Source organism: Cinclus cinclus, chromosome 6, assembly GCF_963662255.1.
Source record: "Cinclus cinclus chromosome 6, bCinCin1.1, whole genome shotgun sequence".
In the NCBI taxonomy this organism is placed as follows: domain Eukaryota; kingdom Metazoa; phylum Chordata; class Aves; order Passeriformes; family Cinclidae; genus Cinclus; species Cinclus cinclus.
In genome coordinates this window covers 40847490-40969385 of record NC_085051.1, presented here as the reverse complement: position 1 = coordinate 40969385, position 121896 = coordinate 40847490, and the positions used below count along the sequence as shown (strand labels likewise).

The following is a 121896-nucleotide window of genomic DNA, read 5'->3' as shown; positions in this document are numbered from 1 at the left end:
AGTGCAGGAGGGGTGGCAGGTTCTGCCTGAATGTGGCAGTCCATATCCCCATGTCCTTAGTCCAATAGTCTTGGTCCACTGTTGCTGCAGGCTATCTGAGATGCATAGTTGGGTTTGACAGGTATTAGGAGGCTGTGTTGAAAAGCCATATGTTGAACAGAAAGCAGGAGTTGTGCCTACAATGAACGAAGCAATATGGAAAAATGGTTGCTGCAGAGGGCTCTACCTGACCAAGCTCAAGGTTGGGAGGTACTCTACAAACAGGGGAGGGAAATGGCCTCTCATTTTATATGGTGCCATTGAGAGCAGCACCAGATGCTGAGGTGAAGGGCTGGTCTTCTCAAATCAGGAACTGCCCTGAGCACAGTAGAATTCTGAGCCCTTGTCAGCATGGGACTATGTGCCTCTTTCCTGGTAAAGCACAAAACGGCTTTTACAGAGTAATCCCAGATTACATCTTTCTGTTCCCTGACATCTTCTGAGGAAGGTGTGGGAGGCTGACTTTCTTTTCTTATCAGAACATTTTGGTGGTGTAGAGCATGCAAAGTATGTACTATCTGCCTGTGCAGCAAAGATCTGGCTGGGGAGCCAATAAAGTGAAAACTGAGACTTGTCAAACTCACTGCATGATGTGGACCCCTTTCCTAAGGGTTATGCAGCAAATAATGCGCTCCTTGTAACAAACTTATATTGAACTTTTTCTAGGCTAAAGGGAGGATACCAGTGCTCACCTACCACAGTGCAACAATCTACCACAAGGAGCTCTTTGTTTTTGGAGGAACTTTCCCCAGAAAGGCATCACTGGCAGTTGCACCCTGCAGCAATGTGCTCTACGTCTTTAATCCAGAGCATGAAATTTGGTATCAGCCCATTTCAGAAGGGGAGAAGCCTCTGCCTAGGCTTGGGTGAGAGTGCTCTAATTCCAGCTATCTAAAACACTGCAGGAAATCTCTGCTTACCTTCCCTTCCCACACCAGTGTGATTTCCTAAACATTAGGTGATTGTTCTCCACCATATACTCCTTAAGATAGGGCTGTGTTTAGAGCAATGGGATTCTCAGTACCTCCTGTTGTGAATCTTGATGGGATTCTGTCCCAGGTGTAGACTGAAGCTATGGCAGCCCAGCAGAACAGGCCAAGGCTAAAACGGAAGTTTTGGAAACTTGCTGAAGATGTTTTATTAATTTGCTTGCTCTCTGCCCAGGCATTCAGCTACTCTACTGAAAAACAAGCTGCTGATTTTTGGGGGTCGGAGGACTTCTCTCTACCTCAGTGACATGCACATTCTGGATCTGGGTAAGAAAGTCTGTGCTATCTGGCTGCCTAAGGAAGGTCTCTTTCAAGAAAGGGACTTGGGAGTGAGGTGTGTTCAATGGGAAAATACAAAATAACATTATACAAACTCCTGACTAGGCAGTGGAGATGAAAAACTGAGTTTAAAAAAAAAACCTTTCTGGGGAAATAAGGGAGGGGATGAAGAAAAAACAATGTTTTTTTTGGTAGAAGTTGGTTTATAGGGAAGGCAGGCTGTTGATGTGACAGAGCATCTAAGTTTTTGTCCAGTTATGAGGTTGAAGTTTTCGGACATTTCACCTCCCTTTTCTCTGTGTGTCAGGTTTCATGGAGTACACACCAGTCCCCCTCCTGGCAGGACAGCCTTCTGCACGTTGGTAAGATTCTATTGCAGATGCAGGGGCTATCTTCTGTCATTTCTCTTTGAAGCCGGGTTAAAACAGTGCTTGTGATCAGGCCCAGCTGCATGTCTCTGTCCCACTAGTCAAAATACACTGAATCTTTTCTCTGCTGTGAGGCCAGGAATTCCTGTGCTGTCCTTGTTGGTTGTCTCTATGGTGTGGGGGGATGGAAATCTGTCTTTCAGGCTAGGGTAAGTTTTCTGCCGTGTGCTAGTAAACTGTATGACCTGCTGTTTGGTCTTCACAGTGCCTGGGGAGGATACTGTGCCACACAGAGGAAGAAATTCCTGTACCAGAACTATGCTGCTCCTAAAGGGACAGAATTGCTCACTAGAACAATGATCTAAATCAGTGCAGAGCCCAGCTAGCCTGCTATCTCACCCCCCAAAGCAAAGCATAGGAGTTTTGATAGCTCCTTCTGCCCAGCTCTGCCCATTGCTGACTTGAGGCCATCCCAGCAGGTTTTGTTGTAGTTACCTTTTGACTTTGCTTTGGTCACAGTTTTCATGCAGCTCTGGCTGTGTCGGACCAGAAGGTTCTGATCAGTGGAGGCTGCAATGCCAGAGGAGCCTTGCATGATGCCTTTGTCTTCCACCTAGGTGAGTGACTCTCCTGCCCTGTTTTGATAGCTGAAGGTGATTCTGAGGTGCAGTGGTGTTTCTGAACTCCTAGTCTAGTCCATTTGTCTCATCCCTTGCACTAGGAATGGGCTTGTCAATATTGATATCCCCTTTCCCCTTCAGACACTCTTTCGTGGAGCACAGTGATCCACCATGACCTCTGCTCTGTTCCCCGAGCTGGCCACACATTGCTTGACCTGACTCCTGCCCACTTGATGGATATGGACAAGAAGAACAAAGAGGAACAGAACCTGCACACGGTGTTAGTCTTTGGGGGCTCCAACTGTGCTGGGACCTTTTATAACAGCACAGTCAAGATCCAGCTGGACCTAGGATAATGCACATTTCTCAGAATGAACCTGAACAGCAAGGCTCTTCACCAGCCTAAATAGAGATATGAATGGCAATAAACAAGTCCAAGAAACATGGCAGTCCAGGAATCTGTATGTAGGTGAATCCCACCTTGGTACAAGGGATTGTGGGTTTGTAAAGTCTGAAGGCCATGGGTATTGTTCTCCTAGGGTATCTGACATATACTATCTGGGCTCAGGTGCCAAAACATTTAGGGGGATGAGCTGAGTCTGCACAACAACACAGACACAAGGTTATGGGTTCCTTTTTTGCCGCACAGGTTTTTAGCTGTAATTCCCAGGATGCTTTCAGCATTGAAGGTGACTTAGGTGCTTGGTTTCATTTGGGATGAGTGGAATGGTATTTACTGCTGCTATTTGGAAAGTAAAAGGCATGATTCTGGTTTGGAGGGACTCTGGGCAACAGTTTGTAGCTGAAGGCTAGGAAAACACCTAGAAAAAAACAAAACAAACACCTAGACAAACCTCACTTTGTGAGGATGGGAAAAGTAAGAGAACATAATTTTCAGTGTAGCAGAGAGAGCTGGTTGTGCCTTGCTGTCTATGGCACAATCACTTAGCTTTGCTCTAGGCAGATCTTCTGTAAATTCTGTGCTCTTGTTGTTGCAAGAGGTGACAGAGTTGCTGCCTTGCCTCTTTCAAGACCCCAACAAGGATTAAGCTATCTTCCATCAAAGACTAGATCTTGTTGTTTATATCCATGGAACTGATGACCGTGCTGTGTCTCTGCAGCAGCTCTAAAGCACACTGTGTACACTGATTCCCTGATGCTTTATGTAGATGGTGGAAAGTAGCCCCTGTGGGGAATACAGAATTGGCTCAATGCCTCACAGTTCTTTGTGGCCACATTCCCCTACCCAAAGCCATAAAGAGGGAACTTCTGATCATTATGGATACTTCTGCTTTAATCTGCTTCATGGAGACAGACTGCATAGAAAAAACTAGTAGCTGGTGTTCCAGCCCAGGCGTAGCTCTTGTAAGTCATCCATGTTATTTCCAGGTCCTCTCTCCTTCCCACCCAGATGAAAGTACTAGGGATTCCTACTGGCACTGAACTTCTACTCAGACTGTAGGTGTTACCTTCTTCATCATGCCAGCTTTCTAGATTTAATGAGTAGAAAGGCTTCAAGCTCGCAGCTCTGCAGGAGTATCTGGCTGCCGAGAAGGGTGGCTTATTTTGAAGGCCTCTAACTCCAAGAGGGCTTTATTTATTCTGGTTATTGTGGGATATGGACCCATGTCCACTTTGAATCTGTAAAATGAAAAGAATTTGTGAAGTACTATGAGTTGGAGAGTCATTCCAACAGTGAGCAGAAGTGCAGAGCAGTGTGATAGGCCTGCCTAGTATGGGAGAATCTCACAGGCATTTACACCAACAGAGAAAGTTCATCCTTGTAAGTTTAAAAACAAATGCTAGAGAGATTAATCAGTGCCTGGAGAGGTTGTGAAGTCTCCTTCTCTAGAGATACTCAAAATCCATCTGGATGCCATCCTGTGCCACTTCCTCTCGCAGGGAAGTTGGACTGGATGACCTCCAGAATTCCCTTCCAAACCCAATGATTATGTGACTGTGTGATCTTCACCAGATTTTTACATAATGTGAGCACAAGGTAAGAAGACAATGCTTTTCCTGGGAATCATGCAGTCACTATTTGTATAAGTTTAAGGCTTTAAACAAATAAAATCTGATTAATATTTTCCTCCTGTGTGCAGTGTAAGAATAGAGCAAACAGGGACAGAGAACATGGAGTGTGGGCAACCTTAGCTTTTCTAAGGGCATAGATCAGATTTCCCCAGGGGCCTCCTAGAGGAGAGAAACCACAACTCCTTACTTCTGAAAGGGAGTATTTATGAAATAGGAAAATTCATGAAGAGAAGAAACATAAGTGGATACAGTAGTCAGGAGGGATACGTCTAACAGGCACAAAGAGCACCAGAAGGTAAGCTCTGACAGCCCAGTGTAAGTAGGTGTGTTGAAGAGTATCTCAAGATTAGCCTTAATTACCTTTCAGCATTGGCAACTTGAGGCACTAAACACAGATCAGCCATGGAAACCTGCAAATATAGCAGAGAAAAGGGGTTAGAGTAACTCAGAGTCAGTCCCCACACACTTCCCAGTGGTGGCAGTCTTTGAAACCAGGACAGAATTTTTTTTATTAGCCAGTACAGGAGGGGTTGTCATGATGATCTAATTCTTTAATTCAGCATTAATACTACAGCAACAGTACAAGAAATAATTTATTGCAGTCACTAGCAGAAGCCATGAGCTTTTAGGGAGCTTTATACTTACCAGCTGATCATTATGACCTCAAAGACACTGTGTTTCTATGGCAACTGCCTCTGAGCAAACAGGTCTGCTGGCAAGCTGCAGAGGGAGGTGATGGAGGGAGAGGAGTGTTTGCATGGTTGGGAATAGTTAAGTAAATTTTGCTTGTTTGCATTGCAGGAGTATCAAGCAGGTCCTGCCAATATCAAGTCTTGATATGTGATAGGGCCTCTACAGAGGCTCAGGGACTTGCAATGTGAAAGGAAGACTCAAGGACAGTACTGCTGGCTGCCTATCTGCATGGACAGAGGGAGCTGCCCCCACCCTGCTCCTCAGATCACAAAGCCCTGGGTGCCTTTCAGAGCACACATTATTCTCCAACATTAGGTCTTGTAAGTAGCCTTTGTCTACCAAGGGCTCCATAAGGCTGCTACTTAGGCAATCCTCTGCATCCCAGGATAATGCAGGAGCCTTTTTTTTTTTTTTTTTTTTTTTTTTTCCCCCCTAAGGCTTTTATAGGAAAGATCTTTTGCCTGGCAGCAGAACTAATAAATGGAAAAGGCCTGAGCTGCTTCTAGTTTGGTAAGGGTCAGAACAGCTTTCATGTGAGCTCTGCAAAATCTGTCCATATTAAAAGTGGATGATCAGAGCAGAAAAATACAAGCTGGTTAAAGATTCCATAGAACAGAGCTAAGAACCGAACCCATGTTTATTGAGCCAAGCTTTGCCCCCTATGGCAGGACATGTTGAAGTCCAAATCCCATAAAGATGAAATGATGTATCATCTTTTTCCACATCCTCTAGTACCAGCCTAGATAGAACTGCAGAATCTGGCCATCAGCAGGTTATAGGCAGGGACAGGTAAACATCTCCATAACTCTCTGCAGACAGTAATGGCCCAAGTAGGATCCACGTGGCTATGGCTATTTTTTGTTATGGTGAAGGCACTACGTGTAATTCTAGGTACTGGATGGGGTTGTGCTCTTGTCTCAGCAACTGATTTTCTTTCCTATTTTAGGGGAAGATACTGGGGTTTTCAGTTCTTTTTTTCAGCTCTTCAGTAGCACACAGGGCTCTCTCAGATACTTACTTCATCCCCAACACAGTAGCATCCAGCAGTGTGCTGCAGAATTTGCTCCAGTGCTGTCAAGAGAGGTGGTACACTGGAGTGAGGCATTGGAAAGTCAATTGAAAGGGACACCAAACAGTTTGTAGACAGAATTATGAACAAGGGCATCTTAACCCTGAGAAGATTATGAAAAAGGAGCATTTTGGGACAGAAACTAGAAGGAACAGAAATCTTACTATAGTTACGGGAGTCTTTAGGGTCCTTCGGCTTTTTTGGACCCAGGGTGATTTCAGCCGCTTCAGACAATGCACTTTAAATACTATGAGGATAATGTAGAAATAGGTAACTGGGGAGGGGAAAAATGTGAAGGTTCAGGCAGTTTGTGTTTGTCAGAAGTGAAGATGGGCCTGTCATTGTAGGACATGGGGAAAATGGTTTTGAGGAAACCAAAAGCACTTTATTTTTCTCAAAGAGGCAAAGAACTACTCTGCTACTTGCTAGACTCTATGGGAGTCTGCCATTAGATGTCTGGTTACAAAATCATATCTATCTATAGATTTGTAGAACTTCAGAAGTCCTGTGAGCACTTGTGCTTCAGAATTAATCAACTGCTTCAGTGTGCAGGATGGCACCAAGCTTCCCCTCTTTCATGTGCAGCAGTAAAAGTGCTCTGTGCACATCTTTCCTTTGAGAGCCTGGGGAGCTACCAGTCCTGGACAACGGACTCTGGGCAGGAAGAGCACAGTCTCTGCCACCAAGGCAGGACCCCAGCACACCACTCTAGGAATATCTGTGGTTCTACTTGAAAAGGCAAGTAGAATGTCAGCAGTACAGCATTTTTGTAAGGTCAGCCAAAATACTGATAATTTTGGATGTGGAATATACCTTGAAAGCCAGATGTGATACAGTTCTGAGCCCATTCCATTTTTTTCTCCCCCATTTGTTTCAGGACACTCAGGTTCTGGGAAGGCAAAGCAATCTCTAGGTTAGATGATTACTGCTGGCTGGATCTTATCCAGTCATCCAGTGGAGAAGAGGGGAGATGAGGAGTTGCCACAGCTGAACCCCTGGCCTTAGTTCAGTTGTTTGGGTCAACCCTGACTTCACCTGCATCAAATCATGCACGCTGCTGTATCTTTCTCTTGGCACTACCCTTCTGTAACAGCTGCCAGGGTATCCCTCTGCCTATTCCCTTTGGGATACTCAATTCTCTTCTTCCTAAAATGTCCCAGACTCAGCAATAAAACCATATGGATTCAGCTCTTTCTGGAAAGAACCCGGGGATGCTATAGGATTTGCTGTGTTGGAAATCCTATATTGTTGCCATTGTCAGATCAGGCAGAGGTTAAGCCGATTTTATCTGCTAGCATACCAATCTGAAGTTCTGCCACCTGGTTGGCTGGCAACAATTTAAGGAGACTGAGAATTTCAGAGACAGAAATCCTTTCTGATTTTCTCATTTGCATGGATCTGACAAGGCAGTACCTGGAGTGGTTGAATGCCAGAGACAATGTGATCAGCGATCATTCTGACTTGGGCTCTCTTCTTTGGATCTTGGGGCAGGAGCCTGGGGTTAGGATGTGTCTCTTCCAGGTAATTAATTATAGCTAGCTGTAATGAACAAAGAGATAATGGGAGGTTATTGGAGAGTCAAGTTTGCATCCTGGACACCTCGGAAAGGGGAGCTGATCCAAGAGAATACAACAGCTTTTGAAGGCAGTTTGTTACCAAACCAAGGAACAGAATAATGCCTCTTCCTGCGACCTTGTTGTCATTTGGTCCAGCTGTAATTTCAGGCAAACCATGAAACAGCCATTGAAGTCAGACTACAAACTGCTTAGTGAAAGGTGGAGTTATGAACCAAAGCAGAACTGAATTGAAATCCTTGACAGTAGTTTTCCATCAGGGTCTATGTGATATTTCTGTTCCCAAATGGGCTCATAAATGCCATCTCCTTTCCAATAGGTGAGAGCTCTGGGGAAAAAGATGGGACAAAGCCATCCCATCCAGACTGGGCAGCAGGCTGGAGTGAAAGGTTAACAGGGATGTAGCTGATAACTCACTGATTGAGAAATGGTAATGCCATCAATTTTCAAGGCTGGGACTTGCTGCATTGGATTCAGTGCTTTGAATTCAGCAGAAAACTGTGGAAACAAACCTGAGATTACTCTACAGCAATAAGAAATTCTTCCTTCTTTTCTTCTCCTAGAACCCAGTTACCAAACTTTTTCCTACCTCTTTTCTTTCTCTCTACCCTAATACTAACCTTTGCAGTAAATTATGCTGTACTATTAGCCTACAGCAAGCTGTCATTTGGGCTCAGGGATCACTGCATCCAGGGCCAGACTGCCTTATCTCTTGCTAAAGCACCACAGCAATGTTCAGAATGGGTGGTACTGCATCAATGCCACCATTACTGTCCCAGTTGTCCAACTCTGCCTTAGCCCACACCAGACCATCAAGCCAGTGTACTACAAAGTGCACAACTCCCTGCTATGGAACCCCAAAAGTAAGGTCTTAGTGAAGATCTCTTTTGGCAACCCACCTATTCCTTTTGCAGGCCCTTTAGAGCCCCCTGCAATATCATTTAGCATCTTTTGGACATCTCCTATCCCTGCCTCTAGGTATTTTCTGGTACTAATTGAATGAGTCTGAGTCTGTTTGAAGTGCAGGGCAGCTTCTCTGAAGTTTGTGCTCCAGATATATTTAGTTGTACCATGGTAAGCAAAAGATCTTCAGCCTTATGGATTCAGTCACCAATGTCTGAGAGAGGAAAAAGCCTCTAGTCTCCTGCAGTCATATTCTCCTCACGTGTCACATGCCAGGGAATACTGGCTGAAAGCAACTATTAATTACTGAGAAGTGGTGAGGAATTCAATAACTTTGCTTGTGAACTTTCTAGTGCTAATGCCATGTCTCCTAATGATCCCCAAATTAAGTAGCCCTGGAGAGAGCAGTGGTATTTCATCCTTACCTGCTGTCCTCCATCCTTAATGAGGTTCACTGGGACCAGGTCATAGGAAATTCCTTTCAGAGCCAGTGCTAGGGAGAGCAGAGTGTACAGCTTCAGACAACTGCACCAGGACCAGTTTCACTGGTAATCGGCTCAGGGAAATGTTAACATCTACCTTTGAAAAAAGACCCTATCCCTCAAGGAGGATGGCCTGAGTCCACTGAGAAGACAGTGCTCTGGCAAATGAAGGACCAAAGTACTAAAGATCAGTCCTGGCAAAACCACTGCATTCTTCAAAATAAGCTTTGCAACTCTTTGCAGCACAGGCCTTCCTGATTTGGCTTATGGAGGGCATGGGACCATATGCTCACCTGTAAAACCTTTCTGTCTCAGTACAAGTAGGGACCATTCCCACTCCTGCTTAGCTGTCAAGACCTGAGCAGGCCAGTGTCTGAGGCAGTATAATGAGGCTCTCTTATCTGCTCTCCTCTATTCCACCTGCTCCAGGTAAGCTGAAGTCTTCCCTTCCCTCCCCATGGGGAGATGCCTCACTGTTCCAAGCTCATGTTTGCTGACCTCTCTGTTAATAAGTAATTGATTAATTGGCTAGGTGAAGGGGAGGATACTATAATACTGAGACAAGAAAAGAGAGATCAACACTGAATCTTACCAATTCGCACTCTCCAAGAACAGGAACTTCGGAAATAGCTGTAAAGTATCGGCTGTGAAGAGAAAGATCAAAGGGTTATACGCTGGGAGCACCAGAGTATATGTATGCAGGGAGAAGAATGCATGAGCAGAAGGCATTTCAGAAACTCTAAGACAGGGGAGAACAATGTTTGGAGGAGAGAGGGCTCCTTTCTGAAAGAAACTGTTCCTGATTTGGGCATACAGGTACCATCACTGTCTCTTACAATAGCTTTCTCATTATCCAGTTGCCCCTAAGGTTTCCAGCAATGCACAAATGACCTTGGAATTATTCCCTATAAAGGTTCCCTCTTTGTTCCTATCCAGTATTACTAACTTCTATCCTATCTTAGATTTCTACTGATTGTGCCAAGCACCTGCACTGGGTATTTGCATGGCATGAAGTAGCTTTTCCAGCCATGCAGGGAAAAGCCAGATCTCTTTCCAAACAAGAAGAGCTTCTGTTATTTGAGATGAAAGCCATGAAGACAGACAATTCATCTCTACCTGAGCTACAACACTAATGCAGCCTTGCCAGATGCTTCCACCCTGTCCAAACTCTCACCTTTTCAGACGCCATGGTGCGTGCAGTTGTCTCCACAAAATAAAAACAACCTCTGGGTTTTCCCTTTTAACTCAGCTGGAATGGGGGAAGGCTTCTCTCCTAAAACCAATGAGGAAAGGACTATGCCCCCCAGTCTGTGTCCAGGACACAAAAATGAGCCAGTCAGATTCAATCCCAAGTTACTGCAGTCATTCTCTCCCATCCCTGATATGAAAATCATTAACCAGATTTAAGCTTGGAAGCACATTTGGGAACCATTCTTATTTTTGTAGCTTTTCATCCAGAAACAAGTAAGATATCTGGAGAGCCTCCCAGGCTGGCACCAGCTGCCAATGCAGAAATTTAACCCTGGAGAAGAAAAAAAAAAGAAGAAAACCAAAGCTGCATGCAGAATTTCTGTTTCACAGAGACTGCCATCTCTGGGAATGGGCTGCCTTTGCAGGGAGATTCCTTTATTGTGCTCCTGTAGCCCCTCTCCCACCAGTACTGGCCAGTACAGAGGATTTTCTACATTGCAGATATGGGAGAAGCTGCTATTCTGCTCTCAGACAAACTTCATGTAAAATAAAAATTGGTTTTTTTTGTGTCACAGTCTTTTCTTTTCACACAGGGAATTGGTACCCATGTATGTCTCTAAATAAACCTGTGCTCATGTCTCTCCTTGCTTACACAGATCCCATGGCACGCCATGGAGTTCTCTGTGTCTCTACCCTCCCAAAATACGTAAGATTTTTTCCAGAGACTGGCAGCAAGACAAAAGAAAGCAGGGATATGCTCAATTATAGTCTGTCAACAGAAAACCAGAGACACTGATGATCTCTGTGCTCCAGTCCTCTTTGTAAACTTCATGCTTCTCTTATGGTTTAATGAGGTATGTCTTTGGCTAAATTACTCAGATTTGTAAATGAGAAGGAAAGTAACAGCAGTACTTGTAACACAGTATTTACTGACTTTCTTAAATTCTCTTCTTCTGGGATCAGAGCATTAGAAATACCAGCTATGTTCATTTTCCAAATGTCTAGCCTACTGAGTTTCAGGGAAAGAAACAGAACCTATGGTTTCAAAAGAGAAGCACAGAACACTCACAAGATACTAATTTTACTTGCTTTTCCTGAGGACCTTGCTATTGATTTTTTTGGCTCAGAAATTCACATCTGTTTTGGACTCTGGCCTCTCAGCCAGCAGAGACATTTCTCCTGATCCTCTCTGCAGTTCTTTTTTTTGGTTTTACAGCCTATGCTATCATTTGGAATAAACTGTGCTAAGCTACTTGTTTTGCTCTATGATTTCGAGGTCCTGGGGGATTTCACCAAAAAGAACATGCAAACCAACCCATTGTTCAGCTGAGAACTGTTTCCAGAGGCTGGGGGGCCTGGAGTGATCTCTTGAGTTCGTGCTGTTTTGCTTCTAGCAGCAGGGCAGATCACAGGCAAAAATAATCAGTTAAGTAGAGATTAGAGACAGCAGAAATGTTTTGTCCTCAGTGGACAGATCCCAGAGTGACATGTGTGTCTTCCTCAGACAAAATGCTGAGCAGGCTCCAGGGAAGTCTCAGGAGAGAATTTCCTGCATTTACAACCCTGTGGGATAAAATTCCCAAAACCTGCATCTTAGACTGATTGGAGCTGGGAATCAGGGACAGGATTTACTTGATGTCTACTGAGAGATCTGGTTTAGTTCTGTTTTCATTTCTGGCAACCAGTGTGGAAAGTTTGGGCTAATATACCAGTCCAGAATAAAATCTGAGAAACGCACTTCTGTGTTGTGAAAGACAGAAGAAATGCCCCTTTCAAACAAACTTTATGTGTTGACCTCTTAGGTTCCTTGTCTGCTGTGAATACCGCCTCTTTGCAGGTGATATACAGGATGCACTTGGGAAGGCCCAATCTCTCACCTTTCCTGACACCCATCAAGATCAGCAGCCTGCACACATACGCTGCTCCCTGGGGGCTGGCGTGGGGGACACCTGGGTGCCTGAAAGGCACTGCTTGGACTCCGCTAAAGCAGAAAGAACAGACTTAGATCCTAAATTCTCAGTATCTCTTCATCAGGACTTGGTGTGAACAGCGCACGCGAATAAAACACGCCAAGTAAGCGCCACCGCCAAAACCACTAGCACACGAAAGCAATTTATTTAGCATGGGGTTAAATTCCTTGCTTTCCACTGCGGCAGAGACAAGGGCGCAGGTCGGGGCAGCGGAGACGTGGGGCCGCAGCGCTCCCGGGAACCATCATCGCCGCAGAAAGCACCATCCCCCCGGGAACCAACATCGCGGCCTTCCCGGAGTGCCGGGGCACCAGACGCCACAGCCGGCGACAAGGCAGAACCGCCGCCCCAAGCCCCGCTCCCTCCGGCTCTGGCACCGCCATCGCCCCCCGCTCCCCTCCCGCCCCGCGGGGACAGCGCGGAGCCGGCGCCCGTACCTTGGCGGCGGCAGCGCTCATTGCCGTCCCGGCCTCACTCGGGGCTCGGCGGCTGCCGGGCCCCGCACCCCCGGGACTGCATCCCCCGGCGTGCCCCGCGCCCCGCCCGCACTCCGCGCCCAGGATGCGCCGCGCCCGGCGCCCTGCAGCGCGCGGCGGATGCCCGCGGATGCCGCCGCGCCAGCGGGAGCCCCGCCGGGGCCCGGAGGGGCCGGCACGTCCCGCCGCCACCCGCCCGGCCGCGCTGGCCCTCGTCACCCTCCTCAGCTTCGCCTCCCGCTTCCACCGCCTGCGGGAGCCGCCGCACGTATGGTACGGGCCGGGGCGGGGCGGGGCGTGCGTCCCTCCGGCCGGGCAGGGCACGGGCCCCGGGGTACGGGTGGGTGCGTGCCCGCCTCCTCCCGGCCCGGCCTTGCCCGGCGTGGGAGGGATCCCTGTTTACCCCCGGCAAGTGGAGGGACGGGACGTGGCGGTGAGGGCCAGCCCGGCTTGGCCCCAGCGCCCTCCCCGCTGCTCTCGGGACGTGCTGCGGGGCGGGCGCCGGGTCCCGGGGAGGCGGTTTTGGGGATCTGTGTGCAGCGGGCCGACTTTTGAACCTCGCTAAGGTCAATTTGGAATCAAAAGGTCAAGCCAAAGATTTTGGAGTGATAATATCAAACTGTGAATGGCTGCGGTGCTCTTCATTATTCTCGCAGAGTATAATGCATTGTCTCGTATGGAATGTATGGCAGTAATCCTCTGTACTATAAAAAGCATAAGTATGAAGATCTTCCTGGATTTTTACTATTTTTTTTTTTTTGTTTACTCTCTTTGGTATTGTAGCAGATGGGTCATTGTGGTTTGTGTTTTGTTGGTGTATTTTTTCCAGTTGGGATGAAACTCATTTTGGGAAGATGGGAAGTTACTACATTAATCGGACCTTCTTCTTTGATGTCCATCCCCCTTTGGGGAAGGTAAACTGCTTTTCTTTTACATGTTTTAGAAACCACAGGAGTGGTCCAATAAAAGTCTGCCTCTGCCTTCTGGCCAAAGGATGTGGTGAACAACAAAGTCCTTCCTGACTGTTGTTGACATCATAGCAATTTGCATTCTGTGTCCAGAGCCTCAACTTGCAACTTTTTGGCTTCACAAAAAATGCTTCAAATATAAGAAAACCAAGCAGTATTGCATGTTGGGTTTTTGAAAGGCTTGACATGAAAAAATCAGTGACCCTTGGAGGGCATGTGTAATGGAAGCCCACATTTTAAAGGAAGCAAACAGTTCCTGATAACTTGTGAGCAATTGTGATGTCTGCCACAAGTGACCCTGAGAGCTCTGATTTCCTGTTCTGTAAATTAACTTGTTCTAGCAACAGCATGTAATGTGGATGAAAGTGCATCCTCCTGCCTTGTCAAGGTTATCTTCCTTTCATACTGAATCTTCTGAATCTAAGGGGATAGCGAGCTGTGGGAGACTAGAGAATTCTCTCGGCTCAATTCCACACCTGGTATTTTTCTTGAGCTTGCAGTCATCCTTAGTTTGTTGCAGAAATAATTCTGATTTTGCCTTTAGACAAAGGACAGTATGTATGTGTATGATTTCTTTAAATAAACTCCCTTTTATATGATGTGTCTGAATTATTTGTCCTCTGGATCAATGTGGCTTCTATAAAAATCTTACCTGCTGCTAGCCTGGATACTTTTTCCTCCAGTGTGATTTTCCTGACCAGTTTTTTCACCTTTCCTCTTCAGATGCTGATTGGACTTGCTGGCTACCTTAGTGGCTATGATGGTACATTTCCTTTCCAAAAGCCAGGGGATCGATATGAGCAGCACAACTACATAGGGATGAGAGGGGTAAGGCTCTGCAGGCTAGTGTCAAGCTGGTTAGCTTCCCTGTGCTTTTCAATACAGTGTTACATCTCAAAAACAGCTCTCTTTGATTAGGGCAGAGGTCTGTTTAGCCTTATTTTTAAGCTCCTTTGAAAAGTGTTAGTGGTTCTATTGTTAATAAGTCTTAGTGTATTTCTGTGAGAGGTCAGGTAAGAAATTAAGGTGGGAATTGAGGCCAGCTCTTCCTGCTAATTAGTGAGACTACACTGCTGCAAGGGATAGGTGTCTTGCCTGTTCTGCGAGGCAGACGTTGCAGAGTTTGAGCTTCTCTCACTCCATGGTGCCTGGCTAATCTGCTGGGGAGCCAAGGAAATCAAAAAGGCAGGATCATCCACTGTCACCTGTATTTTGCCACCACCAGTGACACTGAGCTGAGTATGCTGATGGAGCCTGGGACAGCAGGGCAGAATTCAGAGTTGTATTCGATCTGAAACCCTGGCTGTACTGCTATTTAGGAAGAGCAAGAACCATGTAACTGGCAGCAGAAAAGTCAGAAGGAGAAACAGTGACCAATTGCTACTTCCTAGAAAGAAAACTGAAAACTGGGAAGGCATGTTTTCTTAGTTTAGTTTCCAGAAGTTCATGGCTTTAGATTTCCCTGAGCCAAAGGTGGGAGAGGTGCAAGAAACAGACATGAAAGATAATGATTTTACTGTGGTCTTACTTCCTTTTGTTTTGATTTCTCTTCTTTCTCCTCCAACTATCCTTGGTCTCATTTGTGTAGGAGAGGGGAATCCGGTCTGCTAAAGATACAAGGTGCAAATGTATTTTGTTCTTAGCTTTCATAATTTAATATCTTGTTAAAAAAAGGCCGAGTGTAGTGCACCTACTAGACAGATTCTTTTATGGTATCTCGTGTAGTCTAGCAAGAGTGTGAGTGGCTGTTGTTACTGACACCTCTGCAGAACAGACAAAGCCTCTGTCCTCTGAGCAGTGTCTTTGTTCAGCTGGCTTTTGTCTGATGTTCTTTGTGACTCAGTTCAGCTGCAGCAACACCTCCTGTTGTAGGTGTGGAAGATGAAGGAAAGGGTGCAATCTCTTGTCCACCATGGGTGGGGTTATAACTTCTCCCATGATCTTTTCCTGCAGTTTTGTGCATTTCTTGGCTCCTGCCTGGTTCCCTTTGCCCACCTCACAGTGTTGGAACTGTCAAAATCACTGCCAGCAGCCTTACTCACAGCTTTCATCCTTATTTTTGGTAGGTCTTCTGCTACAGCAAAATTGAGTATCTTAATAGTTCAGATAATTTAATTTCTGGATTACCATGTATTACCTAACCAGGGGGTATTTGGGTTAATGAGAGATTTTCTCAAAAGCAGAGTAATTCCACTATTTTTTATTAATATATGCATGCAGCTTTTTAATTGGTGGACCCCTTAAGAACTTTACAGTCTTGTTTAGTTCATAGGTGCTTCTGTTATTTACATAACCACAGTATTGGATTAGATTGTACCTTAATTTTAAAAATTTTTATGAAGTGGATGATCAGTAATGATTTTGCCCAGTAGTGAAACATTAATGTTTCCCGTATGAATTATAGAGATGTTTAACAGCCTCTGCATTACTTTAGAAGACTTCACAATAAGAAATTAATAAAGTTCCTTGTCAAATGGAGCCAGGTGGAGAAATTGACCTTGCAAGTGGCATTGCCAAAATAGAGGTTTTGTGAGGACGCACAGATATTGAGAAATGGAGACTTCAAGTACCAAAGCCATATTCATCTTTTATAGGTACCATCTGAAAGATGACTTCTCCTCTGGCATCCTCTGGCACCATGGTTGTGCCTTAGGGTAGATCAATGGTGGCTGTAATCCTCTCCATCTGAATATACTATCAGCACTTTGCAAATGATGTTTCACAGATACAGCTGTACTGCCTTTTGGTATTGTTTTTTGTGTTTGTCTTTTATTATTTGTTTTTGGTTTTTTCCCCTTTGTTGTCCTGGTATAAGGTGAAATGTTGTGATCTCCTGTTTCTAAAATTTCCCACCTTCTTCATGTCTTGAATACACTGAGGAAACTGAATTCCCACAATCTTAGATTCACTTTGGAACTGCAAGTCTTTCTGACATTGCTGTGTGTCTCTTTGCAGATACAGGCTGTATTACGTTGTCCCAATATATTCTGCTAGATCCCATTCTAATGTTCTTTCTCATGGGAGCTGTTCTGAGTATGGTGAAATGTAACAGCTGTGCAGACAGGTAAGATAAAGATGATAATTTTATTAAACTATAGGTATTTAACTTTCACACAGTTAAAGTGATGTCTGCCATGGTGATGTGTGCATGGCTGAAATGAGATTATTTCAGGAAATTTGAGCGTGAAAATGACTGTTGATAGCAAAAAATAAATTTACTATGAGGGTTTGTGTAGTTAGGGAGAAAGTATTGTGATTGGAGTACACCAGCTTACCTGTGACTACAAGCGCCTATAAAAATCCTGCTCTTTGAGGTAAATAGTATAATTTGTTTGGTCGAGAGAAATGGCTACAAAAACTTAGAGGGAGATATCGGCAGGATGATTCTGAATAAAGTAGTCGAGTTGCTGAGGATATTTGCTATAGACCCATTCAGAGAGGGTGGTGGTTTATAGGCATTGTGATATGTCAGAAGGCTTCTTCGTAGCTGGGCTGCACAGACTAGTTTCCTTGAAATGCATCCCGAATTCAAAGACATTATAGTTGAAATGCTGTGTTATATATGAGCATTTTTTATTTCATGAAACATTTAGTAACTGATTGTATCAATCTTAGTGTGTCTACAGTTCATGTGTCTGAAATGCAGCCTGCAGCATCATGTATGGTATCCAAGACCATCCTTATCTACAGCACATTCCCCAGGGAATACAAAAACTAAATTACAGTGCTTGATCAGCTCTTTGTGCCTTGATCTAAATTTATTTTTTCATAGCTTAGAACTAATCCTCTTGTCAAAGTAGTTGATATTCTGCAAATTAAAAGACAACTCTAGCTGCTGTGTTGCTTTGCAGGTCATGGGGATTTTGTCTAGTTGAAATAAAAACATCAAGGCATTAGGAATCAGCAAGAAAAAGGTTTTAAATTCTGCTGTAATTTTTTTCTCATCTCTTTTAAATGATTCAATTTTATGTCAGTTTATAATTTTTTTGCTTTTTGCTGCAGCTTTTATTTGTGTTTTGGGTAGATGTTTTCTGCTCAGGCTTTCTTGATTTAGTAAGGCTGGCTGCTCTTTGCCTCTTGTTCTTCCCCATGTCCCTAAACTTCTGAGAGAAGCAAGTTTGCACTTTATGGAGCAAAATTCTTGTTTCTGTTCTCAGAACTTCCATGTAGTCAGACTTTCTTCACACTAGTATTTTGGCTTGTACCTGATGTCTGTGTTTCCATCCTTGAATGGGAGATCAAGGGTTGCTCCTGGTTTGAATTTACCTAAAGCCTGTATCAAGGCTTCACAAGCCTGGATCTGAAACCAGTATCCTTGAGTGACTCTAAACTAAATGAAAAACTTGTTTTTCCATTTCTTATGGGTTCCTGAGAAGGTGGACGGTAATTTTGTGGGGTGACTGATTTGTTATTTGTTTTTGTGATCATAGGCTGCCAATTCATGTAGCCATCATTTTATTTACTGACTCACTCTACTGGTCCTGCAGGCCATTTTCTGCCTCCTGGTGGTTCTGGCTGAGTCTGACTGGTGTGAGCCTTGCTGGAGCAATGGGGGTAAAATTTGTTGGCCTTTTTGTAGTCCTCTTGGTTGGCCTGAACACAATCTATGACCTATGGGACTTGCTGGGGAACCTCAGCCTGTCACTGGTGAGTTTCAAAGGCTTTTCTTTACTCTAAGGGTTTCTTTGTTTTGTTTGCTTTGTAATTCTCCTAGACTTTGACAACCCTGCAAGTACCCAAACAGAGATACACTGTCTGCAGCAAAGAGAGGCATCTGATGTGGGTGATGAAAAATAGAGATTAAGATTATAATGAAAAAATTACTGCCAGACTTTTGAAAAAAACAAACACGCTTATATTAGCAGGGCATAATAGTATACAAGCACAGCAGAAAGATTGTTACTTTTTCCTGAGAGAAACTGTTACCATTCCAGAAGGCTAAATCTTCATTCTAAGCTAGAAATACTCATTGGAAGTGGCTTTACAGTGGCCCAAAGCAAGATGTTGTCCAGCACTGTAGCCTACTTCCAAGGAGTATGTGCTACCTGGCAGACAGGCATGTCTTGCAGGACTTGGTTTGCACAAGCATGAGCTCAGGCTCTGGTTTGTGAGAGTAAGGGAGCAGAGGCTGCATAGCCGGAGCATCATGAGTCAAAGAAATGCTCTGCAACCTTCAGTCTCCATAGCCAGTTAGGAGGATGAAGGCAGCCATAGCCTGCTTGATTTCACAAATATTTAGTTCTTCTAAGCCCTAAAAAATTTGCTTGTGGGTTTTTGAGTGTCCTGCTCCAATATATGTTGCATTTTATGTTTGCAAAGCGTGAAATCTGCTATTTGAAGAAACGCCTTGATGTACCATTTGCTGTCTTGCAACTGGCAGGAAGACAAATTCTTCAGTCATATCTTTTAAAAGGTGTTCAGTTCTCGTCTCAGCCTCTTTTGAGGCTTGAAAATTCTATTTCTTTCACTTACTGTTTTTGTCTTGTCTTAAAAACAGTGGGGGCATGGGGGGACTTCTGTTCCTCCTGTGGTTTGTTTTCTTTGATTAATGTGAATCAATATGGGCTGCAAAGATTCAATGTTCCAACTCCAGAGAAACACTTCTTGAGCAAAGTCAGTTAATTGCATTTGAAATAGAACAAATCCATCATGTCTAAGCTTTCTGCCAGCAGACAGCTGCAGAGTGATTTCATTTGTGCTGCTGGCAGCAAAGGCAGCAAACCCCTGAGTGTTAGAATATGTAAAGAAATTTACTCCAGAAGGTAGATGCTTTCTGAATAGCTATTTGGCAGCCTTGGTGGTTGAGGAGAGGAAAAAAAAGGTGAGGATTAATCTCCTGAAAGCCTGAATAACTTATCTCTGCATTTGTTAGGAAGATACTAATGATTATTTACATGCAATTTTTTGGGCACTAACTTGATTTCTAGAATTCTCAGCTTGTGTTGGTCCATTGTTCTGGTTTGCTCACTGCTATCTTTCACATGTACTTTCTGATTTTGACTTTGCATTGAAGTCTTTAGTTAAAGAAAACAATTGCATGAAAATTGAGGCATATTGAGGCCTTTTTAAGTAGGGAACTGGAGGTTAGTTCACAAGCCTCTCCACTGCCTATATTTGGTTATGTACCATCAATCAGCATTTTTCTAAGTGTCCAGTAGTTATTAAGTGTTCTGCTGAAGTACTTGAACTGAACAGCTCTTTCCTTTGTTGACTTCAGTGAGTTTTGCAATGTGTTCAGCTTTTCCCATTCCTTCTGAATTAATTGGGTACTAAGGGATGAAGAATGATTAGCTTAATGATTATATGATACATATCATGTTAAAAAATATGGAGAATAGCAAGTGCATCTGCTTTCATCCACTTTGAAGTTAGTGTGGGCATTTAGCAAACAGTTTTTGCTATTTAATTTTTTTCTTCTTCCACAGCTTATTATTATCCACCCTCTTTTTTGCATTATTTACTCTACTACCAGCAGTGTCAGTAGGTTCTGTAAAGGTAATAGGTTCTTTGGCATCTGTTTGCAAAACATGTTTTCAATTGGTTGAAGTAAAATATTTTGCATTCATTTTGGGACATCTGAAGAACAGGTTTTGCTGCTGACTTTTCTGTAGCTTCTGGCTGAGTAATACTAGAAGTTGCAGTGTGAGAGCATCCTTGCTAAGCAAGGTGATTTCTCTAAGTGAAGTATATCTAGATCCCCAAGATATCCTGGTTACACTCACATTTGCATAGACTTTTTGAGGGAACAAATTTTCATTTTTCTCGTGCTTAGCTTTGGTAGTTACTATTTTGGAAGCCATCTCTTTGCTGGGATTTTGGGTCGAGATGTGTACCACTGATAGTCAAATTAAGGTCCTTGCTCTCAAAGTATTTTCAATGGGGGCTGCCCAACCTCCTTTGCCAAAGTTAGGGATGCTCAGCACTTCAGAATGCTGAAATCTCCTGTTGCCTGTTTTTGTCTTTTCTCCCATGACCCTAGGATTTTCAGGGTCACCATAGCTTCAGCTTTTGGAGATACACAGCAAGGTCTGCCTAAGCTTTTGCCCCTCTCTGGGGCAAATTATCTTTGAGATAATTCTACAGCCTGGTGGGGTTTCTTGCACAGCAAGCTCCAGCTATAGAAGTGCTGATCAGAGTCTTGTGAAATAAGGAGCAAAGTTGTTCCTGCGCTGTTTGATCCAGATTGTGTTTGTTACAGGTCATGTTTGGGAAGCATTTACTGGCTCGTGTACTCTGCCTCATCGTGCTCCCGCTTGCCCTCTACACTGCTATGTTTGCTGTTCATTTTGCAGTGTTGAATAGAAGGTATTTCATAACATTTTCTCCAGAGGAGTTACTCGTCTTTGCTTTGAATTAAAGGCTGTTGGTTATATGGTGCTCCACTTTTATTGTCAGAAGCACAGCTGCAAGCTGTGTCTTTTAAAGATTCCCTTCCCCAACTCTCTGGCCAAGCTGGCAGAGAAATTTAATTTGAGCTTGAGACTTTCTGAAATGCCAAGTAAGTAACCTAACCAAACTTTCTGTCTCATTTTTTTTTCCTTTTTTCTGGGACCTGAAAATATCTCAACTCCATTATTTGTCTTTTTGTAATTAAAAAAAAAAAAGTAATTGCATTCCTGAAAAATGGCTGTGATTAAAAGAGTCTGGGTGTGCCTGAAGGGAGGGCTCTTTCCTGAATGCTTGCAGCCAAGGGATACTTTTTACAAGGAAAGAACTTGTAATGTTTTCCATATGCCAGCATTAAAAAATGAGGTGAATAAGCATTTCACTGTAAAGAATAGAAAAAGAAATCTGTTATTCTTCAGTTAATGTTGACTGGTCTTACCACTAACTTCTTAGCAGAAGTAAGACTACAGGAGCCACAGAGAAAGGCTTTGTTATATCTGTCCTGACAATGGGTCAGTTTATATGTAAGGACGCCTCCAAAGACAGTTCTGATGCTTTGTACATTTTTGGGACCTCAAGCCCTTGCAGCTCTGGACGATTTCCTGCAAGACTCTATCTTGCTGTGATTCACAACATTGGAGAAGTATGCCTCTTAAGGGAACTGCACCCACTCTTCTTCTTCACATGCCCAGTCTGGTTTTATAATTTTTCTTCTGTAAAAACAACTTGGTAGTGCATGACAGATGTTTATATGCTGTATACTGAGACTTCGAATTGTCATATTCTTTGCTGTATTTTGTAGTGGTCCTGGGGATGGTTTCTTCAGTTCAGCTTTTCAATCTCAGCTGATTGGGAACAATCTTCATAATGTCTCCATTCCAGAGCGTGAGTGTCCAAATGAATAAAGCCCTCTGAATGTTGTCAGTGTACATGAGAACTTAAGTAAAAACAGTGTCCGCATGACTCAGTGCAGGGCAGTGTGAATTATGCCTTCCATGGTCAAGGTCAGATCCATGCTCTTCCTCTGTGCAGTTTTATGTATTAGCAGAAAGAAAAAGACTGAAAATACCACCATGTTCAGTGCATGGTCACTAGCTGTTTCATCATATTCCATCTAGAGGGAAAGATGCCATTTTGAGGGGTTTGACTTGTGTGCATACATCTTGTTATTCTTTGGTTCTATATTACTTGAGACAACAAAAAGCTGTTTTTCCTGTTCATCTTAGGTTTGTAGGTGTTCAGATGTAAGGTTTGTTTCCAAAATATGTGTAAATGGAAACTATCAACTTTTGTAATACAAGTGTGCTACTGGTCCAGCTGTGTTGTAATCAGAATGCGTCTGAATTTAGCAGAAAGAAGGCTCTGTGGTTGTTCCCTAATCCTCAGGTTGGCTAGGGACTACTGGGCCTTTAAAATGGTTTAGCTTTCTGATTACTTCAGCTTTTTTCTGTCTGTCTCCTGCTTCAGAGCTGTCACTGGGAGAGCATCAGGTCTTTTCTCAAAGGCTGAGTTTTCTCACTTGCATTGGGGGGCTAGGAAGGAAAATGTCTTAAGCCAGTGTATCAGCTCTGCTCTCCAATAGCTGAGCTTGCTTCCCTTCCCTCTCATATTGCTGTAGGGGTCAGTAGTGTTTTAATTTGACTGCATGCTCTTAGGGAAAACTATCTCAAAACTCTGTTTATGAAATTGAAACAAAGGAATACCTTACCACGTCTATTTATGTTCAAACTTAGTGGGAGAGTTTTAAGTGTTTCAGCCAAATGTTATATAAAAATTTCACTGAATCCTGGCTAGGCATGGGAGACAGCTTGCAATGAGCCCTGTGGAGTAATGTGTCAAGCAGGAAACAAACTTCCATCAAACAATGGAGAATGCATGCCTAATTGAGCACTGTAGAGTAACTGGGGGAGATACAGGAGAGCTGCCTTTTATCTTTTTGCCTCCTTCTTTCTTAAGCAGATTTGGCATATGGGTCTGTGGTCACAATGAAGAACCTTCGGATGGCAGGGGGATACCTTCACTCCCACTGGCACCTGTATCCGGAGGGCATTGGGGCTCGCCAGCAGCAGGTTGGTGTGCTGTGCTAGTACTGCCTGTGACTACAGCCACTGAGTTACCTTAGCATTGGGGGCCAAACTGGTAGGAGCTACCTGTTCAGTCAGCATTTGTTGCCCTCTCAGTGCCACAGCTGTGTACTTGTCTTGGAACTGTGACTAAAAAGGAGGCTTGAAGAGAGCCTATCACACTGCACCAGAGGGGTGACTTACAGTAACAAGGCTTTGCAAGACCACTATCCATAAATGGAGTCCAAGAGAATGAAAGATACCTCAAGGAAGATTGTAAAACTGTGTTTAAAATGAGAACATTCTCTTACAGCTTTTCTGGCTGTATATTAAAAGCAAGAGAATAAACCTGCTGTATACTGTTTTTACTCCAGCCACTGACCTCTGTGACCTTACATGAATCCCTCTCTTTAGTGCCTTGCTTCCTTCATCTGTCACTAAAGAACTTGTAATGCTTTGCTCATTAAGTTAGATGCTGTATGTTTGTAAGCCAATGTAGCCATATGGAAACCATCTGAACTAAGGGCTTCTCATTAATTGCAATTAGTGAAAGCAATAAGCAATTAAATGAAAGTAGAAATCAGAAATCATGTAACTACTTCTAATTAAGAAGTACAAACATTAAGTGGATTTGTTATTTTTGTCCATCATCATCAAGCATCACAAATCTTTGCTGATTTTGCACTTTCACCAAAATGTATTCTGCAGTTTGATTATTGGTATCTAAAAATTGTTCTGAGATCCTTGAAAGAAAGTTGCCAAAGAAACACAAGTGTTTGGTTTTTAACTCCCTGTTGTCTCTATGGCTAGGAGGAAGTTTTCAGAAGTGAAAACTTTGTCTTGGCTCTTTTTTTCCTGCTGCTTGTCACAATCAGAATTTCTAGTACTCTACCGTGACATTAATGTTTATTGCAGTATATGGAGATGTCATGCTAAACTGTCTCAAGGATAAGCAAAATTGGAGTGCAGATCATGCTTTATGACACTAAAAGCAGGGAAAGGCAATTTGTAGAGGACATTGATGGGAGTTCCTTGTGGAAAATGGGAAAGGGTGGAGATTTCCACACTGTGCTCCCTGCCCTGGTGGTAGGACAACAGTAGCGTTCTAGGGAAGTTTCAGGGCGCTGGAGAGGGGAAGGGAACTTAGACCTGGGAGGAGATTTAGAGAGGAAAAAGTGATCTCTCTGCTTCTACTTTCCCCTCCTCTCCTTATAGCTTGACCTCAAGGTATGAGGTTCTACCCCTAACTCTCCCTTTTTCCCCATTGTCAGACACTCCTCTGTATTCTGCCTCTTAACCACCCACTGGGCCATCTGCTCCCACCTAAGAGAAAGGCACAGGTGAGGCACTGAGCTGGGGTCCCACAGAGCAGGGCTTACTGCTCTGTAAGGGTGAGGTGAGTGAAGGGAGTACAGTTCCACATGCTCTGGGGAGCTGCAGCCTGGAATAAGATGGTCTTTGTGTCCATGGTAGCAGTAATGCAGTTACTCTGTGTGAGGCTGAGCAGGCTGGCAAGGGTTAGCTGTGTAGTATATGTGGCTGTAATAGGTGATCCCTGAATCCTTACCTTGCCTGCATCTTTTGGCAGATATTATAGTTGTTGCAGTTGGCCTATTGTCCTAAATCCCTACTGTCTGTAAAGCCAGTGCTGCTTCTATTTCCTGGTTCAGGTAGTGGTCTGTGATTATTCAAGAGTTCTAGTTTGGGTATTCTGTTGTTGTAGAAGGAGCCTGTGGAACAGGGTGAAAGGAGGTCAGACTGTGTTTGGAGGCTGTTGGTGCATGTGAACTGCCATGAAGTGTAGTGCTTCTGAGTATGGGTTATACCCTGAGGTATACTAGGAGGTATCATCTGGGTTATGGAGTGGCCCATAAATGGTTTCCTAGGGGCACTGTCATAAAGGTAATCCCAGGATTTCTTTGTGGTTGGTGCATTCATTTGGGGCTTTGATTTGCTGGTGAATGTGTGACTGCTATCAACAGCTTTTTCTTGTTACATAAAGTAATTAATCCTGTCATTTCAGGTCACTGCCTACTTACATAAAGATTTGAATAACCTGTGGCTCATAAAGAAACATGATTCAGATACAGGTAAGAAATACCAGTGAAGTGCCTCTTATAACTGCTGCTTCTGTTTTTCACAATATTCTGAGTTCTTTCCAGGGCAGGGTATCCTTCATGGATATGAGCGGGAGAGGAGAAAGAACAAAGGGAAGCTGTCTCCATCTTGACTTACACTGTGTGTGTCTGCTATGTTTTTGGTCCTTCTCCAGATTGTATAGCTGAAGTAAATAAGCTTTACTTAGCTGGAGGTTGCATTGACAAATCTTCAGCTGTTTAGGCCTGCAAATAACAGCAGAGAGGAAATTTGTCTGAACTGAGTTAATATTTTTTGCAATCTGTTATTGTGGCTAAGAGTCTTGGGAAGGCTGTGTCCTGTTACAGTCTGGTACACTGTGTTTGACAGATTTTTATGGATGATTGCTTGGGACAAGATAAGAATGCTGAATGTGATGGTCTATGGTTTGTACAGAAAGCCATTGTTTTGGATTATGTAGTGTATGTAGCTGCAGCATGCTTGGTCTCGTGGCTTCCTTTTTTTACCTGCCACATGTGTTCATAAAAATTAACAAGAATTGTCTAAAGAGCAAAGAATGAAAATAACGTACATATATAAGAAAATCTATAAGAGTCATTTATAGTTGACATTTTTTGGAGTAGCTCTTAGGGTTAGAGTCTAGAGCAATGTTTTACACCAGGCTTTGAGTCAACACAACTTTGTTTACTTTAATATCTGCTTGAGGCACAAGGATCAGCAAGAAACTTTCTAAGACCCTAGTAAGTTTGTAAGTTTGTGCATTGATACGATTTGTTTGTCTTCCTTCAGCAGATCTGTCTGACCCCTCAAGCCCTGTGGAGTTTGTGAAGCATGGAGATATTATTCGTCTTGAACATAAAGAGTAAGGATGATTTCTGGGTTTCAGAGAGATTGTGTGATTGAATAGAATTGGTGGGAGGTTTGTCCTGCTCAAGACTGTGGTTAGATGAGCACAAGCAGTCTGTGTGACAGAGAGAGGTATCTGCATGTGTGAATTTCCAATGTGAGGTTTGTAGAGTTTTTCTTCTGTGGTTCACGCTTTGAAAAGTTTCTATTAAATGAGAAACTTTTAAGAGAACCACACAACTTTGTTAGAACTACCTACCTAAGCAGCAGGGAGATTTGTTCAGTTGTGTGAGGTGCAATAATCAGGGTAACTCTTCCAGAGAAGCAGTTTCAAAACCCTCACTCTGTTGCCTGTCTCCATGCTGAATTTTCTAGACAAATAGAATATAGGGTTTTTAAATCAGTGTACTGCAAGTATCCTGTTCCTATGTTCATAGGCAGTATCCACCCACTGACATTCTCAACAGCACTGAGGTCATAGCAGTTAAATGCTTTGAATGAAAATGGAAACCGATCCCTTCCCTTTCTGCAGGGAATACCTAAGAGGAAGCAGGGGAACCTCAGTGACTTGATATTTAATCTTTGTCTAGTCTAATGCCACTGTGCCAAAATGCTCTGTGCTTTCACAGCTTTGATTTCTTAACAGAACCTCTAAATTAGCGAGCCAGGAAATCATATATTGTATTCAGTATGGCACATGCACAAATCATTGCTTATGTTTCCAAAATGATTATAAGACTTATTTTTTTAAATTTGGAATTTGGAAGTTTACTGTCAAATATATGGTAATGAGGATGATAAAATCTTGATTAACCAAAATGGGTTAAGTCCTGATGAGGTCTCTAGCATGGGAGTGAGTTGACATTGCTGGGGAAGGATCTGGCAGGTGTAGCAGGGACAGCCATGTCTGTGCCGATGGCAGCAGCACCTTTGGCAAGGACTGATGGCCTATGGCCAGGTTTCTCTGGTTGCCTCAGTTGGCAGACCCTGCCAGGGTGGGAGGCTCTTTGTCTGCACTGTGCTGGTGCTAAATGGTGACCACTGATTTCCCCCTAAATGTTACAGTCTTTCTCCACAAAAGCAAAACTGATAATCACAAAAAGGCAGGATCTTGCTTTTCTTCTTATAAGACAGGTCTCTTTGTCACATTTTTACTGTTAATTAAAAAAAAAAAAAAAACAAAAACAAAACAAAAAAAACCCAACAAAACAGAGCAAACTGAAAATCTCTTCCTTTTAGAGGTGGTACATTGTAGTTTGAGGTCTGGATTTATTTATGCTGTCATCAATTTCTGTTGCTGCCCAGTGTGGCATAAGCTCAGAGTGACATGCTGGGAAGTGACAGTTTCACTTCATGTCTCCCATTCGGTTAAGGCTGCATCCTGCTGTGCCTTCAGCTGGAATTCAGTGGTTAGAGTACTGGCAGATCTCTGAATGGCTCAAACCAATGTTTTTATCACAAATTGACAAGGTTCAAAGGTTTGACTTTTAATTTCATTTCAGAACTTCTAGAAATCTGCACAGTCACCAGCATGAGGCTCCCCTGACAAGGAAACATTTTCAGGTCACTGGCTATGGAATAGTAAGTGAAGGCAAGATAAAACAAAAGCTTCTTCTTTTGGGAAGAGTTCATATCATGCCAAGGGAATTTATTTTGCTTGTTTTAGTTTGTTAGCCAGGATGATAGGTGGACATCTGCCATCCTCAGGGAAAAAAAAACTGATGTAGTATGAAATGTCTTATATTTAAGGTCTATTTAATGTGAACACAGATAGAAAAATAATTTAAACTTTTACTGTCTAGCTTTGGCAGCATTCAGCTCCAGAAATGACAAACTGAGCAACCTTGAAGTTTCTCTGACAAGTATTATTTTATGTATTTGGCCTTGTCACATAGACAAGTGTTTTTTTGACAGAATGATGACAGAATTTTGAATCACAAAGATGAAATATGCTTTGAGGTCTGAATTTCTAAATGCAAAGATCTGTTGCCTAATTCCCTTTTGTGAAGCAGCCAAGTTGCCCCTGTTTATGCTGTAACTCTGAGCTACAGTCAAGAATGAATTGAAAGCAAACAAAATTAAGGTTGGCAAGATAGAGATGTATTTGTAAGTGGTTGCTTATATCTAGAATGATGTCTTCCTGATGGGGAATCTCTTCTGTGAAGCATGAGAGAGGCTGGTCTGGGCTAGTATTTTTAGTTTTGCACCCAGTGAAGTGTCAGAATTTCCTATTTGCAGTGCTCCAGTTCTGTGTGTCTTCTAGTTTGGACATTCTTTATTTTTTTTCTTTTTTTTCTATTTTTGTGATTTTTTTTTTTTTCTCCAATGGTGTGTTTGCATGATAGAATGGAACAGGAGACTCCAATGACTTCTGGAGGATTGAAGTGGTAGGCAGAAAGACTGGGAAGCTCATCAAAGTCCTGCGGAGTCAGGTCCGGCTAACCCATGTAGCCACAGGGTGTATATTGGGATCTTCTGGAAAGACTCTGCCAAAATGGTAAATAGTTTGTAATCCCCATCCAGCCTGGCAGGGGTTGAGCTGACATGTTCCTTCACTCAGTGGTACTTTTAGAATAAGCAATAACTACATTTCTTCCATTTCTTTAAGAGAATAAAAATGTAACTAGCAGGTACTAAAAATACGAGGAGAGGGGAAGATCTGGGTTAGGATTATGCAGTCTGTTACAGTAAAGGTATACAGCTCTGAAAAATAATATCCCTTATTAAGAGGTCAAGAGTGGTGTGGACATAGATCTTGTCATCTGGTAAGGCCATGAGGGGATGACAGACATATTATTTAATGTGTTATTTATCTTTGGGGTTTACAAAAATCGCTGGAAACTGGGGCAGTTCATGCTGTTCTGTACCACAATCTTCAAAATTGCTTTTTGTTGGTATTAATTTACCTTGTGATTAGAAGACCTTTGCAATTTTTGCATGCAGCATCTGAAGAAAGGCAGTGGTTCCAAGCTGCTATTAGCAGAGGTTGGGATTTTATGTCCTTGAATTATACATCTTCATCATTCAAACGAGGTGTGTGCAGAGACATCCAGGCTGATGCCAAGCAAGCTGCCCTGTCTGTAAAGCTGCACCATGTGGGATGCTGACATGGATCCTGAGGCAGAGGCTGTGCATTCATGTTGCTGCTGTTTTGAGAGCTGCCTCCTTTTCTGCTGCTCTAGACTTCCCTTCACTGTGTTGTGGTAAAACCAGATTCTAAGGAATCCTGTGGATGCTGAATCATAGAGCAGGCACCTCTGGCAACTGCCTGGCCTGGAGTGCAAATGCCACTTAGACATCACCATAAAACTGGGCTCATGGGTACATAATGTGTTCAGTTGAAAAAAAAAGCCAATCTCCATCCAGAGCATTCAAAAAATATTGTGAGTTGGGTTCTTTTTTTCCCAGTAAAAATTTACTATATGAATGGAAGTTATTTCCACAAAATATTGATGGTAGTAACATCTGAGGGGGAAAAAATACTTGTTAACTGCAAATAAGGATGGTTAGAGTATATTGGATTTTTATATTTTTTTAATTTAATGACTAGTAATCGCTGTCCTTCAGATCATTTAATGGTAATTATTTAATATTATTAGTGAAATTTACTAAGTGGTGATTGATAGAAAATTCCCTATTAATCTGTCATATTACTGCCAGATTTGATGCACTTTCTCCCAAGGTCTTTGATGTGACCTGCTAGACATAAGATGACAGACTAAAGAACAGTTATTAGTATCCTCTAAGGTAATTGTTTTGTTTCTGTAATAGAGTTCTTGTAGATACGGATTGACTTAAATTAACGATGGGGTTTTTCTTTGGAGGGACTGTAAGGGTTGAATTGAAAGTACTGTCTAGTTGGCAAGGTGCATACTTTTCAAAAATCCCACATATCCAGCTAGGGCTTTTTGGGTGAGAAAGTGAGAAAAGTGGTTCAGCTATTCAGTAGAATTTTGATGTCAGTGCCTTGCAGGTCTGTTTTGGTTTCTACATGCTTCTGATAGCACGTAAGAATGCCAACTGCTGAAGCATTATGGAGAAGTATAAAGCTAAATGGGGAAAAAATAAACATGAAATTGAAATATTGAGTGTTCCTGTGGGGTGGTGGTTCACTGTTCTGCTGATCTTCAGGGGCTGGGAACAAGTCGAAGTCACCTGCACACCATACCTGAAGGAGACACCCAATTCCCTCTGGAACTTTGAAGATCATATTAACCCTAAATGTAAGTAATTGACTTCTTTTTCAATTGAGAATGCATCTTGGCCTGCTGTTAAAGGAAGGGATGAGCTATCAGATAGCTCATTTGAAGTATTTGTGTTCTTGCCCAGCTTAAGTGCAAACTTGCTGAACTTGAGTATGTGCAGGGATGCAGAGCCCTTTTCTGTTTCACTGCTTGTACTGGAAACTGGTGATAATGCTTGAAGTGTAGTGGAAGTATAAAGATTTTTTTGTGGATTTTCAGATTTTAATGTGTTACAGAAGTGTGAAGCAGTCCAGTACAGGCTGTTATTTCTAACATTGTTTAATTGGGAATTGTTGTCATTGGTATGAGTATGTCATATATACTTCAATGATTTATAAAGAAGTCTTGGATCCAGTCTGTTCTGGTGTAATTTTTTTTCCCTTCTCCTACAGGGGGTCTGCTAAATGATGACTTTGCAGTACCATCAAGAAATTAATAGTGTGTGACAGTGATCTAAGTTTGTCAGTAATGACAAGTGGGTCTTGCAGCCTCATCCAGGAGTTACATATGTTTCATGTGTATCTGGCCCAGGTTTTTCAACACAGTTTTCATCCCATGAATTTTGGGTGACTTGGGCTGAGTTCTGAGTTAAAAGACTTCCTGTTCTTCCTCCTGTGAGAGCTGCTGTATGCAAAGCAAAGGAGAGAAATCCTGGGCTGTTGACTTGGTAGAATTTCCTCTTGTTGTAATGCATTTTACATTCCCATGCTTATGGCTTATCTACAGATAAACAGCAGCCTATGAAGAGTATGTCTCTAATTTCAGACAGAAATACATATCTATTTATTTCATGGACTTTTATATATTTCTATTGCTCCTGGAAGGAAAGGAAGAAATTTAGAAGTACAGCAGTTGTAAAGTTCATTTGGGATACTTCTGATTGCAAACCACTGTGTTTAAGAGTATGAATGAGTTGCATAAAAAATTACAAGAGGTTCAGGAAGCAGATTTGTTGTAGGAGGAGAGAGTTTCAATTATTATTAAAAAGGCAAACAAAAGTAAACCATACAAACTTGTAATGTATTTTTCTCTCCATTTTTTTTAAGTGCCCAATATCAGCCTGGATGTTTTGAAGCCTTCTTTTGCAGAAATTCTGCTAGAATCCCACATGGTCATGATCCGGGTAGGATATCGTTGATTCCAGATTATCATTTTCTTCCTCCTCTCTCTTGCATTCAAAAAGAAATTACACTTTCTGAGAGATCTGGGTGATGGCTGCAAGCTAGGGCAGAATTTGCATGCCCAAGCAACCTACTTGAATTTATACTTAGAAAAAAGGTTGGTCTCGGAGCTAAATTTTCTGAGTCCAAGTTTGGAAACCTTGGGCTTAATGCCTGGCTCTGCTATTGATGTGATTTATCTACAGACTATTTATGTAATGTTTTCCCAACCTTCCTGTAAGGCTTTAAAGGAAAATTATTCTTTGTGAGGCAGGTGGATATTACTGTGGTCAAAATCAGGAAAATCAGCTAAACAGACATTTAAAAAAGCCAGTAACTGTTTGGATTGAAAATGGAAGACTTCTGATTTTTTTCAAGTTCATCAATGAGCTGTGATTTCTGGTTTCCTTTTTATCTCAGAATATATATTTTTTAAAAAGAGAAGACTTAATGTTTGCAAGGTGGACTGCTCTTGCAGTTTTTTCCTATGCTTGTCCTTTGTACTTTTGGCCACAGCCCTTCTGCTTCCAGCTCCTCAATCCTTCTGAAAAATGAGAAGTCAATATTTTGAAAAAGAAGTCCAGGGTATTCTTTGCTACTGTTTGTGAAGCTCTTCTCAGATTTTAAAGATAAAAAATAGTTAAGCATATTATTGTTAGTACTTGTGAAGTGTTTTTGTAAAGCATTTCCATGGCAATCAGTGATAATGCTGTCTCAGGTAAGGAAGCACCTGCATGAGTTTCCATGGAAGTAATCTTTGAGGCTTTTTTTTTTTTCATTGCGGAGGGAAACCTGTCACAGTAGTCTATAATGAAAGAAGGTGTTGCTTATGTAACATATATCCTCAGTGGCAGAAAAGCTGAAGAAGAGAAATGAGAGAATACTGCCTTTTTTGCCACCAAAAACCATTTTCACTTGCACAGTAGTATTAAAACATTCATAGTCCTAGTTGTGGCCATTGTGGAAGATGATGTGTTTATGTAGGTCAAAAAAGAGCTTTCACTTGGGAAGGGTATTGATGTATGTTTGTGTACACAGACATTTCTGGGCAGACACTACAGCATAACTGCCTGCTCATTTAAGTTTTATGTTGATTTATTCGTAGGGAAACAGTGGCCTCAAACCAAAGGACAATGAAGTTACATCCAAACCTTGGCATTGGCCCATCAACTACCAGGTATATTGATCAATCCATCTTCCTTTTTCTTTTTAAGTGCTTTTGCAGTGGCTTCTGAAGCACAGCACCTTGTAATTGCATTGAAGATGCTGTCAGCTTTCTTTTGTAGTACCTGAGATGCATGGGTGGGAATTTTTCTCACCTTAGACACTGTGCAAAATACAGACTGGACTAATGAATATCTGTTTTTCTTCTCATCTCTTTCCTTAGGGACTGCGTTTTTCTGGTGTCAATGAGACAGATTATCGGGTTTATTTGCTTGGAAACCCAGTAAGTTGGAGTGAGAAGTTCTGAGCCAATGTCTTTAGCAAATGTTAGCTTAGTCTTGGTTCTGCCTGTTCTCTTCCTTCTCCTTTTGGACTGTCTCTCTTATTATACTCTTTGTGTTTGCATGTCACATGCACACATCCAGCATAAAGTCCTCAGTCTTTCTTTTTGTCTTGTGTAGGTGATTTGGTGGCTAAATCTGGTCACTATAGGGTTATATCTTCTGATAACAGTTTGCACTGCAGTGGCACTGAAGAGAGGTGTCCAGCTGACATCTGAACTCAAAGGTGAGGTCAGTCTTCCTTTTCATGAATGGCTTTTGCAGGAACCTTAAAAGTGTGTGGATGGCAGGACTTTGTGTGTCAAAGGTGGGAAACCACTGAGCTTGGATTATCAAGTGGTGTCCACAGGGAAAAGAGTGGGAACTTCATAGCTGTAGTTTACTAGTGAGCACCACAGATCTTCTACAAAAATAATGCATGGTTATTCTGGCTACAAGGGATAGAGCCCAGTTAATCAATGCCCTGCTATCAAGCTCTGCTCTGTACTTGGTAGTTTTCACAGTGTTTTAAGATAAAAAATGTTTTCTGATATTTATGCAAAGCAAATGACAAATGCAAGAGATAAAATTGTCCTTTATTATGTCCATTGCCAAGGTTTTGGAGCTTTTCACAAGCCCTAGTTAGCCATACTTTCACCATTCCTGTTTACATCAATGATTGCTTCATTCTTTAGATCTCTTTATGGGAAGTCAGTTCTCAATGTGATGGGAAACTACTCAATTATACAATAAGTTATTGACTAAGCTGTATACAGACACCAGAGCTCTTAGTCCCTTCCCCAGGCTCTGAAAGGCTAGGTACCACTTCTTTCCAGGAAGGGCTGACAACGTGATCATCAGGATGGCTGTCATTGCAGAGACAGTGAAAATTGTCAGAATCCAGAATCACCTGATTAGTCTGATGCACATCTGGAGAAACTGCACGTTTGGTTTTAACATAGAGCATGGTCAACCTCCTGCCATACCTTGAGACTTAGATTTTTGTGTATCTCTTCTGATAACTGTTCTCCTGAGGAGTGCTCATATGTTTATAAAGGATGCAGCTAGGATGTTGCAGAGGCTTGAAGCAATTTCAGACCAATGCATGATTTCCTGCAAAGATCATTCCTGTTGAGTTTACTTAGTGTGTTAAAGTTTGAAAACAGGAACTGTAGCTGAGTTTTTCTCTGCTAAAGTCTGTTTATTTGTGTTCCAGAACTGTCCAGAGTTGTGCTACGTGCTGGAGGGCAGATCACACTGGGGTGGCTCCTTCATTACCTTCCTTTTTTTATGATGGGACGAGTTCTCTATTTCCACCACTACTTTCCTGCAATGCTTTTTTCCAGCATGTTGACAGGTAAATACTAGAGTCTTGGAGAAGACAAGGTAGGGAAAAAGGTGATTTACTGTTAAATTGAATGTTTTTCAGGCTGAAGAGTTTATTATTTTTGTTGTCTTTGTTTGCTTGTGTGAAGTGCTTCAAAGCATTGACTTAGTCAAAATGTTTTTCACAAAGCAGCTTGCAGTGCCAATTTTTTGTTTGTCTATTTGGTTTTGGTTTTTTGGTGGTGGTTGGTTGGTTGGTTGTGTTTTTGTTATCATCCTGAAGAGGCAGTAATATCTAGTGCTTAGGACATTTAAATTTAGAGATGGGGTTCCTGGTCTCTGCTATTTTACTGTTCTTATATATTCTTGTATATAAGTCACTTCCTTCTTGGTTTACTACCAACACTTTTCTGTCATGTCTGTTTATCATTTGGCCTTGGTAATTTTTCCTGTGATTTTATACCAACTCCCATTAACATCCGGGGCCCAGGTCTCTTTTCCATTTATTCAAATGGAAAGGTAGGACAAAAAGAACCTTTGCTGATCTCTGTGGTTCTAAAGGTTACCAAGGTAAATGAATTTAAAAATTGACATGGTCTTTTGGTGTTAACAGAGTTTCATTAGCCTAGTCTGTGAACATATCAGCTCTGTTCTTCTGACTTCTATCTCTTCATTCTCCTAGGAATCACCTGGGATGCACTACTGAAGTTCTGTGCTGTCTTCTTGTCACCCAGCAGTACAGCTAGAAAGGTATATGGAGGTGGATTCCTGGCACTGATTCTGCTCATCTTGTACAGGTGAGAGCTAAAAGCTGAACTTTTCATGAATGGAATGTGTGAATGGAATCGTTGCCGTGTCAATAGAAACTTTGTTGCCTGTTAATTATCCTTAGCCTTTGTTCCCTCTCTCCCTCTCTCCCTCTCTCCCTCTCTCCCTCTCTCCCTCTCTCCCTCTCTCCCTCTCTCCCTCTCTCCCTCTCTCCCTCTCTCCCTCTCTCCCTCTCTCCCTCTCTCCCTCTCTCCCTCTCTCCCTCTCTCCCTCTCTCCCTCTCTCCCTCTCTCCCTCTCTCCCTCTCTCCCTCTCTCCCTCTCTCCCTCTCTCCCTCTCTCCCTCTCTCCCTCTCTCCCTCTCTCCCTCTCTCCCTCTCTCCCTCTCTCCCTCTCTCCCTCTCTCCCTCTCTCCCTCTCTCCCTCTCTCCCTCTCTCCCTCTCTCCCTCTCTCCCTCTCTCCCTCTCTCCCTCTCTCCCTCTCTCCCTCTCTCCCTCTCTCCCTCTCTCCCTCTCTCCCTCTCTCCCTCTCTCCCTCTCTCCCTCTCTCCCTCTCTCCCTCTCTCCCTCTCTCCCTCTCTCCCTCTCTCCCTCTCTCCCTCGTTGTCAGACATCCTCAGTTTGATTAAATTCAGCATCTGCGTCCCAGTAATGCATTGTAGAACATCTTTCCATTTGCAGGGAATCTCTCTTTTGTTGCAGAATACAATGTAAATGCTATTCTCCTCCAAACCTGTTTGTGGATCTAATCCAAATGATGGTGACATATTCCTCAAATACAGGCAAATTTTTCATTATTGTAGATTTTATCAGATTCCAAGAGAAAATACTACATGTGGTAGCTGTGTTCTATGTATATAGTGAGTTGAGCAGAAATTAGAAGGTTCGCAGTAGAGCTTAGAGCAGCCTGAAGACAAGGGTCCCATAGGCTGTGAGCTTTTTGAGACAGAAAACAGTGCTGTGTTTGATGGGCATTTGGGTTTCTTTCCACAGCTTCTACCTCTTCTATCCGCTGTCCTATGGGATGATAGGACCCATGGCCTCCAACCCTAGCAGCCCCATGGCAGGGCTCCGGTGGATGGACTCCTGGGAATTCTAGAGAAAATGAAGCCTGGGAACAGCGGATCAGAAACATGAGATCTGCTGCATGTCAGGCTGATTCTGGTGCTTTGAAGATGTGACTATAAAATGCCCTCTCTGGAGAACTCTGGGTATAGTAACCCTGTTACTTTGGCATTTGTTTGCACTGCCTCCATTGGAAGATGCAGAGGATGAGAAGGTCCCCTTAAATTAAGAGACTCATGTCCTGAATCCTTAGGTTATGTTCATGGCCAGCTGGCTGCCTAAATGCCAATTTCTCGAGGCAGTATACATCAGTCAAACAGCAGTGGCATTCCAGCGGCCAGACCAGTACAAGTTGGAGGCTGTCTGAGGTTGCATGTACACTCTGTGTGTGTGTTTCTTCCTTCTTGTAATCTAAGCACCACTACAGTTTGAAGCACTATAGAATTATATTATGATTAACAACATTTCTTATGGTGAGGTTTTTGAAAGCTTACTGTAAGTATCTGGGGACCTTCGTTCTACTTGCCTTGGCTGTCTGAAGGTTTTTTTTGTTCTGACACTGGATTTTTAAAATTTGACTGAAAGGGTCTGTTTCAAATTTCCTGAGCCATTGTGCCTTGCCTGTCTCCCAGGCCCTCTGCAGGGATGGAAATTGTTTATTCCTATTTACTGCCTTGCTTTATGGTCACCTTTAATAATTTATACAACTCACCTAGCAGGCCTGTTTTCAGGGCCAGACTGTTCCAGCTCAGCTCTTTGTAGCTTCTTTCAGTTCTGTCTGAAGGCACCAAGGAAATTACAGTAGAAATGGCAGGTGATATATTTTCAGCCCCAGTATGCTGTGGAGACCAGCATGGGGATGTACTAGAGATTGTAATGATAGCTTGGAAATCTTACAGACAGCTGTCATTCAGCTTTTGTTCCCAGCTATTTCAGTGCCAGTGCCTGTGCTTTTAGGAGAAGGCTTCATCTCAGTGCATGTGGCATCTGCAAAACTGGCTGCCAAGGTATCTGCTCAGTGTTCCCATATTGAACAAGTTCCTTCTTTAGACTGCTGAAGATCAAATTACAAGGAAATGTGAGGCCAAGTAAAAGTTCTTTGTCTGTGAAGTGTCAAGAGCCATTGGATATTGAATCCATGACTTCAAGAAAGCAGAATTTGATTTATCAGGTGGCCTTTGTCCTGTGTTAAGTCTATTTTTGTCTATGTTTCTTTTATTCCATTTCCTACTCTTCATCCAGTGTCAATTTCTGTCAGAGTTCAGGTTGCTACCTTGTAGCATCCAACATGAATGACACTTAAATCACAGCTGTGTTCCTATCTCAAGAAGTAATATTTGAAAAACTCTTTTGTGTAGTATGTTTCAATTAACTCATGACTTTCATTTCAGAGTTCTTGCTTTGTTTCACAGCCTTGCATCAAAATTACAGGTAGACAGAGGGTAGCAGGTGGGTGTGTCTGCCTTTAAACATGGTCTGTGCATTTATTTCTCTTACCAAATCTTGGATTTCAATACATTTTCTACCACACAGAAGGGCTGCATTAGCATAGTTGTTCTGTGGCGGGGGGGGACTAGACTCCAGTCAGACTTGCATTGGTTCCTCTTTAGTAGAGATCCATAGCATTGTTCAGTAAGGCAGCTGCTTGCTTTGTGAGGCTCTGGCTTGGTGTGTCACATCTCTCCAGAAAATGACTCCTATAGACACTGGCTCACATGGGATGGACCTGTGCTTTTGATTCTAAAGGTTTTGAGTTGATCACCTGCTGCTTATACATGGTGGGAAGTCATTGCAGTGATTAGCTGCTGGGTTAGATTATTCTTTTCCACTTGTTATTGCAGGGAGTGCTCCTACCTGCATGAGCTAGGGGTTCACAGAGGTGATACATAGGCAAAAAGGATGTTGGCAAAGGCTGCAAACTTCTTCAGAACTTGCCGGATCTGACAGCAGCAGCAAATTGTTAACTGTTGGTAATGTGGAAGGCAGACAGTGCAGTGCTGCCTTGTAACAATGTGATCCAGCATCTTCTACTCTTGGTGAGATTATTGACTTAATACATCACTATCCTCATATGAGCTTTCCCTAAGGAGTGCCATTGTCATGGGGAGGATTTGCCAGAAGAGCAGGCAAAAGCCATGATTTAAAGTGCAGTTTTTTTTCCAGCACATTCAATTATACACTTCCCCTTAGCATTAACAACAACAACAAAAAAAAAAAATCTAAGAAACTTGTGAGTGTTTTGGAATTACTGCTTCTAACACCCTTTATTAATAATATTAAACCTTGGGAATCCAAAACTTCAGTCATTAACCTTGTTTTTTTCAGTTATTATGAAAGGGTCAGTTTTGTAGGAGTTGCCTGAGGAAGATGAACCAGTTTGTTCCTTGGCTAGGAAGAAACCCTCCATCCTTTATTGCTAGTAGTCTTTTGGATATGGATTGGCAGCTGAGTGCTGAAGGTGGCAAATTTAATGCTCCCATCCCACCTTCCTAGGCACAAGTCCAGCTTCTGTTTCAATACAGACAAAAGGTTTATTTTTCTTTAGGACTGTCACTTCAGAAATTCTCTTGAGAGCATTTGATTGGCATTGAGACTATTTCTTAGGTCTTGCATGCTGGTAAGGGGGTGGAGGCATACAGTGAAAAAAAAATCTAGCTATTCCACAAGAGGGAGCAGCTTCTAGCAGAATTTTTATTTTTGATCTGGAGTTAAAAAGGATTGAAAGGTCTATATTGAAGATTAGAGGGCAGGCATTTCCTCTGCATTCTCTGGACTTCAAGGGTTGGGTTTTCAAGTAAGTGTACATTGATGTAGTTCTGTCTTCTTTCGGGAGAAAAGTACTGAAAAATTACTCCAGTTAGATTTTGACCTTCAGGATTTGCTTCTTAAAACAAAACCTGTCAGGCCATTGCTGAAACATAATAGTAACTGATATTTTGTGAGGTCAATAAAATACAATAATTTGGATTCCCTTCCTGACTCTTTCTTGAAATATCTGAGTGGTACAGACATGAGACAATGGGTGCAAGGCACTCTTTGCTTTCAGGATGGAATTTGGGCTGCTTCAGTTCAGTGTTTCCAGTTGTGCTTGTGGAATGAGTTCAGGTTCTTTTTGAGAATTGCTCATTAGTCATGTTCTCCAGTCATGTGGAAAATAGCTAACAGTGCTTTCTGAGGCCAGGTGTTGTTCTCTGGAGCAGCTGCTCTCTTTGAACCTTGCTTGACAGGGCTGCTTTTATCACTGACGAGGTATTTCATCAAACTGTTTCCATGGATTCACATTACAAAAAGCTGCAGGCTGCCATGTTCCCTGCTTCAAATTCTTTTTTATGTGTAAACTCTGTTTTCAACTCTTCAGTCTTCTGAAGTATAGAGGCCCTCTGAAGGGCCTCTAGGCTCATCTAGCCTTATCTTAGGCAATCCATCCTCTTAAAAGGTTTCTGCTAACAGTCGCTTCAGGACATCGATAGGCACACATCTATTCCAGCAGCAGGGACTGGCCTATTTCCAGGAACTGGACCAGACATGCTATGAGACACAGATTTGACTCTGTGGAGGATTTGAATGGAGATTTCTGTGCCAAGGTTGCCCTTGGTCCAGGTAAAGGATTTTGTGTCATCACTGTCTGCCACGATTGTTTGCAGCCCTGGGATCCACCACCACTCTTTAGTGTGTACAGGGTTTTCTTTTTTCATCTTGATTACAAAGGCTGATTGATGTACAAAGGGCATTGATAGAATATACTTTCTTTTATCTTCCTTATTCTGGTTCTTGAAGAGTGCCCAAAGTACAAAACATGTCTCTGCCTCCCCTAATTTTTGGGCTATGCATCCATTTCATACAGGTGCCTGAGCAAGGGGTAGGACGGGACATCTTGTAATAGCCTGAGTGAATGAATACCTGTGACATGGTCTGACAGCAAAACCAGAACCTTGTCATGGAAGGGTAAAGAAATGTGTTACTTGATAGTTCCCTCCTGTTCCTCCTGAATCCTTCAGAGAATTATTTTTAAGGGACTTGAGAGAGCAAACCAACTGTTAATGTGGAAACACAAGGTTTTTACCTGAAATTCTCCATTGCCATGCTTAGCAGCTTCCCTTCCATGCTGTGACTGAGTAACCCTCTGGGTTGGCACGCTGTGCACAAGCCCTGTTTCCTCCTCTCAGGATCCTGCTGGCAATGTGAAAACCTCCTTAGCAGTGCCCTGTGTCTCTGCCAGCTGGGGAATGTAGGTGAGATATTTTTTCCCCCTTTGCTGCAAGTGACCCCATTGTAGGCTGCTAGGAGGTTCCGCGGAGATCTGATGCTCTGACCCAGGAAGCCACCAACCTTCCCAGAGAGAGGGTCCCCTCCTGCATTCCATAGAGATTCCTTTATTATCCAGCAGCTCTGTGAAGGGGGCCAGGGAGGACAGCTCCCTGGAGAACTAGGGGAAAAACTGGGGGTTTTATGGGGGAACGCAAGGGTGGTACCAAGGGGGAAAGACCAATGGGTTACTGAGGATTAACATGGGTACTATGGCATGGTGGGATAACAAAAGCCTTTGGGGATAGCTCACCATGATAAGGTGTACCAGCCTAAGGAGCATCCTTCCAGGAGGGCTGAGGTAAGCTAATCACAGCCCATTCAAGGAGCATCCCTCCAGAAAGGCTGTGGGCAGTGCTGTGGCAGGCCTATGGGCCTCCATACCCCATGACCCCACACATGGGCAAGTGTGTCATGAAAGCAAAAATGCGTGGACTGTTAGAACAACATAAGGCTCATCCCTGCTGGGACAGGAAGGCTGAGGATAAGAATACAGGCTGCAAGTGGTCAGGACTGAAAATTCTGTGTCTTCTTTAAAGTACTAAGACCTTGGTTGTGTGGTTGCCTCACTTTGTAAACTTTTTTATTATTTTAATTGAATGTCAAGGGCTATGGTTTTCACAAATAATATCTGAGGCAGTCACATGTTAGCATAGATAGCACTCCTGCTGAACTTGTAATTGATTTTAAAACTTTGCCAAGTCAGCTTACTGTGTTTTACAAGAGACACGGTTTAGAGCCATCCTTGAAGAGCTTGCCCCTGGCTAAGCAAGAGTTTGGAGCAATGGTGAGAGGGGTTCTTTGGTAATTCTGTTCTATATCCTGAATCTTTCTTACTAATGCCTGGGTGTGTGTGTGTGCATCTGTCTGTGAACTGAATTCTTTTAACTACGGTGCAATTACTGTACCATATGGTGTGGATGGGAGAATGTTCCCTTGAGCTATAAATATGTTTTGTACAGGTGATAATGGAAAATGAGGTAAAATTTGGAATTTAATTTTGTAATAAATATCTCTTTGAAGCAATCTCTTTGTGCCTAGATTTTGAGATGGGTTTTTTCCCCTTTCATTTTTTCTTTACATATATGCTTAAAGTAACAGCATGAACTTTAAATGGACCCATTGGAGAATTTATTCTAGGTTAGTGATGATATACATCACCTTTTAGCACACAAGTATTGCTGGACTGCAATTCTAGGAGACCAGATTTTACTATTATCCAAGCAATGTATTGGTAAGCACAACAGAATTGAAACTGATACATTTGGACAAGAATAAAGTACTATCTGTCAAAGAAGGTTTATTTCCCCCTGTTAAAGATGTGGTAAATTGTCAATATGTATAGTATATCAAGTATAATGCGTATTTTCATCAAGCTTCTGATAGGTTACCTATGAACACTTCATTTGATAAGTCAAGCACTTTATTCAGAAATCCAGCATTTCTCTGTAAGTCATGTTCAGTCTGCAGAGTTCTGTACAAACAAGGCCCTTACTTTGAACTAAATGTGAGAATCTGAAATAAAACTGGAACACTAAAAATCAGAATCTGGCTTTATATGAGGCTGTAGTGAGAGGTTGGGATATGCTTTTGGGTACAGTGTAGTAAGGGGTTGCTTGGGGTGAAGCTAGATGGGAAAAAACAAAATAAAGCTGCCTTACCTGGGACTACACATTGATGCCCAGATGAGTGCTGGAGGAGAGCCAACCAGTCTGTTTGGACGTGTTCCAAGGGCTGCTGAAGTACAGCTAGGACATCTAGAAACTGGATTGTGGCCTGTACAGGGTGATACAATAGGCTATTAAATGGCAACTGAAAAGCCTATTGACTTCTTGTATTGCTTCACACAGTGCAAGTTGGTCTTCGGATATTGTCTGATCAGGGCTATTGTTCTGGAAGAGAGGACTGCTGATACAGAAGCTGTGCTAGAATGTAGGGAGATGACAAAAAAAAAATGAAGTATTGTTCCTAAAATGCTGATAATATCTGAAGTAAAATTTCTCACTGCCCTCTAGAGGAAGAATGGCTTCTTTTTGCAGGTGAGCAATCTCACATGGGTAAACAGTGGTGACTGATTCCAATTTGCATTTGGTTTGAACCTGCCAGATTTGTAGACTCCTAGATTCCAGCCATCAACCTGTTATCTGTTCCTCAGCAAGAATGAGGCTTTTTTACAACCTGGTGTTTTAATACAGGTTTTGTGCTCTGTCTTCAAGCTGCTTCTTAATCTCTTTTGTAACTAAATAGAAACTTCCAATATAAGTTGCTTCCTTTGGCCCCCAATCTGCCATGTCCTCCTTTTAATTTTCTTCGGTTTACCCATAAGGTTTCCCAATCTGTACCATGTCTTCTAACATCAGTCTTCCTAGGTCCATATGCTGGAATCATGGATTTCATCTTCACTACACCTACTACTGCTGCCTGGTTTACATCCAAGGATTGTGGTTGTACACTTTGGAGTTGTTTTCTAATACACCACCACTAACTGTAACTCTGGCCCGTGTAATATATGCTCTGGAAGTAGAAAGTTTGTGGTTTATAGAATTGGGTGTCTGACAAGGATTATAATTGTTGCAAATTGTTTTCCCATTTTTATCTTCCTTGCAGTCATTGCTTTATCTCCATATTACATCCAAAGCCTGTAATCTTCTTGTCATGCAGCTGACAAAAGGTAGTCTTAAGGCTTCATTCACCTGACCTATTTTTTTCACCATGTATTTTAGGATGAGGTGGTCCTGAAGTACCTGAGTTTCTCCATTGACCAGAATGGCAGTTTAGATTATGTGTCCTTGTTAAAGCGTGTGTGTTGGATCTGCTGAGTCACACCCTGGCAGTGTGCTGGTGCCTTGCAGTGCTTTGGGGACAATAACTGTTCTGTTACAAGGTGGAGAATGAAAGCAGCTGAGAAGTGGGGAGAATCCGTTAAGATGAGAATGTGAATATGCATTAAGGTGGTACATTCTTGATGTGCATCAGGAACAGTGTGGCCAAGCAGGACCAAGGCAATGATTGTCCCCGTCTCAGCACTCGCACCTCAAATCCCATGTTCATTTTTGGGATCCCTCACTTCAAGAAAGATATTGAGGTAGTGGAGCGTGTCCAGAGAAGGGCAACAGAGCTGGTAAAGGATCTGGAGCACTCTGATGAGGAGCAGCTGACAGAGCTGGGGATGTTTAGCCTGAAGAAGAAGCTCAGGGAGGACCTTATCTCTTTCTACAGCTACCTGAAGTTAGGCTGTAGGAAGTTGGGGGTCATTCTCTTCTCTCAAATAACAAATGATAAAATGAGAGGAATTTGCCTCAAGTTGCACCAGGCCAGGTTTAGATTGAATATGAAGAAAAATTTCTTCACTCAGAGGGTGGCCAGGCATTGGAACAGCCTGCCCAGGAAGTGGTGGAATTACCATACTTTAAAGTGTACAAAAAACATAGATGTGACACCTGGGGACATGGTTTAGTGGTGAACCTAGCAGAGCAGTTTGTTTGCTCCTCACTAAACCGGAGAATTATTTTTGACAAAGCCCCAAAGCTGTAATGGCTTAGGTGAGGAGGGGAAGGTCTCAAGCCAGAAGTGTCCCACATATAGAAGGAATAATACATGGGGTTTGCTTTGAGACCAGATGGCTGAGTGCAAAGCTGAAATGTGGGAAAGCTGGCACATCCCTCACATGAAGGAATGGGTGCAGTAAAAGACAAAATATTTGTTTTAATGAATCGTATTAAAAACGCTGTTCCTGGAGATAAGCACTGTAGGTCAAATGTTTATAAGAGATGGCCTAACACTAATCAATAGTATCAATTTAAATTGCAAGGAGGGAGAGAACAAAGAGAGGTGAGATCAGAGAGAAGACGATCAATGACCACCTGAGAGACCAGCAGTGCTTCTGAAACAAAAAGTCCAGGGGGAAAACTACAGAGGAGACTACACAGTGAATTAAGCATTCTTTTAGAAGCTTTTGCCATGATGTTGCAGCAGCTGAAGGATGAGCCTGTCCAGAAGTATAAGGACAATTGGAGGAAGATCCAAGACCATGTGCATCATCCCTAGGTAGGACAGCAGCCAGGTAACTGTGCTAACACAATGCTTGCCAAGTTGCCAGGCATATTAGCTAGAGCACCATGTTGAGCTAATGAGGCTGGAGAGCTTTTTGCTTGCATCCCACCAGCTTTGCACACACCTCCATAACTGTGTCTTATGACCAAATTCAGCTTGTGTGTCAAGACTGACACGGTCTTGAACTCTTCGAACTCACTTTGGTAGAGTGACTTACAAAAGGCGGATGTTGCTTCTTGGAAGGTCAGCCTGCTGGTGTTGGGTTATCATTGTGCTAGGGAGCCCAAGGAATAACATCTGGGGTGAGGTCTGAGCATCTGCAAGTTCCAGACCTGGTCCAACAACAGCTCAGTGTGATCCTCTTTGACTTTTCTCACCACTTCATATCTGGTCATCCTAGGACTGTTTTCACCCGCCTGTACAAACATTTCCTAGCTGTCCACAGAATATTCAAGATAAACCTGGGGATGTCTAGCAAACTGAATTCAAAAGAAGTTTTCATTTTATTTTACTGTTGAATCCTCCCTCTGCTAATCCCTCTCCCCTTAGCCCAGATCCCCATCAGTGAGGGTGGTAGTGCTGCCTTGCTCTCTCCACAGTCATGGTGACAGCAAGCAAGCTCTGCAGCTCATTTAATCATTTTATGGACAAGATTATTACCTCCTGCATCACTCTTGATTTTTGTTATGCACCAGTATTTCGTGGCTTGCTTTGCTACTGAGCTGTGCTGCACCATGGCAAGAGGGGGTAGCTTGAGAAGAATTCTGGGAATATTGCATGATTTCTGCACCCACCTGAGGATGGTATGGGAGTCTGGGAAAAAGAGAATCTGTCATAATCTGTGGTTTTGAGACTGGGGACAAGGGGGAGCAAAGGAGATTAGTCAAGACCAGGAGTCTGTATCCTAAGTGAGCAGGGAGCCTGAGGCAGATAGATCAGAGTGTCATTATTCATGAAGTTTCACAGATATAGAATTGGAAATAAGCAGGAGTTCAAAGGGAGACATGAGTTTGTTAGTGCAGCAGCTGGGGTGAAAACTGACAGTGCCACAGCAGCATTGGCACAGCAGTCATCCCTGGGCCAGGCCAGATGGGGCCTCCCTGGACAGGGAGGGTTGTTCTCTGGGTGCTGTGAGCCCTGAGAGCTGGGCTGGAGACTGGCATTTGCAAGCTTACTCCTAGTTCTCTCACAATGTTTTATGAGATTGGGCAACTTTCTTTCCATGTGAGTAAACTGAGGCACTGAACAAGTTTTACTGTTGCTTGGCAAGAAAACTTAAGAGTGTTGGTACTGTAATTTGAAGTGGATATAGGTTACAATAATGAAATCCACTGCAAACTAAAAACATTATAAATTTGTGTTCTTCCCAAAGTACAAAAGAGCATTATCATCCTCTTTGCAGATCAGTGAATTTCTCCAAAATCCTCCCTCCCTTTTCTTCAAGTGGTCTAGAGATGATTTTGGAGCACTCTGTGCTGCTGACCTGGTAGTTCTTCACTCATGAGAGCTCCAGGGACGGTCTTGCAGAAATCAAAGAGCAGCTCAGAAAAGAGCTGAACCTACCAGGTTTGGTACATGGAGCCAAGAGAGCTGGGAACCATCACAGGAAACCCTCAGAGCATGGAAACTTGCAGTGCTCAACCTCTTGCTGAGATTCTCATGCTTGAAGGCTCACAAAACATTTGGAATAAGAAGAGAGGTTTTCTTGTTTGCTTCCTTGTACTTTAAATCCTCTCTGGACTCAACATGTGCTCTCAGCACCTCAGTGCTGTGACAGCAAGAGGAGCTCTGACAGCCACATAACTGCAAGGAACAAGCTGCTTCGCACACAGGCAAGAGCACAGTCTCTCTCAAACCCTCAGTCTTTTAAATCATTTGAATGGTGGTTTGAATGTTTCTTATCCCTGAGCTGTTCCTGTCTTCCATCTCAAGTCCCTCCTTGCAGCTCCTTCTTCCTGTTTTGGAAGACCGTCACAGGGGGGAAAATGCTGGGTTTATTAAGAGAGTGGAGATGTATCAGTGCCAGAAGGCAGCAAAGGGATGGATTCACTGTTCAGACAGTCAGGGACGATGGAGAAACTGCTCCTGAGTGTATCCTTCCTAGAAGGAGCTGTTGTTGGGGGCCAGGGAAGAGTTCTTGGACTCTGCTGTGTGTCATACCCATGTAGGTTTTGGGTACCAACAGGTGGGTGGGGATATGGCCAGACCATTGCTCCTTTCATCAGCTGAGTCATTCCTATTTTCCATGGAAAGCGTATCAGGCTCAGCACTCTCATTGCTGCCCCTATAGCTGGTCTATTCTGACACTTGTGCCTTACCTGTGAGTGTTCAGCTGCTACTTGCAGCACAGAGGTGCAGGGGGAACATTTTTGGACAAGAGCCACCATTTTCTTTTGCCACCACAGCTTCACTGCTGTTGTCTGGGACACCCTTACTATCAGGAACAATGGCTGAACCTGTACTTTGTTGTTGCCCTGGGATAGGGTTGCTGATATGGTCCCTTACGTGGATAGGAGTAAAGGTGTCCCACATCCCAACGAATCTTCAGGAATTGATCACTCTTAACTACAACTTGCTTTTGTGGAGTTTCTCTTCCTTCACTATTAGCCAGGTCTGAATGTATTCAAAATGTTGTTAGGCAAATAATCAGCCTTGGTTGATGCTTTGACTGCACATGTGTGCTTCAACTCTGCTTCTCAGTGCCCTGTGGCCTGGGATGACTCTCCATGCTCCTTTCCAGTACCCTGGCAGCGCACCACTGCCTATCTGCTCTACCCTTTATTGTTAGCAGGGCCAGGCTGAACTGTCCAGCCAGGCTCTGGTGAAGCTCCATGTCCGCGTGGTTGTGACAGCGGGCTGAAATGTCAGAGCACGTTGCACCGATGACAAAGGATGATACTTCATGCTCGTTGCTGCTTCGCTCGATCAGCCACAAGAGAGCTAAAGGTTAATATTTGCGTTGGCGCTGCCGGGCTGGTCTTCTCCGCCCTGCTGGGATTAACCCTGTATTTCCTGCTGCTCTCCCAGCTGCCCTTTCAGGCTGCTTCAGTGGTTATCATGGCAGTGACTTATCATTATCCCCCGGTGTGAATATGCCCTTTGAAACCACACAGTTAAGATGCTATTTTATCTGACTCCTTAGTCCCATCTGACAGTTCAATTTATTTTATTTTATTTTATTTTTAGTTTCCGGGACTCTTGCTTCAAGTGCCCACCTTTAGGGCAGGGTTCTTCAGCTTCCTTTAATGCATGTGGAGGTTTTCCTATGCAGCATCTTGTCTGGTCTGCACTGAGAAGGCGAGGTCTCAAAATCCTGGGAAAACAGGTAATTTATTCTGGCACTTGCAGAGTCATCTTGGGTGGCTTCCTGCTGTCACGGCAGTCAGTGCTGTCACTCCAGCTCTATAGGAGAAAGGCCCCTGGAAGACAAGCTGGGGCTGAGAACACAACACTGAGCCTTTGAACTTGTCTCCTCCCAGGGAATGTTTTCAATTCCCCCACAAGAAGAGCCTCCTTTCTGTCTACACTGAGTAAATGTGCCCCTGGGATGGGTCGGAGGCTTCTGTCTTTTCTTCTGATTACCAGAAATAAGTCTGATGTAGAGAAGCAGAACTTGTAATAAGATCAGCACAATTATTATTTTGGTGCAGACTGTGATGGTTTCAGTAATAGTTGCACTTTTTGTATTGCTCTCATCTTTCTGAAAACCTTAACTTTCCTGACTTCCCTTGCGCTGCTTGAGACCTCATTTGCCTTTTCTTGTTTTGTTTCCTCTGTGCTGTGTAAATCCTGGGGGCAAATTAAGCAGCGTCTGAACAGCGAAGAGAATCTGTGCATTCTGAACACATTTGACAAAGATGTCATGTCTTCTCATCTGTTATTAACAACTTTGCCTGCTTCCGCTGGCATAATTAGCCTTAAATTAGACACGTACCTTGCAGTGTCTAGACTGCGTCTGCCTGTGGAGATAGTAGGTGGCTGCGTGATATCCAGTTTCGGTGGAAGAAACCAAGAGCAAGAGGATGCTGTGGAGCAGCTCTGAGGCCCTCCCAAGCAAAGTTACGCTCAAAGGGAGCCGTGCTGATGTTGAGCGAAGGTAGCCAGGTCCCGGTGGTCTCCTCGCTGGCGCGGCTCTGCCCCGCTGCTTCACTTGTAAAATCAGGACGACGGGAAATGTCAACCGTGAACCCGATGAACTTTCTGCTCTGCCCCGCGGGCCCGGGCCAGGGAAGTTTGGGCATTTCGAATTTCTTTTTTTTCCCTTCCATCCCTCCTTCCTTCCTTCTCCCGAGTGGGAAATACTCGGTGAGATCTTCCTTCCCCGGCGGGGCAGGCGCGGGTGGAGCGGTGCGGGCGGGCGGAGCGCGGTGCGGCCGTGCCGGGGGCGGACCCCGGGGGGCGCGGGGGCAGCGCCGGAGCTCCCCCGGAGGAGCGAGGGGCGGGCGGCCGCAGCTCGCCGGCCCCTCCGCCCGCGGAGCCGCGGTACCAGAGCCTCGCCTCGGGGCAGGGCCCCCGCCCCCGCCATGGAGAGCGGGATGCCGCTGTCGGGCGGGCAGCGAGCGCTGATCCGGGAGAGCTGGCAGCGGGTGAGCGGCAGCCCCGTGCAGCACGGCCTCGTCCTCTTCAGCAGGTGAGCGGCGCGATGAGGCCACCGGCACCCCAGTCCCGGCCGCCCGTACCGACCCTCGCGGGAGGGATGGACGGGCTCCCCTTCTTGGAAAGAAACGCTTCCCTGTGCTTGGCGATGGCTCCCGGCCCGTCCCCCTCCCCTGGCCTCTCTCCCCTCCCGTGGCTGGCGGTCCGCCGGGAGCCGAAGCCGCTCTGCCGCCAAGCCGTGGGGCAGGTGCCGTGGGGCAGGTGCCGTGGGGCAGGGCTGGGCCTCGCTCCGCGCTGCTGCCCTGCCTTCCCCATCCTTCGCGAGTGAGAACCTTGCCACGCGGAGACGGAGAGAGAGAGAAGCGGCGGACAGGTTTTGTTCTTTTCTGCCCACTGATCCCCTGTCTTGTCACCGCGACTTCTGCTCTTCGAAGGGCTGTGTGACCACTTGGCTCTGGGGAGTGTGTGGAAGGGGCCGCCCGAATATTCCCTGATCAGGGAAGTGCTGTGCAGCCCCGAGCGCAGACCTGGCCGTCAGGGAGGGATTCAGTCGCAGGGCAGAAGAAATGGTGTGCCGGGTGGAATGGCTGATACCCAGCTTCTTGCCTGTCCTCAGCAGATTAATGTATCAATTATGTGAAGAGAAAAAAGGAAAAATCAATGAAAAGTCGTTTAAAAAGGGCAGTTGGAGAGTTGATGAGCGGCTTCTGGAGCGAGAGGAATCTGATTCTCCCAGAGCAGGACTAGAGCAGTGACAACAATGTAGGGGAGAAGGGTGCAGTAGTTTAATGAGCAGGATGAGAAGAGACTGTCTTGCCTGAGTTACCGGTGACCTGTTATATCTGCCCGGGTGGCTGCTCTTGAGTCCCCTATGTGCCTGACATACACTGGCAAGGGGGGATGTGGCAGGAGGAGAGGAAATGGGAGCTGGTGATGGTGTCAGGGAGTGGGGTATCCAGCTGAGTTTGTACACGTGCCCCTTGGTACAGATGGTTGCTGGAGCTTGGAGGTCTTCCCTGATTTGGGAGCTTTTGGGTCCAAGGGGATCAAAAAGTGGGAATGGGAATAGTTGAGACAACAGCTGAGACTTGGAGGAGAAGGGCCAGACTGGGAGGAACTCCTGAGGGTTGGGACTAGTTCTCAGGGGCCATGAATATGTATCCAAGAGCTGGGGTTACGGGCTAGTGAAACAGAACATTTTTTTGTCTAAAGGTAATCTGGATTGCCCCAAATTAAAACTTTTCAGAACTTTCAGATCTTTTACAGATGGGGAGAAATCAGTAGGTGGGAAGGGAGGCAGAAGTGGGCCATGGGTGTGCTGCTGATGGGGTGAGTGGGACTTTAAGTAAAGCTGAGGAAGTGAGAAGATGGGGTGTTCTTTCTTGCTGTTGCAGGCTGTTTGACTTGGATCCTGACCTGCTGCCTCTTTTCCAGTACAACTGCAAGCAGTTTGCCAGCCCTCAGGAGTGCCTCTCTGCCCCTGAGTTCCTGGATCACATCAGGAAGGTGAGAGAGGGGCTGTGGCGTAGCTGGAGCACAGCTCCCATGGCGGAAGAAACTCTTAGGCAATGATTTTGGACTGTGGTGTGGCTGACCAGGGAACGCGTGGGAAGTCTCCTCCTGAGATGGTAACTGCACGGTGTTACGCGTGCTATTAGAAGGCCAGGACAAAGTGTCCTACAACAGTGGGGAGGGCATGACAATGCAGGTTATAATGGCTAAGAGGCACCATGCTGATTTCCATGCCCTCATCTGAGAGTGAATTGCTTCCTGTGAAAGCTGAACGAAACCTTCTGCTGTGGAGGTACCTCAGGGAGCTCGCCTGTGTCGAGATAAGGACTGTTCTCTGCTTGGCCACATGCTGACCAGGAGGTGGCACAGGTACCTGGGCTACCCGGGACCCACTGCTGTGGAGAGGTTGTTGGTGCAACTGCAGAGACCTCTCTGAGAGCCTGCAAGGCAGTGCTGCAGTAGACATTCCCCTCCCCCCAAACACAGAAAGGAGCTCTGCTGAGGAGAGACTCATACATGCCCAGTACACCTGGTGCAGCAGAAAACCTTTGCTTAACCCTGAAGAGAAGCCACACTGGGACAGGGCACAGCCTTGGCTTGCAGATGCCTTCATAAACTGCCTGGCTGCATCTTTAAAAGTTTGGTGCTTTGCTTGCTTGTCTTTATTCCTTCTTAAGAGGCTGTTCCAGGACTGAGCTCCTCTGATGTAAGGTTTTTGTTATTTTCCAGCCTCTCTTTATTGACAAAGTTAAGATTATTGCCTTGAGCTGAAATAGTTCTTTGCTCTCGTTGGAGATAAATTGCCTGTTGAAATTGCAGAACACAATTCTATCACCTCTTGGCTTTGCCAAGATAATCATGCGCTGGCTTTAATCTCTTCTTCTAATTTGTTGTGTCTGTTCCCTTCATCCTTCTTTAAATCTTTCTGTCCTGTTTCCATTTGACTATTAATGTTCCTGGGAGACTATGGTATGTGTTTTACCAGACCAGGTCAAGAGACCTGGCTGTACTCTTCATCCCAACTCTTCAAAATACCTTGGCTGATCTTAGAATTGGAGTGGCCTTATTCACAATTTCTCTGTTTTGGCAACTTCTAATTGGAAACGCTAGTTCTGGCAACTTCTGGGGCTCCCTTACAGTTTTCCTGGGATCCAAGGAGTTGTAATGACTGTATCAGCATTAGGCCTTAACCTGCAACTGCTCTTCTGTAGGGCTGTTTATCCCCTCTGGGATAGGGTGGTCAGCAGTGCTACTTGCTGTGCAGCTCTGGTAGTGTCCCATGGAAGGACGTGGTGTGTGCTGCTGCCAGCCTCGCTGATGTGACACATGGATTACAGTAGAGCAAAGGAAAGCTCAGAGGGCATCTGGGCTGGGAGGGGGTCAGGCTAACAAGGCTGAAGTAGAGGATTAGACACTTCATTTCCTCTGGAAGGGAAGCTGAACCTTTCTGTTAATGCCATTCTGCCTTTCTGCTCCTGCGCTAGGTGATGCTGGTGATTGATGCTGCTGTGAGCCACCTGGAGAACTTATCCTGCCTGGAAGAGTATCTCTGCAACCTTGGCAAGAAGCATCAGGCAGTGGGTGTGAAGGTTGAGTCTTTCTCGGTGAGCTGTTCTCTCTTGTCTTGCTGTGGCTGTATTTGTTCACCCCTGCCTGCAACCCTCAGCTGTCCCCATCCTTCCCCTGGGTTCAGCTGTCTGGAGAGAAAGCTGCTGGCTCAGGGCATCCTGTCCAAGGTGCTGATACCAATGTAGTGACACTGACCCGATGAGGGAAACCTTTGAGCTCCCCTGGCTTTCTGCTCTTGCCCAGTAAGTCCAGGCAGAAAGGATAGATGACAGCAAAGCATGTCCACTGAAGAGGATTGTGGTTTAGGACACTGCAGTCTCTCCTGTGCCACAGGGCTGCAGGCTCAGCCTTTGCCCTGGATCCTTTGCATCTATTTCTCTGGGCAAACCTCACCACACCTGGAAAAGGGGGCATCCATCTCTCTGTGTTTGCACTGGAATGGGGTTGCTGCACCTTGGCCCCTGCTTCCTCCATGCCAGTAACACCTAAGCATCTTCCGTATTAAACCCCTGTTTACTCTTCTCCTGCTATCAAGCATGGACAGAAATGCAGTGGGGAAGGGCAGGTTGAAGAAAAGTTTTGTAATCCACACATGGCTCATTCCTGATATTGCTAGTTTTGTTCTCTTCAGAGGGAGCAGGGTCCCTTTTGTTTGGGGTAGTGATCCTCACCAGCCCTGCACTCAGTGTGGGGGTGCTCCTGCATGGAGTTGCTCACAGCTCTGTGAGAAAGAAGTGCCTTGTGGAGAAGCCTGAAGCACTGAGACATGCCCTAAGCATCCAGTGTGGAGTCTGATCCACTCTCCTGAGATAAGGGCATTGCTCAGCTCTACTGCTCCACTGTTATGCCAAGGGATAGGGCCAGCTACCTGCACCTGGGAGCCACAGAAATTGGTGGTGTATCTCTTCCCTGGTATGTGCATGTCAGTGTCAGCCCTCGCTCCCTGACTTCCACTCCCCACTCACCAGTGGTGAGGGCTAGCATAGGGCAGGGGAAGAGGATGACATGGGCTGGTTTTGGGCCCCCTCTGATGAGCCAGGGACTGGGGCCCAGTAGATGGAAGAGGAGCAGCTGCCCTGCAATTGGAGAAGCCAAAAAAGGTGGCAAAATGAGAACAAGAGACTGCATGTCATCCTCTGGTGCTGAGCTTGACACCTCCCTTTTGGTTTATAGACTGTCGGCGAGTCCTTGCTGTACATGCTGGAGAAATGCCTTGGTACCGCCTTCAGCCCAGAGGTGCAGGAAGCTTGGAGCAAACTCTACAATGCTGTGGTGAAAGCCATGCAACGTGGCTGGGAGACCCTCCCAGAAGGGGACTAGATCCTGCCAGCCATCCCTATCCCTGACCATGCAGCAGTCCTGAGCACGGGGAGTCTCACGCCACACTCGCTGCCTCTCCCCACCTCTGTCTTTCTGTGTGCACCAGCCCATGGCTGCCTCTGCCACTCACATGTGCTGTGGGGTTCTCACGTGGTTCTACCCTGCTTCAACACGAGCATGTCTCTGCCTTTGCTAAGGGCTGGCAGGACGTGTCCCTGCAGCAAAGCCTGGCAGTGCCACAGCACAGGTATGCCACCCTGCCCCAAGTTCCTTCAGGAACACCAACACCCAGGCACCTACTCCAGGTTTTAGCTTGCTCATCTTCCCTCCTCTTGCTACCCATCCTCTGTAGGTGAGAGCTGGCATAGGCCTCTTGGGATTAATTGCCCAAAATCCTATTTGCTGTGCTTTGCCTGCCAGGTCTGACACTGCTGGGTCCTCCTGTGCTGCTGTACCTGGTTCAGCTGTGACAGTGACAGATTTGGCTCCATCCAGGTCAAAAAGCAGCAAGAGAATGAGGCTGGTCACACCATGTGGTTGTCCTCCAACCTTGCAGAGAATTTTCCCCCTTTCTCTTCATCAATATATCACTACCAGTTGGTTAATCCTGGTGCTTCTGCCTTGCCTTTGACCTGGATGGAATCCCTGGCTTTTCCCTGTGTCAGGTTGGCCACAACCCAGTAGGTTTCCTAGGGATGATTCAGGCAGTGTTGCCACTTAATCCCAAGGTGAAACTACTTTTGGCAGGGTTAGGCTGCCAGCTGAAAGGCTTTGTGTTGATTTGGCCTGCTGGTTTAACCTTAGAGCCATCTGAAATGCAGCAGTAGCAATGTCTGTTTACTGCTTTGTTTTAATGAAAATAAAGTAAATCCAAGGAAAGACGTCTTAAAATAAAAATGAAGGTAGAAATTGTGCCATAGCAACAGCTTCCAGAAAGAGCCAGAGGAAGCACAGCATTCTGGATGTTGTCAGAATCTGGAGAGCTTCCCAACTGCTCAGAGTGCCCATCTGCAGAGTTCCTCACCCTCACAGGAATGAGGAGATAGCATCTGCCAGAAGAAATCCCAGAAAACTGCTGAGAGGCAGCACCTGAGGGCTCTGTGAAGGGGCTGAACTTGAGCACTTTGAGGAAGAGTTCATCTTTATGGGGAAGTCACTATGGAACAAGCACTAGCCACCACTAGCCCCAGAGCAAGGACACAGAGCAATTACTCAGTTACAGGCAGCACCCTTTTTTCTTTTTGTTTTACTTCTTCTTCGGGACAGGAGGAGCCTAGTGTTGAGGTCTGAGATGGTCCTGTTCTGAGGACACATTCCTCCTATTCTCAGATGCCCTCCACTCTGGGGCAAGAGAAAGCTGCCTGCTCAATGTAACTGAGCTCTCCTAGGCCCATGCCATGGAGGGGATGATGGGGAGCCCTGTGAGATGGTTCTCTACTGCCCTGCCACCAGGCCTGATGGTAGCCATGGGCTTCCAGAAAGCAAGAAGCCCTCCAGCTGTGTTTGGGAGGCAAGCCAACAGGTGTTGTAAAAGAGGCAGTGAACATCCCCATGTTCCTTGTCCTCCCTATGGTACCATGTTCTGCCTCTGCAGCCCTGCAGTGTGGTGGTGTGCATCCTGGCCTATGGCTCTCTCCATCAGCTGGGTCAGGTGAAGTTCTTCCTATTCTTGCACCCAGCAGCGAGGGATGGAGAAGCTGGGGCTGGGGCAAGACACTGGCTTTGATGGCATGGTATGGGGCAGGAAAGTTTGGGAATGGGGATGTCCTCTTTGCAACCCTGTTATGAAACATCATCCTTCAGCATCATGGGAGTGGGTCACCTTCTGGCTCCATGTGACAAGTAGGCAGCTGTGTGATGGTGTTACTGCCCAAACCATCCCTGCTCCCTCTAGCTTTCCCAGCTCCTTGACTTCTGCTCTTCTGTGCCAAATTTTATGTAACTCCCAAGAGAACTGATTTATTCTTTGTGCCTCTTATACCCAGCTGTACTGTTTATTAAAAAACAACAGTGAGTCTTAGCTGGTTTTGATGCCTTGTGTTTATTTTAATACAAAAGGCCCAAGCAAACCAGAAAGAGAGGATGACAGAGAGGGGTTACTGGTTTCTTGTTGATTCTAGCTTTAAAGATATTGGTCACTGGAAGCACTTGTGTAGTACAGCTTGACCAACATGAGAAGGCATCCATCATCAAAAGTGTGCTGGGAGCTTTTGTGCCTGGCAATTGAATGGGTGAGCAGTGGAGGAGCTAACAGAGACACCCTGCTACTGATTGCTCAGACCCTTCAAGTATAATAATCTCTAATGGAATCAGAATTTTAAGCAATCAGACTAAAAATCCCTTTTCTGTTGTTTGGCCACTACTTTGTTTTTTGACATAGCATTGGCCCACGTGTTGCTGGTCATCTGGTGCTGGTCACCTGCAGCAGCAGAGGATGGCCTCATAATAAAGTTCTGTCTGGCTCCATGGAGCATCATCCACCCTGCCAGCTGGATTGCAGAGTCATTCCAGCAGCCCTGCCCAGGGAGCAGCTGGTGAGGATGCAGGAGGTTCTGTTTTCTAGCATGTTCTAGCTTTGACATGATGGGTTTCCAGCCCTGTGAGAGCTGGCCACTTGGTGCTGAAGCATGGTGCCTAGAGTGGGGAAGCCAGCTCAGGGTCTGTAATAGCATCTTCCAAAGGCTGCAAATCCCAGCCCTGGCACAAGAGAGAAGGGAAAACATCCTGGGGGAGCCATGCTGCTCATTTAGGATGGGCTGTGAAGAGCAAGGAAAGCAGCAGAGATCTGAATGCAAAGAAATACCCCCTTTGGGTCATTGATAAAATAAGTTTTCCAGCTCTTCCTGGCCTCAGGACTGGTGGTGGGAGCCCAGACCTGGCACTGCAAGGAAGGGCCAGTATGGCAGCCTCCAGCAGCACTCCCATCTTTGATTCCTGTGCCAGCAGGGAGGTTTTACACAGCTCTCACAAGCTGCCCTTTTGCTGTGGCTGCTGTCCAGTGAGGATGCTCCTGTCAGTGCCTGCCACCAGCCAAGACAGTGGGAGTCTCCCTGCGATTGCTGTGAGGGATTCTGAGTGTGCAGGCTACAATCAGGGAACGGGTTCCTGAGCGGGTTTCCAGGCAGAGGTGCAGTGTGATGGAGCTAACACCCCCCCAGGGTGTCATCATACCCCTAGGCTATGATGAGCTTCCAGTGTGAGGGCCTTGCTCCCAGCCAGAGCTCCTGCCAGCTCCCCAGCACAGCAATGCCTTGTATTAACTCTATTTACCACTCATTATAAACTGGGGGGGGGCTCTGTAGGGGCAAGGGATAGGTTTTAAATTTTCAGTTTTTCACCTAAAGGGTAGCCCTCCCCATGCCTTCTGCCCTGTGCCATAAACCAGCATGGCTGGGCTCACCCTGGGGAAGCTGTGGAGGAGCCAGCATGAGGAACCTGCTGAAACCAGAGGCAAATAATTCAAGTAGGAATTCAGGTAAAAACAGTGTGCATTTTGGGAGGGAGGAAGGCAGAAAAGAGCACTGTCCTCTCAAAATCTAGAGAAGGACTTCCAAAAGAGTGTTCACCCCCCTTCCCTGGGACTTGCTGGTGAGTAGTTCAGCTTTGGGAACACCTGCTCCATCCTCAGATGGGACGGGTTCCTCCTGCCCCTCACCCTTGCTGTGGTTCCTGCTACCTTCAAGCAGCATCTACACCTTCTGTGGTGTTCTGAGCCAGCTCTGCCAATGGAGTGACTGCTGACAGAAGGTGGGCAAGAAAGGCACACCACTGTCCTAGGACTGCAACCCATCTCCAATGGAGGGATGCATGGTGCCAAGGGCTGTGTCAATCTGTCTGGGACACAGCGAGGTACTCTTGCACTCCTGAAACTTTGCTGCTTCTGCCCACTGGTTGGGGTTTGTTTTTATGGGGACCATAGTGGGCAGTCTGGAGGCAGGGATGTGTCCAAACAGTCTCCTTGCCACTGAAGCCTCTGCAGGACATCCCCAGGCAGGGTCAAAAGCAGCCCACAGGTAGGAAAAGGCTCCAGTGGCAAGGGTTCCTCCTAAATCGGTGCCAGGAAAGACGCATGGGGGTGACAACGCCAGGCAGCAGCTGGGTGAAGTCATTTTATTCAAGGCACAGTCATAGCAATAAATCACGAGAAGGTACAGACCTCTGGCACATTCCTACAGTGGGGCAGCCAAGGGCAATCAGACCAGCAGCCCGAGCTCCCAAGGACACAGTGCCACTAGCAGGCACTTGCTTCTACCCTCAGAGGGCCAGCATCCCCATGCCCTGCCTGGGGCTGCCCCTGGAGTAGGCAGTGAGGGGAGCAGCTGAGCTGTGGGCAGCCACGGGGGCACCTGGGGAGAAGGCCAAAAACCCCACAGGGAACTTTTTTGGGATTGGGAGAGTGTGTCTTAGCTCCAGGCTCCCTCGAGGCAACCCCTTTGTGGCTAGTGTGCCACAGCCACCGCCCAAGCATGCAGGAGCATGGGTGGGACAGGGGCCTGGGGACTGCCAGACGGCTGAGCTGAGATCCACCAGCCCCACAGGAATGTCATAAGGGCCCCCTTGATGCTCTTACTGCTGGGATGCCTTTAAATCTCCCCCCAGCCCAGAACTGGCACACTACCCTTCCTCCCAGTGGCGCTACCAATGCTAATCAATGCTATAGCTGAGCATCTGCCTTCACACAACAGCACTCCCCCTGTCAGCAGCCCTGGTGCTGGCAGAGCTACACTTTCTTCCCTTCCCTGGGACGGTGGCAACTGTAGTTGCTCTGAAGCTAGCAGGAGAATCAGGGACAGGAAAATCAGGGCTGAATGAGGAGTCAGTCAGCATGCCCAGGTGGCTATGGTGGGAGCTGAGCAGGATGAGGATAAGCTGTCATTCCCAGGAGCCACCACAGTTACTCTGGATGAGCTGGAAAACTCCAGGGATGCTGTCTGGGCAGGTAATGGTGCATTTACACTAATCACAGCAGGACTCACACTCGAGAGGTGGTGTGACTACTGGGGGAGCACCCCACAGCTGTAGCTTGTGGACAAGGGCAGGCAGGATCTGGTGGACCAGGACATTAAAGTCCAGGTCCTGCCAGTGTCCACCTGTCCTCCCTGTTCTGTTGCATTAAGACAGAGCTATTCTGGGTCCCATGGGCAGCCCCAGTGAGAGCATGAGCCTGATGGTGTGCTGCCAGGGAAGAGGAGTGACACGGAGCTGTCCTTAAAACCATTAAACACACTAGTCTCTTGACCTCCTACTTCTCCCCAGGAGCACAGGCATTGTGCAGCAAGATGAAGGGATGGGGTGAGAGGTCGAAGAAGAGCTGGGCTTGCATTTGATGCCTGCCTTGGTGCAGGGCTGCTGGTGCTCATGTAGGGGCTCTGGTAGCAGATGTAGGGACACTCACCTCCTCCACCAAAGCACACGCATGTCAGCAGACCCTGCTAAAATGGGCAAAGCAGGGGCAGGTAGCAGCCTGCAGGCCAGCAGCAGGGAAGGCAGCAGGACAGCTGCCTGAGCAGTGTGTGGATGGGATGAGATGTAAGGGTTAGGGGTGGCTGTCCCCTGCCACTGAGGACCCAGAGGACAGCATGGTGGCAGGCACATTCATCTGGACTGTCTGGGCTGCTTCTTCCTCTCAGAGAAGCCAGGGCCTTCTTCCTGCCCCTAAAAGCATGGCCTCTCAGAGAGACCCTCTCCCTGTACTGCTGCACCCCCTCTTCCCCACTGTGTGCTGGAAGAGGCATGTGGGAACAGGGGGACACTAGGGGGCTCAGCCAGTGCAGGCAGTGGGAGGGACCATCAGAGCCTCCTGCCACTGCCCATGCAATGGGGTCTCTCCCTCACATCAGTCCTGTCATCCCCTGCCCCGTTAGCAAGGTGGTGCCCACCAGTGCAGGGACGGTTCCTTCCTGTCCCACAGCATGTCCTCTGCTCTCAGCACAGTCTGTTCTCAGCCTGTGGCAGGGATGTTCACTGGTAGCGAGCCTGGCTCTCTATCACAGGGCCGCTCCTGTACTCGCCCTCCACTGTCTCCAGCTCTGTCTCGAAGCTCTGCAACCCCCCATCCTCCCCATCCTCCGTTGGCTCCAGGTGGTTGCCCATGGTGCCATAGGACTGGTGTGCTGGAGAGGCTGCCGGTGTCAGGCTCAGCTCTGGCTCCTGCAGGACAGTGGCCACAAAGAGCTGCCCCGGGGGGCAGTGGGCCATCAGGACCCAGGGGAGCAAGAGAAAGTGGCCACAGAAGAGCTGTGGAGGGGTACTCACATTGGAGTTAGGGGTGGAGGAAACACTGCTCCGCTCTACGTCATTGAAGGCGCCCTCAGACTGGTCTGACATCTGAGGAGAAGGAGGCCGAGAGGAAATCATGGCTTGGAGGGCCCAGCTTTGGCTAGGGACAGCCAGGTGCTATCTCAGATTCCCCAAGGAGGGGATGCACTGGGATGAAGGAACAGAGCACGTGGCTGTCTGTGTTTACCTGGTAGCTAGAGGGTTTCCGTGGCTGCAGCTTCTTCAGGCAGAGGCCAAAGAAGGAGAAGATAATGCAGGAAAGGAGGACCACAAAGGTAAAGAGGGTGACAGGCCGGGTGGGACCTAGAGCACAGAGACACTGGGGCAGCACATAAGCCTCCAAGAACCTGCTGCCTGTCCAACTGAGCCCCAGGCTGGTGCCTGCTTTGGGTTTTACAACCTCTCAACCCCCTTCCCAAAATACAAGCTGACACCACCTTCATCTGCCAGATCTTCACAGCGCATTACCCCTTACCACCCTCCCTGCCATTCCTAACTCAAGGGTGACACCAGTGGCTCGTCACCCCCAAGCATCAGACACAACCCTCAGCTGTGGCAGGGCGCAGCCCTGAGCTCTCCCTACCGAGGCGTAGGACAGAGAAGAAGAGTAGCCAGAACATGCAGAGGATGGGGGCCACCACCACCTGGCTGATGGCAGCAACGTGGAGGCGCTGGTTCAGTTTGGTGGGGATGTACACGTAGTAAATGTTGTACCGGTCAACCATGTGCTTGAGCAGCATGTACAGCAGCCCTGGTTGGACAAGAGAAGCCATTTGGGTGGAGGGCAGTGGGGACAGCCAGGCCCTAGGGACAGCAGGGCAGGCCCTGGGGATGATGCCCAAGGGTGCCCCCCTGTACAGGAAGCCTGCACTCCCATGCTGCTGGTGGTGGCTGGGACAGGTTGTTCTTGGCATAGCTGGGACCATGGGCGTGGGATCATACTCACCAAAAGGGACGATGATGGGGCAGGTGATGCTGTACGTCATGACAACAGAGAAGATACAGCAGGTCCAGGCGTACTCTAGTCCAAACTGGAACTGGTATGCTTGGCTCTGGGACAAAATCAACAGTGTAATTGCTGCCTCGGTTACTGCAAAGCCTGCATTTGCCTTTGCACCCTGGCCCACAGGACTGCCTCACCCCCACTATTCCCCAGGGGGCCTAAAGAAGTCCCCACAAGCATCCCCACAGAACCACAACTGGAAACAACAGTTTCCAGTGAGTGCATCTCAGCTGTACTGGGGGGTCATAAAGGCTCACAGGGGACCAGAGCCACATACCCGCTTGACATGGAGCCGCTCGGGCTCAGATTTGGCAAAGCAGAGGCGAGCAGTGTAGACAAGGAGGCCTGGGATGCGCAGCAGCTCCATGGCTGTCCCAATCAGGCTGGAGGTGACTACATAGTTGACGAAGAAGGCGCCATTATCTGGGAGGAAAACGCACCTGCCCCAGGGACAGAGAGGTGAGACAGTGAGAGGATTCTCAGGCAGGAGCTGCAAGAGCTGCTGGCTGTGGACAACAGGTGCTCCCGCTTGCCTGGGAAGTTTGGGAGCTTCCTGCTACTCACTGGAACTTGATCTCAGCCTCATCCAGAAAGTGGGTGTCGAAGAGCCAGCGGAAAAACAGGTCCAGGCTGGAGGGGACAGAAGAGCAGCTCAGATAGAGAGAGAGCTACAGAGCGATGTGAGAGACACCCAGCAGGCATGTGCTTTTCCCTGTCCTGAGTGGGCAGGACCCTCTGCACTCTACACTGCCAGACCAGCCCCTTCTGCCACATGAGACCACTGTGGAGTGTGTGCTCGCCTCCTGGATGGCCAGGATTGCTGTAGCTGTAGCTATGCAGATACCTGACCAGGTCTTTTTAGGGTCTGCTGAAACCAAGCAGCAGCTGATCACTCCCACCAGCCCCCTTGGGTCAGCTGTGGCAGTCTGGTAAACTGCTCTGCCCTGGTCCTCTGAAGGGAAGGTTTCCATCTGTAACCACGTGTGAGTAGCTCAGCACTGTTAAAGTGTTTTCCTCTCCAGAGATCACTGTGTTTTGGTGGCAATGGGATCTTAGCCCTTTGGGGTTGGGTTGCCGGGGTGAGAGGCCTGGGTATGATCCAGGCAGCTTGTGAACTGGGAGAGCAGCATGGCAGGGTGGTCCCTACCTGCTCAGACCCAGCGAGGGCAGGATGATAACCATGAACACCAGGAAGAAGAAGCACTTGTGCATGGTAATCTGATTTTCACTTGACCTGCAGAGAGGGAAGACAAGAAAAGAACATTGCACTTTTTTTGGTTAAGAGCAGCAGGTGGAATGAGGGGCTGGGCTTGGTCTCACTTTTCACAAAGGAGTTACTCCCTGCCTCACAAAGCTGGGTGCATTTGATCTGTGCATCCACTGGGGCCTTGCAAAGCCTCTCCCAGACTAGGGTGTGCCACCCTGAAGAATCTGCTGTATTGAAAGCTCTTGTACTCCCAACATCTCAACTCCTTCATCTTTGCCCTCTTCTACCATCCCTGCTGGTATAGACACCCAATAAGAGGTAGATGGGCATCTAGTGTGAGTTCACAATCTCCTGTTTCCCCCAGAAAAAGGAAGGGAGGTGGTGACAAAGCTCCTGCAAGGACTTATCAGACCAGGCACAGGGCTTGGGGCTGATGGAGGGTCAAGACAGAGAGAGCACATTGTAGGAGCTGGGCGGCTTCCTCTAATTTAAGCGTCCTGAACCCATACCTCTGCCCTGGAGGGCTGGAAGCATGCCTGGGGTGGCCCTGCTGCTGCTAGTCCACCATCACACCATACCTCTTACAAACTTCTTCAGATCCATCTTAAAACCACCTGACTTTGTCAATAGCCTGAAAGTGTTCACGACTACAGGAAGCAAATGGCTCCTTTGTGCATGGACTTGGGGCTCTTTCTATGGAGAGAAACACCCAGGAGGCTCTGGTCCCCTGTGGGGGTCTACTGCTCACTGCCTACCTCCCTGCAGGTTGGGTTTCCCTTCCACTGCAGTTCCTCCCATCTGTGGCAGCCCTGGGGGACTGCAAGGCCAGCCTACTACCTACCTTGTCCAGTGAGACTCGAAGAATGCTGAGTAGTAGACAAGGAAGGGCAAGAAGACGGAGAAGGCCCAGAGCAGCAGCGTGGGAAAAAACTGGGTGATGATGGGGTTCTGCAGGAAGAGAGATACCAAACACCCCCTCAGCAACCCACCACAGCACAGCTATGCTGGAGACAGCGCACGATGGTGCATGTAGCAGGTGGGCTGGAGCATCCCCTCTCTGAGCAGGGGCATTTGATTCAAGGGATAAGAACTTGAGGCCAGCCAAAGGCACTACAGCCATGTTCTGAGCCCCAGTGCCCACCCAAAAGCTCACAGCTCAATGAGCAAGAAGGAGCTGTGCTGTTGGCAGCTCCTAACATCTCCTGAACTCTTTCCAGACCTTTCTTCTTGAATGCACAGTAACCTGCCTGCTTCCATGGACACCAGCACCAAAGCTCAGGTGCTGCCCCAGGGCTCTGCCACTGGAAACACAAGGAAAAGGAAATGGATAGCAAGTACAGACATGACATCATCAATGACCTATTTTCTCATCAATGCCCATCCTAGTGATGTGGCTCGTCTTCTTAGGATAGTGTAGAGCAGGTGCCCTGCCCAATCACAGATAAGCCTGGAAATGATGAGCTTTCAGGGAAATTGGCATGGGTTAGGTACTACCTTGAGGCTCTCCACAGGGTGTGTGACATTAAACATGTCCATAGTGTTGACAATGATGGCTGGCGTTGTGAGGAAGAAGAGAAGGACGAACAGGCAGATATTAAGCAGAATGAATCGCACCCACCATGATGTGCCACGGACTGATAAATTCTCCCTGTAAGAGGAAAATACAACTTGGATATGATAAGGAGGAAAAGCCCTGTGTCCTGGGCCTCCCAGTATAGTTTCATGAAGCTCTGCCTCTTGCTATCTGCACCAACCATCCTGGCAGACATTGTTCTGAGCTCGCTCTCTTCCCCTTTCCATGCTGCTTTGCTGTCACATGCAGATCCCCCTGGACCCTTGGGAGTGCCACAGCAGAGGGCCATACCACCAGAAGGCTTTGGAATCAGGCCAGAGAAATCAGAGTCTGGCAATCACCCCCAATCTCAGCTAGCTGGGTCCTGCTACACTTGAGGTGATCACCCCAATCACCCCTGCTGACTTCTGCTATGGCAATAGGAGGAATTCTCAGCCCCCACCACCCTGGGAAAGTGTCCTACGGATAGAGACACAGGTTCCCTACAGATATGTGGGCTCCCTATAGCTATGAGCATAGGATCCTTATAGCTATGTACATGGGCTCCTTATAGTTATGGACATGGGCTTCCCCATATCTGCTTGTTCCCCCTCCCTCCCTCCTGCCATAGGGGTTCACCAGATGATGTCGCTGGGTGCAGGGGCATAGCGAACACCCCAGTGGTGTGACTTGACCACAGTGGTGACAGAGGACTGCTGGGGGTGCTTGCGGCAGTGGATGTGGCTGTAGTCCTTCAAAATCCTGCAGGAAGAGGGAGCCAGGGGTCAGGTCTCACTTCTCATGAGACACTTCCTGCGGCGCTAACAGGGCAGCCATCTCCACAGATGGCAAAGGCATAGAAGAGACCGACCCATTGCCTGGTTTAGGTTGGAAAAGCTGGCAAGGTGCCCCAGTTCCCTGGCAGTGGTGGCAAACAGGCTGAGGGACATCCCCGTGGCTGTTGCATGAGGGGCACTCACACAGCTGTCATCCGCTCATCCTGGAAGGTGACAAAGGCCATATCAAGCCGCTTGAGTGTGATGCGGTTGCGCTCTGCATTGAACTCATCTGTGAGCTTCTCCTCCAGCTCCCCGTAGTACTGCTCAGCATCCACCTGTGGGAGCAGCCAGGGTTGTGCTGTGCACCAGGCTGGGGCACGGGCAAGCTGCCTTGCTCTTCCTTGCCCACGGTGCAGGTGTGCTGCCTGCAGCCCTGCCCGCACCCTCTTACCTCATCAAAGCCACAGAAGCGGCAGCAGAAGATACGGGCGCAGGGGTGAGTTTTGATCATGATTTTCCCCTCCTTCTGTGCCTTGGTGGTGAAGTAAAGCCGCCCCTTCATGGCTTTGCGCCTGCCAGGAAGCCGGTAGCAAAGGTCATTTGGGAAGTACAGACATACAGCCATCAACCCAGACTGGGTGCCTTGAAGTGGTGGGCAGGAGCAGTACACCCTCCCACAGAGGAAATGTGGACGTGCATGCACTCACCTCTCTGCATCCAGCTTCATCAGCTTGCGCACGTCGAAGCAGAACTGGACATTGGTGACAGTGCAGCTGGGATAAGCCTCGCTGCAAGCACAGGAGCATGGTGGCACCAGGAGCCAAGGGACAGGGACAGTCCCTGCTATCAGCCTGCCACTCACTCAGCAAGGCTGTGGCACATGGCTACTCACTGGAAATGCTTGATGATAAGTGAAGGGTCTGTGATCTCCCTGGGGATGTGGGTAACCATCAGTGTCCGGGCAACCTGGGGCAAGAGAAGAGGCAAAAGGATCTGCAGGATGTATCTACAGGATATAATACTGTCACCCTGTCTACCCAGCAGTGAGCTGGGGCACCAATTGCCACCCCAGAGGCAAGTCAGCACAGACTTCCTCAATGCCCAGTCCCAAATGCTGAGGGCACAGTCAGATAATGCCATACACCACACAGATGGATACAGCAGAGCTTCAGTCTCAAGAGATGAGATAGCAAGAGAGAGAGATTTGCCTCCAGGCTGTCACTTTATCCAGAAGCTGGTGATAATCAGCCATACCTTCCCCTGCCAGCCCAGTTCTAGGTTGTTCCTAAAGACCTCTCTACCTACTGGGACCAGCATTTGTGCGAAGCAAGAGGTTGTCCATAAGCACTGAACAAGGCAGGGATGAGAAAGGGTGGTTTCTCACCTTCTCATTCTCTCTGTATTCCAGGTGGACCGAGTGGTGAGCCATGCAAAGGATGGTGAAGATGAAATATATGAGGGCAAAGATGCTGTGCAGCCACAGGAGACGGTCTCTGGAAGAGAGGAAGTGTGGATCAATGAGCACTGTGGTGAGCATGTGGGACCAGCCTGGCACTCAGCGTCTCACCCATGGTCACCCCTTCCACCTAGCAGGACCTCCCTATGCCAGCTGTCAGACACTCACCCCAGGAACTAGAGGGGACGCACCCAGGCTGTTGACTGAGATACTACAGAAATGAGGCCTTACAACATCCCCAAGAGCACTTCTGCCAGCAGTAGGGTGCAATGAGTGGTGCCACTGGGTTGGCTGCCCTGACTGTGCTCAAGTAGTACAGAGAGACAGAAGAGCTACTGTGAGTGGTGTGCTGCTCACATGGACCTATCCCTGTCCCTGTCCCCAGCACAGGGCTGTGATGAGTTCTGTGCCTAGGTGCTCCCAGCAGTACCCACCACAGCAGCAGCACACATATCCCCCCAGCCTGTGGTTGCACCTACTGAGTTGGAATGTTGGCAATGGTTGTCCGGCCAAAGTGGGTGGGATTGTGTCCTGCAGAGGAAGAGGAGAAGAAGAAGGTTAAGGGAACCCAGTGTAGTGTGCATATCCACATTGAAGTTATTCACTCTGGTCTTTGCTCCCTTCTTTTCCATCTCCTGGGTCCCCACTGCCCTGAATTTCCCAGCCTCTAATGCTCCTCTGTCACCCAGCTGACGGTGGGCTCCTGCTCACATGGGGGCTTCTGAGAGAGGGCTTTTTTTGCCTTCTGTCCCAGAGGCACAGAGCTGGCCCAAAGGCTTGGAAGCTTGCATGGCACTCCTGAGTCATCCTGTGACTAGGGAAGCACCTACCCAGGAGGTCCCCTGAGAAGTTGACAGGCAGGATGACAGCCACGGAGAGCACGCAAACCAGAATCAGCAGGACCAGGAGGTGCCGCTGGAAGGAGAGGTAGGTGGTGGCATCGATTCCACACTTGCTCTGAATTTCCTCATCCCTGGAGAGAGGCAGGTGGGGGTCAGCTCTGGTGGTTCCTTCCCACCACCTCCCACCATGAGGACACTGGCTTGCTCCAGTCTCCCACAGCCCACACCAACACATGGCATCCTGACTGTGGCACAAAGGATTTGAGCACAGAGGGAATGAGGGACCCAAGCAGCCCTCCAGCTGCCATCTCATTGCAGGACTGGTTCCTATCAGGAGAGGTTGAAGCCCTTTTCTTTAGGGATCTGGCCCCTAGCATCTAGGGACCAGGAGGAAATGCAGAGGTGAGCTCACAGCTCTCTCTTCAGAGTGGGTGTTTTAAGAGGGCTCTCCTCTGCCACTGGTTCCAGCAGATCCTGGTGATGGGCCACCACCTGTGGGCACCAGCTCCCCATGGGTGGGCAGCAATAGGGCATGACCATAATGCCAAGGACACACACTTACTTCATCTGGTAGATAGAAAGGAGCCAGGAGCAGAATCCCTGGAAGGAAAAATAGTCAGGATGAGACAAGGGCAACCATCCAACCACCCCCACCTCCTTGGTGAGGGACCAGGTCACAATATATTCTGGGGAAACATGCAGAGGTGGTGCAGTGCCTATGGCCAGGGGACTGAGCAAATGGAGGCAGTGCCCAAGACAGCTCAGCAATGCTCAGCCCAGTGGCAAAGGCAGTTGCCTCAGGAGAAGCAAGGAAAACTCCAAAGAGCTGATGGGAAGCTGAGCACAACCTCTCTTCCAGGTGGTAAAAGCCCTGAGGACCATGTGACCTTCCTGAAAGTAGTGATAAGAGAATTTGTGTGAGTGGGAACAAGGAGTCTGCTGGGGCAGGGGTCTAAAGGGCAGGGAAGTTTCTCTACAAACTTCAACCATCCTGATGGATGTCAGATGCATATTTTTGGCTGCAGAAGGACTAGCAGAGGAAGCTGAGGTCACGCATTAACTCACTGCTCCAGGGGTGACTTGCTGGACCTCAGCTTCCTCGGAATATTAAGGAGCACCACTGTAACAGGCTCCTGCTTCCAGAGCTCTCTTCTCTTCCCCTTCCATGACAGTCCCTAACATTGAATGCATTTTTTTATCACTATGAAGTGCAGAGGTGGCACTGCTGTAGAGTGCTACGGGACAACCTAAGTTCTTGTGCACTAACTAGCTTATTCCCTGTCACTGTGTATGCACATAGATTTTCAGATTTTCCCCTGGTGAAAGAGGTTACAAAACACCTAGGCAGATTTGACATCCACAAGGGGCCCTGACAGATGGACACCACAGCAAGGCAGCTCATGATTATCTTTGAAAGATCCTTAAAGATCAGGAAAGGTGCCTGAGGACGGGAAGAAAGCACCATCCACTGGAACAGATTGCCCGAGAGGTTGCGGAGTCTCCTTCACTGGAGATACTCAAGATACAATCCTATGCCATGTGCTCTAGGATGGCTCTGCTTGAACAAGGAGGTTGGACCACATCGGCTCCTTTCAACTCTAACCATTCTTTGATTTTGCGATTCTGGTCTTTTAATGCTTTCTACAAATTTCTCCTCAAAACTGCTCTTCTCCCATCTTAGTGTATTTTACATCTAACCTGGCAGAGTTGAGATTTTCCTCATTTGTGAACAGTTTGACTTTTTAAAGGATGTCTTCTTACTTCTAATAATCTCCTTTAATCTGCTCTTTAGTGTGCTGGCTTTCCCTGTAGTCTTTCTCACTTATTTTTTGATGAGCAATATACATTTGCCAAGAGCATCTGGTACAGAGCCTTTAAACAGGCCTCCTGCCACCTGCAAGAATTTTGCTTCTTTTGCTTCTTTCCTACCTAGATTTTTTAATAAGACATGACATTTTTTCACAGTTGTACCAATGACTGATTTTTGAGCTTTTGCTGACAAAAAAGAAATTGAAAGAAGCAGCAAAATATGTCTGTCTGTGTTTGTTTCCAGCAAAGCCTGGTGTGGTAAAGAGAAACAAAACATTACTTTAAAGATTCATCATGATGGCAGAGGAGGAAATGTGGCATGGGGGACTTTATCCTGAGGGGTGGGAAAGATCCTTGCAGGCATGCAGCCAGACTCTGGCCATAATCTAAGTCTACTAGATCCCCACAACTCCAAGGACAGCTGTGAAGTTGTGAGATACTTGCTGACAGCAGCATCCCCTCCAAACTGCCATTTAAAATAGATGCCTCAAAGAATCCAGAACAAAAAACCCTCCATCTTCCAGGAGTTCCCCACTGTTGAAGGGTGTTGAGCAGGAGATTTAATTTCTCACGCTTAGCTTCTGACCTTGGTTTCTGATTAAGAACAGGACAGGCTGTCCAGGAGAAGCCCAGCCCAGGTTCCCACCGCCACAGCCACTGGCACTCACCACATCCTTGTTGTCAGCATCCAGAGGGCTGCTCTCTGACGGGGACTTTTCCTTCTCACTCTGCTCTCCATAGAAAAGCGATGTCAAGCTTTGCAGTGAGGGGAGGAGCGGAGGGGTGAGGCAGAAGAGAAGCAGCAGATACGAGAGGATAAGCACCCTTGGAGAAGTCTCTCCTAGGACAGCAACCCAAGAAATGTCTCCCTCCCCTCCCTGCATCCTACACTGAGGCTGGAACAGTGATTACAGCTGGACTTGGGACAAAGAGGTTGCATCTTCTTGCCTCCTCACCAACAAGTCTCCCCAGCTTCTTTGTGGCCCTGACCCATGATGGGTTCATGGAGATGTAGTCTTAGCTCCATTACAAGCGACTGTTGAACCAGATATTTTCTATTCCACTGTTTTCAGATGTCTCAAATGGATTTACAGTAAAAAGGAATGTAATCAGAGCTTGAATTTTAAATCTTGATTGCCCTTTGATTTCACTGGAAGGGAAAGCATCATGTATTCATTGCCAGACTCAACTCCAGATTCAGAGGCCAAGAGGAACTGGAGGGGAGAAGGCAGAAGAGGAACTTTAGCAGAGCTTATTCCTGTGGACTGCCCAGCCTTGCACAGAACCCCTCCTGTGTGCACCAGCTTGTGCAAAGAAAGATGCTTTGGTGCCCAAGGTGAGCTGTGCTCTGGCAGGTAAGCTGCTGTGGGCAGCACAACCCACCTGGAAATATGGTCTGGACTCTACTTTTACCAGAACACTGCTTATGCCCTCTCCACCAGCCAGCCCTGCTCATCCCAAGAGGGTGGCAGGAGAAGAGGCACCGGCACACCTGCCACTGAAAAACAGCTCTTTGCCCTTCCCAGAACAGTGCCTGCAACGGCACCAAGAACACTTTGACCAAATACTAGAGGGAATGAAAGCTGGCCTGGGCTTTCCCTGTCCCTGCAGCAGATGGTGGCTGTGTCTCCATGGGAAAGGGGGGCACCAGGCCATTTCCAGTGGGAAGGAGGGACAGGAACACCTGCTGAACTCTGTGTCATGCCGCAGTGCTGGCCTTCCTTCCGGCCCTCTTGAAGAGAATGGAGCCATCACCTGCAGCAGCTCTGAATCCTCCTCACCTATCATTATCCATCAGAAGTGCCAGGCGCCCATAGTCCCAAGCTGCTTTCCGAAGACATGAGAAGACCAGAAGGAGAAGCTGGAAGAACAAGAAAGAAAAGTGTTTAGCTGCAAGGTCTCGCCCCACGGGATCTTCTCATATCCCTTCTTTCTGCTTTCTCACTCATGAGCCCAAGCTCGTGCAAAACTCTTCCTCCAAACTGTTCCTGCTGTGTGACCTCACCACTACTGCCCAAGTGTCTTTTGCTGCCCACAATGATGTGGGCAAAGCTCTTGGACTCCTGCACCCATCCCTGTTCCCCAGTCAGCCAGGTGCACTGCTGCACAGGCTGCACTGGTCCGTGGCTGTCAGTGCACACGGGGGCTGCAGAGCCCATAGAAATGGCTCCCTCCTGGCCCGCTCACCAGCCAGAGGATGAAGTTGATAGCCAGCACAGTGGGCACGCCTCCGAAGGGCAGCCCCTCCAGGACAGTGCTGCGGGAGCGGGCGCTGAAGCACTGCTCCTCTGTGCTGTTCACCGGAGTGTCCAGGAAGATGAGCACATCCAGAGAGGTGAGGCCAGCACCATCAGGTGCTGGCTCCATCGAGTACATGCTTTCCATCGGCACCGTTGTGGGGTCTCACTCTGCAACAGAGATGGCAGGAGTGTGGATGGAGAAGCCTTTGCTTGAAAAGGGGCCATAGCTCTTCCAGCTCTCTTCCATCAAGGTCTGAGGAGCTCACTAAAGGTAGGGAAGGGAAAGGACTGTCCAGTGATCTCAGAGCCTCCCCAGTCCCAGTCTCTCTCAGGAAGAGCTTGTTGGACACAAAGCAGAGTGTGTTGCTGAAGAAATCTCACAGCTGCTTCCTGCCCTTTCCCCACCCCATTAAACCCCATTCTGTTTGGTTGTCTCTGTCATACCTGAAGCAGGTCTCTCACCACCTCTGCCCCTCAGTCCTGGAAGCTGGGTTGAGTCATGGCCACCTTGGCATTGTCAACAGGCAGGAATGAGAAGCTGAAGCATTTGTTTGAATTTCTGAAAAAAGCATCAATGATAATGTTGTCAGCCAGGCTGCTGGGGCTGTACTTGCTTCTCTCCCCACAGCCAGATGGTCACCCCCAACCCACAGCTGACCAGAGTGGGCAGGACAAAAGCACTGGTGCAGGAGCTGACATACATTACAAACCTGAGAGACTGACCTTCTTTGACCTCCTCATCCAGGGGAAGAAAAAGCTGAGGAGGAGGGAGGTTTTCAAACACAAGAGTTAACCAAAAAAAAAAAAAAAAAGAAGACAGCATCTTGCTATTTTCTTCATTCTGAAGCATTAATTCCAGCCCAAAGAAAAATTTCCACTGGAAGCCTAAGAGTGCCTGGGATGATTGGGCCTAGGCTACGAGCCCAGAAGAACTTGAGTCTCACCTACTGCAATATTAGGCTGGCATCTCACTACCTGCATAGATGCCTTGAAGGGATGTCAGAAGCTGCTGAGCTACAGGCACCAAGTTTCCCAGGACATGCAGACACATGGCAGTCCCTTTTCCTGTGCATATGGTGCAACATCACCTGAGCCATGCGTTTCAGTGTCTGCTACAGACCTGCCCATGCTGCATCTTCAGTTCTCCTCGGAACTGAATGTGCATATGGACATCTCCCTGTCCATATACACACCCATCTGTCCAGACTATGACATCTGGAGACATCACTGCCCAAGCTGAACATTAGTGTGACTCTCAAAAGTACTGCCAGGTCACTTGAGATATGCCAATACTTCTCCAAAGGGCATCCCAGTAGACTTGGGGCTGATATTTGCACCCAGGTGGGGAGTGATGGATGGGCTGGCAAAGCCTCCCTGCAGTGCCCTCACTCACAGCCTGTCTCCCAGCCACGGTTGGGAGTCCCGTACTTCAAGGGCCAGCATGGTCCCATCAGGATAATGACCCCCAACAAGGGGCCTCATGAAGAGACCTGTAAGAAATGAGGGGCTACTCTGGCAAGCAGCAGCTGTTTGCCCTGGCTTGCCTGCCTCCTGCTTGCCACCTGGGCCACCAGGACCTCTAGCCAAGGTCTGCTCTCTGCTATAGAAATGCTCTCAATCTGTTCCTCACCATGTGCATGTCTCTCTCTCTCTCCCCTCCTGTAAGCAGCAAAGTCATTGCCATCTGGCATTTTCAACTGCTAAATAATTCACTGCCTTTTTGTTAACAAGGAGAGTGTGTCTCTGACCAAGGGAACTGTCAGACCATCAGCAGACAAACAAGGAGACCCTTAGCAACCTCCCAGTCCCTTCTCCATCACCACCACTCCACTACACAGCAATAAGATCCTGCAGCTTTTTTCTAGGCACCGACTTCACACTTGTAGGAGGAACATCCTGTCAGGGATGACAAGGTGAGGAGGGTTTTCACAGGGATCTGTGCAAGTTATGTTTCTCTATCGAGTTCTTGTTGCTGTCCTTTTGTCTATTTTTCTCCTTGTGGCTAAAAGCAATGAGTTCCTCCTGGAGATGAGGCTAGTACCTCCTGCTCCCAGCTCTCCTGCCCAGAAACCTCCCAAATGCAAGCCTTCACCCTTCCAGCCCAACCAGTTCATTTCTCTCCACACAGCACTGCCAGTACAATGCCAGACTGCACAGAGAAATTTCAGGAGCAGAAGATATTTGAAGACCCAGTCCCCTCTCTCTTAAGCACCTCCAGCTCCAAGGAGTCCAAAGGAACCATCATTTCATGCTCAGGCCTGAACACACAGCCTTTACAGTTCATCACAGCTCCTCTGAACCTGATCTCAAGCCACTCTCCTGTCCTTTTGCTGCCCCTTTCATCACCAGATAGCCACAGAAACTCTCCTCCAAATACCTAGATCACTTTTTTCTTGACCATTTGTTCCAGCTAGTCTCACCTCTTATGGTTCTGCTCTCAGAAAAGCTTATGCAAATTATATAGCTGCAGTATTACCATTAAAATTACTATTGGGGGTAACCAGCTAAAAGTAAATCATGTACATGTTCCAGGAACAGCATGCAGCAGAAACAGCAAGAGGAGATTTCTGCTAACATGCACCAAGAACAGCTTAAAATCAGACCTGTAGAATATGTTCAAACTCCCTCTGGTTGGAGGGGTTTTTTGCTATACTGAATGAGAAATCACAGGGACACTGCAGGTCACACTTAAAGTCATTGTTGAAATGCCTAAGCTAAATTTTCACATCACACAAATGAGAAAATTCAGCATTTTGCAATATTCAGTTAATGGCACTCTGCAGTAGTATCTCTAAGGTCCAACAAAACTCACAGCATCACCAAACCAGTTCCTCTTCCCTGCTATGCCACTGCCATTGGGCTGTTCCCAATCTTTAGGGGCCAAAGGAACAAATACTGTTGTGAATAACAGAGCTGAATGCCACCTTCTTTGGAGGGTGTCACTTCCAAAAGGTTTCAGGACAGCTTCCCATTAGTTGTGTATGAGGCAGGGGCTCTAGATGCCAACCACAGAGAGATGTCCTTCAGAGCAGCCACTGCCCTAGAGAAGTGTCAGCAATGGACTAGTCAAGAAACACAGCGGTGTACAGGGTTGCAGGTGGGAAAAATGAAGCAATAACATAAAGGCAGAAATTTCAATATATGGTCTATCCAGTATAGGTCTTACTTAGAGGGAAGATACTCCAACAGGATCAGAAAAAGTCATAAAACATGTAGAGCAAATCTTTCTCCTCTTTGTGGCCTGTGAAAGCACAGTAACTGCATGAGATTTGCAATGGAAACTGATTTGCTGGATAATTTTAATGAAGCATTTTCAACGTGTGTAAGCTTTGCCTTGAATATTCAGTGCCCTCTTTGTTTTGTTGATACATCAACATATGTTTCTTCTCTCCGGTTGGGTGGGCACTAATCCAGAGAATCAGATTTCCAATTAAAAACAAGGCATGTCTTTTATGCGAATGCAATTTTTCATAATTTGTCTTTCCCTTGAAGCATCCTACGAGCAAACTCATTTGCTAGGGGATTCACGGACAGCTGGAGTAGCAAAACATCAGAACAGTCTTGAGAGTGTTGAGATGACTAAGCTGGGTTTCCTAGCATGCCTATGCTCATCCAGCCTCAGCATCCCACTCTGGCACAGGAGGGATTACTGACTTCAGCTGGCCAGAGGGCAGCCAGGGCATGGGGCTGTTGATAGACCAGTCTGTGGCCACACAGAAATGCCAAGCTGAGGACCTAGACCTAGAAAACAAGCATCTATGCTATCTGACTGCCTCTACATCCTTCTTCCATGACAAGTAGATTGTGGCCAGGCTGTGGAAGGGAAAATCAAGGACTGCTGTTACAGAGAGATCAGATTCATGCCCTGGTGTGCACCAGACCAGGCAGGCAGGCCAACCTCCAGCATGTCATCCTGCAGGACTGCAGTGACAGGGAGGGTAGGAAACCCAAGCAACTGCCACTTACTCAGCATGGATAACCAAGTACCTCAGGACAAGAAAAAGCTCATCAACAGCCTTTTTGGCACTGCAGGGCATTATGACCTCTCCATTCCTGCAGCTTGGTGCATGGGAGAGCAGGCACACCATGGGCCACATCTGTCCCTAAGGGGTATGACCACAGAGAGGACGGGACCAGAGACACAGACTGCCAAAACCCCACAGAGGTCCAAGGCATTCCTCCCTGGCTCTCCCTTCAACCTTCCCTCTTAAGATTAATGGCCTCAAGATCCAAAGAGCAAAGAGAAGATCGGGCTGCTCATCGGGCTGTCTGTGAGGTGAGCACCTGTGGGGCAGCAGCATCCTTGGGCAGAGCTCATTGACACTGGTGTGAATGCTGTGCCCACACCCTGTCAGGGTATGTGACAGACAACCCACCAGCAGACGGTCCCATCCTGTCACCAGCAGGACATGGGACATACACCTGCCTGTTCTGCCAGCCTTCTGCAAATCAGATGCATCTTTCAAACCAGGAGGACCATACCACAAGCAGCAACATGGCTTGTGAGCTATGGAGGCTGGAGTTAGTAAGGTTTGGAGGCAAACGACCACTCTGCAGTAACAGATGAACCCTAACAGGTAAAAAACACCTGTTCAAATATTAGCTTTGTCATTGCCAATGAAGATATGATCACTTGGAGAGGTCATGAGGACTCATGTTTCATTGATCCTACTCCATCTCACACACACATCCACCACTCAATGAGAAAATTAATGAGTGCATGACTGCTTAAGAAAAACCTGCTTAAAAATTGCATAAACTAAATTTTCCCTACCAGTAAGCTCTGGCACTGCTATCTCACCAAGGAGCACAAAGCCAGGCTCACTGCCAGCCAGGGCAGGAAGGCTTGGGAAAGAGCCAACCCATGAGCCCACCCGGGCCTTGGGAATGCAAACCCCACAGCGAGATCCTTCCCCTCAGTGGTGAGACTGCCTTTGGCACTGCTGCTCCTACCCCCAGTACTTGACCATTCCCAACCTGCCCTGCCAACACTGTTCATCTAAATAACATAAACCATTAGGAGGCTGAGAAGGATCCCTTTTTGGGGAGCTAAGCAGGTTTTTCTGCTGCCAGGATTGGCAGGTTGCCACTACCTTCAGGGAACTGCAGGGTCATGCTGCCACAGGGACTCACCTGAAACCAATACCCCTCCCCTGTTATGTGTCCTTGTGGTGGCTGCTACATCATCCACAGATCCCTGTCCTCCTCTTGTTCCCCAGCACCATCACTCAGGGCAGGTTTTTGGCATTTGGACAGACTAAGTTCCATGAAGTTTTTCAATGGGAAGGAATCCCAGTCCCCTTGGGACTCTCTGCAGGACAATGGTTGTGGCCTTCCAAACAGCCACCTGCATAAGCCCATTCTCCTGCAGGTATGCTGTGGACCCAGCAGAGCAATGCTGACTTGCTGCAGTGCTCCTTGGCAGAATGAAGCCTAACCCCAGGCAACTGAGAGCAAACAGTGTTTACAGTGAGATCTACAGCCAGGGAGATTTGTTTGGGCCAGTGGGTGGGAGATGCTGTGCAGAGAGCAGCTCTTCTCCAACCTCCTCCACACATGTGCAAGCCAGTGGCTGTTGGAGCCAGCACACTGAGACTGGGAAGGAAGAATCAGAGCAGAATTCATTTATTTATTCCACACCCAGCCATTTTTGCCACATTTGACTAAGCTGCCAGTGCATGTTGGCTCTAACCCATATTTGGTTTGCATTCACTCTCCCACTGTGCACACAGCCCCTCACAGCACAATTTGTGTGCACAGTGCACCAAGCAAACATGAGCTAATGGAGCTGCAAGCTCCTCAGAGTATCATGCACCCTTGTCCTCTGATAAAACTTAAATCAACACTCTTCAGCACAAAGGATTACCTGGACCAGGACCAACCCAAGCAGAGAGCACAGCACTGCTGGGCTGCTGATAGGTGATGGCTGGGAGCAGAGAGACAGGAAAGGGACCTTATAATAAAGATGGGAACAGATTTTTTAATAGACCTTGTAGTGACATAGTTTTAAACTAAAAGCGGGTAGATTCAGACTAGATATAAGAAAGAAATGAGGACAGTGAAGCAATGGCACAAGCTGCCCACACAGGTAGCAGATGCCCCATCCCTGGAAACATTCAAGGTCAGGCTGGACAGGGCCATGGGCAACCTCATCAAGTGGAAGATGTCCATGATCATTTCAGGGGCATTGGACTAAAAGACATTTAAAGGTCCTTTCAACCCAAACTTTTGTATGATACTATGACAAAACCAGTGTTGACTTCAGGAAATGGAGACCAGGTAGCTGACATGTGGGAAAGGGAAAGGGTATCACCCTGGGTTTCTCAGTTAGCCTATACACATGCATACACATGTCCATTCAGGAAAACAGTATTTCAGGAAAACAGTAGAAGACCCACCTGGTATCATCAGATCCCCACTCTAAGCTGGGCTGCTGCATGCTGTTCACAGTCCCCAGAGCAATCCCTGCACTTGCAATTAATTAATGATGATACATGCAGATGAGGACAACTCCCAGCCCCTGCTGCCTGTGTAACTGAGGGATATGGCAGCAGCTGGACCTAGGGAAAGGCTTGAACTTCCCTGCAGAGGGTATCTCCATGTTCCTTATTGCCTGCCAGCTCCAAGACCACAGCATGTGCCCCTGTGCACAGCCTGCTTTGCAGAGGCAGCTCCCATTTGGCATAGAAAACCGAGGCAGATACCTCTCAGCCTGGCTGCAACTGTGGTGGGATGTCAGGCAATTACAGGCAGATTGCTTCTTCTGCCACCCAGGTTAGAGTGCTCACACAGAGGATTTTAAGGTCTTTGTGAAGACAAGTACCACCTTCACTGAGAAAAACACTCCCTTGTGGAAACCTGCACGTGGGAAATGCAGGCACAGAGAGCTCTCAGGGCATAAAGGCTTGGAAATAGAGATGTTTGACTTAAGACCTTGGAGAAGGCTTGGAGAATTATAACATTAAAAGTGAAATAGACATAAACCAATAATATAAAATTGTAGTTTAAGTAGAAATACGTTTCAAGCAAACAGAAATATGCATTATGTATGCAAAGCAATATGTTAAGTAAGATAGCAAAAGATTTTAAAGTTTAGCAATAGAACCTGTTACAAAGTTCGTTAGAAGTTTAAGATGTATCAATGTAAGCTTGTGAAGTGTTATTTGATTGGTGGAAAGATGACACATTGTGGCAAAGCCATGTGAAGCAAAGCAATTAATGATTGGTGTAACAAGATGCTAGCAAGCTTCGTAGAAGCATGTGATTGGCTAAAAAACTAACATAAGGCATTGTAACTAAGAATTAGGTGGCTTCTGATATTATGGCATTGGATGTAACACCTTTAATGCCTCACCCTTCTATGAGGCTGACGCCATGAGGCAATAAAACATCTTTTTTAATGTCTCTCAGTTGCCCCATCTCTTGTAATATTAACCCGAACAGAAACCAGGAGTGGCTGTGCCCTTGGTCAGGGCCCAGACCTAAGCTGTCACCATGAGTCACAGGCACCTTTCACAGTGCCACAAGGTACCAGGTGCACTTTGGTTCCTGGAGATGGGGAACAAGACAGGATGGAAATAGAGAAACAGCAGCTCTTTCTTCCCCAAGTCCCTTCCACTGTTTGGGGAACAGGGAGGAGAAACAGTGGGAGGCAGAAAGGAGAGCGGGAGGTTTATCTGATGCCTTTTACAAAGCCAGCTGCTGCCAAGACTGTTAGCCATAGGAGCAGCCAGCCCAGCTGGAGCCATGACCCAAGGGAACTCCACCTGAGGGCAATGGGAAGGAGACTTGCAAAGAGAGGAGTTGGGCTGTGCATGAAAGGCTTGCAGACTGGAAAGCCCAGCATCACACTGCTTGGGCCAGGCAATACTGGTGGCTTTGCACCCGTGTCCTGCCTGGCCAGAACAGCATGACTCACCTGGGGATGGCAGGGACATCACTGCTGAGTTGGTGGAGAAAGCAGGCACATTCCAAGCCCTTGTGCAGCTGCTCTCACCTGCTAAGCTCCAGCCAGCCCTCCTCATGCTGATGCCATCAGCCTGCTGCACAATGTGGAGTGAGCATGTATGGTGGGCTACCAAGGGCCTGGCACTCATGCTGCTGGGCACAGCTCTGCTCCATTCCAGCCTGCTGCTGTCTGACAGGGACCTGGGAGCACCCTCCCACCAAGCACCCTCATCACACAGCTCCCTAGTGGCCAAAGGGCAGTGCTATGGTAATCCTACTGATCCCCTTCTCCTGGGTCCAGACCTGCACCTTCCTTCACACTGCTCTGGGGGATACCCTGGTGCCTGTCTGCCACCACCCTCTCCACCCTTCACCCCTCCCCATCTCCCCATCTTCAAGGTGTCACAACATCCTTCACAGCTGACTCTGCTGCAGAAGCAAAGAAACACTCCTGCCCTGTCTAGCTCCCTTCTCTGCAAGAACAGAAGCTTCTTCCTGAGAGCAGTGGATTACAACACTATACACACGCACAAAATACGATTTTAGAGCATCTAAAATTTTGAGCAGAGCTAGATCATTTCTATTGGCTGTGCTTGGTGCCAAGTGCAGAGTGAGGTTTGGACTGTATCAGGAGCCCATAAGCATAACCACACACCAATCCTGGCCTTGACAAGGCTTTCCTCCCACCTCTGCACAGCTTCCAAACAGATTTGGGTGACACCATATGACTGGGATGAATCATGCTGCCCTGGGAGCATGGGAGCTGGCAGCAGTGAGTTGCACAAGTGGGGATGGCCCCAGCAGCCACTGTGCCAGTCGCAACCAGCCATGCTTGTTGCATCCAACTGTGTCAGAGGGATTAGTGCTCAGCAGACTGGTTTGAGTCAATAGTGCATCAAAGGGAAGGGAAAGCTTTTGATGGTGTACACCATGCAGGGCAATCCTGAAACTGCTTTTCACTGGGGAAGTGGAGGGAGTAGGTAGTCACTCTCCTCCAGTCACTGGGGCACTCATCCAGTGCAGCCCACACAATTTTTGGGGGAGATGAGACGAAAGCTGCTGCTGCAGCCAGGAAAGAAGGCAGTTCACATGTGGAGCTGCAGACATGTGGCTCTGCAAAGCATGACTGTTTCGGCCTCCTTCCAGTGTGACAGGTGCTCATGTATGGTGACAAGACTTGTCCCCATCACTTGCATCATCCGCAGGAGTTCCCCTTGCCCACAACACCTAAGCACAGCTACAGTCATGTACTTGCTGCAGGGCACAGCAGAGCCAAGCAGAGCAGAGCCAAGCAGAGAAGAGCAGGCAGCCTATCACACCCACCAACCTGCTCTCATCTTGTCCGTGAGAAAGATCTGGGGAGTCAAATGGCCCTTGAGCACCAGAGATAAGAAGGAAATCATAAGACTTTTGGGACAAGAACTGGGGTTCATGATCTCCACCCAATTCACACCTATCACAGGCAGGTAGCCCAGCACAGGGGATGAATGGGACACAGATAGTCAGCAAACAGACTCTGTTGTGTCAGTGCTTCAGGCTGGCATTGCCTGCACCCACTGCACTGCTGTCATGCCCTGTTCTGCCTATACCGCTGCCCAGCAGCTGCCCACACCAGCAAGGGATGGTGGGAGTGATGGAGAAAAACACAAGAAATGGGATGTTCCCTTCAGGCAGAGAAGGAAGTGTCACATCTGGACAGCTACAGCAGGCATGCTGGGAAAGGGACAAGGCACAGGTGGAAGAGAAGCTGTGGGCCTGGAGGCACAGCATCACCCAGAGGATGTGAGACAGATGGCAGATTTGGCAGCGGGGTGGTCACAGAGCGACCTGCAAGCTTTTTCTGCTGCAAGAGCACACAACACAACACTGTGTAGGGGCTGCCAGCCCAGCCTGGCAGGTTTGCTGGGGGGTTGCATCCTTTCAAACATGCTGCATCCAAAAGGCAGCAAGACAGTTGCTTCAATGGACAGTTCAGCCTTGGAAAAAAGCTGTCTAGGATCAGGGGGAAAATGCAGGGAAGGCAGATATTGTCCCTGGTTTCTCTTCACAAGCCTACCTTCCCCGCACACGGGCCCACACAGCCAGCTCAGGGAAGGGCTGGCAGCTCCTGTGCTGATTTGCCCACTCTGCCAGCAGCACAGAGTCCTCAGGCAGCCACCCCCTACCCTCCACAATACAATGCTCACACAGAACAGAAGAGAATGGGAAATTAAACATGAGGCACTGCAGAAGATTGCTGCAAAACAATTTCATGCCTCCTTGTCCTTCCAGGGTGGTTTGGGCACAGCAGAGCCAGCACTACGAATACAGCAGGCTGAAGAGATTTGGGGACCCAGTGTCAGCAGGATGGTATCTCTGTCTCTAATCCCCCCACCCTGCAGGGATCAGTGTCCCAGCAAGAGCCACTGCAAGCCTCTCCACAGCCTGGCAGCTATTTGGCAGCTCCAGAGTTAGTATTCAGACAGGCTCTGCGTCCATTTTGGAAGAGATGTTTGGGGATGCAGCATTGACATGGAGGTGTTTGTGGAATGGCTGGAATACCCTCTGCAGCGTCAGCCAGGAATTTACTAAATGAGTGAGGGTCTCCACCTCCTCATCCACTATGTGACTGATGTAAGGGGCAGTTTGGTGCTCACAGTACTTCACAGCTGCTGTCCCTGCTCTGAGAAGCATCTCCCCACCTGGAAACACTTCCAGCCAGTTTGGGAAAATGCAAGGTGCGAATGCATGAGACCTCTGCACAGCTGCCCCCTCCTTAGACTGGCTCCCTGGGGCAGCCAGCACTTCCAGTAAAGCATGGACAAATCCTGCAGTGACACACCCCTCTGCTTCGCTATTGCCAGCAGCACACCTGCATCCATTCAAGACAAAAATCTGTGCAACCACAGATGCTATAGAGTTTCTGGCTCATCCCAACATCCTTGTGCCAACCACAGCTCTGGGAGGGTGAGCATAGCTGAACAGGCAGCCCAGAGTGGTGGGCACCAACATTTAAGTGAAGCTGAATCCCACACTGTTGCTTTTTCTGTGGAGTTACAGTGATACCTGCAGGACACACTGGTCTCCAAACCCTGCCCAGCTGCTTTCCATCCTTCTCCTGGCAGCACAGCTCTGTCACAGCGCACATGAATGTCATGCTGAAAGGAAGGTACCAAGAAGTAACAACAGCCAAGTGTAAGGAGCCACAGGAGGACTCTGGATAGGCTCCTCCTAATAGTCATCGTGTCACAGAAAGGATCAGTGCTAACTGAGCTGCAGGACCAGACTGAACCTGAGAGCTCCAACAGTGCTGCTGGTACTGTGCAGAGCACTAGGCTGGCCACACACAGGGCATGGCCACAAAACCCAGCTACCCAGCTTAGCTCCATTCAAACAGGGGGGAGATACCTGCTGACACAAACACTTTCCCTGCTTTCTACCTCTCAAACATGGTGAGCTCTGAGGAACAGAGAACTTTCCCCAGAGGGTTCAGGGAACACACCATCCTGCAGCACCGAGAGCAGAACTGGAGCCAAGGGCCAGCAGGGTCCCACTGAATACCTGTGCAGCTCTTCTCCTGCCCCAGGGGATGGAGAGGACACAGCACTGGCATGGAGGGTTCCCATAGGCAGCTGGGATGGACGCATACCCCTGAGTATTATTCCCAGCTTGGATGTTTAAGGCTACACAGAAATTTATGCTACCTCCAGGATATTTTCCATAAATCAAAAACAAAACAAACAAAATCCAAAACAACAACAAAAACAACCCCCCTAAAACAAACAAATAAACAACAAAAACAAACAATACAAAACCCCTAAAAAGCAAAAAAACAAGGCCCAAAGAAATGTGGAGTGACATCTCTTCTCTGCTGAAACAAACTGCAATATGCCTTTTAAGAGGGCTGGAAATTCACCTTCTCATTATGGAGGGAAAGAAACCCCTGAAGTTAAACTCTGTGCAGGGATTGTCCAAATAAACAGCTGGTCCTTCAAATGTAGCTGCCAGGATGAAAGAATCCTAGAACCCGGAGCACACACAAAGACATAGTCATCAAAGTATATGTATGTGCCTAATACAAAACTTAGGGTATGGTCATAGTTTCTCTAAGTTCAGTTACTAAAGTTTCCACAGCCAGCTGTCTCCAGCCCAATGTGTAGGATATCAGAGAACTGTACTTGCAAAGACATCCATCCTCTGATTCCTGAAATGACTAAACAAAACATGAAAGTCTTTAAAATGCACAATTCTCAGGAGATTATTATTATCAATATTCCCTTTGTTTGGGGTTTCTTTGTTTTTAAAGAAGGAAGAATACAATGAAATTTCATGGAAGAAAACACAAGAAATTAAAAACCTGGATAAAAGAAAAAATTAAGCTGATGAAAACTTCCCAACAGAAAAATCAAATGAAACTGCCTGATGGGAAGATTAGCAGCAGCAATATGAAAGGAAAAAGCAATAAAAAGGACTTGGAACCAGAACAAATAAAAGAATTACGACTCTTGGAAACATACACCTGACTGAAAAGTAATCTGATTTTGTCTAAATGAAAAACTTTTTAAATTAAAAAGACAGCAAATTTAAAACTGGAAGTTCTTAAAACCTACATGATAAGACCTCATATCCCTCTCATCAGTGAAAAATAAGTCAGTAGAAATTCATGCAGTATGTCCTTGCTACCAGATCTGCTCAGTGGCTGAAAACCTGGAGCTAGAGCCTGATGAACTGCAAAAGTGGCTCTGAGAGCTGCAACCTTTTTTGAAAGTAGAGGGGAAAAAGTATTTCCATTAACTTAGTACTTGAATTAGTTTAGTATAAGTTCTGAAAAATTACTGCAGGTTAATGCAGGGAAGCCTGGTTCCCTTTCAAAGCCTAAAGAAAATGAACTGTGAGAGGATAATCTCTACTAGTTCTGAATTCTTAAATGTCAAAAATAATCAGGTTATATCACTGGCCATATTTTGTATCTCCGATAATAACATTTTTGTTCCTATGATATAGTATTACAATAATACAATATAGTATAGCAGTACAGTATTGTTATATTCATTACAAATATAAATAATGTCTTCATAAACTTATTCTCTTTTCTTTTGTGGATTCATACATTTTACACAGTTTCATTTAACCAACTAGAAACCACCTTTTAAATGCTCACAATCTGCATTTTCAATTGCAATACAGCTGGACCAAATTTATAATAAATAATTAAGTGATATCTAGTAAGAAATGCATCACTCACCATTTTGTAGTGCAAGAAATATAAACATTAAGTATCTAAAAAAAATATATGTTAGCTAGAAACCCACTCACTTAAGCACAGTGCAGCCTCCTGCTCAGTCCTAAGCATCACATCATGCTCATCACTGAGAATCATCTTGTCCTTAGGAAAAGAGCAGAAGTGTACAAACACTGCAAGATTAGAAACAGGTACTTAGGTCATGGCTTCCTGATCATTAACTTAAGTCCTGACTTTAATTCATCCATCCTATTCAGTGGCAAGTTGAGAGCCAAGCAAGGCACAGATGAAGTTTACTCTGAAGTCTGTAGAGTTTGGTTCGTTTTTCTGTCCTCTGCTATTATACTTCCACATAGTTCTGCCCTCCCTGAGAAAAGCCCAGAAACACAATGCACAGTGCATGTCCTCAGCCTGGAACCTGCAAGCCCTGGCAGTCTCCTTGTCTTGTAGAGACCTCCAGAATGCTGCTTGCAGACAAAGGGAAGCTAAGCAAACTTCAGCTTCTGGTAATTTCTCTAATGCTGCCTTGGGGATTACCCCACGGTGACTGAATTTGTCAGAAGACAGGACAAAGAGGCTCACAAGCACTGAGGCTGAAGGGAGGTCATGTAGTCCCACCTCCCTTCTCAAAGCAATGTCAGCTAGAAGAGGTTCCTCAGGGCCATGTCCAGACAGATTTTGAATATCTCAAACTATGAACATTCTGCTCCAAACCACAGCTATGCCAAGAAGACAGTCCCAACCTGCTGCTGGAACCAGATCCTCCAGCCAGCTGTGTCCCAAGCCCCACATTACTAGAGGTGTCCCAATGCTGGCTGGGATCCTAGATGCACTAGTGCCTGTGGCCCACAGCCAGCCATTTCCATGCCTCAAGAGTCACCCCCCAGCTTGCCAGTCCTCACACGATCTCAGCACCTCAGCCTGTGCCACTTCCCTGGTGTGTCATCTTAATGTGGACCACTTTGCTGCATGGGTAGCACAGAGAGAAAATTCCTCTGACAGGGTCACCTTGGCTTGGCCAATGCAGAGGCCACAGACCTTGCCTCATGATACCACAGGCTCACTGTGGGCAACAGCTGGGAGCCAAACCCCAACTACATTTCTAAAACCGTTGTTTGCCCTAACTCCCACACCTCCAACTTCTCACAATTTTGGTCTCCCCTTGCCCATCCAACGCAGCACTTTAAGGGGCTCATTGTCTCAATCTTCATCACCTCCTGCCCCAGCTGTCTCCTACCACCAACTCCCAGCTAATAATAAAGTTTTCTCCAGTGAAGCAGGACCAGAGCCCTTTCCTGTCTCTGTTACAGGAACACAAAATTACATGATGACGTATTTTTCCACCTCTCACAAGCTGCCTTTTAAGCACATGGGATGCTGTGGAGCTTGTCTTTGTTCAGATCCTGCTTTCCTCTCTATTCACCCACGAATCTGCAGATGACAAGACACAAGACTTTGGTGCTGGGGAGGGGGGGATCAGGTCACCCAAAGTTTTCACATGTTCCCACTGAACAGGAGCACTGAATCTCTCTGTTCCAGTGTTCCATTTTAGACACATCTTTATTTAAGATCAAACTATGGCTGTAAGGAGCCCCTCCTTGGTTAAAATAGTAGCCCCAGGGGTTACTCATTCTCATGGGGACTCTGCTTGGAATTAAACAACTGATTCCAGTGTTGAAATGCTTCTATAAAATGGTGTTCATGCTCCTCAGAGGCTGGACAACATGATGTTAGGTGAGGGTGACACAGGGACCAGGGCAACAGGCTGGGAGAGGCAAGCCCCCCTCCAAGCTACTTTGCAGAGACCCAGGGTGACTTGCCGTGACCTTTCTCACCCATTAACCACCAACAATAGTGCCCCGGGTGATGGGAAGGGCTGTGCACCGCTCTCTGTCTGCCCTATTGTTGCAGTAATAGTGTGAGCAAACTTCGAACATTGTCCCCACCTAATAACAAGGCGTGATCACAGCCTAATTACTAGTCTCAGACACATTTGAAGCAGTAACTTCAAACAAGCTTTGAAAGGATATTTAATCACCTTAAAATACAGGTAGATGCCAAGTGGATCTTTTAAAGGTCTAAGTTCTCTTGTGACAGCTGGTTAAGGACTGGATGTGTTCAAACCATAGCTGAAGAAATTAGGACTGGAGCTGCTTCTCCCGAAATAATCTCAAAGCAAACCTGCTTTTGCTCTGAGCATAGCGCATCACCAATTCAGTGTTTCCTTCAAACTTAGGGCTAAGTACAGACAATATATTTACAGCAACTAAAGTAAGTAAGAAACACAGCAGTGACAACAGTAGAAGGCTTTGGTGTTTGTAGGACTCGTGGAAGAGTCAGCATTTACACAACACACTGATGTTTGCCAAGGAGTTTAGGTGATTGATTAGTTTAATATCTATTGAATTCACTTGTGGGTGTTAGAAATATTTGTCCCGTTCTTTGTGTTTTCGGAAAGCTCTCGAAATCTCTTAAGATGAGAGTATTTCCTGCAAGGAATATTTTAAAGCAGAGACACTCATCCTTTTACGACTCTGCAGATGCAGGCTCTGAAGGTGTGCTGAAATCTGCCTTAGTTTCTGTGGGCCAGAAGTCTCTGCATGGAAGGAGGACAGCATTTACCTGCAAGGGCCTAAACACACCCCTGATCAGCATCCCCAGAAAGCACCACTATTTCTATCCTGCACAGGACCACCCCATGTTTACCATTGTCAGCAGCCACCAAACCAGAGATGAAATAGTTAACATCAGGGAAAGCTTTGAAGGGAAAGTCCTTACAGAGCAATTTTAATGTTACCATTAAAAAAAGGGAAAAAAAAAAAAAGGAGGCAAAAAAAGAGCTGAAAGCATTGGAATGGAGTTACAGGAGCCAGGATGGACCTACAGGAGCCAGGATGGAGCCATGGGAAGAAGGCAGAGGTTTAATCTCACAGGGAAGCCAAAAAAGCCCATATGTGCTATGGAGTCAGAGGCTGCAGGGATGCTGGTGGCCTCCCTGCTTTTATTTATTATTTGTTTGCCAGTGGCTCTTTGCCAGGATACTTTCAACAAATCCTTCCTGAAGGAGCTGCTTCTGCTTCCCTCTCCATCTGTTGCCCAGCCTTGACCAACACTTTGCAGGGCAGCAGGGAAGGCAGCAAGGCCAAGCTTCTGGTCTGGTATTAGAGTCAGTCTATCTGCTTCCTCCTTTTCCCACTTTCTCCCCCTCCCCTCTGAATAAAAACTGCAAACCACTACAACAGCACCTTTTCTCCCAAATGGTGTAATTCTGTTGTCTCTCTTCTGCTCAGACAGGCAGCCTGACCGGTCCTACAGAATTGTAAATCTCAACATGGGGCAAAGTGCTTTCTCATACCTTGTTTCCCCACCCAGTTTTCCCTTCACACCCTGCTCCCCCACGAACTCTCTGAAAGGGGGAAAAAAGTGGCATGCACATCAGTCCTGGAGATGGTGGCTAAACAGTTAAAAGGAAAAAGATGTTCATGCAGAAATAACATCTGTCAGCCAGACAAAGGTCTCTCTGTCTCATTCTCCTGGAAAACACTCCTTCTGTTCAGGAGGTTTCTGAATAGCAAACCCGCTGTGCAGCACTGTTGCCGCTAGCGAGGATGGGGAAGCAAGCAAGGGAGAAAGCAGGGCCTTCAACCATCGATAAATCTGGATGAAGTAGTAAACAGGGGAGAGCAGCTTGGCCAGAGCATTAGATATCCCTGACTTACCAGCCCTCTCAAAATCATCATTATAACAAAATTGGAGGGAAAAATCGCAAGAGTTTCCCCCTCTTCTCCCCTGCCAGCACAAAGCATATCTAACACCCTCAGGTGCAGCTCCCAGAAGGAGGATTCTGTGGCCAGGATGACGTGGGGACTGAACACAAGCCGTGACATAACACAGCGGTGGGGTGACATTTTATCTCACATCACAGGCCAGTGGCTTAGGCCAGTGCATGTGCACCGGGAGAGGACACTGAGGGGCTGGGGCTCACTCCCTGCTTCTGCCACCAACTTGTTCCAGCAGCCCAGGGAAGCCCCTGTGCCTTGCTGGGCCTCAGGCACCCATCAGACAGGCAGACACAAGCATTAGTTACAAACGCTTTGGTAGATAGTCCAAGATGAAGGCGGACAGTGCCTAAAGAGTCATCTACCCAGAAATCTCCCACAACACCGATCCAAACCTGTCCGTGCCTCCCGGACCCGCAGCACCGCCCTGGCGAGCTGTCCCAGGGCTGCCGAGGAGATGCAGGCTTACCCGCCCTGTGAGCATCCCCCGCCGCAGTCGCACCCACAGGTGCAGCTCGCCGTGGGCGGGCCGGGGTCAGTCCCTCCCCACCCCAAACACGGTACCACCAGACCGTGTCCCCGGGTCCATCCTGCACCCCAGGGGTGTCCCATTACCGCCGCCCGCCGAGCCCCCGGCCGGGACCGCGGCTCCCGTCCCGCCGCCGCCTCCCGCCCCGCACTGACCTGCTCGGGGGGTCCCGGCCGCCCTCGCTCCTGGCCCTGCGCTCCGCCGCCGCCCTCCTCCCCTCCCCGCGGTCGCCTCGGGCGGCCCGGCACCGGCACCGGCACCGGCACCGACAAGGAAGGGGAAGGGGCCGCGGCCGCCGCCGCCCCGCCCCCCGCCCGCCCCGCTGCGGCGGAGAGGCCGCGGTCCGCGGGCTGCGGTGCTCGGGCTGCTCCCCCCGCCTCCGCGGAGCTGGGCCCCGGGGCCTGCGCCGCCGGAGCTCCGGGCCCCGCGCGGGGAGCCGCAGCCGCCTCTCGGCCCGAGGCGGGAGCGGGCAGCCCCCGCCGCTCTGCCTACCGTGCGGGAGGAGGCGGCGGCCGCGGCGCTCGGAGCGGGGAGCGGGCGGGGAGCTGCCGGCAGAACGCTTGGCTGCGGGGTCTGCGCGTCTCAGGCTATTTCTGGGTGTGAGGCTGTGCCCGCCGCATCCGCCGCTCCGAGCAGCTTCCGCGGCGCTCGGGCTCCTCGGCATGGCTGCCCGGCGTGTGCCCGGGGGCGAGCGGAACGGGCCTCCGGGACCATCGGCCAGGGCGGTGGGGGACACGGGGGGACAGCCCCACAGTGGTAGGAGCATGTGGATGGGTACATTTGAGACCTCAACACCGTTTGCAAAACCTCTCCCCTTGATGAAGCATTGCTCAGATGCTTAGCAGGGGTGGCGTCTAAGAAACTTCCTAGGGGTCTTGTTCCTGCAGAAGGTCTCTGCCTTCATCAGGAGTGACCAGCCGGAGAGAGAGGAATCTGACGCAGCCGGTGCAAACGGGCACTGAAAGCCTTGCTTTCCGTGAGCACCCCATCTTACTCCCCATTTCTCCAATCCGTGAGAATGCAGGCAGTGCACTCTGCTAGACAAACCACCCACAGCACCCTCAGGGCTGCAGTACTGGGTGTCTGCACGGCCAGCACTGCTCCCCAAGTGATGGTCAGAGACACACCTGCAAGTGGGCTACCAAGGAACAGTCACAAGAATGTGATTGAAGAGAAGTCTCACTGGCATGCCAAGTGCTTCTTTACTCCCACCTCCCACCCCTGTATGGCGTATATGGGGTCCCACATCTATGACTTCTCCAGATGCTGAGTAAGTAGTGTTGCTCTGCAACATCATCTGAAGGCTTGTTTTGGCTCATATCATCTATTTTGGACAGAAGCACAGCCCAGCTGTTAAACTCCAGCCATTTAAATAAAGGACCTTCCAGTTTCAAAAGCACAGCTATGAAAATCACCAGGAGAAGCATCAGGGAATTAGCATAATATAACAGCTGCCAGCAAAGTATCTTCATTCATACTGCTAGTGGAAATGACTGGCACAGCTCAGACCATGAGGAACCAAGGGGTGAAAGCCTGGTGTCCCCTATTGTGTCTTTCTTTTTTTAGGCTCCTCAAGTCTGAGGTAGTGCTCAGCTGACTTTTGGTCTGCTGGAGCATAGTGCAGAGAACAGGTTGGTACAACATGATGTCTTTTGATAAAACTTTAGTTTCATGTAAATGAGTCTCATTTAAATGAGACCTTTATCTCCAACCCGGTGCTACCATAGCCCAAACAACACATGCCTAAAACTTCAGGGAACAGTTGAATAAAAAAAATATTTCCCAATCTCTTTCACTGTTATCTTCTTTAGCCATATGAATGATGAGCCCAAGCCACACAGCTTGCCCTCTCACTCCAGATAAGCCAGTGCCAGTCCTACAGCATCACTGAGGCTTGGAGACCTTGACTGCTGCTGTGCATCAGAGGACACTGTCGGCCTCAGGGGAGAGCAGAGATGACTGTGCCAGCTTAGTAGTGGGAGCTTGTGGGAGAAACAAATCCATGGGGATTTTCTAAAATGCCCCATGACTGTGATGTGTCACTGGGCCCCCAGTATTTGATCCCCTACTTCTGAGCAACTAAAGACTACTTTTCATAAGCCATGGCTTCTCTGATTTAGTGAACTGGAAGCCAACATGTTTGATCACTTAAACTGGCAAACACTGCTGGGAAATGTTGACTTCTGAGCAGATCTGACAACCTTGCTGCTGGTGAGCTGCCCCAGTCCCAAATGAACACCTTCTCACCTTCCTTTGGCCTGCCAGGACATCAGGGATCACACAAAGCTGGCCTGTGTGTAAGTCATCCCCTGGAGATACTTGTTTCTTCCTGCCTCTGGCTCAAACTGCACCTAGTTGAATAGAATAGAATAGAATAGAATAGAATAGAATAGAATAGAATAATAAACAAAAAGGGAAATACAGAGCAGGCCCAAAAGGGAGAAAATCTTAGTTTTCTGTTATGTACTGGGCCTCAGTGGCCATGATTTTGGCCAAAAAGAGCCTTACAGGTGCAGTGTCAGGCACTGTCCTCCACATGCCTGAGAAGCATGAGTAGCATGTGGCTCAGATCCAGCTCTGTGTGTGAAGGAGCACAATACCTCCTTCCTGCATTGCTTATAGCCCTGCAGCAGTGCAGGAGAGACGTACAGCTGCAGCCAGAGGCAGCAGCAGGATGAGGCACAGGAAGCTGCTCAGCAGCTGGGACTGTAGCACTGCATCCTGTTGTCAATATGAATCTCCCAGTTGTGATTCCTGTTTTCCATCATTTATGGTTTTAATATTTATGCTGAATTTCTCCAGGCAGACTGAGGGACCCAGGCTGAATTTGTCAAAACACATTTCAGGCAAGATGGTGCAACTGTTCCTGAGAATGACATCTGTGGGAAAAGGCTATTGTGTCCATGTTTTTTTTAAAAAAGCTGTTGGTTTGCCCTTGGGCAGCACCAGTGTATCTGAGCTTTAGAGCAAAATACTGTAAAAGGTGTGGACTTTAGCTGGAGATGTGCCTTTGAATACCCTTATGGAGCTGATGCTCATGAAACTGGAAAACTGCAATTTGCCCAGAGCAGCAGCAAACTTTAAGGGTCAGGGAATGAAAACACTTTAGTCCTTGATCCCTGTACCTGGAGCCAGGTGTTTGTGTCCCTGGCTGGCAGCCCAGCTTGGCATGGCACATGGCACTGCCAGGATAACTCCACACTGACTACTCCACAGCAGGGTGAGTGAGCCAGCTGGAGTGTGGTGAGCACAGCAAGCCCGTGGCAAATGGTCATAGGCAAATGTCAAAGAGAGCCCTGACCTCCTTGGTGAAGGGGTGGGAGCGAGTGTAGGGCTCCATGGGGTTCTGCAGGCTGGGCAGGTCTGGATACAGAACCTGGGAAGTGAGGCTTGAAATGGGCAAAAGCACAAAATGGCATAGCACAGTCCACGTGCTTCCAGGCTTTCTTATCTGCAAACTGCTCCTAGGACAGAATTACTTATTTCCTTGGAGGGCTGATAGAATCATTACATTATTTTCGTGCTGCAAAAGCAGGAATGAATTTCTTCTCATCGCTGGACAAGTGGGGGATTACGCCCTGGGAAGAGGTGGAAGCTCACACCTGCGGAGGTCGGAGCTACCTACGCTCACCTCGCGGTGCTGGTTGGATTCTCCCTGGCACGGTACTGCATCCCTTCTGTGCCTCCTCCAGTCCCGGCCTTGGCCTCCGGCATTCCTTCGATCTGGGCTCCGGGACACCGGGCGGACCCCGGGAAGCGGAGACCAGGCAGTTCAGACACGGTGGAAGGGGCATGCTGAAGCCCGGGCCCCGCCAGGGCTGTCTCTCCCCAGACCTGCCGGCCTTTCTTAGCGCTGCCTGCCTCCTTCCCGGAATATCTGCTTCTCGCCGTAACTAAGGAAACGGAGCTCTGCCCGCAGCAGCTCCTTGCGGTGCGCACATCGCAGGGCGGGGGAGCTGCGGGCACCACCGCGGGCTGAGGCAGCCCCAGCCCGGCCAGGGAACGCCGGGCTGCCCCGCAGCCCGCTCCCAGAGCCCGAACGAGGGGCAGCACCTCCAGCACACAGCCCTGACCTCCGGCGGAGGCGGCTGCCGCACAACCGCAGCGCCCGGCTCCGGGAGGGCTCTGTGCCCTCCGCTGGGAGCTGCCTGGCGGGGAGCCCCGGCCACGAGAAAGGTGCTTCTCCCTTCCCACACGAGACCGTGGGACTTAGGCTGTGCCAAAGGAGAAGCTAGAACAGCTGTAGCAGAGGCTGAGCCACCATCACACCAGCCGCCTCAGTTCCGTTAATTAAAAAAGTTAATTTCTTAATTTTCGAGTGCTCACCCCAGACCTTCTCAGGGCTCTTTGAAGGCAGCTTGCCATTGGGAATAGCTGAGAAACTGGGGCCGTAGCTACTACTCTGGGAAATCGTCTCTCCCCCATGCCAGCTCCCTCGTGGTTTGGTGTCTGCATGCTTATAATTTCAAATCTGCTTCAAAAATCACCCACCACCCAGGCTGCATGACCATGCACTAATCAGTTGTATTAAAATATGCTAATTGGCTCTTTCCAATTGCCAGTCAGGTGGGACAATCTGGTTCAGTACTTGCAGGCACAGGATTTCTCTGTGTCTCTGTATCTCTTGGCTGGCCTGGGTAAGTAAGATATTCCCATGGTGCTGCCAAGACATCACCAACCCTGCTCCAAAAGACACCATAGCTTGGCCCACAGCACAGGCAGCTCAAGCTGTCCAAGTCCAAGTCCCCAGTACAGCCTAAACCCAACATGCTCATCTTCACAAATACCATCCCCAGCCCTCCTACTGCTGGCAGCAGTGTCTCTGGATGTTCCCACCTGCTCCTGCATCACCACAAGCTAATGGTGCAGCTTCTTGCTTGGGGCTTTCCTCTCTTCACCCCAACATCCTGCCACTAATCAAATGTTCCTCCACTTCACCCTACCCTGATACTGCATTAGCAACATGGAACAGTTCACTCAGCTCCTTGAAGAAGGACCCAGGGGAGATCTAGATGTTCAGGCTTGCACTTGATAGCCCCAATTCAGCTTTTGTGCATCAAACATCCTTGCATTATTCTGCAAATAGGTAGCCTGCACTTCCTCAGAGGTCAGACCTGCTGCTCACCTACCCTCAACACCAGACATTCTGACATGGTGTAAGGCCCCCTGTGTCTGCTCTCAAAGCCTAGGATGTGCTGTGTCACTTACCTATGGAGATGGATGCAGAAAGGAATATGGGATCGTTTACCCTGTGTAAAATACATCTCCCTCTCTTAGACAAATGTGTATGAGAGAGAAACAAAATAAATACGTGGTTATATGGAGCTTGAAATGGAGGTCATGGATCAGAATTAAATGTTTTCTGGAAGTCTCAGGGAAATGATCCCTCTGCTTCAAGAGGTGCAGCTGGTAATTCCTGACATAGGAGAAAAAGATCCAGGCTAAGCACTTGACCTTCTGAAGCAGTAAATGACATTTTTTATGACGTTTAGAGCAATGAAAGACTGATTGCAGATAGACCAGGGAAAAGTGATGGTAGTTTTAATGAGAATGACAGTGGATAATAGGGGAAAGATGTAAGCTAACAGGCTGAGCTGGGAGAGGCAGTGAGGAAGATGCACATCATGTAATGAACCATACTGTTCTGACCAAATGCAGGGCTCTGCACGCAGGCTGTGTCTCTGCCCACATGCCAGTCTTCCTGGGAGCAAACACTCAATGCACTGATGTTCTCCCTGGCTAAAACAGTTGCCAGCAGCCCAGCTAGCTAATGCACAGTGGCACAATCCTTTGTGAAAGCCATTAACCCTAAATAGGCTGTCTCATAAGCAAAATATTCCACAAAAACTTCTTTATAAGTAGCTCATTGGTCCTTCTTCTATGTAAAGAATAGCACCAGAATAAAAAAAAAAAAAACAAAAAAACCAAAACACAAACACAGAAAAAACCAAAACAACAACAACAAACTAAAAGGAAGGGCTGTTTTAGGTCAGAAAACAGGTTTGTGTGGGTTATCATTCTGTTTCTGGAAGTGGCTGGCAGAAAACACCTTTAGAAGAACATAAGAACAGAGCAGGTGGATGATGCTCCTTTAGTGTCCTCTCCCATTCACCAGCAAACACAGTGTTCTTGAAAGAGATTCAGAAGCATATAAAATGTGGACATCCACAGCACTTTGCAGCAAGATGTTCCCTGGGGAAGTCACACATTTTGTGAAGGACACAAAGTCTCCTTGTGTCTCTTCTGACCCACTGACAAGCTACTTTCACCCATTTCTCTGTCTGGAACATATGGTCAACATTTGAGCCTAGTCAACAACAAAGAATTATTTATTCATTTCCCTGTTCATGCTGCTGGCATTACAAATGTTTTTACTGTGTGTTAAATTTATCACATTCAATTTCATTCATCTTCTATGGAGATGGGCTGAGAGATTTGGGGTTGTACAGACTGGAGAAGAGAAGGCTACAGGGAGAGCTTATGGCAGCCTTCCAGTACCTAAAGGCAGTGTAAAAGAGCTGGAAAGGGACTCTTACAGGGGCATGTAGTGATAGGACCAAGGGGCAGTGGCTTCAAACTGAAAGAAAGTAGGCTTACATTAAATAATGGGAAGAAATTCTTTACTGTGAGAGTAATGAGGCACTGGACCAAGTTGATCAGAGAAACTGTGGTGGCCCCATCCCTGAAAATGCTCAAGGCCAAGGCTGGATGGGACTTTGACCAACCTGTTCTAGTGGAAGGTGTCCCTGCTGATGGCAGGACACTGGAACTAGGTGATGTAGAAAGTTCCTTCCAACCCAAACCACTCTGATTCTATGTTTGTATTCTTCGCACCTCTTTTTTCCCCTCTCTTCTTTCCCACATGCACTGAAATAAAGGCACCACTCAGGTGGAGATAATGTGGAGTTATCTGGCTGGCGTTACACATGGGAGAAGCTGGGAATGCTCAACTGAACTGAAACCAGAAGGGAAATGTGACTGAATGACAAACAATTTATGGCTAATAATGCCACCCCACGACAAGCAGAGTCCTAAAACACTGGTGGCCACTGCTGATCACTTCCCTACATCTGCCTGGTCCCTCATCCACCTTCCCAGGTAGCTGAGCAGCTGGAAGTTCAGCCACTGCTTCAGCAGACCTCCCAGCGCTTCAGGGAGAGCTCCACCACACCGGGACAAGGCAGATGCAGCAGCTCTTTTGCTCCCTGTTGGTGACCAATGTAATATGTGGCGCAACGAACAAGGAGAAAGCGCTTGCACCTCCCAGGCAAAAGCTTGAAGGACTCCTGCAGCATATTTAGCCATGTTGCAAAAGAGCAGCCCACTGCAGCGGGTGGGATTCACATCTGATGTGTATTTTATCCTCCTGTACTGAGAACTGCACTCCTTACCAATGGCAATTTGGGGAGCTGTGGCTGGGGGATGCTGCTCTGCATGTGTGTCCTGCTCGGGAAGAAAGCGCTGTAGGGCGGGGGGCTCCCCGGCGGAGCTGGAGAGGGAGGCAGGGCAGGGATCTCTCGTGGGTGGTGGTGGTTGATTCCCACCCCGCATCCACGAACATCCTCGCTCTGTGAGACCACGGGCAGGCCACGCACTCCTCCCCTCCGCGCACCTCCTTCCTCCGCTCCCTCCTCGCGCAGCTCCCGGCGGCTTCCCGGCGCCATCTGCCGGCCCTGCCCGGCATCCCTGCCACGCCCAGGGCTGTGCCGTGCCATGCTGGGCTGTGCCGGGCTGTGCCGTGCTGTGCCGTGCCGTGCCGGGCTGTGCCGGGCCGTGCCGGGCTGTGCCGGGCCATGCCGGGCTGTGCCGTGCCATGCTGGGTTGTGCCGGGCCGTGCCGGGCCGTGCCGGGCTGTGCCGTGCCGTGCCGGGCTGTGCCGGGCCGTGCCGGGCTGTGCCGTGCCGTGCCATGCCGGGCTGTGCCGTGCCGGGCTGTGCCGTGCCGGGCTGTGCCGTGCCGTGCCATGCCGGGCTGTGCCGTGCCGGGCTGTGCTGGGCTGTGCCGTGCCGTGCCGTGCCATGCCGGGCTGTGCCATGCCATGCCGGGCTGTGCCGTGCCGTGGAGCTGTGTCCCTCCATGTGCCAGCCTATCCCCGGCACCCCGCAAGTCGTTCCTCAGGATGTGACAGACTCACCTGTCACGCGTGGACCTGCAGGTCTTCCTGGGCTGTGTTGGAGAGGGCAGCAGGAGCTGGAAAACCGGGCAGGGGGGCAGGGGGAGGGTGCCCGAGGAGGTTTGAGAAGTAGGGTTGGCGCCAGAAGGGTGCCGGGGAAGCCAGCGCCTCCGACCTTCTCATCCTGGCCATCACCTCAGCCACTCTGCTGGATCTTTCTGGCTCCAGCACCGTTGCTCTTTCCAGCTTTCGCATCACACTGAAATCCCCTGCATCCCCTCATCTTCAACACTTCCGTTCTTGTTTGCTAGCTCTTTTACATCCTGTCCTCAACCTCATGCTCGGATTCCCTCTGCCTGATCTTTCCACAGGGCTCTTCTTGGCCCTGGTCCCCTTGAATCACCAAAAATGACCTTGTCCTTGCTGTCCACTATACAGCCACTGCTCCGTCTTCTCCCAGAGCAGAAGGTGCCTGCTACCTCCTCCAATTCTATGGGATAGCTCCCATTCCCAAGCTATGAGTGAAGCAGATTCTGGCTTCTGCTTCTGCAAGCATTTTGGAAACCTAGCTACTGGCTGTGCTTGCCCAAAATCCACTAGACAGGAATCTGAGAAAAGCAAGTGAAGATAAGTCTGGAGAAAGTCCAAATCTCACTTATATTTCTTCCTCATTTTTCTGTTTCCTCCGTTAGCTCCTCAGTGGATCTTCATATGGGTATAATTCACCCTTCTTGCTATTTAGACTGTGGTCCTCAGCAGTTATCCCCTACAGTCCTCCCCTGAGGAAAACCACTGCTTCTTCAGTGTGGCCCTCTGCTTTTCCTCACTCAGTCACTGCCCTTGCAAGGAGAGAGAATATGACTGAAGGTGTTTTCTCACAGGATACACCACAACAGGTCTCTAGTCCCTGGACTACCATTGGCCTTTGGAGATGCCCAGAAGCTTGAGGATAAGGGAAATTACCATCTGACACATGCACACTCTTTCTTCTGCCAGATGCATGTGTAGTTGACCTTGATGCAGTGCCATCAGCTTAACCTTAGTCTTAGTCAAAGCAGTGCTAAGGTCTTCATTTGTATAATACTGAATACATCAGGTGATTCCTGGAAACTGGCAAACAGCTACCCATTATCAAATCATGGCTTTCTTTTCCTACAGCTGAAAAAAAAAGTATAATCTCAATTATTTTTCTTTGGCTCATCTTGGGAGTTGTTATTCCTAGAATAAAGTTTACCCTTCAGCCCTACCTAGCCCAGAGGTAATATTGGCCTCAGGGGCCTGGGGTTTGCTCCCAACATTTGTAAGGATAGCTTGCCCAGCCCCACATCCATCCTTCTGGCACTCTGGAGAAAGAGTTGCCTGCCTTGAAAGTCGAGGTCACATGGGGGCTGGGAAGAGGCGGGAGTGGGGTTTCCTCCAACATCCTGAGAAGAGGACACAGTGCTGCCTCTTCTTCCTAAACAGTGGTTTTAATTTCTTCTGTTAAAGCAAGCCAGATTGGATCCATGAAAAGATGCTGTTTCTCACCAGTAGGAACAGAGAGCTGTCCAGAGGGTGCCCTGGCTGGTGATGGTGCTGAACAGGTGTCTAGCTCAGAGCTGCACAGAATGCACCTTGACTAAAGGATCACTGTGGGAATCTCTTCCATGTGGGCACCTGACTGGCAGAGATAATGGCCCTTCTTCTGCACCAAATCTGGGGCTTAAATGTGTGCTTGGAAAGTGAAGTGCCTGGATCTCCTAAATCTGGGTTAAGTCCTCCTAAATCTGCCACGGTTTGAGCCCGGTGTCTTTTATACAGAAGGATGGGATGGGATGGGATGGGATGGGATGGGATGGGATGGGATGGGATGGGATGGGATGGGATGGGATGGGATGGGATGGGATGGGATGGGACCATCTCTTTCAAGGGAGCTGGGCAAACTTACATGTTGCACGTGGGGACAAAGAAAGGTGAGAAGCAAGATGGTTTGACTTGGCATTGAGTGGGTGAGGGCATGGTCTCTGCTCCCAGTGCTGTTAGTGCATCTTATGTAAGAGATTATAAATGAAAACTGCAGCCCCTGGGATGGGTGGAAATGAAGCAGGCAGAGTCTGGCCCTCCATGTAACAGCAGTTAAAATCAGTCAGTTAAAATCATTGCTGCTTGCAGTGTGGCTGGGTAGTGGTCGTGTGCAATTCATGTAGTACACTGGCTGCTAGCTAGCATTTTTGAAGAGCAAAAATAATTTAGGAGATGCTCTAACAGACCCAGTGGAGGGACATCTTGATAGCAGAGGCAGCAGCCATGTGACAGCGGGGAGAGAGATTGCTTCTCCCAGAGCAATGCTGCATCAGGCAGGAGGATTAATCCAAGTCTATTTTCTGGAACTGATTTAACACTGTGTTCATTTATCTGCAGCTTCTGCTGAAACATTTCATATTTCAAATCTGATTTCAATGTTTCCAAGGCTGAAAGGCTTTTTTCTCTAGGGAGTAGCAGTTCTACAGGAGAACAACAAGTAGGAGCCCTAGGGAAGCAGCAGAGGGAAGGAATATTTTATCTTTAGCAACTGGTCATTTCCATTTTGGAGGCAGTGAAAGAAGAACCATCTGGTGTGTGCTGAATATTCACTACTTAAACAATGACTTGGTTATGAATATGTGCATGTGTTATTGTTACTTATTATTTATAGGATTCCCTAGGTGTGCTTGACACTTCACAAGCAGAAAGGAAGACCAGGGCTCCTGCATCTTGATATGCCCAGTATAAATTTGACACAATGCTCAAAGCACACAGTGATGGCAGATGAGAGTTGGGCAGCCAGCTGGGGGTGAGAAGGAAGATGCCACACCTGTGAAAAAAGGCAGTGCACAATTTCTGGAGCAGTAGCTGCTTCTACTGACAGAAGATTGCCTTGGATGACCATCCTCACATATTCATGCCTGTTAGTTTGGGGTTTAATCCTCCCTTGTAATAAACAACATTTACATTTATTAGTTTAATTTTCGATGTCTCAAGAGCTCTGTTCCTGCAATGTCCTGCCTGGAAATGATGCAGAATGTCAGGAACCTTGCTCCAATAGCTTTCTATGATAGTCACCTGGGTGTGATGGGTCTGCTTAGTTGGCTTGAGCATTATGGCTCAGGAGCTCCAAATCAGTCAGCTGAAACAAATATTTTTAGAGATGTCAAAGTATCTTGAAAGCAAGGAGAAGAGTCCCACCAAGTGGCAGCATGACACCTTGTTGTCAGGATACAATGTCTGGTACTGAGTCCTGCTGATGGGAATTCAAGAGCACCCAGACAGCTGCAGAGGATGCTCAGCGCTTTGCAGGAACAAAACGCCTCTTGTCCTTCTTTTCCTTTTCACTACTGGATCTTTTCCATAGGGAGTTTTACTGCAGCATTCAGCCATTCCTCTGGTGCTGAGACAGTATTACGGGCAGGGTTTGATGAAGGGAGAAGGTGTAGGCTGCTGTAGGAAGGGAAGGATCTTGAGTGTCTTAGAGGAAGAATTCCCACACCATTGTGAAGACAGAACTCAGGGCCATTTACAGGGCCAGGAGGATGGAGGAGAGAGTGGACCACAGCCAGGGGTAACAACCCTGGCGTGAGCTTGGGTCCAAGAGTGCCTTCCCTCCCACAACAATCCCTTCCCACCTATCATCAACATTTTCTCTTCCTGCTATTATGCTCTCACACACTGAAATTTACTTGACTGCAAGTTTGTTTCCTGACACCATCAACAAGCAACAAGTAAGTGAAATGCTGATTTTTGCAACAGCTTTCCTGACACAGCAGGGCACACCATAAGTTATGACTTAGAGCCTTTTATTTTTTCCACAGGCCTCTTGCTCCATTGCATGGGCTCACTAGCATGGACCAGAGTCATGAACAATGTGATATCTCAACTCCTTGGAAACATGTTACCATATCTTTCTTTTTTAATAAACATCCTCCTCATCGAACCCTTCAGCACAACTGAAGCAGCACAATGGGAAATCTACATAATTTAAAACCCAGCTGCCTAAAACCATACTACCTGATCTCAGTGCTCAATGCTCCTCTCAGGTGCTTGTACAACTGGAAAAATACCCCAGGACCCTTACTCATTCTTTCAGAGGTTTTTGAACACAATCCAAGAGGTAGTATTAGAGCACTTGGATGGCTTCATCTAGGGAAGACATGGCAGCCACTTTAAAGTATGTAAAAGAGCGCAGTGAGGAAAGGATTTGTCTTCCTCTGAATCCACTGGGATAAGGACTAAGACATTAGACTACTACAAGGGAGTGCCACATTATGCATGAAATACTCTGAATGAATAACCAGTAGCTGAATGGATTGCCTGGAGGTGGTGGAGAACCTCCATCACCTGAGATCTTCAGGATTTTATCAGACATTTTTCTGCAAAGGACAGGTAAACTTGGAGCAAGGGTATGGAAAATTGGGAAAGATGGTTGAGTTTGCTTCTGAAGGTCTTTTCTCACTGTGAGTGGAAGTTTAGCATTAGATTTGTGTTTATGGGAGATCAGGTCCTGACAACCTATGTAGTATAACCCAGAGCTGAATGAGTAAAGGGCTGAGCATCCTTTTGCTCTCAGTATTCCTGCCTCCACCTAGGCAGACTTGAAGCTGGTCAGCATACAGGTATGCAGCTCAGCCATGCTATATTTATTTTATTGCTAAACTGAAGACATTAGGCAGCCCCTGTTATTTTTCCTGGCCATTCAGCTTTATGTAATCAAACAAGAAACCTCTCCAGACATTGTGGGTGTTCAATTTTTGAAGGCTAACTACCCAGAAAAAAAAAAATTAAACCAAACCAAACCAAACCAGAAACCACTTCATAAAACTTGTAGTTAAGTAATAATTTAAATCAAGCAGCACCTGAATCACCACAGAGAGCATTCATTTCTTCAAAAATGCCACAGCAAATAGCAGAGGTTAAATTACTCATTCTAGAGAAAAATCACCATCAGACTGTATCCTGAGCAATAAATCAATAGTATGGGCTAAGGCAATGCACATTTTGAGACAGAAGAAATTATGCATAATTTGGGATGCAATTTAAAGTGAAACCTTCAAAGTCATTGGGCAGGGTGTATCAGAGCATGACATCAACTGGAACATTATTTTATTTTGTTTGAAATCTCTGAGCACAAAGAATTAGAAGATTTGGGCACAAAGCTACAAAAACTGTCATCTGCCAGTCATTATCAAATGTAGCCCAGATGATTGAATGAGAGGATGAAATCACCAACTGACTGACAACTGTATAGATTATGTCAGTGGATTTTACCCTGCTTGCTAAAGGCACATACTGGGAAAGAGTCCATATCAAGGAAAGTCCTTGCACACATTTGGCCAGCAGGCAAGAGTGGAGTGGTGACACTCAGAATTATCAAGGCTGGGGTGAGAGAGGAACTGCAGTGGTATGCTGTGCTAATTTCTGGAGAACATCTTCACAGTAGGTAATGAGAACAATAAATTGCTCTTACATGTGTTTCCTATGCCCAGCTGGCAAGCTCTTCCAGACAAAGGCAGATAGCACAATCCTTGCTGTAGTCAAAAGACAAGAAAATCTTGATGTATGAGTGAAGTGATTTTACCTATGGTTGAAAAGCAGAATGGGGAAATACTCCACCTCCTGGGTCACAACCAGACTCAGAGAAGAAAAAGGAAAAAATATTTTTGAGTGTCACATACACAAGTTGTCTCATGGTGTTGATTTTACAGCAGAATAATACCCAATTCATTCAGGAAATGTTGTTACTTTTCAATGCTTGCTCCAAATTAACTACTTTTCCCATTTTGTGCTTACTTCCTGTGCTGATCTCCTTATTTACTCATCTCTCTCTTATATATACATGCATATACATACAAAAATACATCTCCGGTCAACTTCTTCCCCATCCTGCAAACAGCTCATAATATCAACACAACAGCACTGAAAGAGAATTTTTTTTTGCTATGTTGAAAAATATGAATCCACTATTTTGACAGCAACAAATCATAAGCATCAATGTGCAGGAGCATTTTAATGAGAATGTGGGGAATAATCTGCCTCATCAATCTTACATTCCAATGGAAACCAGTTTTTCCCTTCCCTTCCCTTCCCTTCCCTTCCCTTCCCTTCCCTTCCCTTCCCTTCCCTTCCCTTCCCTTCCCTTCCCTTCCCTTCCCTTCCCTTCCCTTCCCTTCCCTTCCCTTCCCTTCCCTTCCCTTCCCTTCCCTTCCCTTCCCTTCCCTTCCCTTCCCTTCCCTTCCCTTCCCTTCCCTTCCCTTCCCTTCCCTTCCCCCCCCCCCCCCCCCCCCCCGCTTTGGCTACAGCTTTTGATGTTCCCTGTGCAGGCAGGCTTAATGTCTTTCATGAGATGCAGTCCCCTCAGTTGGGAGTCTTTCATGACATGAAAAGATTTCTCTGTAATTTTATTATTATTATTTTGATGTAAGGCGTTAAAATATGGAGAAAACACTGTCTGATTATTTAAAGATAAAACCTAGACTGGGTCATGTATCTCTATTGCAAGGCTCTGTCTACTTTAAACTGATGAGTTGAGGGAATATTGGAGGATTTTTATTCTCGGTAGTCGTGACAGGAGAATGAGGGAGGTGGGAGTGAAAACTAGATCCGTTCTGAGCAGCTTCCCCTTCAGTTCTGCCAGAGGTGTCTCTTAGCTGTTTGTCACTGCAGATCCAGTTCTACAGGCTTGGTTTGCACTTGCTTGTGTTATTGCCACTGCTTTTCTTAGAAATGTTGAACTGTGAAAGTTAGCTGGGAGAAAAATTATTTCTAATTAAGAACCCTTGAACACTTGGCTGCTGCCATCACCTTCCATGCTAGTGCACGTGCAGGAGACAAGCACAGCCGCTCTTTCCTCCAGTCCTCTCCCCCTAGGAACTGAGACATGGAGCACATTTTCATTTTGCTCTGAACCTTCAGGCAAAGGGAGAGTCTCTTGTGGAGTTGCAGAGTCTGTGTTGAGGGGCTGGCCAGAAATCCTAGGACCTAATATTATGTAAAATGCATTTTTCAGTCAAGTGCAGAGTTTGACTGTCTCCAGGGACATAGCTGCAGCCCAATAGCTCTTTTCTCTCCCCTCTTCCTGCCATGGGTGGCTCATCTGTGGAGGGAGAAGGGTGTTGTTCATCAGAGTTGGGAAGGTGCAGCACGTAGGTGTGTAGAAGGAGAAACTGTGCACAGAGCCTGTGTAGACAGCACAAGAAGAGCGTGGGTGGGCAGAGGGGGGTGAGGGTGTGTAGCTGTCAGAGAGCAAACACATGTCTGCAAAACTTCTACCAGCACCAGGCTACTGCTACTGCCCAGGCACCACCTCCTGCCCAGATCAAAGCCTTTCCTGCTTGTGTTAAGGGAGGCTTTGAACCTGCAGCGACTCCCACCCCCTCCCTCCCCCCCCCCCCCCATTTGCCTTTGCCTCCAATGCTGGTTCCAACAGGGCCAGCTTTGGGGAGGCACGGGGGCACACAGAAACTTCACCTGGCCTCCCTCACCCACACTGTGGGAAGGAATGGTGTTCTGCGGGCTGGAGCAGCAGAGTGCTTCTTCCCATCCTTCTGCCTCCTTCTGCCCTCCCCGTGGGAATTGTCAGGACTTCAGAGGCCCAAGAACACCTTTCTCTTCTATTGGGCCGGGATGCTCTCGGTGGGAGGTGGAAGGACCCGCAGCAAAGGGCGGGAGGTGCTGAAGGGACAGCTACGGTGGAGACGGGCCGGGGCGGGGGCTGGAACACGGGGAAGATCGGGACGGGAGACAACCGGACAAGAACAGGACGGGGAAGGGAGATACAGAGAGGGAGGGAGGGAGGGAGGGAGAAGAAGTCCGGGATTGAAGAGCACAGAGAAGAAGACAGGGACAGGCAGAGACAGGGGGCATAGGACAGAGAGAGACAAACACCGGGCAGGGGCAGAGAGAGGGGGGGACAGGAAAAGAACAGGAAGGGGGAGGAAGAGAAGGAGGGAGAAGAAGACCAGGGCAGACTCCGGGCTGCGTTCTGGCTCGGCTGCTTTGGGGATCTCGGCACGGCCGGCTGTAGCAGCGGCTCCGCCGGCGCCAGACACGCCGGGACCGGGCGGCACCCGCCGCGCCTGGGGACAAGGGGACTGCAAGGTGGCAGCGAGCAGCCGGCAGCGCCGCGGGGCCGAGGCGGCTCCGGGGCCGACGGGGCTCTGCAGACACCGGAGCTGGAAAGTCCTTGAGGCTGCCTTGAGGCGTGGGTGTGCTCGGCGTGCCGGGGCAACCACGCCGCCACCCAGCCCACCGCACGCCGCGTGTGGCCCCCAGAGCTGTCCTGTGCCCTGACGATGCAGGCTGAGCCCCGCGGTCGGGAGTGACCGCCCGTCCGGCCGGGATGCGTCGTGCCCGGCCAGAGCTGCGGCTGCAGCTGCGGGGCTGCCCTGGCTCGGCAGCCGAGCGCCGCAGGTTGCATCCGGACAGCACTTGACCAGCTGTTTTGTTTATTTTCTAATTTCGTGCAGAACAGGGCAGTGGTCATAGAGGTAATCTGTAGATCCGTGGCTTTAAGGGATAAATTAGAGCATTGGATTTGATCCGTATTGCAGTGGATTAGAGCAACCTCTCCCCCCACCCCTTCTCCTCCTCCCACCCCTCCTTTCCAATTCACTCCCCCCTCCTCCAGCACCACCTTTTTTCCTCTCATGCAATACCAAAACTGACCCTGCCTGGCAGAGAGACTCTGCTAGGCGAACAGAGCAGTGCTCACATCGCCAGCACACCGCGGGAGCCGCCTCTCCCCTTCCAGCCGCTGCAGCCCCGCCGGGGCACCGCTGCTGCAAGTTCCCCCGAGGCTGGCGCCGGGGCCGGGGTGTCTCCTCCGGGAACCGGGGAGCGGTCGCTGCCCACGGGCTGTCCCTTTGCCTCGGCCCGGCAGGGGCCGTGGGGCGGCGGCGAGGAAGAGCGGCCCCCGGAGGGCATTTCCCGAAGGCGGCGGGGCCGGGACCCGGCAGGAAATGGAAGAATGAAGTATGCAGCCGGAGCGGTGATGTTCCTTCTCTCCTTGCTTTCCCCTGCAGGAACGTAATCCGCAATGCTAGTTCTCAGGTTACTCAATGTTGTCGCTCCAGCCTACTTCTTGTGCATCTCCCTAGTGACCTTCGTCCTCCAGATCTTTGTCTTCATCCCCAGCATGTTCAGAGACCCTTCCACCACTCCACTTTTCTCGCCTGCTCTGCTGCATGGGGCCCTCTTCCTCTTCCTCTCAGCTAATGCCCTGGGCAACTACGTCCTTGTGATCCAGAGCTCCCCCGAGGACTTGGGCAAGGACTTAAACTTGGGCGAAGGAGCTGAAGTGGCAGACTGGCTGGATGGAAACAGGTCCCCTGGCTCAGGCTTGTACAGCACTCACTTCTGTAGATTGTGTGCCAGAGTCACCCAGAGGCATGACCACCACTGTTTCTTCACAGGGAACTGCATCGGGAGCAGGAACATGCGAAACTTCATCATGTTCTGCCTCTACACCTCCCTGGCTTGCCTTCACTCCCTGGTGGCAGGCATGGCTTACATTTCTGCTACACTTTCCATGTCCTTTGTGGACCCACTGGCCTTCCTCACTCTTCTGCCTCACTCCATCAGCGAGTTCTTCTCAGGTAAGGACTCCTTGCTCAGAGATGAGGAGCATGTTCCTCCTCCAGGGCTCCTGGGATGGGGGGACATGTTCTTCCTTGGATAGCCATCTGTGTGGAGGTGTGGTATGGAAATGGGCAAGAGGGGCAATTTGCCTTCTTTGGAGGCTACAGACAGCCTTTTTGAAAGACTTTGCTTCACCTGAAATAGAAGCTGTAGAACAGAGCAGCGCTACACTCCAGGTTACATCCATTGCTATATTCCAAATGCATTAGGCTCTGGAAAATGCCCCATAACCAACTTGGTGGTGATAGAATAGAGCTATCTGTTGTGCAGACCTGTGTTGTAATTAGACAGAGGAAATGGATGTCACTGCAGGTATGGGGGATCTTTTGCCTGTCCTATAGGTAGAGGTGGGGAGGTCCTGTAGGCTTTTGTACCCTACAAATCTGCAGCAGGTATACCCCTATCCCAGCAAGTATATCTTATCCAGGTCCACTCACTCCCTTCAATGTCATCTGTCTTCTGCCTCCTGGCAGTGCAAACTTACCAAGATTTTTCATCTTCAGCACAGGAGAATTGAGGTTCAGGCAACAGAAACAGAGAGAGGAGTTAATGTGACATGATTAGCTGCCTGTCTTGTGACCCCAGTCTGGGACATAAGTCCACAGAGAACCAGGGGAAATGTGCTGCTCTTTGCAAAAGCTCCACATCAAAAGCAAATGCCTCCTTCTCCTTGTTACCATTCCTTACCCTTCTTTCTACTTCTTTCCCTTTCCCCCTGCCTTTCTGTAAATCTCCACAACACTTGTCCTTTCCTCTCCTGATTTTGCTCCCATAAGTCATCCTCTGCTCTTGTAGGGCAAGAAGCCTTGCCTCTTCACCTTTCAACACACCCTCAAACTCTCCAACCCCAATTCTTTCTCTGTCCAAACCCAAGAGTTATACAGATCCTGACCTCAGAGAAGGGATTATGCAGACAGCCTAGACTGTTACTCTGCCCTGAGAGTGACTGCTGAAAATTGCCATCTCCCCCCATGCAGCTCCTGCCTCATACACTTACATCAGCTTTTACTAGACTAAAATAGGTATCCCATGTATTTTAGCTTTGCAGGTTCAGCTGAGCTCAGTAAGAAGGGAGTCTGTTTTGGGTTGTGCACTGTCACCAGAAGTGTTGATTAAAATCTGAGTGTGGAGGCTCCACTGCTGGGAATACAGGAGCCAGAGAGGCCCTGGCTTGCCTTTCAGATTCCAGGCTGGGTTGCCGTCTGAAAACAAACAAATACTCTCTACTTGGCAAATTTGCAGATTTGTCATGGTAATCACTGAAAGACAATAAACATGAAATCCTGCCATGACATTTTTATGGAATCATTTTTCCAATTAGAAGAATTTTTGTAAATAATATTGCATGAGCTTTACTAGCATTAAAAACACTGGGAATGATTTTCCCCTGTGCCTAAGCTCTGCTCAGTGCAGCAGTCTGGGAGGGGGAGCAGGGATACGGGAGGAGATTATCAAGGAATTAGTTCTCTCTGACTCTGAGGGCTCATCTGCACAGAGGTGGATCCTGGCATATATTTGCAGAGACACTGAAATGACCCAGCTCTGGTGACAGCAACTGTGGTGCCAAGACAGCATGTGGGCTGTCATTGAGTGGGACACAATGGGGCTGGGTGCAGAGCTAAGAGCCAGAACACCCTTGAGAGGCAGCAGCTTCCAGCAGCTCCCACCAAATCTCTAGTTCTGCTGAGAACTGCTGCCTCACACAGCAAGATACAGGCATGTGGTGTCTTGATTGCTTGGGAAGAAGGGCCTACTGGGATTCTACCAGCACACTGAACCTCCATTTCAGGAAAGAAAAATACAGTCTTGAATGGTTACCTGGAAGGGTTGCTCACACAGTATTTTTCAGCTAATGTAACTATTACTTAAGGGTTGTTGTATGATCCAAACAGAGGACTGTGATAACAGGAAAAAACTTTCTCCTTCTCCATCATTCCCACTGTACTGCAGAAGTAGTAGAGGAGGATGAAGGGTTAATCTGATGATCTTATGTCAGCTAAGTGTTCTCTGCTTTCATGCTGGGAAAGTTTTCAGCTGGCTCATTCTGCCCAGACTATACTCAAGAATGGATTTCAGAATCTGACCCAAAGTCGATAACTACAACCTACAATACAATCTTATACAATAACTACAACCTACAATCCATGCTTTTCTGGCATGGACAATATATGGCAATATAAGCTGGGTCACTTAGAGCAAAAAAAAATCCAAGACTAAAATAGACTGTGGGGATGAGTGGCAAATGGAGAGCAGTACTGTAAACACATCATATTGGACCACAGAAATTATAGAAAATGCTTTATGTAGGTAGCCTGAAGAATAGGTTAAAAAAATCATGCATCTGGAAAGGATGGCTCAGAGATGCTTAATATTTCCAAGGGGAAACAAGGGTAATTACTTCCTGAATGTGAATTTCAGCAAGTCAGATAAATAAAGCTTATAGGTGCCTTGCAAAAGGTCTAAAGAAAATCTCTCTCTTTCCATATCCCATCTCAGTATCAACTGTAGGAAAAAAAAGTGTCTGTCACACTCTGGTCCAGTAAAATAGGGACAGAGAATCCAGTATTTGGCTCTGGGCTTCCTACCTGGTAGATTAAGTCATTCTGACAGAATTGGTATAAGGATTTGTCATTATCCTAAGGGGCTTGTTCTCTTGCTGTGTTGCATATGGAGCCCACGGACCTGAATGGGATCTAATAAGAAGGGAAAGATGACATCGCATTTAGGAAGAAAACTGAATGATTCCTCCACCTTTTTAGAGTGAAGACAGTCTCTGAAAGCTTGAGGCTGTAGTCAGTGTCCTTACAAACTATCCTCAGAAGAGCCTGCCCCAATCTCTCACTTACAGCACTGCCATGTGGAAAAGATGGGATTCACAGATTGCAAAACCAGTGATACCATCTAATCCAGCCTTCTGCATAAGGGAAGCAAGAGATGCATATCCAGTGACCCTTCTGTTGAACTTAAAACCTGAAACACCCATACACCTCTTTTAGGCAGCACACCTCTATTGTCCGTACAATCCCTGATCTACCACTATTGGACTTGTAGGGCTTGCCCATGGTGTTCCAGAGGAACAGAAGCATGTGAGAACTTTTTCATTTCTAAAGCTGATAAGAACCAGTGAAAAGAGATCAGCTATTTATACCAGTATTGACACACATTTAATTTCTTTTGTGTAAATATGCCAGTGTATAAAGATGGGTGTTTAATAAAACACCAATATGCACAAAATATGTGCATAAACATCATATGGGCACACAGGGAATGTTATATTAATGGGTTTATATCTGCTTACACTCTGAAAGGTCACTCACTGACACCTGCTGTTATACTAATATTTTCCAGAAGGAGTTCTAAAATCTTTCTAGAGGAAAGGTCCTACAAAATGTTTTTATTCAAATATATTCACCACAAATATATACTAAAATGCACCTAGTTTATTTAGGAGCTTCAGATATTCAAAGTATTTTGAGTATTCTAGCAGTAGCTAATAAAAGGAATTTGGATTGCATTTTAGAAAGGTTTCTGTTTCTTTCTTGCATTCACATGAAAACTGCCTTGCCTCAAAGGTTGGAAAGTCATTATTGATTTATTTTTCTTTTTTAATATATATATGTGTGTATATATATGTGTGTGTGTATGTGTATATATACACACACATAATCACACAGTAGAGATGAAGAAAAAGAGAAATCAGAAATATTTCTGCCTTGTGTTAATACAAACAGTAAGGCATGCTAGAAGGATCTACTGGTCTTTTCAAAATCCTAGAAATCTTAGATTCCCTATGATGACCAGGTAAATCCTTAAATAAATTAATCATTGTTCAGAATAGTGCTAGAGTCTTACAGATGTGCTTTACTTCTGGCTGAATTTGTCTCTGTAATCTAGATCCTCAGATTAACAACAAAAAGAGAAGTGTACAGGAGACCATTATGATTTTAATATTTCTGCAGCAGGTCCATTGCATCAGACACTATGAAGGAAATAATTAATTATAGTTAGAGCAACCAGCCTGTCTTGTTCCTACCTCCCCACTTGCAGCCAGAGAAAACAGGTGGTTTGTTGGTTCCTAGGGCTGTGTTACACTGCATGTGGGGTGTGTCTAAGTTTTTTGTTTTATTGTCCTCCCTCCCTCCCTCCTGGTCTTCAGGAGCTCTCCTTAGCTCTGAGATGTTTGTCATCCTCATGCTCTACCTCTGGCTTGGGATTGGACTGGCCTGTGCTGGCTTCTGCTGTCACCAGATGCTGCTGATCCTGCGTGGGCAGACACGGTACCAGGTGCGGAAAGGAGTGGTGGTAAGAGCCCGGCCCTGGAGGGAGAACCTGCAAGAAGTCTTTGGCAAGAAGTGGCTGCTAGGACTTCTCATCCCTGTGCAGAACGTGGAGAGTAGCTACCGTAGGCAGAAAGAGAAATAAAATCCCTGTCTTTGTGTGTGTGTGTGTGTGTGTGTGCATCCCACACACACAACACCTTCCCTGTTCTCTCCCACTGTCTCCTGGATCACTACAGAGCTGGGCTACTCCATCTCTCGGGATTGCAGCTGCTGTGGGAGGAGAGGATGAGCTATGAAACAGAATACATTTAGCATATTAACATGGAAATCACAAACCATGTAGATGAGATACTGCAGCTTCGTAGTCACATCACTGCATCTGCATATGTGGCAACAGTCTTGGAAGTGGCAGAAAACTTAGTCAGACCCTCCTGTGGTTTCCTGTCTGAATTCCAGTCCTCGGCCCCATTAGTCACCCTATATAGTCTTAACAAACTGCAGGAGGAGCCTGGGCTGTTGTGAAAGACTGTAAGAATGTTTTTCTAGTCTTTGGGAGGGTTTTGTGGAGTGCCTTTTTGGCTCTTATATACTTGAGGTAAATTCACATGAGAGCATCATTCCAGAAGTGTTTGGACAATGATCTCAGGTACCTGGTGTGATTCTTGGGATTGTCCTGTGCAGGGCAAAGAGCTGGATTTCAATGATCCTTGTGGGTCCCTTCAGTCTCAAGATATGATTCTTGATTCACAATACTGACAAGCTCTTAATGACAGAACTGCAATGCAATCAAGGAAAAGGCTATGAGCATGGTTAATGTATCAGGTAAACCTCTCCATGGGCTAGAAAATCAGAAGGAAAAGAAAAAGAAATTGAGAATTTCTCATTTCTGTTCTTGATCTGTTCCCTATACAAGGATAAGTCAAGACTGTAGTTCTGCTGCTTATTTTTGGCAATCCTTTGTCCAGTGGCAGAGTCCAGGAGGGACAAAGAGAGGAAACCACAAAAGTAAATGAAAATGCTGTGTTTGAGAAGCTGTGATAAGATAGGCTATGCATACCTGTGAAAGAGACAGAAGGAAGTGTGGCCATAGCAAGCACTTGGGAGGGGGCCAAGAGCATTACTGCTGTCAGAGCCCTGATGCATCTCCTTCTCACAGGGGACACCTGCTGTGAAGAGTTCAAAATCCCAGAAGACAGGAAGGTTTTCCAGCCCATCAGGGCACTTCATTTTGCACTAAAACAAGCAGAAAAATGCTTTTCTCAGACATCCCGGCCACACTTTAGTTACAGGCTCTCCAGGGCAATTCCCTCTTGCATTGCTGCAGAGGGGTAAAATCATCCATAGTATAACTTCATTAAGGATGTTAATAGAATTACATCAGGGATTCATCAGCTTCATGTGTCAGTTGTTTTATTAGGTGCAGCAGCAGCCCGTTAGATCAGTGCTGAGATCCCATGCTTATAGATGCATGAACAAAGGATACCATAACATTTCTAGCAGGATCATAGCACTGAATTCCCCAGCAGCTGCAACGAGAAGCCTCTGTTTTGGCAAACTGCATCAGCTTACAGTGGGCTGGATAGAAATCCATTGCTTCTCTTTTATAGGCTGGGGAGTATGCTGACAAGCCATGAAAAATGTGATTTCTTCCTCAGAAAGGTTCTTGGTGCTTTCTCAATAGTGGAATGCACCTTGCTCTTATCCTTTTGTTTCTCACAAGCCAGAATGGAGTCACTCATTCCTAATGGCTTTATAACCATTTCTGCCCGCTTTACACTTGAATACATGTTTGAATCCATAACAAATGAAGTCTATTGTGATGAGCAGAGTAACCTTGAAAATATACTGGAAAAGCCCTTAGCTGGATAACTAAAACATGGAGGATAAACATCCTTCCACACTGTGTGTGTTCGTGTGAACACACCATTGTTTCCATGTGTAATATGCTGTATTTTCTCTAACAGTGAACAATAAAAGGTATTCTGATTTTTTACATGAGCTGTATTGTGCTTTTTGACAGTTAGCTGTCATTAGCTATCTCTGTACATTTGTTTGAGCATACACACAGATGTGTCAAAGGAAGAAATTAGGATTTGTTTATTTGCTTTGCCAATAATTCATCATGTGATTTTTGAAAATTTCTTTCATCCTCACTATTTTAATGGAATGACCAATCTAAAAATGCATCTAATTGTCAATTTGCAGAGCCATTCTAATTTCTATTTATAAATTACACTACCAAACTCATAGCTTGTCAACTCAAAGCTATGGGAAAATTAAGCTACTATCATCACTCACAAACAGCATCTTGACATAATTTTTTCCTTCGTAGCAAATGGTATCAAGGTGAGCAGTCACCTAGACACTGGAACAAGAGCCAGAGTCTCATGACATACACTTTACCTTGGAAGGATTTTTCTTGTTCCACAGACTCGCTGATCCAACTTCTCCACTTTTGCAGACTTAAAGACAACAGGCTTTCAACATTTCAGCCAGAAACAATCTCCCACCAACAGAAATCATGGTTTGACATCTTTGCCCTTTGCTTTTGGCTTTTGAGGCACACTGCAGTCTTGGGCAGCTCATGGCACTTGGCACCTGCTGCCACAGTGCCTTGGGCTGTAAAGCTCCTTAGGGCTGCACACTGAGAAGGCCAAAACAACTCAGAGTTTCAGTGGGCCACTCTGCAAGGACAGAATCAGTACAACATTAGTTGCCCAGGAGGCCTGCTGCCTCTTCACATCAGGGCTGAATCATGCCCAGCCTCTGTGTCAGGGTTACAGCTGTCTGCCCTTACCACAAAATTTCAGTCCTTGCAGAACCACAGATAGATCCCAGTTTGAGTCACTGCAGTACAGTCATGCACAACTATTCTTCCTGTCAGACACCTGTGTTCCTGGCTGGAAATTGCTGCATCACCATTTTATGCAGCTAAATGGCTCATATGCAGCAAACTACTGGATTTCAGCAGTTGTGGTGGGACTTTCAGATGGATGCAGTCTTTACAGCTGTGATCCTCTGAGACAAAAAGATCTATAAAAAAGTAACATTAGACTGACCCTGTATATTGACTTATTTCTCTGCTCATTCCCAAGTACAAAGACTGCCCTGTTTGGGGTAGTGGTTCTGCAGGAACATTTAAGAGTATTTTTAAATTAGTCAGCTGCCCTGACATCCATTTCTTGTCATACCATTCTATACTTAAATCCTTGGCAAGAAAATGTAACAGGGCTCAAGAACAGGGAAATTATTGCTCTTAGCTATGATTTAGTAAATGAAGGCTGAGCTCAATGGCAATATCGCAAAGTCTAAATCTGTTCAATGGCTCTAAAGTTTTCTAAGGATAAATAATAAAAGCTTCTCATCTTCTGTGCTTAAAAAGTCATTGCTTACTATTTGCATTTCATTACGTAGCAGCTGCAATAGCAAATATATTTTGGAACATGATTTCTTGTGACAATGTCTAAATACTTGCAAAGGTTTTAAAAATAAAGCACTTAAGCTTCTCTGGCTTTGGAAAATCAGATGACCACCAGATTTCTTCTCTGGTAATGCTAGTGGATGAAGTAAAAGATCCTTGTTGCTAAAGACCTTGCACAGAAACCACTGACGTTTGCTGAGTGGCTTGTCTAATTTAAGGGTGACTATCTGAAAAAATGGTGTCACCTCTTGTTGGGGGTTGGTTTTTTTCTTCTTTTTCCCCTCTCCTCTCTGTCTGGAATTTTTTCCCATTGACATGCTAAGGTGGCTAGTGATAGGAGGAGGGGGATGTTCCCTGTCCCTTTTTGGAGTTTCTCTGGCAGGGCAGGGGGGAGAGGAGGGGAACACTGCGAGATCAGGGGCAGGTAAAGTAGAGCTGGGGACAGTAGCTCTCTCTCGCTCGTTTGGCTCGGAGGAGGAAAGCCGCTGGAAAACCTCGCCTGCCATCCCAACGCTGGGAGCTAGCTGCCTTTCGGCTGTGGGACCCCACAGCCCTGCTCCGACACTCGCCTGCTTCAGCCTGACGCCTCCAAGCATCCTGCTGAGGCACCGGGACCGACACCGCCCCAAGGACCCGTGAGCAGAGCCTCTCCTCCACCCTCCCCATGGGGACACAGCCTCCATCGCCCCCAGCGCTCCCGCAATCACGCTGGGATCACCGCATCTGTCCCTGCCCCTGGGAGCTGCTGGCACTGACTGCCAGTGGGATGGGAACTGCTCCAGAGGGGAAAGGTGTGCACAGCCAAAAGAACTGCTGCTGGGGTCCTGTTCTGTTTGTTGGTAATTTCACAGTTGTTGTTGTGTTTTGTTTGCCTTGTTTTGTGTATATATATATATATATGTATATATATGTATGTATATATTTATATCAGTAAAGAACTGTTATTCCTATCCCCATATCTTTGCCTGAGAGCCCCCCCTTAATTCCAAAATTATACTAATTGAGAGGGAAGGCCCTGCTCTTCCCTAGCACACACCTGTCTTTTCAAAACCAAGATACCTCTAAGTCTCAGAAGTCTTTGCAGTGGCAGTATATAGGAAATGAGGGGATGCAACTCTGAAGTAAACCAGAAATCTGTTCTTATGCACAGTAAGAATCTCATAAAAAGTAAGTAGTAGATGGTGTTCCTCTCCATACTGCACTACCGGGCAGCCCTGAAGGCTTGCATGCCAAAAGAGGCATCCTCAGAGGATTTAGAGTTAAAACATTAAAGTAATAAGCACAGGGAACATAGGAGAACAGATGATGTGAAATACCATTTATCTTAAGAAATAGCCAGCTCAAGGGAGGTGGTCACAATCTAAAAATACTTTCAAGGAGACAGACTGAATGAATGAGAAGACTCATTAACTGTAAGGATATAGCTGCAGGAGGACAAGCTGTCCTGGACTGAAAGAAAAGCTGAGGTGGAGAGCAATCAGAGAAAGTGGCCCCAGTGAGAGCAGAAGTGATTTGATGTGTGTAGGGATGATGAGAGCCATCAGGCAGTATGACGTATGACAACACAATTCAAGTTAACTTCATTGATTGTTGGCTGAATGGACACAGAGAAAGTTAAGAAAACTTATTGCTAATCACTTTCTGCTCAAAAAACCTCAAAGCCCCAGCAGAGTTAAAAGGATTTTTCCTATTTTGAACAGCAAATTATGTTACAAGAAGGAGATGCATGGATAGAAACCATAAGCAGCAACAGCAGAGTAGTCCAGATAGTTCTCTTTGAGTCATTTAAAGACTAGCCAGAACTATCATAGTTGGAGTAAAGCAGTGGCCTACTTGTCCAATACAAATGAAGGGAGAAGAAAATTTAAACCTATGTGAAGTCTCTGCGTCTTGCTTGATACTTAAAACTATGGAAACATGTCACACAACTTAACAAACAGCAAGATGGTCTTTAATAATGACATATCCATGTGTGGGTTTTTTGATTTTCCATCTCTTTTCTGTAAAGCCAGGGGAATAAAGAATCCTTGGAGATTACACCAAAAGTCAGCAAACATGGACCAAAGAGTACTTCAGTCCTCTTATGGAGCCATCCTGGCAGCAGCCTTGTCTTCATTACACCAAAGAGCTTTTAGTATTGATTGTCCTACTGAATCTAACTGGCAAGTGATGTCAGAGCTCCAGTATGCCCATCCCATGTCTCTTAAGGTTTTTGGAGACAGATTTTTCCAATGTACCCAGGTGTTTAAGTGACTAAGAAGCTGAGAAATGTATTTGCAAGATTATAAAAACTGTTGTATTTATTTAGCTCAGGAAACTACAACTAAAGTGGATGTAAGGAAAATGTGACAACCACCCATGTATTTTGGAGGGTGGGAAAAATAATTCATGTTGGATAAAGAAGCATCAACTAGAAACAATGTTCAGTTAAAGAAAACAAAATTATACATTAACATTTCAGAAAATACTTCCAAACAGCAGTTCTTCCACTGTCAGCCTTTGGATTAAACTTTGTTTGGTGAAGTTGAAAATCTTCAAATCTAGGGTGCTACAGAATGAAGGAGGTAAAGAACAGTGAATAGGGAAGTGCCTGCTGTTGCTGGAAAAATAGTCATAGTGGGAAAAATAAACCAGGGAAGTTTCCACTTTTTACCGAGATAGTTGTTCAAGTGTAACCCAAGAGAAGCTATCTTCTTCTTCCTGCCATCTCATCTGGGTTCAAAATATATATTAGTATCAATGCTAATTTATTTAATAAAAGTAACATGAAACAGAAATAGTTGTGTAAATGAAGTTATGTATGTGATATGTGTTGAAACAGTGTTTTGGTCTTCTCTTCATAAGCATGGTATTATTGATTATTATGTTATTATATTGTATTATATATTGATTTCCACATGGCTTCTGTTTGTAAATGCTTCAGCAATGAATGAAGGAAGGCCAAGAATATCACAATGTTATATTCCTAAAGTAGTTTTTGTTCAAAGATGAGTCACAGTGCTATTTCTCAGAATTTCAATTGGACTAAAAGATACCTTTAAGCTGCTTATGTTTCTACTCTTTTTTATAATTTTATGGACTGTCAGAATGACCACTCTGGGTCTGTGCAAATTGAAGAAAACATATTAATGTTTGACATTTTTCTAACCTTGAAATGAACAAGATGTGTTAACTTCCTCTAACACAACTTTCAGATGGTTTGGAAAAATGGTGCCAGCTAAGAAATGGTAATGTCAAGACACTCAAAAAGAGCAACTACATAAACACATGCAAACCAGGATATCATAAATGATTTAAGACCACTTTAAATTCCAAGTAATTTTTAAGACAGTCTTTCTTTTTCTTCTTTACTCTTGCTCCATTCCCCCCTCCTTCTAAATAATACATGGAAATATTTGTGATAAAAGACAGCAAGTCATATAGAAAAGATTTACATGGAAGAACTGGGAGACCTTTACAGTATGTGGGAAATACCAAAGATGAGAAAGCAGACATTTCATTAGCTCAGCTATTATTATTTATGAATCAACTAGAATGACCTTTTATATTTCTTTGATAAAATTTACTTACCAAAACCCCAGTAGAAATATATCCCATTAATAATTTAGATTTCCAGAAAAAAAGCCTAAAATTAAAGTTCATATTTAAGTTGAAGTGTTAAGAGGCTGTACAGATTTTCACTCCCCACAGGAAATCCCTGAGGCATAAGAAACATTACTCTGATGGTCAGAAGTCTCCAGCACTACCATCAGAAAAAGTAATGATTTTGCAGTTAACTACCCAAATGTCAAGTCTTTTAACAAATATGAATTTTGGGAGGAAGGCTCAATTATCTGGATTATATAGCCACACAATTGGCAAGACTGTGCCCCTACAGATTCTTCAAGGCATACAAAAATTCCACTCATTAATGCACTACTATAGATTAGAAGCCATCTGAGATTATTTTAAAATTTTACACTGTCTCAAAAGTCAGTGCTTAGAGGTCCTGATCCTTTTTACCTTTGGCTCTGGCAAATCCCAGGATCTCTCCAACAAAATTTTGCTAACTATGTAAACACATGAAAGCAAGAAAGACAGAAGCTTCACAGATTAAGACAATAATGAAAACACTCAGTCCTACAGGTAGCAGAGAACTATATCTCAGTCCAGGAGAAAATACTTGAGTGTATTTTTAGCTTCTAGCACAGACATAATCACATAACTGCAGCTGCACTACTCACACCCCTCATTTTACTCACGTGTTTTCCAGGTATGCTAGTTAGACTGCAGTAGTGAATAGCTTCGAGGACTGCCTTGAGGGCATTTTTATGATTTCAAATACTGTATCTTTTTAGGTAAAATAATGTGACATCTGATAAGTCTCCAGGTTTTTGACCCCAGTTTCATATGTTGCATTATTACAGTTATATGAAGTGGTTTACATGCTGGAAAGGAAAATTACATGTGTGGGCATAAATTAATACATGATGGAGGGGCACAACAGATGTCTGCTTACACAAAATGCTTTTTTGTGTCTGCAGCACAGCCAACTAGCAGTTTAGCCATTCCTCTAGACTTATCAACCTTGAGATATTTATAAAATTTTCCCTGGATAGGCATAGAAGTAGAGATTTTAGTCAGCTATATTTTTTTCCTTTCTGTTTTCCAAACCAAAAGAAAACAGTCTCTATACTCACTTGTGGAATTACATTAGGGACATCAACCCAGTGAGTATGTAGTTTAATCTGTTCACATGAAACAAAATGTAGGTTAGTATAACCACACAAATGCTAAACCTTTACAAAATCTAGTGCCAGAACCATGATAGCCCACAGACATGACTTGTTCCAAATCTTTTACAAGAAGCTTGAAGCACTTTATAATAGTGAGTAAGTTTTGCTTTTCTCATTTTACAGCTGAGAAGATAAAAGTGCCTTCTACAAGGGGAAACAAGAAACTGAGCCTGGGGCTGTCTCAATTCCAGCCATATGTTATTGTTTGAATTATTGCATGCAGCAGTACCAATGCCAGTGCCAAGTGCTTTTGAGGTGGGCGTGATTTGTGGGATTAAAGCAACAAATTGAAGCCTACAGCGTATTTTTGGGGTGGAAGAGAGGAAGGAGCACTCCATGAAAGCAGCAAGTTAGTTCCTCCTCACTACCAAGACACTTTTCACCTTATATATCTAAATCTAAGGGGAAAAAAGTCTTTGTGCCTGGAACAACCTGGAAAACTGGTCTACTGTGAGGACACTTACATTGAAATCTATTTTCACACATCTGTGAGAAACATCTTTGGTAACATTGGTGTTCAGTATTCTTTTCATTTCCTTTGCCTTTGTTCTTTCCCCTTTATTAACAGCTGTCACCTACTACGGCATTAATTTTTTGAAATTTACTTCATCTTTTTCCACTTTCTTCATGTCAAATTGTTGAGATTTTAGGTGTTGGCCATATGGCAACCGGTCCCTCACTCAAAATTCTCTTATTTTATCTTCTACTTGATGTGACAATTTAGACTGTAGAAAAGCAATGAAAAAATACAGTGCATTGACAACAGTGTGTGATTTAAAACAAACAGTTCCCCATGCCAAGGAAATATTGAACACTAATACAAACTCTAAAGTAAGACTGAGAGGTGATGCTACACATTGCATATATCACATTTTCATCAAGATATTTTTGGAGTTAATAACAAAGAGAGCAGGATAAATCTCAAAATAAGGAAGAAGTTCAAAAGTATATGTAGACAATCAGTGCTTATGGCACTTGTAGAACATTAAGTGTGAACACAATTGCCAGTATCAATTTCATGCTGTTATTTGTGCTTAGGTTAGAGAAGTACTTACCTGGAGTTTGGGTGCCATGGAAATGTATGAAGATCCAAGAAGAACTGAGTGCTGCTATATTTGTTCTCATCCCAAACAGAAAACAATCTCAGGCAATTTGAGACTAATTTTTAATCATGTTAGATTTTGAAGAGGCCTAAAATGGATGCAGTAGCTCATTTACTGAAAAAATTATATGTTAAGGACTGATCTTGCATCAGAACAGGGTGTGATAAAGAAATTACAAAAGCATGCCTGAAGATAATCTAAGATGTGGAGAACAATGGAGTGTTTTTCTCCCTTCCCCATATTAATAGGAGAGGTAGGCAGTGGTTTGTTATTGTAATTATATTTTATGAAATAGTGAATGTCTGCGTGTCTACTGAGTACTTGGTTGTTACTGAGCTGACTGCCAGAGCAGTGAGATGAAGCAAGAATGTGGCACTCCTCTGAGGTGCTCATCTACAGATAAACAGATGTTATAATGTGGAAACAGGAAAAGTGGTATCAAGGCATCACTTGACCCCTGGAATGGAAGGAATCCGTCTTCTTCCACGCACCCAACAAAGCTCACTGATACACATTTCACATCAAATGGCTATAGTGCCTCAGGCTGAAAGGTATTTAGATGCTGGAGAAGCAGTGGAATTTGGAAAAAAAGCAAGCCTTAGAAACTGCAATTATCCTTCCCATAACTTCACTGGCTCCAGGATCAGGCAGAAGCAGTGAATCACTGTTTTAAGTTTGGCTGCTGAAAAAAAAATTGAATGGGGTTTTACTGTGCAGGTAAGTTGATCTTTGCATCCCAGTCTTTCAAAGAAATAGAGGTTCTGGCCATGAGGTGCATGTTCAGATTGCCCAGCTTGTTTCTGAACTGCTAGAAGGCAGTCAGGGCCATTGGTTTATCTATGTACCCACATTTCACTCTCAATGACATCTCTCCTAACTACAGTCTCAACATTCTCTACCCAAATGCTGCTACTGCACAGGACCAGGAGCACTACAGCAATAGTCCTCAGTGCAGTTACTTGCTCTGCTCTGTCCCAGTTTGGGTTGGCTGCAGCCCCCACTATGCATTTGGAGGTGTTTCACTATTTTGATGATTACCATCAAGCTGAGACTTTAATCCTTGCACAATAAGGATCAGTTTGCAATCAAATGTTTTTGAATACTTTCTGGCTATTTATCACACAATCTCAGTAACCTCCTTCCAGAATGTTCTAAAAAAGCATTAACGTGTAAGTGTTCTCCAAGCATGTTTAGTGATAGGATGCTGAACAGTGAAAACCATTTTCACTTTGATATAGACTATCCTATTCTGCCTTCTGAGCATGTTTGGATATGTATAACATTATCATTTGCAGGGGAGACAATACTTAGCAAGAACACAAAACAATAGGAATTGCTGACATTCACCCTGGGTAAAACCCCTTTCCCATTGTCCACTCAATATTTCACACTTTGCACACTAAACGCTGCCCATTTCACAAAATAGTCACTGCACTGAACTTTGCCTCTGGCAAATGTAGAACAAGACATATCCAGTACCATGATGTCTTATGCCAAACAAAACCAAGTTGGTTTTTTTATCAAGTAGAATTTTTAGGCTGAAAAAATGGTATTTGTACTCACTAAGACAGCAATTTTCTCAGGAGATGCTGCTCCATCTTCACTTTCTTGGGATCTCTCTATTAGTCTCCTCTGCCATTGCAAACAACTGAGCAGTTTTGACTTTTTACTTTTTATGGAAAAAAGTAAGATTGTTTCAGCAAGCATGTAAGAAGCATTTCAGTTCCCATTAACTAAATTAGTTTAATCACAGTAAGACCATGAAGAAAACAATTAAGAAGTTGATGAAACTCCCCTTTTGGCCCTGAAAAGTCAATTTCCTCAATTTCATAATATGTATGAGATGCAGAAATCTTTGTTGGCAGTGCTCCAGTTGAAGGTAAGAATTATAATGCTGCAATGCACAATGGCAAAAGCATTTCAAAAAAATTCCTGTTGAGCAATTAGAAAAAAGATTTATTATTCATCTTGGATCATAACTAGTAACTTGATTTCCACTTCAAAAAGTAATTCAGAACATTTCAAACAACACTTATTACACATTTAAATTAAGCAAGTTTGAATGAATTCTGACTGAAAATTTGACAGAGCTAATCAAGAAGCTCTCTAGACCACCAATACTATTTAAATGAATTTCACACTTTTAGGAATGATTTCAGAGGACTGAGGTAAGGAAAGAACTAATACAGCATCAGCTTTTCAGAGAGTAGGTAGACTGATTTAAATTGACATAGCAGGAAACAGAAAGAAAACAGTGGAAAACGCATAATTTTTGAGCATTCCAGAACATAGAAAGCAAAACCAACTGAAATTACTAAAACTTATAAGAAATAGAGTTGGTCAGATAAAACTGACTCCTTATATTGATCAGCTAGAATTAAAAATTTGTTGAAGGCAAAGCCAACACACATGTAGTACTTATACTACTGATGGGCATTTAAAAGTGTGCCCCATGACAGACTGAA

General features: G+C 46.6%; 6 protein-coding genes across 8 annotated transcripts; 4 read left to right on the top strand and 2 right to left on the bottom strand.

Annotated features, from left to right (window-relative positions):
• Positions 1-1040: 1040 nt before the first annotated feature.
• LOC134045571 (uncharacterized) lies at positions 1041-2651 on the top strand. The gene is made up of 4 exons (XM_062495392.1): positions 1041-1295; positions 1615-1669; positions 2195-2292; positions 2437-2651. The coding sequence occupies exons 1-4, from the start codon at positions 1277-1279 to the stop codon at positions 2649-2651; spliced, it is 387 nt and encodes a 128-aa protein (XP_062351376.1). The 5' UTR covers positions 1041-1276.
• Positions 2652-3770: 1119 nt separating this feature from the next.
• Positions 3771-12669, bottom strand: GSTZ1 (glutathione S-transferase zeta 1). Of its 3 annotated transcripts, none has more exons than XM_062495040.1 (9): positions 12649-12669; positions 9643-9694; positions 8994-9061; positions 8083-8163; positions 7505-7630; positions 6905-6980; positions 6041-6093; positions 4690-4739; positions 3771-3936 (listed from the first exon to the last, which is right to left on the bottom strand). In XM_062495040.1, the coding sequence occupies exons 1-9, from the start codon at positions 12667-12669 to the stop codon at positions 3810-3812; spliced, it is 654 nt and encodes a 217-aa protein (XP_062351024.1). In that variant the 3' UTR covers positions 3771-3809. The 3 variants fall into 3 exon arrangements, with proteins under 3 accessions (XP_062351024.1, XP_062351025.1, XP_062351026.1); XM_062495041.1 differs by lacking the exon at positions 12649-12669 and adding an exon at positions 10225-10239; XM_062495042.1 differs by lacking the exon at positions 12649-12669 and adding an exon at positions 10225-10239 and having other exon boundaries at positions 8994-9017; positions 9647-9694.
• Positions 12670-12874: 205 nt separating this feature from the next.
• Positions 12875-36135, top strand: POMT2 (protein O-mannosyltransferase 2). The gene is made up of 21 exons (XM_062494676.1): positions 12875-12960; positions 13517-13601; positions 14379-14483; positions 15609-15717; positions 16611-16719; positions 18143-18302; positions 20854-20960; positions 21844-21926; positions 23001-23110; positions 25128-25194; positions 25991-26063; positions 27550-27628; positions 28393-28544; positions 30179-30270; positions 31338-31414; positions 32557-32628; positions 32839-32898; positions 33077-33182; positions 34152-34292; positions 34944-35058; positions 36022-36135. Exons 2-21 carry the CDS (start codon positions 13542-13544, stop codon positions 36125-36127), a joined length of 1983 nt encoding a protein of 660 aa, XP_062350660.1. The 5' UTR covers positions 12875-12960; positions 13517-13541; the 3' UTR covers positions 36128-36135.
• A 12839-nt stretch (positions 36136-48974) lies between these two features.
• Positions 48975-53448, top strand: NGB (neuroglobin). The gene is made up of 4 exons (XM_062495683.1): positions 48975-49081; positions 50442-50553; positions 52044-52163; positions 53302-53448. Exons 1-4 carry the CDS (start codon positions 48975-48977, stop codon positions 53446-53448), a joined length of 486 nt encoding a protein of 161 aa, XP_062351667.1.
• A 5961-nt stretch (positions 53449-59409) lies between these two features.
• TMEM63C (transmembrane protein 63C) lies at positions 59410-70760 on the bottom strand. Its single transcript, XM_062494587.1, has 22 exons — positions 70563-70760; positions 70157-70236; positions 69044-69131; positions 67129-67166; positions 66555-66697; positions 66204-66255; positions 65653-65761; positions 65161-65234; positions 64976-65056; positions 64720-64840; positions 64470-64603; positions 64129-64251; positions 63432-63585; positions 62779-62885; positions 61878-61964; positions 61295-61360; positions 61008-61170; positions 60674-60779; positions 60311-60478; positions 59915-60030; positions 59704-59775; positions 59410-59622 (listed from the first exon to the last, which is right to left on the bottom strand). Exons 1-22 carry the CDS (start codon positions 70758-70760, stop codon positions 59410-59412), a joined length of 2493 nt encoding a protein of 830 aa, XP_062350571.1.
• Positions 70761-105250: 34490 nt separating this feature from the next.
• ZDHHC22 (zinc finger DHHC-type palmitoyltransferase 22) lies at positions 105251-110274 on the top strand. The gene is made up of 2 exons (XM_062495694.1): positions 105251-105809; positions 110009-110274. Exons 1-2 carry the CDS (start codon positions 105251-105253, stop codon positions 110272-110274), a joined length of 825 nt encoding a protein of 274 aa, XP_062351678.1.
• Positions 110275-121896: the final 11622 nt, after the last annotated feature.

Coding starts and splice junctions, on each gene's coding strand:
- LOC134045571 (XM_062495392.1), top strand. Junction 1,670..2,194: donor GGACAGCCTTCTGCACGTTG/GTAAGATTCTAT, acceptor CTTTGGTCACAG/TTTTCATGCAGCTCTGGCTG. Junction 2,293..2,436: donor TGCCTTTGTCTTCCACCTAG/GTGAGTGACTCT, acceptor TTTCCCCTTCAG/ACACTCTTTCGTGGAGCACA.
- GSTZ1 (XM_062495040.1), bottom strand. CDS start 12,669: ATGAGCGCTGCCGCCGCCAAG. Junction 9,695..12,648: donor TGAGCGCTGCCGCCGCCAAG/GTACGGGCGCCG, acceptor TTCTCTTCACAG/CCGATACTTTACAGCTATTT. Junction 8,164..8,993: donor TTAAGGATGGAGGACAGCAG/GTAAGGATGAAA, acceptor TTGTTTCCACAG/TTTTCTGCTGAATTCAAAGC.
- TMEM63C (XM_062494587.1), bottom strand. CDS start 70,760: ATGGAAAGCATGTACTCGATGGAGCCAGCACCTGATGGTGCTGGCCTC. Junction 66,256..66,554: donor CTTCTCAGGGGACCTCCTGG/GTAGGTGCTTCC, acceptor CTTCCTCTGCAG/GACACAATCCCACCCACTTT. Junction 60,780..61,007: donor AGCGGCTCCATGTCAAGCGG/GTATGTGGCTCT, acceptor ATTTTGTCCCAG/AGCCAAGCATACCAGTTCCA.
- NGB (XM_062495683.1), top strand. CDS start 48,975: ATGGAGAGCGGGATGCCGCTGTCGGGCGGGCAGCGAGCGCTGATCCGG. Junction 49,082..50,441: donor GGCCTCGTCCTCTTCAGCAG/GTGAGCGGCGCG, acceptor TTGCTGTTGCAG/GCTGTTTGACTTGGATCCTG. Junction 50,554..52,043: donor TCCTGGATCACATCAGGAAG/GTGAGAGAGGGG, acceptor CTCCTGCGCTAG/GTGATGCTGGTGATTGATGC.
- POMT2 (XM_062494676.1), top strand. CDS start 13,542: ATGGGAAGTTACTACATTAATCGGACCTTCTTCTTTGATGTCCATCCC. Junction 32,899..33,076: donor TTTATTTGCTTGGAAACCCA/GTAAGTTGGAGT, acceptor TGTCTTGTGTAG/GTGATTTGGTGGCTAAATCT. Junction 33,183..34,151: donor GCTGACATCTGAACTCAAAG/GTGAGGTCAGTC, acceptor TTTGTGTTCCAG/AACTGTCCAGAGTTGTGCTA.
- ZDHHC22 (XM_062495694.1), top strand. CDS start 105,251: ATGCTAGTTCTCAGGTTACTCAATGTTGTCGCTCCAGCCTACTTCTTG. Junction 105,810..110,008: donor CATCAGCGAGTTCTTCTCAG/GTAAGGACTCCT, acceptor CCTGGTCTTCAG/GAGCTCTCCTTAGCTCTGAG.